A 144,179-nucleotide genomic window follows, 5' to 3' on the forward strand; every position below is an offset into this window, starting at 1 on the left:
CAATAAATAATTCAGCCTTATAGTATGAGAAACATGTAGCATGGCTGATTATTTGACACAATTGGGCTTACACCAGAATTTTATTTTCGGCCCAATTAGAAACCTGCATCACAAAATTATTAATTAACATATGTTAAATGAAAATTAAATTAATAATTTTGTAATTAATAATGTTTGTTCATCATCAAAATTAAATTAGAGTTTTCCAAACTCATCAGAGATCATGGACCTCAACAAGAGTATGAGGAAATTCCTCACCATGAAATCCCTGAGATGCCTCAAGGGATGCACTTTCCTCCACAAAACTATTGGGAGCAAATCAACACCTCCCTAGGAGAATTAAGTTCCAACATGGGACAACTAAGGGTGGAGCACTAAGAGCACTCCATCATCCTCCATGAGATTAGAGAAGATCAAAGAGCCATGAGGGAGGAGCAAGAAAGACAAGGAAGAGACATAGAGGAGCTCAAGAGCACCATTGGTTCTTCAAGGAGAGGAAGATGCCACCCTCACTAAGGTAGACTCATTCCTTAATCTCCTTATCTATTTATTTTACTGTTTTTCAATTTTTGAGCTTTATGTTTTATTTATGTTTGTGTCTTTAATATATGATTATTAGTGTCTAAGTGTCTATGCCTTAAAGTTATGAATATGAATCCATCACCTCTCTTGAATGAAAAAAGTTTTAATTACAAAAGAACAAGAAGTACATGGTTTCGAATTCATCCTTGAAACTAGTTTAATTATTTTGATGTGGTGACAATACTTTTTGTTTTCTGAATGAATGCTTGAACAGTGCATATGTCTTTTGAAGTTGATGTTTATGAATGTTAAATATGTTGGCTCTTGAAAGAATGATGAAAAGGAGAAATGTTATCTGATAATCTGAAAAATCATAAAAATGATTCTTGAAGCAAGAAAAAGCAGTGAATACAAAAGCTTGTAGAAAAAAAAAGAAAAAAAATATGCAAAAAAAAATAAAAAAATAAAAAGCAAGCAGAAAAAGCCAAAAGCTCTTTAAACCAAAAGGCAAGAGCAAAAAGCCAATAGCCCTTAAAACCAAAAGGCAAGGGTAATAAAAAGGATCCAAGGCTTTGAGCATCAGTGGATAGGAGGGCCTAAAGGAATAAAATCATGGCCTAAGCAGCTAAACCAAGCTGTCCCTAACCATGTGCTTGTGGCGTGAAGGTGTCAAGTGAAAACTTGAGACTGAGCGGTTAAAGTCAAGGTCCAAAGCAAAAACAGAGTGTGCTTAAGAATTCTGGACACCTCTAATTGGATACTTTAGTAAAGCTGAGTCACAATCTGAAAAGGTTCACCCAGTTATGTGTCTGTGGCATTTATGTATCCGGTGGTAATACTGGAAAACAAAGTGCTTAGGGCCACGGCCAAGACTCATAAAGTAGTTGTGTTCAAGAATCAACATACTGAACTAGGAGAATCAATAACACTATCTGAATTCTAAGTTCCTATAGATGCCAATCACTCTGAACTTCAATGGATAAAGTGAGATGCCAAAACTATTCAAGAGGCAAAAAGCTACAAGTCTCGCTCATCTGATTGGAGCTAAGTTTCATTGATATTTTGGAATTTATAGTATATTATCTTCTTTTTATCTTATTTGATTTTCAGTTGCTTGGGGACAAGCAACAATTTAAGTTTGGTGTTGTGATGAGCGGATAATTTATACGCTTTTTGGCATTATTTTTACATAGTTTTTAGCATAGTTTAATTAGTTTTTAGTATATTTTTATTAGTTTTTAATTAAAATTCACATTTATGGACTTTACTATGAGTTTGTGTGTTTTTCTGTGATTTCAGGTATTTTCTGGCTGAAATTGAGGGACTTGAGCAAGAATCAGATTCAAAGGTTGAAGAAGGACTACAGATGCTGTTGGATTCTGACCTCCCTGCACTTAAAGTGGATTTTCTGGAGCTACAGAACTCCAAATGGCACGCTCTCAATTGAGTTGGAAAGTAGACATCCAGGACTTTCCAGCAATATATAATAGTCCATACTTTTCTTGAGTTTAGATGACACAAACTGGCCCGCTAGTTCCATGCTGCATTCTGGAGTTAAACGCCAGAAACAGGTTGCAAAGTGGAGTTAAACGCTAGAAACAGGTTCCAAACTGCCGTTCAACTCCAAGAGAAGCCTCTACACGTGTAAAGCTCAATGCTCAGCCCAAGCACACACCAAGTGGGCCCCGGAAGTGGATTTCTGCATCATTTACTCATTTCTGTAAACCCTAGTAACTAGTTTAGCATAAATAGGACTTTTTACTATTGTATTTACATCTTTTGGAACATCTTTAGTTTCATCTTTAGATCACATTTGGGGGCTGGCCATTCGGCCATGCCTGAACCTCCATCACTTATGTATTTTCAACGGTAGAGTTTCTACACACCATAGATTAAGGTGTGGAGCTCTGATGTTCCTCATAAATTAATGCAAAGTACTATTGCTTTTCTATTCAATTCAAGCTTATTCATATTCTAAGATATCCATTCGCACCCAAGAATATGATGAATGTGATGATTATGTGACGCTCATCATCATTCTCACTTATGAATGCATGCCTGACAAACACTTCCATTCTACATGCAAACAAGCTAGAATGAGTATCTCTTAGATATCTAATACAGAGGACCGAGTCCGAGATATTAGAATCTTTGTGGTATAAGTTAGAACTCATGGACGGCCATTCCTGAGATCCGGAAAGTCTAAACCTTGTCTGTGGTATTCCGAGTAGGATTTGGAAAGGGATGGCTGTGACGAGCTTCAAACTCGCAAGTGCTGGGCGTAGTGACAGACACAAAAGGATAGTAAATCCTATTCCAGTATGATCGAGAACCAACAGATGATTAGCCATGCAGTGACAGCGCATTGGACCATTTTCACAGAGAGGATGGGATGTAGCCATTGACAACGGTGATGCCTTACATACAGCTTGCCATGGAAAGGAGTAGGAATGATTGGATGAAGACAGCAGGAAAGCAGAGGTTCAGGAGGAACAAAAGCATCTCTATACGCTTATCTGAAATTCTCACCAATGAATTACATAAGTATCTCTATCTTTATTTTATATTCTATTTATCTTTTTAATTATTAAATATCCATAATCAATTGAATCCGCCTGACTGAGATTTATAAGGTGACCATAGCTTGCTTCAAGCCGACAATCTCCGTGGGATCGACCCTTACTCACGTAAGGTTTATTACCTGGACGACCCAGTGCACTTGCTGGTTAGTTGTGCGAAGTTGTGACAAAGTGTGATTCACGTTTGAGAGCACCAAGTCTTTGGAGCCATTGTTGATGATCGCAATTTCGTGCACCATAGGGAAGGCTACTACCTGCGAGTAGGGGTGGGGCGGGTAGTATTGGAGTGCAAGGAGGGCGGAGCGGGGTCGGGTAGGGCAAAAACCCGCCCCTACCAGCCCCACTCCCACCCCTAAATATAACAAAGCAAGACAAGGTATATTGCCTGCCAACAAGATGAGGGTGGGAGCAACCTTTAGTGAACATATAGACAATGAAAGAGAAGATTTCAGCCAATTCAAGATAATTTCACCTTATATGACTCTCTATGATATCACCATTCAAATTGGTGAGTAAATTATATCTAACGGTTGATATATCCACTAACAAGAAAGTGGAACGAATTCATATTCCCTACAAAATCAGTAGCAAATCGTCAGATGTTTCCATAGAGAATGCTGAGTTCTTAAGAATCCTAAATTGTCTTTTTTCATCTATGCTTGAGGCTCAGAAAATAGTGCTGATTGGTCATATTTTGATCTTGAACTAGAGGTATTGCTAGCCGTTTACGGGTTAGCATGGAATAGGCTGAGGAATTGAACATTGGGCAGTAGGAGCGGGCTTTGTAAAGGATAGTTATATAAACAAGTTTTGATCGTGTGGAAAGTGCTTTATTCCAAATGCATTTATTCAAATATGGAATGTTCTTTACTAGGCTGCATTTGAGACAAGGGATAGGGTGCAACTCGACACTGAGACAGACACACAAGTATTCTTCCTTCTAATATGTGCATTGAGAAAGTGTATTTCAGTCCCTTCATGTGTTTTGCTGTTTCTGTCTCTCTGACTCAGTGCTACCAAACATCTTTGCATACCAAAAATGGCATTTCTACGAGAATGTTAATAGGATTTCAAATAATTTGGTTGAAACTTTAATCACTCCATGCTTTCAAAATTAAAAAGTATAACAACTCTAGTAAATTTCTTAAAATTTTTTTTCTACAACAGAAAACATAAAGAAGAAGATCTATGAAGTTCACAGTGCATGTAATACCAAGAGAAAATAAGTATTCACATGATTTTACTCAATCCTATAATTACGAAGAAATTCAGTGAAGAACTTACTCAATTTCTTCTAATAATCCCAATTTCTGACCTAAAAATAAATTGAACAAGGAAAAAAATTCAAAACCTAGCATTAAATAAAATAAGTAGCAGAAGTTAGCACAGAAAAATCAAAACCTGGAATTAAACAAAATAAGGTCAATGAGGAGAAGAGAAGCTCGAAGAACCGAAACTAATAGAATACCTCGTAGAGCGCATCAATGGAAGCAAATATGCCATCGGAGGAGAAGCATTGATGGAGGTGACATCAACGGAGGGGAGAATCGTTGATGGAGGAGAGATCGATGGAGGAGAAGCTCGCAGAGCAGCAGCGATATCGTTTTCAAGTTCTGCCACACCAACACAACTCTTACATACACAGACGCACTATACTACTCTCACTCTCATTTGCAATTAGACATGGATCAGAGAAGTTGAATTTTTTAAAACTGATTTAAAACATAATGGCGGTCAAAACCGCCAAAATTGCCGCTAACTAAAGTTGAATTGTGGTAGCCACATAAACTACCGTAATTCATAGATATTATGGCATTTTTATGAGAATGCCTTAATTTTAATATCGTTTTATAACATTTTTTTGTAGTGGACTAGGAGTTGGAGTAAATTCTGAGGGTGATGAAGGAGACGGTCTAAAAGCCAGTAAATTATTTAAACAAACACAACAAATAACCCTGATAGAGTGGCATTTTTAAACTTGATTACACATAATCTTTAACCACTAAATTATAGTTTATTTTTTGCTTTTGTATTATATATATATATATATATATATATATATGGCAGCAAGACGCTAGTAATAATGATGATGATGCCATATTACATTTTCAAAGAATGCATACATATGTTAGTGAGATTATCAGATCAGATCAGCAACCTTATTTATCAGATCAGTAACAACACGTTCAAATTATAGTCCATAAGTAAAATCAAAGAAAAGATGCTAGTGAGAGAAAAATGAAAGCATTGAGAAACCTAAAGATCATGGAGCTTGACTCTAGCAGCAACGAAAACCAAATGGTTTTCTTACATATTCATTTAGGAAATATTACAGTAAGAGGATTCATAGTATGCAGTGCACTATTAGAAATTTGACACCGTTCTTTAACAAAACACAAAACCTTATACGAATAAAATAGATCTACTTGTTCACCTTTCTTTCAACTTCGGATCATGTATTCTTGGGCAAGGTCCTGCAGCAATTTTATGCAAATATAAATGAAAATCAAATAAGTAATAAATAAAATATTACAAGCAAATAAAATCCATAAAGAAATGGCACAACAGCACACAAGGATCCTGCTTGGTGGGCTCTAGGGAGAATGTACACAGCCTTATATTTAAAATCATTCAAAACTAATAAGTAAACTTGTGCTTTAATTAAATTTGGAGTAAACTTCATATTAGTTTTGATTAGTTATCCTCTCAAATTGTTTGAATTTCAGTTTTCTTCATGGCATAGATTCTAACAAAGAGCTGAATTTGTTTCATAGCTACAACGACAATAATGAAAAGTATGCCACCAAACAAGGAGATTAAAATTTATTAATATCATACTGCCAGAGACAAAAGGAAAATGGAGATTAGCTACCTTCCATTTAGATCCCCACACCATATCAAAGGCTTGTCTGAATTTTGTGTAACAAATTCTAGAATCCTTTTGTCTCATTTTCTTCTCCTTTGAAATAAGTTTGGTTCCTCTTTCCACCCATTATTTGGAACATATGTATTCAACAATCGAAGGGTTTCAAATTCAACCAAGATTACTCTGCCATCTAGTTCATGCTTTGAAGCTGGCAGCAAAAAAGTTTTCCATAAACTTTAAAGAAAACTTATTGGTTAGAATATAAAATATAAAATATAAATAATACAATAGTTTAGAAAATAATTGTAAAATCTCACATTCTACAAATAATTCAGTCACATAAGATCATGAAGGAGAGATTAAACCACTAATTTAGAAGTACAACAAAAGCTGATATATAAAACCACCAATTTAGATACATTAACCATCACACACACATAAAAACAAACACATGGTGCTCAAAACTCAAAATAAGCTACAATTTCTATCTCTCAGCCCTAACAATCATACAATTAAGATGTCATGCTTAAATTTTAATTATTAATCAAATTGAACAAAGAACAAATATATAGTAATTAATTATATTATCATACCACAAAATAAAAATAAAAAATTAAAGAAGGGACAAGAGAAAGGACGAGAGAGATCTATAATACTTATAGAAGAACTGAGGAAGTATGGGAGAGTTGTGCTTGTTCTGCTTGTGATGGCTTGGATTTTAGAGATCTTCAATAGAGAGATGTCACCAGAGAAGACGCTGAGGGAGGCGCTGAGGATTTTGGTGGAAAAGGCGCATAACTAGGACGGAAAGGAGAGGAAGCTGGAGGTGATGTCACCGGAGGAGATTACCACGGGAGGAGATGTCGCCGAAGGAGGTCGTCGCCGGAGAAGATCCGAGATCTGAAAGAAGATCCGAGATCGTCGCACTAGCTAGGGACAGTGACCATGGGAAAACAACTTCGACAATGGGAAAGAAGGAGTGTGTGGCTTGGAACTTTTGACAGTTGAAGACGAAGCGGCAGTGGTAGCGATGGATTGAGGATGACGACGAGGGAGAGATAGAAGCGAGATTGAGCCAGCCGTTTAACGTATATTTACAGTGTTTCAGTTAGGGATTGTTTTTTTCATTTTATATATGTGGGATAATGGCGGTTTAAAACCGCCATAATCACTAGAACCGCCACCAAATAGAAAGTCAGTTACGGCAGCAACAAAAAATGTCATAATGTTTGGATATTACTGCGGTTCTTCAAAACCGACGTAATATAAATGCCATTTTAAACCATTTTTTTGTAGTGACTTGATCATTGCCTTGCTTAATCCATTAATTCTCATGGGAACGATAATCCACTTACCGTGGTATTACTTGATGCGACTCGGTGCACTTGTCAATGAGTTAAGCATAAAAATCTAATTTCATACTATCATTATTTAAATACAAGTTCTTTTATAAAATATTTTTAAATTTTTAATTATACAAACTTTTTTCTACAATATTTTATTAAAAGAATTATATGACATATTGATATTGATTTAGTAAAGAGTGTAAGTTAAGAGTATAATAATATTTCTTAATCAAACATTTTAATATTTAACACCTTAATAAATATTTTAAGAATACTTGATAAGGCACTTATTAACTAATATAAATTCATTATTCCCATCCGTTTTAAGAATGTCTGATTCCCCATATAATTGGCTTCTCACTAAATTAATAAGATAGATTTATACTGTCGATTATAATAATTCATTTTATCTATAACGTAACTAGGCGACCTTTTCATACATTACACTATTAATTAATATAAGCACTTATTGTAACCATGACTTGAACAGTATTAAAGTAGATACAAATAAACATAAGAGGGAATAATAAAATTTTGGATTTAGCTAACATGTACTCTAATGATATAAGTTAAAATTATTAATTAAAAAATTTATTATAAAAAATTATATAATAAGAAATACAATTAAAATTAGTGTATAAAAAATATTGAGAACTTTAAATTTACAAAAAAAAATGAGAAAAACTGATGAAGGGACTAATTTGGTGTACGACATTCAATTTCAGATACTAAAATGAGTTATTTGATAGAAAGTAAGGGGACCAATTTGATGCATATGTAATGATAACATATTGGATGACACGTGGACAAATAACATTGTGACACGTGGCATGATTCGACACATGGCAAAATAGTATTGTGACACGTGGCATAACCATCCACGTCAGTATGCTACGTATTGCTGACCGACATGTCATCATACTGTTACATATAGCCAAACTATGAGGTGACACGTATCACCAAAGGTGCACGTCATCAAACCACGTCAACGCATCGATAACAAAAAACGGGTCAATGACTAATATAGTGCAATTTTTTCAATATCAAAGACACAATTAGTGCAATTAGAATCTTAATGACAATTTTAATATACGGCGTAAATCTTAGAGACTACTTTGAGAATTTAGTCAACTTGGGACTAAGTTTAACTTTTCTTAGATTAATCTCTAGTAAATTTTATTAATCAAGTAGCACATAGAAATTATTTGAAATTATAGAATTAAAATCACAAACGAACTTATTTTGCTATTCATCAAAATCATGGGGTCAAAACATAATTAATATAAATCTAACCGTAAGAATAATAATTAAGTCCAACATATGCCAAATTGACCTCAGTTGTTTTCAATGATGAGAATAAAATACATTCATCCTTAATTAAAAGAAATAAATTATAATTTTTAATTAGAAATGTCTTTCTAAAACATTGGGACATTACATGGCTATCAAAAGATTTAAATTTTGACAAAATGACTCCCGATACAAAAAAAATGTTAAACTTTCAAAGAACATCTAAGATTGACAAAATGCATTTTTTTTTAATAAATAATAAAAGGCTCATGCATTTAATCCCTTTTTTGTGAGAACATTCGGAAGATTATATATTTAAAAAGAACTTACAAAAAATCGAGAAAAAATTCGACTCTAAGCCTTTTTATTAATTGCTTTTAGAAATTTTTTACTATTCACTAAACAAAAATTCACTAATATTAAAACTGCCAAATTTTTTGGATGAAAAATTTTATTTTTTCTAATTAAGCTTGTAAAAAATTACGTCAAAATATAATTTTGAGAGTTTATTTTTGAATATATCTCCTTGTATTTGGAATATTCATATCAAACAAATATCATCATCTTTAAATGGTAAAAATGTTTTTTTTTCCAATGGTTATTTGTCAAAAGTTAAATTTTTGAGAAGCCAAAATATAACCATTTATTCATTAAAGTGCAGTGCATTATTCTTAGTAAATCGTGACATAATAGCACTATTGTTGAACAGATAGTAATAATCCATCATCCTATAATGATTTACATAAATTTTGAAATATGACATATATGTAATTTCATCTGGACAATGTGGATATTGTATTTTACCCTTAATTTGGGCAAAAAACTATAAATATATGAATGAAATTCAAAATAAAATAATAGTTGATTGGTGACTATTTTTTGTATTCATTAAAAGTTTAATCATTTTGCTAAAACATACGTGAAATACATATAATAATTATACATAAATATATAAAAACTAATTTTCTGATATTCATGCCTTCATGGAGTATTTTTGGGATAGTAGTATATATATAGGAATCAAAATGATCTTCTGTTTTACTTATAATAATCAAACTAAATAAACGATAAAAATCAAATTCTATTCCCATAAAGATTAAATAACCATCACGGCTCCAAAATATTTAATTTGACAAAATTACCCAAAAGAAGACATTTTGGCCGTCCAAAAATGATCTTAGTTTGATAATGAACGAAAGTTTTTGAACGACTTTTTTTGCAAATCAATTTAGAAAAAAATAGATCTTTTCATTTTCCAAAATTTAGTAATTTTACGTTAAATGAATTTACTTTTGAGGATTTTCTTTTACATAAATGACAAAAAAAATTTAAAGATATATATTGAAAAAATAAGTCTAGTAATCAATTGTTTTTTTTTTTTTTGGATTTTCGTGTTTACCTTCAAAATAATGTTACAGTCTAATAAAAATTAGATCAAATACATAAGTCATTTACTACTTATATATGAACAAATGTGCATTTTGTCAAAATAAAATAATCTTTTCAGAGTTAAAATATTTTTTACCTTTTGAATATTATTGTTACGGTGGGTAACCGGAGATTAATGGGCCGGATGACGTTGGTTGGCCCAAACGTATGAAGGAGGTGGCTTTCGAGTGGACCTGGTACTCGGTGTTCCTCCGTCCGACTTGTTCGTGAGAGAGAATGGGGGGTGGTACCTGCAATGACACTCCAATGCCTAAGTTAGCAAGAGTGTGAGCAAGCTGAGAAAGTATTGGGACTTAGTGATACCTGAGGGATGTCAGGGTATTTATAGTGGTGAACCAATAACCACCGCTGAAGTAGTGCCACCTTATTAGGTGGATAACCGTTCCCATATCTTAGGGAGGTTAAGATATGGCTCTATGAAGCGGTTAGAGAGTTTCTAGGGGCGGTTACTCATTCGAATGAGTGTTATCTGCCAGTTAACCCTCGTATCCGACTTCTTTGGAGTAGGTCGTGTTCAGTACCGACTTCTGGGGATGAAGGCCGGTACTGGGGGAGGGCCAACCCCTTTGGGTTGGGCTTCTTTGCTTGGATCCTGGGTCCTATTTATTGGGCCAGGGTATGAACAGTGCCCCTACTCGAGCCCAATTTATTTTTAAGAGTTGGGTTCGAGTATTCAACTCGGGGTCGTAGCCGATTTGTGAGAGGACCGACGTGATGGTGTGAGAACCGACGTGATTTTTCGTGACCTTTTGGTTCTGACAGTTACGTCTAATCAAGCGTCGTGTCCGTTAGGGGTGTGCGTAGGGATTTAATAGCCTTGGTAATGGTGCATCCTCATTAATGATTGCCCCGATTTTACCGTTATGCCCCTAACGTTCTTATAAATATTTTCCCTCTCTTTCGTTGTTTCGTTTCTGCGATCTTTCAAATTTTCCTTGCCTTCGTTCGTGCTGCGTTTTTGCGTCCTCAAAGGCTTTTTGCTTCCAACCCTTATTTCCGGATAAAGGTTAGTTCTTTAATATGCCTTTGTAGATAAATTTGATTTGTAGACTTTAGTTTCGCATCCTCCTCCCTTTAGAGACCGTGTTGGTGACATTTCTTTTCCCCTTGTAGGTTTGTTACCCCCTTTTTTATAAAAAGAAATGGCTTCTGTAGATGCTCTCTCTCACTGGGTTGATGTCACGGTCTTAGGGGAGGAGCCCTCAGTCGATTCTGAGTTCATTACCAACCTTCGCACTCATCACAGAATTTGTACTTCTGAGGATGACGAACCAAAATACGAATTGGTAGTCCCGGTCCTGAAGACCGGGTTTGTTTTGGAAGAGTCGATGAGGCGGCCCCTCATTTTTTCTTTATGTATGAGTGCATGATCACCCGTTTGGGTGTTTTTCTTCCTTTTTCGAATTTTGAGATATCTGTTTTGCGTCACTGTCGAGTCGCTCCCACCCAGCTTCACCCCAACTCTTGGGGTTTTTTGAAAATTTATCAATTTGTCAGCCAGGCTTTAGAGTTCCCGACTTCTTTAAAGATTTTCTTCCATCTTTTCCATATGACAAAACCCTTCAGTGGGCTAAACAATAAACAACAGTGGGTGTCGTTCTGAGCCATACAAGGTCGGAGACTTTTTACCCTTTTTGACGAGTCCTTTCATGACTTCAAGAACTACTTTTTCAAAGTGCAAGCTGTAGAGGGTCACCACCCCTTTTTCCTGGATGATCATTCTTCTCCCCGATTTCCTTTATATTGGCTGGAGGCCTCCCCTTGCGAGAAATATGGTCTGGATGATTTAACTGAGGTAGAAGCAGCCATTGTAGGGTTCCTCCGAGAAGCGTGGGGGAGGGCCCCATACTTGGATACTAAAAAATTTCTCCAGGGGTCGCCGTCCTTTGTCCAGTCACAATTAGGTAGCTTTTTGCGTTTCTTGCTTGTTTCCGACTTGCAATTTCTTTTACCGACTTTGTCTGATTTTGGCTACCAATTTGTTTTTTGTAGAGATGGCAAAGAAAAACGCTCAAGAGTCTTACCAGAGGGTTCAGGAAGCCAAGGCAAAGTCTCGAGCCAGGTCTGGAGGTGTTAGGATGGTTGTCTCTCCTCCTCCTCCTCCTCGGAACGTTGGGACTCCTTCTCAGCCTATTGTAATTTCTTCCTCTGCTTCCTCTCTGCCACCCCCTTCCGTCCGACCTACTCCCGAACCAGAGCCAAAGAAGCGCAAGACCTTAGAGTCTGGCGCTTCTGGTGAGGCGGACGCTCTTGCGTTCGTCCGAAAGAACATCTATCCTCATGCTCGTATGAGTATGGATGATGTTTCTGTTCGGCACTACCTCACTACTGTGGTTGAGGAGAGTCTCAAGACGGCGGGGGTTTGTGGCAAACTCTTGGATATATTTGAGAAGACTCCCATCAGCTCTTTAGGGACGACCTCGAGGGTCGAGGAGCTGGAGGGTAGGCTTCGTATATATCAGGAGCATGAGAAGGAGTTGGAGGGGAAAGTCGCCAAACTGGAGGGGGAGAGGAACAGCCTCCGAGAGAAGGGGCAGAAGTTGCAAGCCCAATGCAACATGGAGGTGGAGTTGAGGAAGGCAGCGCAAGCCAGCTACAATAGTTTATTTGTTGATCTTGTGTCTGTAAAGAACGACTTACTGAACGCTCGGAAGGCCTACACCGAGTTGGAGGACTCTATTGCGGATGGTGCTGACGAGGCCTGGAGGATTTTCAAGGAACAGGTCGGAGTTATTGCTCCTGACTTGGACCTTTCTCCTTTGGACCCTGACAAGATTGTTATTGATGGTGCCATCGTGGATCCTCCTGTCCCCATAGTGGAGTCTGAGTCTGATTTAAAGACTCGGGGGCAGAGGATCATAGAGTCCCCTCCTCACTCTAAGGACGCTCCGAGTTCTTCTACCGTTCCTCCGACTTCATCTTCAACTCCTGCTTCTGGCGTTCCCCCTGACTCTGCTGGTGGTGATCTTCTAAAAAAGTGACTTTTGGCTATTGGGGCCCGGCCTGTGGGCCCCCTTTTTTAAACTCTTTATATTTATTTGTTGGTGTTTTGAACAATTTTTTGGCCTTTTAAGGCCGTAAACAAAACAGTAATGCCCCTTTTTAATAGGGGTTTAATTTATCGTTAGATAAATACCCTTTTTGGATAAGGGTTTTGAGTTACCTTATGCGCGCATGCTTTTCGTGGTTCCTTTGACTCTTTTTTCTGGAAAAATCTTTTCTTTGGGATTTGCCTGCTTTTCTGAATTTCCTTGATTCCCAAGGCAGCCTTTTTCTTAGTTTTTCCTTATCTCTTTTGGTATTCCTAGTACTCAATTTTGTTTTATTGAGTTTTTCGTGACTTAGGCTACTTTTGCGATTCATTTTAATTGTACTCGGTTTCGCATTCCGCCCTGTGAGTCGGACTGATCCCGAGTTTATCATGATCGACTTCTATAGCCTCTTTACACCGACTTGTACCTCGTCGTTTTATCCTGACGACCATCTAGGTCGGTTCATGGGATTTTTACGTTTTGTCGAGCTTAAATCGGCGCGTTTCGTAGAAAGAAAATTTAAAAGGGGAATTTTGAAAGAGATATTTAAAATGAAAGAGTTCTTTATTAATTGAGGAGGTACCTTATTGCTACTAAGGGCTTTTGCTAATTTATTTCCCTTAGCCCCTACTGTGATGCCTCGTTAAAAACCCTTCTTCAGAAAAAACCCTTTGATTCTAGGAAAAAATCATGAAGCTGGGAAAAGAGTACATCAGGGAGTAGGGTTTGCTTTTAACTGTAGTACCTTTTCATATTACAAGCATGCCATGACCTTGGTAACTCGGTGCCGCCTAAGTCGGTCACCTTATAATAGCCTTTTCCTAAGACCTCCTTGATTTTGTATGGTCCTTTCCAATTGGCGGCGAGCTTTCCCTCCCCAGATTTGTTGACCCCAATGTCGTTTCTGATTAAGACTAAGTCATCTGGGGTGAAACTCCTTCGGATGACTTTTTTGTTGTACCTTGTAGTCATCCTTTGTTTTAATGCTGCTTCTCTTATCTGAGCTTCTTCTCGGACTTCAGGGAGCAAGTCAAGTTCTTCTTTATGTCCCTGTATATTCCTGATCTCATCGTGGAAAATCACTCTTGGGCTTTGCTCATTGACCTCTATTGGGATCATGGCTTCTACGCCATAGACTAGTCGGAAGGGTGTTTCTCCAGTGGCGGATTGGGGAGTTGTTCTGTAAGCCCATAGTACTTGTTGGAGCTCTTCAGCCCAAGCCCCTTTCGCGTCTTGTAACCTTTTCTTCAGCCCTGCCAGAATGACTTTGTTGGCTGCTTCGGCTTGCCCATTGGCTTGTGGGTGTTCCACCGAGGTGAACTGGTGTTTAATTTTCATACTGGCTACCAGGCTTCTAAAGGTGGAGTCGGTGAACTGGGTTCCGTTATCTGTGGTAATGGAATAAGGTATCCCATACCTTGTAATTATATTTTTGTAGAGAAACCTCCGACTCCTCTGTGTAGTGATGGTGGCCAGTGGTTCTGCTTCTATCCACTTTGTGAAGTAATCTATTCCCACTATTAGGTATTTAACTTGTCCTGGCGCTTGGGGAAAAGGACCTAACAAATCCATTCCCCATTTTGTAAAGGGCCATGGAGAAGTGATACTAATGAGCTCTTCTGGGGGAGCCACGTGGAAATTTGCATGCATTTGGCATGGCTGGCACTTTTTCACAAATTCTGTGGCATCTTTCTGTAAGGTTGGCCAGTAAAATCCAGCTCGGATTACTTTCCTGGCCAATGACCTGGCTCCGAGATGGTTCCCGCAGATTCCGCTATGTACCTCCTCCAACACCTCGGTGGTTTTTAAGGTCGGTACACACTTTAACAATGGTGTTGATATCCCCCTTCTGTAGAGAACATTTTTCACCAAAGTATAATGTTGTGCTTCTCTTCGGATTTTCTGGGCTTCTTTTTCCTCCTTAGGGAGGATGTCGAATTTTAGGTATTCGACTAAGGGGTTCATCCATCCGAGGTTTAATCCGACCACTTCAAAGACTTCTAGTGTGTCTTCCGTTTTTACCACTGAGGGTTCCTGGAGGGTCTCTTGAATCAAGCTCCTGTTATTTCCTCCTGGCTTGGTACTTGCTAGCTTGGATAGGGCGTCTGCTCTGCTGTTTAGATCCCGAGTTATGTGCTTCACCTCGGTTTCTGCAAAGCGCCCCAAGAGCTCCGAGGCTTTCTCCAAGTACCTTTTCATAGTTGGGTCTTTTGCCTGGTACTCCCCACTTATTTGAGAGGTCACCACCTGGGAGTCGCTGTATACCATCACTTTCGTAGCACCAACTTCTTCAGCCAGCTTCAATCCTGCGATCAAGGCTTCGTATTCTGCCTGATTATTTGAAGCTGGGAATTCGAACTTGAGGGAAACTTCTATCTGGGTTCCCCTTTCATCTACCAATATTATGCCTGCGCCGCTTCCTGTTTTATTGGAGGATCCATCCACGTAGAGTTCCCAGGTAGTCGGTTTGTCCTCTTGATCCCCTGCATATTCAGCAACGAAGTCGGCGAGGCACTGGGCTTTAATCGCTGTCCGAGTTTCATACTTTAAGTCGAACTCGGAGAGCTCTATTGCCCATTGTACCATTCTTCCTGCAATATCCGTTTTTTGGAGGATCTGCTTCATGGGTTGGTTCGTGCGGACTCTTATTGTGTGAGCCTGAAAGTAAGGCCGTAGCCTCCGAGAGGCTATTACTAAGGAGTAGGTAAACTTTTCTAATTTGTGGTACCTTAGCTCAGGGCCCTGTAGAACTTTACTGATGAAGTAGATTGGGTGTTGCCTGACCTCCTCTTCTCTTATCAAGGCTGCTGAGACAACCCTGTCTGCCACGGAGAGGTATAGGATGAGGTCTTTTCCGGCTATAGGTCGGGTCAAGATAGGAGGCTGGCTCAAAAACTTTTTGAACTCCTGGAACGCCTCCTCGCATTCGGGGGTCCACTCAAACTGGTGCCCCTTTTTTAGTAGGGAGAATAGTGGAAGGGATCTTAATGCTGATCCTGCCAAAAATCTGGAGAGAGCTGCTAGTCGGCCATTCAGCTGTTGGACTTCTCTCAAACAAGTCGGGCTTTTCATCTCTAGGATAGCTCTACACTTGTCGGGATTGGCTTCGATCCCTCTTTGTGTTAGCATGAATCCTAGAAATTTTCCTGCCTCCACTGTGAAGGCGCACTTTGCAGGGTTTAGTTTCATCCCGTGCGACCTTATGGTATCAAAGACTTGTGAGAGGTCGGATAGGAGGTCCACTTCTTCCTTGGTTTTTACCAGCATATCGTCGACATAGGCTTCCATTAAGCTCCCTAAGTGGGGGGCAAACACCTTATTCATCAGCCTCTGATATGTGGCCCCTGCATTTTTCAATCCAAATGGCATGACCACGTAGCAATAGTTGGCTCTGGGCGTGATGAATGATGTTTTTTCCTGGTCTGGTTCGTACATCGGGATTCGGTTATACCCTGAGTAGGCGTCCATGAATGACAGGTATTGATACCCCGAGCTAGAGTCCACTAGGGCGTCAATGCTTGGTAGTGGATAGGGGTCCTTGGGACATGCCTTATTTAAGTCGGTGTAGTCGACGCACATTCTCCATTTACCATTTTGTTTTTTTACTAGCACTACATTGGCTAGCCATGTTGGGTATTTGACTTCTCTGATGAAGCCGGCTTCTAGGAGCGCCTGCACTTGTTCTTCTACTACTAGGGCTCGCTCTGGGCCGAGCTTGCGTTTTCTTTGTTGTACAGGTCGAGACCCTGAGTAGACCGAGAGCTTGTGAGACATGAGCTCGGGATCTATCCCAGGCATGTCGGAGGCCTTCCAGGCGAAGAGATCGGAGTTATCTCTTAGGAGCCTAGTCAACCCTTGTCTTAGGGTTTCCCCTAGGTTGGCTCCTATGTGAGTGTTTTTTCCTTCCTCTTCGCCGACCTGAATTTCCTCAGTTTTTCCCCCGGGCTGTGGTCGTAGCTCTTCTTTAACCCTTGCTCCCCCGAGTTCTATTGTGTGGACTTCTCTGCCTTTTCCTCTCAGGTTTAGGCTTTCATTGTAGCACTTCCTTGCCAGCTTCTGATCTCCCCTCACCGTTGCTATTCCTGACGAGGTTGGGAACTTCATGCAGAGGTGGGGCGTCGATACCACCGCTCCGAGTCGATTAAGGGTAGCCCTGCCGATTAAAGCATTATAAGCCGACCCCACGTCGATGACTATGAAGTCTATACTCAGAGTCTTTGATTTTTCCCCCTTTCCAAAGGTGGTGTGGAGGGGTACAAATCCTAGTGGCTTTATCGGCGTGTCACCTAATCCGTATAAGGTGTCGGGGTAGGCTCTTAACTCTTTCTCATCTAAACCTAGCTTGTCGAAAGCGGGCTTAAAGAGGATGTCTGCCGAGCTTCCTTGGTCTACTAGGGTTCTGTGTAGATGGGCATTTGCCAGGATCATAGTAATTACCACTGGGTCATCGTGCCCAGGGATTACTCCTCGCCCGTCTTCCTTTGTGAATGAAATGGTCGGAAGATCGGGGGACCCCTCTTCGACCTGGTAGACTCTCTTGAGATGTCTTTTTCGGGAGGATTTTGTGAGTCCCCCTCCCGCAAATCCTCCTGAGATCATATGGATATGTCTCTCCGGAGTTTGTGGTGGTGGATCTCTTCTATCCGCATCTTCTCGTTTTCTTTTTCCATGACCGTCCGACCTTTCTATGAGATATCTGTCAAGCCGACCTTCTCTGGATAGCTTTTCTATCACATTTTTAAGGTCGTAACAGTCGTTTGTGGAGTGTCCATATATCTTATGGTACTCGCAGTAATCACTGCGGCTCCCCCCTTTTTTATTCTTGATGGGTCTGGGGGGAGGCAGCCTTTCAGTATTGCAAATTTCTCTGTATACGTCCACTACAGGAATTTTCAATGGAGTATAAGAGTGATATTTTCTTGGCCTATCAAGGCCGAGCTCTTCCTTCTTCTTCGCTTCCCTCTCCCTTTCTTTCGTTGAGGGAGGGGGCCCGATTCGCAAACTCGGGTCTCTTAGCCTAGCGTTTTCTTCCATATTGATGTACTTTTCAGCTCTTTCCTGTACATCATTTAAAGAGGCGGGGTGTCTTTTTGATATGGACTGCGAGAAGGGACCTTCTCTAAGACCATTGACTAGCCCCATGATGACCGCTTCGGTGGGCAGGTCTTGAATCTCCAAACATGCTTTGTTGAATCTTTCCATATAGGCCCGTAAGGACTCCCCGACCTCCTGTTTTATTCCCAGGAGGCTTGGTGCATGTTTTACTTTGTCCTTCTGGATGGAGAACCTCATCAAGAATTTTCTTGAGAGGTCTTCAAAATTGGTAATTGACCTCGGAGGGAGACTGTCGAACCACTTCATCGCTGCTTTGGACAAGGTTGTCGGGAAAGCTTTGCATCGCGTAGCGTCTGAAGCGTCGGTTAGATACATCCGACTTTTAAAGTTGCTCAGATGATGCTTTGGATCGGTGGTTCCATCGTAGAGGTCCATATCGGGGCTTCTAAAGTTTCTCGGAACTTTCGCCCTCATTATGTCCTCGCTAAACGGATCTTTCTCCCCTAAGGGAGAATCTTCTCTATCGCCTTGGGAATTCCGACCCTTGAGGGAGGATTCTAACTTTAAGAGTTTTCTTTCTAACTCTTTTCGTCGCTCCATCTCCTCTTTTAGGTTCTTTTCAGCTTCCCTCTGTCGTTCCCGCTCCTGCTCTAGCTGCTCGAGGCGGCTATGAATTAGCCCCATAAGCTCACTAGCGAGAGGGGGTCCTTCTTTTTCTGACTCGCGCCCCTCCGAGGAGTTTGCCTTCGGATTTTTGATTCCGGAAGTACCTTCCTTATTTTGATCATTAGTTTCCTGGTGGAGGTTCTGATCTGCTTTATTGTTTCCGGTGTTCAAATTCTCTTTTTTTTTTTCTGTCTTTTTTTTTTTTTCTTGTTCTATTTTTTTTCTTTTTCTCTTTCTTTTTTTTTTTTTTTTTTTTTTTTCCTGTTTTTTTTTCTGTGTTTTGTTTTTTTATCCTATTTTTTTCTCTCTTCCTTTTCTTTTTTCTTTTATTTTCTCTTTTTTTCTCCTTTTTTTTTTCTTTTTCTTTTCTATTGTCTTGCTCTGTGATTTTCTTTTCTTTTTTTTTCCTTTTTCTTGCTTTTTTCTCCTATTTTGTCTTTTATCTCTTTTTTCTTCTATTACTTTTAGTTTTCATTTTTTTCTCTTTTTCTCTCTTTATCTTATTTTTTTTTTTCTTTTTCTTTTCTTTTCTTCTTTTTTTTTTCTCCTCTTTTTTTTTCTTATCTCTTTATTTCCTTTTTTTATTCTCTCTTTTCTTCTTCTTTTTTCTTTTCTATTTTCTTTCTCATCTACTTCTATTTTATTTTTCTCTTTTTCTGTTTTCTTTCTTCTATTTCTCTTTTTTGTTTCTTTTATCTTTTTTTTTCTTTCCTCTCTCCTTTTATTTCTTTCTTCCTTTTGCTCCTCTTTCTTTCTTCTCTATCCTTTTATTTTCTTCCTAATTCTTTTCTCTTTTCTTACTTCTTTGTTTCTTTCTTCTCTATCTTATTCTTTTCTTTTTTTTCTTTTTCTTTTTTTTTTCTTCTCTATTTTTATTTCTTTAGTCCTTACTTCTTTTTCTCTTATTTCCTTTTTCTACTTTTTTCTATTTCTTTATTTTCTTTTCTATTTTGATCAGAATCTGTCTCCACATGACCTTCTTCAGGGGATCTTTCCGCCATCACTGGTCAATCTCTCGGGTCCCCGGCAACGGCGCCAATGTTACGGTGGGTAACCGGAGATTAATGGGCCGGATGACATTGGTTGGCCCAAACGTATGAAGGAGGTGGCTTTCGAGTGGACCTGGTACTCGGTGTTCCTCCGTCCGACTTGTTCGTGAGAGAGAATGGGGGGTGGTACCTGCAATGACACTCCAATGCCTAAGTTAGCAAGAGTGTGAGCAAGCTGAGAAAGTATTGGGACTTAGTGATACCTGAGGGATGTCAGGGTATTTATAGTGGTGAACCAATAACCACCGCTGAAGTAGTGCCACCTTATTAGGTGGATAACCGTTCCCATATCTTAGGGAGGTTAAGATATGGCTCTATGAAGCGGTTAGAGAGTTTCTAGGGGCGGTTACTCATTCGAATGAGTGTTATCTGCCAGCTAACCCTCGTATCCGACTTCTTTGGAGTAGGTCGTGTTCAGTACCGACTTCTGGGGATGAAGGCCGGTACTGGGGGAGGGCCAACCCCTTTGGGTTGGGCTTCTTTGCTTGGATCCTGGGTCCTATTTATTGGGTCAGGGTATGAACAATTATTTTATTAAAAATTAATTTTTTTGGGAATCAAAATAGCAGATCACTCCACATATATATAGTTAGAGCAAAAGAATAATATAATGTAAATACAATAAGAGTAAAGGATATATACAATGATAACTGAATATTTTGTTCTCATGAAAAATTTGATTATTCTACTACGAAATATATATTGAAAATCTTAATAATTTATTACCCTATTGAAAAAATATCTAAAACACGTTAAATGTATGCAAATAAAATGTGGCTCATTTCTTGTACTCTTAAAGCATTTTGTATTTCTAATTATCATGGTGGTTAAGTCTAACATCTTATGTTAAAATTTCTAAATAGAATAAATACAAGACATGTAAAGGGAAAAAAATTTATCCACATAATCCTGTTATGTATTAATTGGTAGTTTTTCACCATTAATTTAAAAAAGAAATAGCTAATATCGGATATGCCATTCGCTAATTTCATTATTGATTAAAAGAGAAGAAAGAAGATCAAGTATAAAATCCTTACAAAAACTATCTAATAAGTGAAATTTTACACGAAATTATATTACTCAGTCAGTCTCCAAATATTATCCTAATGTATACTCTTTTCTTATACTTTATCAAGAAAGTATTTAGTAAATTAAAGCTTATAGTTATAGTGCGAAAGTTAGTGCACTCGAGGTAAAGTAGAGAGTGTAGCACTCTTTAAAAGTTAACCTACTATCAAAAGTGATTAGGTAAATTAAATTTATTTATTATTGTTTTCTTTTTTTTTGTCATGGCTGAATAAACAAACCGACACTAACAAAAAAAATTAATTCGCTCGTTTAACACAGGACTATCTTTACACCAGAAAAGTACTCATAAAAATTTGATTGAATTCTTCTGTTACTCTGTTATTGTTGATGTGATGTCTTTAAGCATTTTCACTGTTTTGTTTGCTAGCAGGTGGCCACAGATTTTGACGCTCTTAAACCCACCACATTCCACCTCTACCATAAATGGACCTTCAAAGCCCGAAAAATTGCTACCATAGAAAAGGAAGACGCTGTCTGTCGCGCTGCTGGTTGGCTAACTCCAAACGCAAAACTGATTCTGTGGAAGAACCCGATCCCCATGAAGGCGCCATGATTCTCAGACGACTACGCGCAGTCAAAGCACAAAATACATTACAGTTACAATAAGTCCATTATCTTTTATTTCAAATTATCCTCAACGTGTACGTAATAGAATGAAAAATTAAAATACAACTATATTTAAATAATTATTTGTATTATTTTTTATTAATTTATTCAAAAAATAATTAAATTTTGAAGCTAATTGGTATAAAATATATCAGATATAAAACTAAGAAAAATATTTATTTGTATAAGAATGAGCCTAATAAATAATTATTCTATTTAATATATAATTAAGAATATTTCTTTCTTTGCCAACGAACTATAGTTCAAATGACATAGTCTCTATATTCACCTAAGAGTTGGTAAAAAAAAAAGAATACTTCTTTTTTTTATTAACTTTTTTAAACATTAATTATTTATTCTACATTTCTACATACAATATAGAAATAAATGAATATAATATTTATTGAGTAGACGTAGTTACGTAAAATTTTTTTATTGTCATAATATTTGAACCAAAGAAAAGAAAGTATTATTTTAAGAAAAACTAATAATATATTTTTAATAATATTCTTAATACAAAATAATAAATTTTAAATATTTTTTTAAATAATATATATTAACTAAAATAATATAATTATCCCAAATAATATATTATAAATATAGTAAAATGACATATTTCAATAAAAAATTGTTAATAAAAAATTATATGAATTTTTGTTTCGCACAAAATAAAATTATTATATGTTTGTTTGTTTTTTAAGTTGTATATATGTTTTTTAATTAAATTAATATAATACAAAATCTTTTATCATTCTGTTCATATTTAATGTTTTAATTTTGTTTCTCACAAAATAATATATATATATATATATATAACACAAAATTTTTTATCATTGTGTTTATATTTAATATTATAATTTTATTTCACATAAAACAAAATTTTTTATCATTGTATTTATATTTAATATTATAATTTTATTTCACACAAAACAAAATTTATTTAAATTTTAATATTATATACATAATATATATTTAATATTATTTTTTTAAGATTTTAATATATCTTTTTTTTCTAGATTTAGTACATGAATTTTCAACTTATTTTTTATGTATTATTTATTTTAATTCTAAAGTCCAATAACTTTTTTTTTTTGTACAGACATGTTTTTAATATTTATATACTATTTTTTTATTTTGAACTTCAACCCAATATCTGAGACTTACAAAAAAAATTTAAAACTTGTAAAGAAATGATTAACCTGATTAGCAGGTTACCTTTTTAAATCCAGACCATTCAAATAAAAATTTAATAAATAAAGAGTTTAGATTTAACGAATTCACAAGGTGTGCAGCACTCCATACTTAGCAAAGAGCGTTTAAGGATGAGCCTAGTTATAGAAACGAAACAGTATTTTCTATATCCAGCAATTAGAAATTTTTATCCGTTTATCAATTTTTTTAGAATTCTCTGCAACCAAATAATGTTTCGGAGAAAATACAAGTTGCTATAAATGGGATCCAATTCAACCATTTTCTTGAGACAAGGTGGCCTTGGAATATGTGTATTCTATTTGTGCTGTGCAAATGGAGAACCTTGTTCCCTATGGAGGGAGCCGAACATCTAAACTATCATCCTATGTTTTATTGAGGATGAAAGTTCGGATGTCTAGGAATGTCTTATATATGCCTATTGTTAAAGATTTTTAATTCTGTTGTATTTATTGTGTGACTATTAGATTTTAGCTACTGTTTTATTATTTATTGGATCGAATGACTAACTATTTAATTAGACGTATACTACTTATTTAGTTATGCTATTTTTGACTTTTAATCTGTCTCTCGCAGTTCTGGACTGGTTACATTTTTTTCTCTTGATGACAAAAAGAGGAATAATGATGGGAACAGTGATGTTTGATATATCTTGATGATCAATGATTCTGATGATTTGATGATTAAATTGTTTTAATGGTTATGGGGATTCGATGATTAAATTGTTCTAATGTTGAGAACATATGCTGATTTCATGTCTTAATGAATAATTATTTTGAATTTTAGCTAATTATTTTGCTGAGTTGCTCATGTTTAATAATTTCTTATTTGTGATGATGCTAAAACTCTGATAGTATGCAATTGTGATATATGAGTTGTTTGTTGAAAAGTTCACATTAAGGGAGAATATCTTTTATTAAAAAAAAAAAGAACTGATCACATTTGAAATGGTATCATTAAAGGAAAGTCTCTAATTTGAATTTTGTAATTTATTCTCTTAATTTTCATTTTAATTATGTTTGTCATTAAAGGAGAGATTATTGAGTTTAATAAATAATGACAATATTTGATGATGACAAACATATTGGTAGTTGGGTTAAAAGTTCAATTGGAGTTTTTTTTTTTTTTTTTTTGGTCGATGGATTGGACAACCTCCAATTCTAAGTTACACACTCACACACACCACACTCACATACACATAATATCCCTTTTTTATCAAGTTTATATTACATGAAGCTTAAACCTAAGATTTTTTGATAAAAAAGAGGGACATATTCCACTTGAATTAAGATTCATTGGGAATTGGAGTTTGATTCTTGTATTAGTGTTGCAGGCCCCATAATATAGTGCAGCCCAATAAATTGCAAATTGGACAACAATTTGGCAAGTAGATCATCTAGCCAATTCAGCCCAATGCCCTCATAAAAAGAAGAGCATAAAATTGACGGTGAAACTTAGTCAATTCGGATAATGTACCCAAAAAAAAAGTTTTTTTTTTCTTATCAAGAGACAAAGTAGAAGAAAGGAAAGTTAATCAATGAGGTTATGTCAAATCAAAATCTACAAAAATAAGTTACGCAAAATAAGAGAATAAAGGTATGAAATTTTCATTAACATGCAAATTAATTATTTGCTAATTTTTTTTTTCTACACAACCATTTCAGACAATATAAAAAAAGTGGTAACTATCTTGTTCTGCTGTGAATTAATGATTAATAATGAAATTTAAAGGCAAAGTATAAGATTAAGAGTTTGAATTTGACAAATTCATTAAGGAAGCAAACTGTTGTTGTTCGTTTTTCTGATGTTGTGATTAATTTTGATATCAAATTTCTGATTTTTTGGTATGAGAAAAGAAAAGGAAAGGGAAATTTCAGTTGGTTCAAGATTCAAGGAGCTGTCTTTTAAAGAAGCCCTAGGTGTGGAAATAGATCTCAGTATAAAAAGAAAAATCACTTTATATTGCAATCAAGAAGAGATAACGCGAAAGCAAAATTGAGAGAAACCTCACAAATCAAGTTTGAAGTCTTGGAAGCATTGCACCTATACTAAATGGAGTATTCTGCCAAAATGAATAACTACAGTTGAGAGTTTAAAATCTGGGTTCAACATATAGAATTTGAGTTGTTCAACATCAATTCCTTCATAGTCTATCATTGATTATTCTACTTGTATGTTGTATTTTTTTTTTAGTGATAAAAGACATTCATGTAAAGCATTAAAAAAAAGTCACTGAGAGAAAAGGTAAAGAGAGAAATTTTGAGAGAAAAGCCAAGAATTATTTCTCGTCTCTTTTGATTGTATTTCTATTTTGTATCTTGTATCTGAGATGTATCTCTTATAAGTTGGGTAAGTACTTAGTGTATTGATAATCTAGGAAGTTGTCTGTAGCCAAGTCAAATTTATGTTGAAGATTGATTTATCCCTAATAAGATTAGGTTAAATCATTGAGAATTGGCGTATGTAATACTTAAAAAGATAGTAAAAATTCTACCACTGTTGTGGTGGAGACTGGATATAGGTTGCATTGCACAAGACAACTGAACCAGAATACATGGCTGTGTCATATTTTTCTTCCATGTTCTGATTCTGTTTTAATTTTCACAATTTATGAAACAAAATAAAATTGTCTCCAGCATAATCATTCTTGCAGCCTAAACAGAAGCAAAATTTCATTTTCTGATTTAAAAACTTATTATTTAAAATTAAAAAAGGCAATAAATTCAACTCCCTTTTGTTAGCCTTTAAAAACCTTTATTTTTCATAATTATATTTGTTATTATTATATTTTTTTTTAAATTTTTTAAATGAAAAAAATGAGAATAAATTAAATTTTTATAATTTATTTTAATTTATCACCAAATGAAATATAAAAATTTTAATTTTTATATCTCTATTTTTTGTATCTTGTTTTCAATATCTTGTCTTATCATATTCTTAGAACCAAACACAAGCTAAATGACAAGTGTATAACTAAAGTTTTCCGAAAACGTTAAGAATAAAAAAGTTTTACTCTACTGTCATAAATAACAATAGAACAGTCCAATGAATATAGAAGTGAATATACACAAGCTCACCTTTGCATGTAGCAAAAGGAGGCTAAAATATCATCACTTTCTATAGATTATATATAATCTCATAAACAACAATGAATGACCTCTCCTCGTTAGATAAAATTACAATGTCATTTTTCATCTTCTTTTTATTTAGAAAGCAAACATTTTTGTTTTTATATTTTGTCTCATTCAATCTAATTTATCTCTCAGCAAATAAGATGAGTTCAGCTATATAGCTCAAATAATATTGTTGCAGCCTATTATATTTTGCGTTTACAATAAAATTGTTCACAAATAAATCTCATTTGATCTTCTCATAAGAATTCTTTTTAAGTCTTTCTATATATTTTATTATTGACTACATTCTTTAATGAATGCCTACTTATTCTTCTTTTAACGTAACCAAACAACAAACCTACCCCAGATTTCATCATCTCTACAATAATAGATACTACTCCAATTTTATCTTAAATCGTCGTTTCTTATTTTGTTCATACGTATATGCTCTTTCATTCATTTAAGCATCTTCAGTTTAGTCCCACTAAATTAATGTTCATATTCACTCTTTATGTGTAACACTTCATTCCATACAATCAGGAACAGAACTAGAGTTTTTCCGTGGAGAGGCCAACATAAAATATATAATTTGAGAAGAGAAAAAAAAAAGAAATAAATTAGAAGGCTAAACCGTAAAATAATTAACTTGTTGTATAAAAATTATGAAGTTTTGGGAGGCCATTGCTCCCTTTTCCTAGTACCAGGCTTCGTCTTTGCATACAATATAGTTAGTCTAATGGTATAGTAGAATAAAATTTGCTCTTAAATTTAAAAAAAAAAAAAATTTGTCACATATGAATACAAAACAGTCATTTTTATCAATTCATTGGGATTCTATGGTTTGCATCATCCTTTATTTTTTTTTATTTGCATGAATAATACAACCAAGATATTTAAATAATTTTACTTGTTTTATGATATTTTCTCAAATTTTCACTTGTACTGGTGTTTTTTGTTCCAGTGATGAAGTTACATTTGAGATACTTCGTCTTAGTGTGACTGATGCGCAAAACATATGCTTCCAAATCTCATCTCAAATCTAGCTTTTCATTTAAATTTTCTCACAGTTCTTCCACGAGGATGATATCATCAACAAAACCATACATCATGGTACAGATTTTTTGAATGTACTCGGTAAGCACTTTTAAAACTAGTGTGAAAAGATATGAATTTAAAAATATCCGTGATGTAATCATATATCAATAAAAAATTCCTCTTTTGCACCATCTTAAGTTCTCAAGCTAGTTATAATTTAATTGTACATGTTCTTTAGTTGCATCAATATATATACAATCCTTACTTCTTTCTTCTCCAAAACCATCCACAGAGTCTTTCTTGAGACTTCGTCGTATGTCTTTTCTAAGTTAATAATTACCATGTGTAGTTCACTCTTATTAGTCTGGTGCCTCTCTATCTTTCTCATAATAAGTATACAGCCTTTATGATAGACTTACCAGATATTAAACCAAATTGGTCTTCCAAAACCTAAGTCTCTTACCTCAACCTTCATATTATCACCTTCTCTCATAAGTGCATGGGATGATTCAATAGTTTGATTCATTTGTAAATAGTAACCAAGAAACTATTCTCTCGTTTATTTAGCATATTCTTAGACTTTAAAATTTCATTAAAAAAGTTGATAAGTCAACATACACCTCTTCTTAAATCTTTTCAAACTTTAATTAAAAAAAATGTTCATTTTTTTGTTTACTACGACTTCTTAGGTGAATATAGGGAGATTGTGCCATTTGAATTATAACTCGTTGGTATAAAAAAAAATGTTCATTAATAGTTTGACAACCCAATTCTCAACAGGTAGGGTTGCCTGCAGAGTAAATTGAACTGCAGGTAAAGTTGAGTTTAAATGTTGCACCAAACTTATCAAACCAATCCAAAGTCTTAATATTATAATATGCATGTTTATATATATATGATGATGGAGAAGGGAATCGAACCAAAGCCTTTCCTTATAAAAAAAAGCATTTTATGCCGCCAATTTGGCATTTAATTTGCTAGTAACATAAATTTTGAATTTTAGATTAACTTAATAATGATTGTGTGATGTCTAATTGTAATATGGAATTAATTTTGTAATTTTTATATTATTAGTATATTTATAGCCTAAATATTTGTTTATTGAAAATAAATTCGTTTTTTTGCATATAAGGTCGAGTGAAATGGTCTAATATGCAAGTAGGATTTGGGTTAAGAAATCATAGACCTGTAGATAGAATGTAATAAGATTTTGGAGAATAGAGTTTAAATTCACATGATTATGAAAAATGAAAACAAAAAAATTCCATATAACTCAAATTATCTCTTCCTTAAATTCATCATTTCTTTCTTAATGCACTTGATCATAATTAATCGCTTATCATTCTCTTATCATTCTTTCCCTCTAATTTATGTACAATGCATTTTTCTTCTCGAGATAATTGCAAAATAAGTAATAAGGAATTTAATCTTATCCATTATCAAAATCAGAGTTTTTCACAAGACATCAAATCATATATTAACGTTTCAATTTCGACAAAAAAAATAACTTTCGCATTACCAATTAAACAATGTATACTCTCTCCTCATATCTTGAATAAATAGCTTCAGGAAGGAGAATTGGAAGGGTTGGTCTAAAAACTTTCGACAGATAAAAAAATCTAAATTCCGGAGAAAAACTAAATTCAACTTCAATGTGCATAACATAAAAGAGTTTTACATTATGGCCACGCAGAAGAAAACAAAATTATAAAAAAAAAAAAAAAAAAAAAGACACTTGGTTGAAAGTAAGTTTTACACCTTCAGCCTGTATACTAAAGAAGAAATTTCCTAAAATGCCACTGGAAAAAGCCACCAAAGCCCAAATATTTGGCATGATCAAAGTGAGTGGAGTGTAATAGAACTAGTCTTTGGCCAATGTTTCTAACCAACAAGAACCTGAAAATCAAATTAAATCAATGGTGGCTCCAAATGCCACACCATAAACACAATGTAGAAGAAACTAGGGAAGAAACATGAAGAAATTGCTGTTAGACTCAAAACTTGTTTCATTCTGGAGATCTATCCAACTCACTAACTGTACAGGGAAAAACCGAGGACAACACGATATGACGATGATGCCCTTGGAGAGAATTATACCAGGACTTTTGGTACTGTCACCAACACACTGATGACCGACTAACAACTACCGTCGACACATACACCGTTGCCCTTGGCATATAGGTTTAAGGTGCCATTGGATGCAATGAAGCCGTTACCGTTTGGGTGAGATTTTAGTATCGACGAGTGTCCGTTCACTCCACTATATATTCCACTAGTTAACTTGGCATGGCCATTGCTTGGTAGTAGTATTGCTTTCTTTTGTTCACAAGCTGCTGCTATTAATCCTGTTTTGACAAATAAGGCATTCATATGATATATCATATTAACTAATATGGTTTATTGCGCATTGCATCAAAAGTATGATGATCATAGAAAGAACTCGAGGAGACTTTCAAGCTGTTACATAATTATGCATCATAGACTAAAGTCTACCACATGCAAGGATGTAAAAGAATTAACTGATTTTTTTAAATTATTTTCATTAAAATAGTCATAAGATAGCACAGGCTAGATACTTTGAATCAAATAATAGCAGCATTACTCGATGTGATTTATATTGCATTAGTTATCACATGATTAGAAGCGAGTAATATAAGCAACAACAAATGAGAGAAAAAGGGGTTTTAATTCTTTAACCATGACCATAGCTTGGGTTCATTATTAGTTAAATAGAACAGCAAGAGATTTTGACCAGAGAATGAAAGATGATTATCAATGTTTTCTTTAGAATTGGAAGGAAAATTTTACCAACCAGGACATAAACCTTTTAAATAAGCATGGATGGAACAACCGGCTCATGTACGAAAAAGGCGCTAAAGGACTCTAGAGATTAATACCTGAGAAGACAGGAGAAGGTTTCCCTGGTCTGGATTTGAATTCTGGGTGAAACTGTACGCCAATGAAATACGGATGGCTAGGCAGTTCTACTATCTGCACTCGTGTACGTAATTAACAGATTGTATTGTTAAACATTGTTTGATAATCTTAACATCCACGCTATTAACAACTTCGTATGTAAGAACACACCTCCATGCGCTTCCCACTTTCATCTTTGCCTACAAAAGATAGACCAGCATTCTCCAGCTGTGATATCATGTCAGGATTAACCTATACAGAGTTGCGATAAGAGTTAGCATATAAAATTGTACACACACAAATTCTTTGCCTTCAAACTAATTTACCTCGTATCTATGGCGATGTCGCTCATCGATGTACTTTACATGACCATACCTATGAAGAAAATTCCAAATTTTAGTATCTTAGATATGTAAAAGCAATGTAAAATGAATATCCCAAAGTTACTACTATCTTGAGTTAACCTTTAATTATTTATGTAACAATGAATAACAAAGGAATTCAGTGAAACAAATGACAAGTACAGCAGAATAACAATGGGTGTATAAATCTTATTAAGAAGGAAATGGAATGTGTTTATGCAAACGCAAGATCTGTTCTCGGTTCTTACAACTTTGCAGATTTGCAATCAGCAACTTCAAAGAAGGTCCTCCTTGAACCAAGACGCATGGTTCCTCCCATGTGAGTCTTTGAACCCTATCAATAAAAGACAACGGTTTAACTAGGTCGTCAAAACCAACATTCTCCGACTCAAGCTGTATTGTAAATAGTAAAACATACTTCAGGCATGAATATGACGGCAGGGTTCTTGGCCTCGGGATCAAATTCTGTGCTGGTAGCATCATGCAGACCCAGAACGGATCGTGCATACTCTATCACAGCAATTTGCATACCCAAGCAAATGCCCAAATACGGAACATTATTTTCTCGAGCATATTTAGCAGCAAGAATTTTCCCTTGCACTCCTCTATCCCCAAAACCTCCTGGAACTAGAACCCCATGAGCACCCTGCAAAGGAATTCGATTTAGGTAACAGGAAAATGGTCTAATTTTAATGCATTATAATAGGAATTTGGGAAACTGAACAAAGGAATTTAGTCCACAGTTCAAATGGTCAAACCTTCAGAAGCGTCCAAGCAGCTTTGTATGCCTCGGGATCCTAAAATATTACATAATCATTAGAGGTTTGGCATAAATTGAAAATAAGACGTGCTTACATACGCAATACAGCAGAATGCCAAGTATTCACCTCTTTAGAAGTAACATCTTCAAGATCACCAGCGGGAACCCAGTCAACAAGAAGTTTACGATTGCGAGCAACAGCAGCATGTAAAAGAGCCTGAAAGAAAACCATGTAAACAAGCTTGTCACATATTGGAGTTCGTTATATTTAGACCAGAAAGTTCAACTTGAACTCCAAACAACTCGAGGTCCTAAAGGTGCGTGTCAAATACAAAGCAGAAATAAATATAAATAATCGTGTACAAATTATCTTAAATTTGTGGACAAGATACCTTCAGAACAGAAAGATATGCATCTGAAAGGCCTGTGTATTTTCCCACCATCGCAATTCTAACCTGCAACATGCATAATACTTGTAAGCTCAAGAATTAACACACGACTATCTATTCATAATTTCATACAAAGTACGATGCAATCTAATTAGATTTTAGATATTTGAGACCCACAGTTTCATGACATTTGTCATAAGCTTTTGTCCTCGTAGTCCATTCCTTCAAATTAGGCTCTTTAGCAACACTGCAAATGACAAAGCCACACATATTTAGCCACTGCTGCAGCAGAAGTAACAATACAATCTCCAAAGTCCAAACATCAGAATTATAAAATTTGTTTTTCTTTGGGAAAGGAAGAGGTTTATAGAACGTAAAAGACTGAGTTTATTAAACAAACCCCAGCAGGTTTAATGCTTTCAGGATCGCCTCATGCGCCTTCTGATCCTATTTATTACAGAAAATAAATTCAAAGGAAAAATTCAGGTTCCTGCATAAACCAAAGAACTAAACAGAAAATAACGTTAGAATTACTTACTTTCAATAGCAAGGGTATGTGCCAAATATTCGGAACATCATGGAGATTAACAATGTTTGACATCTGCATACGGAAAAAGTTTTCTCAGTATAAGTTCTTTTGTGATAACCAAAAATCAAAATATCAAATTTAATATCCTATTACCGGCACATGACAAAATTGAGCAAGCTTTGCCTTAACGTTGTCATCAAGAATCTGCAGTAAAGAAGAGAACAATGATCAGATGAAGCCAACAGGACAAGAAGAAAAGACAAAAAAGGACAGAAGACACACCTTTGTACTTCGACAAGCAAGAAGATTAGGAGTCAAACCTAATCCTCTAAGTTGACGAACACTGTGCTGAGTTGGCTTTGTTTTCTGTAAATTAAAACCATCAGTTTTAAGTCTATATCATAGTCAAAAACAATAAACGGAGAAATTTAAAATTTCAATTGGATACTTGCTATTTTTTATTTCTCACTTATATCTAGTAAGTGAACATAGAAGTTGCATTGATGTCATTTTGTTTGTAGTATACCTGTTCGCCAACAACATTGAGAACAGGAACCAAGCTGACATGAACGAGACAGAAGTTGCCAGGGCCTAAAGAAGAAGAAGACCAGTAAGCACGCCAAAAAAAAAAAAACAAAATTAAATAAATTTGTAAACTATGCGGTTTGAAGCTCGATGATCATTACCTACACGGTATGAGAATTGGCCAAGTGCTTCAATAAAAGGCATAGATTCAATATCCCCTGACATTAAAGAAAAGCCATTATAAATATTAGTGTTGAAATAATAATAATAATAATAATAATAATAATAATAATAATAATAATAATAATAATAGGTTCTAGAAATTGCATAATAGATAAGGTCAACAATATTCCTCTCACAAACTTCCAAATAGAAGCTGCTAACCAAATACTTGTTGAAAATAAAAACAATAGAGTTAAGCAGATAATGGAATTATAATAGTACTTAGTCAATTTCTTTTCAAAGAATTAGTTAAATTGTTCTCTTAAAGTATTACTCTACCTATTGTTCCACCCAATTCAATCACACAAACATCTGCTGGCTCTTCTTTTCCATCAACCGGTATCTTCGCAACACACTCTATCCACTCTTGGATGGCGTCTGTTATGTGCGGAACCACCTACCACCAAGCAAAGTAACACCGAATTAAGAATCAAGGCACCGGCAACCATTACAAACTCCTTCAAAAAAGAAAGAACTAGAATCGTTGAACTCACCTGGACAGTCTTTCCAAGATAATCTCCTCTTCTCTCCTTCTCGATAACAGACTGTAAAACATTCAAGAAGGGAAAATAAATGAAAAACTGCAAGCACACCGAGTCAAAAAATAAAGAATACATATGAAGTTAGTTTGTTCACCTGATATATTTTTCCAGTAGTTATGTTATTGTCGCGGGTTAGTTTGATGTCCAAGAAACGTTCATAGTTACCAAGGTCAAGGTCAACCTTCAACATAAACAAAAGAATGAATAAGAATTAATAACTTAAAATTCAAACTGAAAAGGGATTGCAGTATTCCGGTTTACTATAAATGAAACCAGTCAATCCATCTCAGAGAACAAACAAAAGACAGTTAACTGTAATTTCAAGTAAAATGAGAAAACTGAGAGGAAGGTAAACGCAACATAGGTTCAAGATTTTGAGTAGCAGATAGAAATAACAAATACAATCACTGTCAGCGACTATATTCCGAAAGAAGAAACACTAATTGGCCCCCTCATGGCAAGAAAACTAGTATATTTACCTCGCCGCCATCATCTAAGACAAACACCTCTCCATGTTCAAAAGGAGACATAGTCCCTGCATCAGTATTGAGATAGGGATCTGCAAGTGCAAACAAAATTAGAAAATTTCAGAATTGAACATTATTATTTTCATAATAAGAAAGAAATACAGGGTTATGTTTGGTTGTAGGATGGAAGAGAAATAACGATTGCTGAACATAAAATTGGAACTACTGACAACAACAAAAGAAGAAAGCAGTATGGAGAAAGAAACAAAAATGCACCAGAATTAGAAGCCCTTTAAAATCATAGCACAAAATATGAAGGAATACATCAACTCGGGAAAAAAAAGGAAAAAAGCACTCAAATGAATTTCCTTTAAAATTGAACCAATTGCAATTAAAAACACTCAAATGAGTTGGTTATCCAATATCCATTCAACCAAAAGAACTGAACTGAAATTTTTATACTGAAAAACCAACATATTAATATTGACAAAATCATTTTGTTAATTAAAAAAGTTGCATTCTCCTCTTCAGTACAAGAGGGTAGAGAACCAAAGTGTTAATTCTAACATCCAAGGCAGAGTAACAATAAGAGAGGAAAATTACCAATCTTGATAGAAGTGACTCTAAGACCACAAGCCTTAAGAAGAACACCAATACTGCTAGCAGTGACTCCTTTCCCAAGTCCACTAACAACACCACCTGTTACCAACACGTACTTCATTTTCACCACCCTCTTTTTCAAGTTTTCCCTCTTCTTTTGCACTCCCCTGCTTGTACAAGACAAAATGCACAAACCCAGATAATATATCAGTACTTTGAACAGAACAAAACAAGCCCAACCAACAAAAAAAACAACCTAGGACTGTAAAACAAAAACACACACACATGTTAATATATATAGCAGCACTTAAGTGTGGTTTACACATAAGAGCTCACTAACCCTTTTGTGCTCTCTCTGATAAAACTATGAATGATGACAACAACAGTACAAAAGACAACAATGTTTATAGTGACGGTTTTCTTTCTGGCATGAAAAAACGGATAAGGTATGTGAATAAGCTTAGCTTAGCAGATAAATACTGGCAGTGACACACATTACATAGATATCATAAGAAATGGGGCAAATTAACAAAATAAATTAAAAGATGGTGAGATAATAACAACAGAAGATTTTAAAAAAAATAGAAAAGTTGGGAACTTTCAGCAACCCCACAAAGAAAAATGGAGAGAATAATGAGGAAAACCTTGTTCAATATGACGGGGTTTACAAGGCCTCCTCCTCCTCTTACCCCAGAAAAAAAAAAAGAAAAAAAAAACGCTTCTTTTATATTCTTTTCTTTCTAATGTGAAGACCCCTTCTAACCCCCCTCAAAGAGAGGTTTTGGTTTTCAGTTTTTCTCTATATACACCCTCCAACAAAGCGAAAAAAAAATCCTCTTGCACCCTCCACAATGGCTCTATCAACTCACAAATGGTACATGTATATATATAGATATAGATGTGTGTATATATAGATATAGATATATAGGAGTGTGTGCGAATGAGCGTGTGTAATTTTATATAAATATTTGTGTGTGTTTGAGAGAGAGAGAGAGAGAAAGAGAGAGAGGAATATAAGTGAATAAGGAGGAAATTGAAAAAGAGAAAAGGGATATAAGCATATAAATCTCGGAGGAAGAAGAAGATGCCTTTTGGTTTGGCCTTATGGGTTACGAGGGAATTGAAAATGTGTCTCTTTCTTTCTTTCTTCTGCAGCTTGCTTTGCTTTGCTTGGTTTCTGTGTTGTTCTTGTTACAGGCGGCGGGTGAACAAGGAAGCTAGGCCTGAACCTTTCAACTTTAAAAAGAAGCAAAAACCCCAACGCCCCCCACAATAAATAAAAATAAAATGAAAATAAAATTGTTTTATTTCATAAACAAAATAAATAACAAAATACAAAAATGTAAATATTTCTAAAATTATTTATCTATATCTATTAATAGGGTAATCGTTTTATTTATTTAAAAAATCAATTATAGTTATGCCTTGATGATTAAGTAATTATATAAAATATAGGCTTTAAAAAAATTTTAGTCTTATAAAATATATGTTTCTCATGTAAAAAATATTTTCCTAATTTAACCTAATAAAATTTAAAAATTGTTATTTGTTAAGTGATAACGTGATAATTAGTTACTGATATAATATATTTTTTTCGGTTAATATTTTATTAACATTTAATTTAATTTGTCATTTACAAGGAAAACTGATTAGGAGAATTAAGGGGAAGAACCTTTTATATTTTATTGGTTTAAAATTATTTTTAAAAAAACACAAAAAGAATAAATAATTATTTTGTACTAAAAAAATTAGATTTTGACAAAATACACTCTTGAAAATACAAATGAGATATGATAGAGTAATTCTTTAAAAATATATTTTATTTGACAAAATAAATTAAATATATATATATATATATATAAGTAAATTGATTAAATATTTTGATTTAGTTTTGTCCAATCAAATATATTTTTAAAAATTATTTTATTAATCATATTTTTTAAAATTTATTTTGTCAAAATTATAATTTTTTGAGAATAAAAAATAGTTATTCACTCAAAAACAAAACTTAAAAATAGCAATAAATAATCCTAAATTTATGTTAGATACTATGGATTTTTCTATTTTTGACACAATCAACGATAATAAATAAATAAATAAATATTGAAATAAGTATTGAATAACATTTATGGGGATATTAATTGCACATGGCTCATGTTGATATGAATGAAGAAAATGTTGTCACTCAATATGCTAACAGCAAGTGGTTTGTATATTGACACGGTGAATCAATAAAAGTAAAAATCTTTTACTAATAAATAATTAGTAAATTAGTAAGAATTAATCTTTACATACAAATCATATTAAGTCATTTACATTCACGCGCCCACATTCTTCTTCACGTCCCTACTGCACGTTTTTCTTCTTTTTCTTTGTCACTCTTGATACTTTTTCTTCTTCTTATTTTTTTCATTATTTTTCTCTTTCGTTATCATTATCATCAACACCGCCTCCTCCTCCTCCTCTTTCTTTTCTCATTAGAATTTCTTCTCTTCCTTCCTTTTTTTTCTTTTTCTCCATCATCTTCATCATCATGATCATCATCGTTATAGTCATCATCGTCTTCTTCTTATACGTATCGTCGTTATCATTATTGTCATTATTGTTATCGTTATCGTAGAATTTTTACCAAATTGATGATGTTGCATGATCTAAAATTAATTTGGATGTGCTTTTTGTTGATAAATCAGTCATTTTCTATGTTGTTTTCAAACTAATTTTGTATGTTGCAATCATTAAATAATTTTGATTCTGAGTTAATTGAGGTTTGTAGCAAAATTTTAGTGTAAAAACTAAGAAATTTATGTGTTATTGTTAATAAATTTTGGTATATTTTTATTCTGATAAGTTCTACATAATTCAAAACTTTTCTTCTTCCTCCTCCTCATCTTTTGCTACTTCTTCTTCTTTTTCATCATCATCATCTTCTCCTTTTTTTTCTTATTCATCTTTTCCTTCTTGTTTTACCTTCTTAAGTTTCTTCTTGTTTTACTCCCTTAATAAGAATTAAAAAAAAAACAAACAAAGAAGAAGAAGAAGAAGAAACACGTAATGCTACAAAATTACTAGAAAGAGGATAAATCTACATTCATTCAACTAAAAGAAAGAAAGAAATAAGAAAAAGAAGAAGAAGAAGGAGAAAAAAATGCAGCATTAAAGAAAATAATTTTGTGTATTTATAGCAAAATTTTGGTGTAAAAACTAAGACATTTATATGTTATTATTAAGATATTTTCGGTGTAGTTTGATAAGTTTTGCATAATTCAAAACTCTTCTTCTTCCTCCTCCTCATCTTTTGCTAATTCTTCTTCTTTTTCGTCATCATCATCTTCTTCTTCTTCTTTTCTTATTCATCTTTTTTTTTCTTATTTTACTTTCTCAAATTTTTTCTTGTTTTACTCTCTTAACAAGAATAAAAAAAATCAAATAAAGAAGAAGAAAAAACACATAATGCTGCAAAATTACTTGGAAGATGATGAATTTACCTCATTCAACTAAAATAAATAAGGAAAAAGAAGAAGAAATTTTATGCATGTTTCATTGAGTTACATGTCTTTTTGAACTCGCATTGTATAATATAATCAAAAAATAATAACGATGTATTTTGGATTATATTTCGGTGTATTTTGTATGTCTTCAGTATATTTCGTGTGAATTGAGGTGTATTTATTGATGTTATCCTCTTTATATTGTAACTAAACAACAGAATATTATTATTGTGCTTCTGATGTTATTTTGTACATCTTTGAGTGATTTGCAATTGTTTTTGTCCATTTATTAGGAAATTTGTTCATCGATTTGGTGTAACAAACCATAGAATTTTGTTCTAGTGCTTCTGGTATCATTTTATATATGTTTCATTGAGTTGCATGTCTTTTTGAACTCACATTTTATGATGTAATCAAAAAATAATAGCAGTGTATTTTGGTTTGTGTTTCGGTGTATTTTGTTTATTTTTCGGTGTATTTTGTGTGAATTGATATGTACTTATTGCTGTTGTCCTCTATATGTTGTAACCAGTCAACAGAATATTGTTATTGTACTTTTGATGTTATTTTATACATATTTGAGTGATTTACAACTATTTTTGTCCATTTATCAGAAATTTTGTTCATTAATTTGTTGTAACAAACCATAGAATTTTGTTCTAGTGCTTATGATATTATTTTATGCATGTTTCATTGAATTGCATGTCTTTTTGAACTCACATTATATGATGTAATCAAAAAATAATAGCAGTGTATTTTGGTTTGTGTTTCGGTGTATTTTGTTTGTCTTTCAATGTATTTCATGTGAATTGAGGTGTACTTGTTGATGTTGTCTTCTTTATGCTGTAACTAGACAATAGAATATTTTTATTTTACTTTTGATATTATTTTGTACATATTTGAGTGATTTGTAACTGTTTTTGTCCATTTATCAGGAATTTTGTTCATCGATTTCTTGTAACAAACTATATAATTTTGTTCTAGTGCTACTGGTATCATTTTATGCATGTGTTTTTGAACTCACATGATTTTACTCTCTTAACAAAAATAAAAACAAAAAAATCAAACAAAGAAGAAGAAGAAACGCATAATGCTGCAAAATTACTTGAAAGAAGATGAACCTACATTCATTTAACTAAAAGAAAGAAAGAAATAAGAAAAAAAGAAGGAAAAATGCAATAAAAAAATATTTTTGTGCATTTGCAGCAAACTTTTATTTTAAAAACTTAGAAATTTATATGTTATTGTTAAGAAATTTCGGTGTATTTTTATTCTAATAAGTTTTACATAATTCAAAATTCTTCCTCTTCCTCCTCCTCATCTTTTGCTGCTTCTTCTTGTTCATCTTCTTATTTCATTTTCTCATAATTCTTTTTGGGAGAAAAAAATCAAACAAAAAAGAAAAAAATACATAATATTGCAAAATCAATAGAAAGAGAAGGAGGAAAAAAATGCAGCAACAACAGCAGCAAAAAAAAAAGACGAAGAGGATGAAACGCACGAAGAAGAAGAAGAAGAATGAACGTGAAGAAAAAGGAGGAGAAACACATAAAAGAAGGAGAAGAAGAATGATGAGGAGGAGGAACGCGGGATACAAACATTGGAGGAGGAACGCGGGATACAAACATTGGAGGAGGAACGCAAAGAAGAAGAAGAAGAAACACGAAAAAGTACGGCGTGGTTTCATGCACACATTATGTAAGTCGGTTTTGTTGGTTAAGGTTAACTTGTTTGGACTTGTTTGCCAAAAAGACTTGTATGTGTAGTAGGACTGAATTAGTAATAGCAACCAAAAATATTTATGCAAATTAAGTCATATGCTTAGCGAGATTTAGCATGCAAGACATTTTTAAAAACAGGATCGGGCTGGCTGGTTCAATCAAGATAATCGAAAACCAGTTATCTGGCCGGTCTAGTTGATGTCTAAAATTGGCCTGCAAAAAATCGGTAAAAAAATTGGCGAAATTGGTAGTTAACCGGTGAACTGACTGAATCAAGCCCTTTTTTAGGGGTCGGTTCTCTATTTGGGATTCAAAACGATGTCGTTTTGATCCTCCAAAAAAATAAAAAGCCCAAACAGACAGAAGCATAGTACACACCCCCTCTCCCTTCTCTTTCACTATTCACCAAAATTCCTAATTTGTATGTGTAACCCTATCACACAAACAGCAAAGCCACGCCTTCACTATCAGCCCCACCACTATCGGTGCCGACGGTGACTGTGTTTGTTGCCATCCTCACCTCTCAAAGCCGCGAAGGTCTGCTCTTCAGAAGGTCGGTTCAGAGCTGCTGTTGGTGTCGTCGTCTCTGTCCTCGTCGTCAAGCTCGCCTTTGTCCTTGACGTCGTTGGCCGCCCTGAACTTGTCATCGAGCATCTGTCTTCGAACCATCTCTCTCTCTCTCTCTCTCTCTCTCTCTCTCTCTCTCTCTCTCTCTCTCTCTCTCTCTCTCTCTCTCTCTCTCTCTCTCTCTCTCTCTCTCTCTCTCTCTCTCTCTCTCTCTCTGATGAGCACTAGAGCTCATTGCCACTATAAGAAAATGTTGAATACCGTTTGATTTAGCATCAGACGTTAGGGGTGAATTTGACAATAAATTCTTCGGATAAAAAAGTTACCATCGGGTTTGATTTTTCGACGGTAAATCTACTGGTGATAAATAGAGGGAAAAAAGAAAAAATTGGCGCGAGCAATCCACTGGTAACCTTGATTAGTGCAACACTTCATTTTGGTAACTCGCAAAGCATTACCAGTGGATTTATTCGCCGGTAAATCTGACGATAATCTTACCCTAAATTCAAATCGCAAACCTTCTCCCCCTTCATTTTCACATTACTCTATCTCTCTAATATACTCCCTCATTAAAAAAGCAAAAAACCCTAGGCTCACCCTAGCTCTGTCACTCTCACTCCCACTCCCACACACAGAGGCACAGCGCCGCCCTCTCTCCCCCAGCCCCTCACTCTCACCTCGGTTCACCACCACCACACGCTCACCTCCATCGCTGCACCTCTCGCCGGATCCACCACATCATGTGCTTGTGAATCGTGTCTCCTCCGGATACACTGCATCATGTGCTCTCGCCAGATCCACCACACGCTCGCATCTCATCGCTCCTCTTCTGCTCATTGTCCCTCGCGTGCTCATTGCTAGCTGTCTTGCTCCATTTGTCTTGTATTCTACTCATCTGCCATCACTGCACCCAATGCTTGGTGAGTGCTCTCGTCTTTCCGCACCGCGCCACATCCCCATCCCTCCCTCGCCTCACTTCTGCGAGTGTTGCTGCATGCAATGTACTGCTCAATTCTGCAGCTACAACAATAGTCAACATGTAAGTTTTTTATAGTTATTCTATATTAATTTTTAATAGTTGATTCATTGATTAGAATCTGATTTATGAATCTGATTAGAATATGGAAGAGGTTGAACTTGAAATGTTGAACTGGTTGAAATGTTATTGTTGTTAATTTTATTGTTGAATTAGGTTAGGAATTGGGTTTGCTGACTATGAATATGCTGATTTTGTTAATTGTTGAATTGGTTTATGAATTGGTTGATTATGAATATGAATTGGTTGCTTTGTACTCAAAAAATTGAACAAGATAATGAAATATGTGGTTCAAATGCTGGTCCAAATGCTAGTGCACCTTCTACTTTGTCAAAATATAAGGATAATGAAGTGGTATGTCTTATTTGCTATTCTAACTGTCAGTGAAACTGTGAATCTGAATGGTGTAGTATATTGTAATATTGTCTTTAAAGCTTAAACTACCTTGCTTTCACAACTGTACTTAACAACCCTTTGGTGAATTGAGATTATACGAGCAAGTGCTCATTTCAAATTATTGAAGTTATTATTAGATGCAATATTTTTCTCATGATCATAATTAACTACTTTTGTTATTTCACTCTTAGGAGTGGGAGATCAATTCTGATCCTCAAGATAAATATTTTATTGGCAGTAAAGTTCAAGTTGTTTGTAGTGAAGATAGGGAATAATAAATCCAGCAATTAATTTCTTTCGATGCTTTGTTAGAAGTTGAGCAAGTTACAAAAGCTACAAAGTAGGCTATCAAACAGAAAATTGCACAAGCGACAACTATCGATGTCCAATCACGAAGTTTACCAGCAAAACTTCGTATAGAACCGGATGACCCTGAGGATGTGGTAAGTTATTCAATAAAATTATCATTTCCTAATGTTTTCCCCTTATTTATAAAATTTATTAGTTTTTATACATAGAATGCTTGCTACCAACATTAATGGTGTATTTGACAAAACTGATTTTTTTATCTAGATAGTCTTAAGTTTGTCTCTTGCTCTCTTTGCCACTTTTGATAATTATTTTTTGGATGACTACTACTTAATTTCTAGCTCCATTTTCCTTTTAATTATTATTTTTCAAAAATTGAAACAAAAAAGATTTATAATTTTACTGCGTTAAACTCAACATTACTTACTACATTCCTGGATTCTGTGTGCGTTGTGCTCCATCGTCTTTAGTCTTTTCGTCGTTCATGTTGCTGTGCCTGCCATGATACTCCGTCTCTCTCAGTCTCTGCGCCTCTTTGGCTGTATCTTCCAATGGAGTTTAGGTATAATTTGTTCATTCTTTGTTCTGATTCCTTGTTTATTATGATTTTTAAATTTTTCAAGCCTTAGAATTTTTATTTATTGAATTATGTTTGTAAATTGTATTTACTTGATGAAACTTGTAAATTCTTTGTTTTGGTTCCTTAAGATTTTTTTTTTTTATTTTTGTTTGTAAATTCTTTTTATTTGCTGAAATTTGTTGTCATATCATTAAGCATTTTACCCTCAAGTTTCGAAGTCAGTTGTTTAATATGCATGAATTGTATATTAGTTTTTAAATCATTTTAAAAAAATATAAAATTTAATTTTATCGCCGGATTTACCGAGAAAAAAAATCCGATGGTAAAAATTACTAGTGAAAATATTCCGACTGTAATTAGCGACGGACGAGAAATTTGTCAGTAAATAATTACCGGCAAGGTTTATAACAACGTCGGATTTATTCCGACGATTAACACATTACTGGCAGATTTTTTGGTAATTTCGCAGGTAAATTCGACGGTACTTAGTATTTCTCTTGTAGTATGCGAAAGTACGAAGTGCGAACTGCGAATGTCCCCCTCTGTCGTCTTGGACTTTTCACCGTCTCTCTCTATCGCTGTGAGTTCTCCAATCTTCAGTAATTCAGTTTAATTTTTTTATTTTATTAATTGTAAATTTATAATAATTCTAAATTGTTATATTTTACTATTTTGGATTCTGAATTTTGGTTGTTGAGCATAATAGATTTTGGTTGATATAATTGTCAAAAATAATAATAAGTTCAACTTTGGATTTTAGATTTTGATGACTAGAGATGTATTTTGTTGAATATAATTTGTATTGTTGTTTGCTGAAATTTGGATCCTGAGGGTTTGTTTATTCTGAAAATCGGTGCTGAATTTTTTGTTTAGTTTTATTTTGGTTTTTTTGTTTGAATTTTTAGTGTTTGTTCTGAGAATTGGTGTTGAATACTTGATTAAAACTTAAAAAGTAAATTTTTATTTTGTGATTTTTTAATGATAAAAAATGAATAAATTATTAAGTAAAATTGTAAAATTTTAAATTTTATTAGTATAGAAATGATTGAATTTAAATATTTAAAATTATATATTAAATTTTTAATAATTTTATTATATATTTAACTAAATTGATTCAACTATAATTTGATCCTAATTAAACCGATTCAATGACCGATTCAATTCTGTTTCTTACCATTTAAAGCTCAATTTTTTTTTCCAAAGATAAAAGTTATATTTATTTCATTGTGAAAAGAAACAAATACATTAGCAAAAAATTCTCAGTAATTCATGGTGAGGTATCTTGACAAGTGGATTTATATATGAGCAATAGAAAGTAAATTTGGACTTATGGTTATCAAATGAATCACCAAATCAATTATGTATATTTTTATATTTAGATATGTTTTACATATTTTGTTAATAAAATAACCGACTATTAAAATATTAAGTTTTTAATAAAGTATTTATAATATAATAATTAAATAATTTTTATAATAGTATAATTAATTTTTTTATAAATAACATCATTGACTACTATATATATTTTTTATACTTTTTATTTATATTTGTTATTATAAATAAAAACTTACTGGTTATGTAATTACAAAGTTTGAATAGAAGCTAAGTGTGAATAAAATTTGATTTATATTGATATAAAATTTGGTTATAAATATAAATGTGAGACAACTTTATATTCTGATATATGTATCTATATTCATATATAGATAAATGATTTTTTGAAACTGATTTTTAATATTTATGTAATATTATTATATCGTTCGTTATATACAAATGACAAAACTCTTGGTTTTATTTTTGATTATTCATGCAAGATCTAACTAAATAGACATTCTTTAGTAGTTTTAATTATTCCTTAGCTTAATTTCATATATTTTACGATAGGTTAAAGTCGCATTTCTAAAACGTAAGAACAGTATAGCCAGTATTATCCAGATTTAAGAAAGCTATAATGTATATCTATTATTTATCTATATATTATTTATTATTAAAATCGAATTTCTTCGATTAATAACATAGTTGATGTGGTATATTCTTAAAAATATTTTTAATTTATTTTATTTTATTTAATTTATTTAAATATATTAATCAATTATTTAATTTGATTAAAATAAATATCAAATTATTTAGGGATAAGTACGATTTTGGTCCCTAACGTTGAGGGCCAGAATCGAAATCGTCTCTATTCTAATTTTCGATTTAAAATCGTCCTTAACATTTTTTTGTATTAAAATCATCCTTTTAATTTTTCTTGGACAAAAATACCCTTACCACTACCAACATAATTACCTCCTTCACCACCACCACCACCAACTGCCACTCCACCACCATTATCTGTAACACCCTACTACACAGTGTTTTATGCTTAAGTCATAGAACAGAGGTAGTGTGGTATTACAGACCTTTAATAGTAAGGATATACATATAATACTGAAAGAAATAATATACTAGGAGCCTTGAAACAGAGCGGGTAAACAAAAATCGCAAAATAAAAAGCGCAACGCTCAAGGAATAGGATTACTTGCGTGCTAAGAAACCTAATAGGAACATGATAAAACAATAAACGAAGGGATAAAGAAAAGCCAAGGAACAACATAACTAGCCTCTGACTCAGCCTGCGAAGCTAAGGCTGGCCGGAGGATACATATATACATATAAACATACATAAGTGTCCCCAAAATATACCAAAATACCAAAGTAAACTCCTATCTCTCCCTCAACCTCTAAGAGGAGCAGCATACATAAGTTACTTGGAGAGTAAGCTACACATATACATACATATATACAAATAGAAACCAAAATATACCCAAGGACTACTTCGCTTTCCAGAATCCAGACGCCTAGCGAGGAGCCTCTCGACCTGCATCTGAGAAACAACAATACAATATGGAATGAGAACCGGAGGTTCTCAGCATGGTAAAAGTGCCACGCGTATAAGAAATACGGTCCTGAGAATGCCATAGGCAATCCTAGAACTCCGTTATTCAATTAACCAACTTAAGTACTAAACAGAAGCCATAAACAGGGGTAGGTATTCTAAATCTGCCTAACTTACTCAAGTTCAAGCTTAACCTAACATCAAACCATTTCCTCCGTTTTCTCCATCCTTTCATCATTCAGAATGTAACAGAAACAAGCAACCAAACAAGTTCACGCACAAGTAATGATCAAATAGTACAAATAACAAGTATAACAAATAGCAGGTAATATATATCAATTAGGCATACCCAAAAAAATGCATAGCAATCAATACAAACAAATGCATATGATGCATGCCTGTCCTATGGCTGATGGGGCCCATCTGTCGGTTATCCAGCCAACCCGACAAGTCCGAAAACCTTAGACTGTCCCCCGTCGCGCATCCCCAAGAGTCTATGCATAGAGTTCACATTCAATCATCATATAATCACTCAATGGGGGCTATCCATACCCGGGAATTTATACGTGCCCGGTCACCCTTACGACGTAGGGTCAACAGAGTATCGAGATTCAACCTGGAACACGTGGTGGCGAGCCACGGCTCTTACCCAGGGAACTCGTATCTCAGATAGCATTATTCATAAGCCATTTCATAGTCATAATCATTATTTAATCATTCATCAAGCCATGGCATATTAACTCCTTTTATTAACAACCTCCCTTTCACATTTTTCATCGTCATTCCCTTATAATTCAACTTGATTACCCTTTCCGGGTCCTGACCAAACTTTTTATCAAACTCTTCTCATCCTTCTTAATATCGAATAATCTTAAAATCAACCCAACTCTAACATTAAATCAATCACATCACACGAGGATTGAACTTTAACTTCTCGAACTCATGACTATCACTAAGACATCCTCGACACTCTATTTTCTTTTCTATTTTTAATATAGCAAATGAACTCGGAATTGCACAAACTTTATGTCCAGGCGTTCATATTGAAATAAGCTTTCTAACAAACTAAATATCATAATTTTCTGATTTTTCTAGCCTCAGGAATAAAGGAAAAACCGTGACTGCTCTGCAGTGCATAAAACCAGAAAAACAGCAGCAGCATGTGATATTCAAAATTCAATATAAAATCCAAGTTAAATCCAATGACTTTGAAAATTAATGTAGTTAAAATTTACTCATCCAGGTTTCTTTCTCAATTGGTTCTGAGTCAATACCATTTTTAATGAAAAAGTTACATTACCTGGAAGTTAAGTAAAAATGAGACAAAATCTGTTTTAAAAACCAACAAGCTTAGTACCTTTCAATTGGAATAACTTTTATTACAAAACTCCAATTAAGCTAAATTTTGATTTGAGAACCCCTAGCTCATCTAAAAACAAGTGTGTCTTGGTTGCAACCCAATTTCTATTTAATTCTAAGAGTTACAAGCATTGGAAGTTGATGCATAGCTTGCTGAAATCTGTTTCTTTTTAGTTTTGACCACCAATATTCAAAAATTCACAGCTCCCAATCCTCAACTCTTAAAATTCTGAAATTTTAGAGAACTAAAGAAAGTTAATCAAATTTTATAACAAAATTGGTTTCGCTCCAAGACTCAACTCGTAAAAGTCGCAGCAAGACAAACAAGTTGCTGCCTGTTTGATCTTTTCTGCTGCTGGACAGATTTAACAACCTAACTTTAAAAATTTGCCATAAATTGTATATTTAACAAAAAAGTCCCAAAATTTCCAGTTTAGTTCCTTATATTCCCAAGTTTAGCCCAAACTTGGTCTCATGCAATTCCGATCATTACATAATTAGTTACAGCATATACAATACCACCACAACACAACTCTACATCCTTATTAACAAACACCAATTCTAATCCATCATAAATAAATATAAGAGCACACTATTAATAGCTTTCACACCTCATAATTCTAATATATAAATTCACTAACAAATCTATTCTAACAACATTACAAGGCTAATCATTAAATACAACAAACAATCCAACTTATTCTATGGTTCCTCTAACCTGAGTTTTCACAACACCGTAAATATTAAACGTGCGAAACTTAAACCATACCTTGGCCGATCACTTAATTCACCCAAGGCAGCTTCTCAACATAAAATCACAGCCCCTCCAAGCTCAATCAAACAGCCCCAAAGCAAGCCTTGTCACCAACAAAGCTCCAAGTAATCCAAATTCAAGTTCAATGCATAAACACCCTCTTAAACTACACCTAATACACATATATATGTTCCAATTCAGTTCTCTATTACCAAAAACAAGATTGAGCTAGGGTTAGGGTGTTCTTACCATACCCATATGCTCAATAGCTTGAGCCCACAAGTTCCGGAATCTAACTTGAACCTAGAACACAAAAATTAGACAAGATTCACTATAGGTTTTCAAGTTTACCAAAGAAAGAGGGATAGAGATTCTGAACTCAATAGAAGGCTTACCAGAGAAATTGTTTGGATAGAAAGGTAGAGCTCGACGCGCTGAGCGCGTGGCCGCGAACGGTGCGGCAATCGGAGCCCGGATGAGGAAGTTATGGTAGTTGGAAGGAATGGTGAGGGTTAGGTTTCTTCTCTTCTCCCCCTTGCTGTGTTTTTCGTTGCTGTGGTGAAATGGAGAAGATGAAGCTGCTGCTTCATTTATGTTAGGGGCCCGGTTGAACCCATGGGTCCGGTTTGGGCCCCGGTTCAACCGGTTCGGCCCTTCCGGTCCGATTTTGGGCCAAATTATCGAAATTGGTATCAAAATTTTCGTTTCGACGAGCTCTATCCTATTTCAATATTAGTTTTGTATTTTTAACTTTCCTAATTAAAATTCAATATATTAACTAATAATTTACCGATTTTAGCGGGGTTTACATCCTACCCACCTAATTAGGAATTTTGTCCTCAAAATTCAGAGGGAGTTACCTGAAAAGAGGTGTGGGTAGTCCTTTCGCATCTCTGATTCAAGCTCCCAGGTATGTTCTTCAATACCTGCCCGACTCCAAGCTACTTTCACCAAAGAAACTTCCTTTCCGCGGAGACGTTTGGTGCTGGTATCATCAATCCTAACCGGAGTTACTGGAAGCGTCAGGTCTTCTCTCACTTGGACTGATTCCGGTTCTAGGACATGACTAGGATCAAAAGTGTATTTACGAAGCTGCGATACATGGAACACGTCATGCAGGTTCGAAAGATGTGGTGGTAACGCGATCCTATACGCCACTGGTCCAATTCTCTTCAGGATTTCAAACGGTCCAATGTAACGGGGATTTAACTTCTTGGTTTTGATGGACCTCCCTATTCCAGTGGTTGGAGTAACCTTCAAGAAGACGTACTCTCCTTCCTCAAATTCTAGAGGCTTCCGTCTTCGGTCTGCATAGCTCTTCTGACGGCTTTGAGCTTCAAGCATTCGACTCCGAATTCTCTTTATTTGCTCAGTGGTTTCACTTACCATTTCAGGTCCTATCAAGCTCTTTTCTCCTGCTTCGTACCAACATAATGGAGACTGGCATTTTCTTCCATACAAAGCCTCATATGGAGCCATTCCAATACTTGCATGATAGCTATTGTTATAAGCAAATTCTACCAAAGGCATATATCGATCCCAGCTCGCCGGTTGATCCAAAACACAAGCTCTTAACATGTCTTCCAAGGTTTGGATTGTTCTTTCTGATTGGCCATCCGTCTGAGGATGATAGGCAGTGCTTAAGCTCAATTGAGTGCCAAAAGCTCGTTGAAATGCACCCCAGAACCGTGATGTAAAGCGAGGATCTCTATCCGATACAATGGTGGAAGGTACGCCATGTAACCTCACAATCTCCTTTATATATAAGCGCGCCAACTCCTCCATAGAACAACTTATCCGAATAGGCAGAAAATGAGCTGATTTGGTCAATCGGTCTATAACCACCCAAATAGCATCACAACCGGTCCGAGTCCTTGGTAAGCCCAAAACAAAATCCATAGCAATGCTCTCCCATTTCCACTGTGGAATCTCCAAAGGTTGAAGGGTTCCTGCTGGCTTTTGGTGTTCGATCTTAACTTTCTGACAAGTTAGGCATTTAGAAACATGTAACGCCACATCATTTTTCATTCCTGGCCACCAGAACATCGTTTTTAAGTCTTGGTACATCTTAGTGCTTCCAGGATGAATGGAGAACCCGCTCTTATGAGCTTCCTTCAATATGTTATGTCGCAAATCCCCAACATCTGGCACAATTATCCGGCCCTTGAACCTCCACAATCCATCTCTATCTTCTGACACTCTCCATTGCTTGCCTTTCTCAATCGCCGGCAAAATCTTATACAATTCTTGGTCGTTCTGATGAGCCTTTATCAGTTCAGCCTTGAATTCGCTTGAGATCTGTAATTGGCTTAAGCATAAAGTCCCAAACTCTTCTCTGATTCCCAATTTCAATCCTTCGAAGGCTCTCAACAACTCTTCCTCTCTCAGCATCATCCAAGCAGCACATAGGGATTTTCTACTCAAGGCATCCGCCACTACATTCGCCTTTCCCGGATGATAGTTTAGCTCGAAGTCATAATCCTTCAGAAGTTCCATCCACCTCCTCTGACGCATATTCAATTCTTTTTGTTCAAACAGGTACTTCAGACTCTTATGGTCCGAGAAGACTTGAAATTTCACTCCATAGAGATAATGCCTCCAAATCTTCAAGGCAAAGACAACGGCTGCAAGTTCCAAATCATGAGTCGGATAGTTTCTTTCATGAGGTCTTAATTGACGTGAGGCATAAGCTACAACCTTATGATGCTGCATCAACACGCATCCTAAACCTTTCAAGGATGCATCACAGTACACCTCGAATGGTTCTCTCGGCTCAGGCAACACTAGTACAGGGGCGGTAGTCAATATCTGCTTTAAGGCAAGGAAACTCTCCTCACACTCGGGAGTCCACACAAAAGGAACATCCTTCCTGGTCAGCTTCGTTAAGGGTAAAGAGAGCTGTGAAAACCCTTTAATGAACCTTCGATAATAACCCGCCAAGCCTAAGAAACTCCTGATTTCCGTCACTGAAGTTGGCCGCTCCCAATTCATCACCGCCTCAACCTTAGCGGGATCCACTGCTATTCCTTGTTTACTTACCACATGGCCAAGAAATTTCACCTCAGACTTCCAGAACTCACACTTGGATAGCTTGGCATACAACTTCCTATCCTTCAGAATTTGTAGCACTGTTCGCAAGTGTTCAGCATGCTCATCCTCAGTCTTAGAATAGATAAGAATGTCGTCAATAAACACAACAACAAACTTATCCAGATATGGATGGAAAATTCTGTTCATGTAATCCATGAATATCGCCGGAGCGTTAGTTAGTCCGAAGGACATCACGGTATATTCATAGTGGCCATAGCGCGTTCTGAAGGCAGTCTTTGGGATATCCTCATCTCTAACCCTTATCTGGTGGTATCCGGATCGTAGATCAATCTTGGAGAACACGCCAGCTCCCTGTAATTGGTCCATCAGGTCATCAATCCTTGGCAGCGGATATTTATTCTTCACTGTAACCTTATTCAGCTGCCTATAGTCAACACATAAGCGCATGGTTCCATCTTTCTTCTTCACCAATAATACTGGCGCACCCCACGGAGATACACTTGGTCGGATAAAATTCTTACCCAACAGATCCTCCAGTTGAGACTTCAATTCGGCCATTTCTAGAGGCGACATCCTGTAAGGAGCACTCGAGATTGGTCCGGCCCCAGGTACTAAATCAATAGCAAACTCAACTTCCCGTTTCGGTGGAAATTCATCAATATCATCAGGGAACACCTCCGGAAACTCACACACAACTGGGATTTGTTCCAAATCTTGATCATCACCCGAAACACCCGCAGCTAGCAACAATATCCCCTGACATTCAGCCCCAGAACAGTTCACCATCATGGAATTCAAGTAGTAGTTATTCACTACAACCGGCCCTTCAGTGTCTTCAGGCATGAAATACACTGTTTTCGCCGAGCAATCTAATAGAACGCGGTTCTTGGATAACCAGTCCAATCCCAGAATGAGATCAAGACCAGTCATCGTCAAACAAATTAAGTTATGCACGAAATCACGCCCTTGTACTCGAAAAGGAACTTGGGGGCACCCTAATCTAGTCACCATAGCCTCGTGGGTAGCATTATATACCTTTAAATCATACCCCAGTACTACTATTTTCAATCCTAGCTTATCAGCCTTCTCAAATGCAATAAAAGTATGTGAAGCTCCAGAATCAAACAAAGCATTCAAAGTTTTACCCGCCATCTCACATTTACCTCGGATCAATGCCTCTGACCCCTCAGCGCCTATAGAAGAAGTAGTGTATACCCTTCCTGGTTGCTGCACCCTGCCTGTCTCATATCTCTTCTTCTCGGGGCAACCACTAGCCAAGTGTCCCGGCTGCCCACAGGAGTAACAGACTCCAGTCCCAAACCTACATTGTCCTGAATGATACTTTCCACATCTGTGGCAACTCATATCCTGCTGTGGCTGCTTACCCTGTCTCCTTCCCTGATTAGCATTGGTATTAGGCCTCCTGGAGTTGCCTTGCCCCTGATTATTCTGAGGAACAAAGCTACCACGCTTGAACTGTCTGCCTCTGGGTGCAAAATTTCTCCCTGTGGTCCTCTGGAATGGCATCCTCATACCCCCTTTTTCTGCTGCAGCCCTTCTAACACAATCCTCTGCCACCCTGCTCCTATTTACCAACTCAGAAAACACCCGAATCTGCATAGGCGCCACAAAGCTCTGAATGTCACTCCTAAGGCCTCCTTCATACTTTATGCATTTCCACTCAGCAAAGTCCTCAGGAGCTCCCTGACAGATGCGTGAGAAGCGGCACAATTCCTCAAACTTACTGGTATACTCAGTGATGGTCATCTGTCCCTGTTTAAGCTGAAGGAGTTCGAGTTCTCTGGCATTTCTAACTGAAGTGGGGAAATATTTTTTATAGAATTCATCTCGGAACAACTCCCAAGATATCACAATCCCATCAGGTTGCAAAATGCGCCTCATGCCCTGCCACCAGTGCTGAGCTTCACCATGCAACTGATAGGTCCCAAACTCAACCCACTGCTCATCCGGAACCTGTTGAGCCTGTAATGCTCGCTCAATGGCCTGTATCCAATTATCAGCATCAGTCGGATTCGAGGTCCCTCTGAAAGTTGGAGGGTGAACCTTCAGGAAGGAATGCAGTGACATAGGACCATTCTCACCATTATTGCCATTATTTCCATTATTAATTTGATTTCCCAGGGCTTCAGCTGTTGCTTGCATTGCTGCTGCCATATTGCCTAATGCAGCCATGAAGTCTATAGGATTAGGAGTGTTTCCTGATGCCTCAGGCATGGCATTGCCTATTCGGCCTCTACCTCGCCCGCGTCCGCGTCCGCGAGTAGACATCTGGTCCCTATACACACCAAACAGGTGATATCAAGTTGATCAGTCTCAATATCGCAAGTTCAGTGCTTTAAGTCCCAAATGCATGCTCAGGAACGTTTATGCCACATACATCAATTAGATATCCTAATAGCACATAAACACATACACAGAGAATGCACAAAAGCACAATCAGTCCGTCCTCAGGCTCTATAGGAACGAACAGCTCTGATACCATAATGTAACACCCTACTACACAGTGTTTTATGCTTAAGTCATAGAACAGAGGTAGTGTGGTATTACAGACCTTTAATAGTAAGGATATACATATAATACTGAAAGAAATAATATACTAGGAGCCTTGAAACAGAGCGGGTAAACAAAAATCGCAAAATAAAAAGCGCAACGCTCAAGGAATAGGATTACTTGCGTGCTAAGAAACCTAATAGGAACATGATAAAACAATAAACGAAGGGATAAAGAAAAGCCAAGGAACAACATAACTAGCCTCTGACTCAGCCTGCGAAGCTAAGGCTGGCCGGAGGATACATATATACATATAAACATACATAAGTGTCCCCAAAATATACCAAAATACCAAAGTAAACTCCTATCTCTCCCTCAACCTCTAAGAGGAGCAGCATACATAAGTTACTTGGAGAGTAAGCTACACATATACATACATATATACAAATAGAAACCAAAATATACCCAAGGACTACTTCGCTTTCCAGAATCCAGACGCCTAGCGAGGAGCCTCTCGACCTGCATCTGAGAAACAACAATACAATATGGAATGAGAACCGGAGGTTCTCAGCATGGTAAAAGTGCCACGCGTATAAGAAATACGGTCCTGAGAATGCCATAGGCAATCCTAGAACTCCGTTATTCAATTAACCAACTTAAGTACTAAACAGAAGCCATAAACAGGGGTAGGTATTCTAAATCTGCCTAACTTACTCAAGTTCAAGCTTAACCTAACATCAAACCATTTCCTCCGTTTTCTCCATCCTTTCATCATTCAGAATGTAACAGAAACAAGCAACCAAACAAGTTCACGCACAAGTAATGATCAAATAGTACAAATAACAAGTATAACAAATAGCAGGTAATATATATCAATTAGGCATACCCAAAAAAATGCATAGCAATCAATACAAACAAATGCATATGATGCATGCCTGTCCTATGGCTGATGGGGCCCATCTGTCGGTTATCCAGCCAACCCGACAAGTCCGAAAACCTTAGACTGTCCCCCGTCGCGCATCCCCAAGAGTCTATGCATAGAGTTCACATTCAATCATCATATAATCACTCAATGGGGGCTATCCATACCCGGGAATTTATACGTGCCCGGTCACCCTTACGACGTAGGGTCAACAGAGTATCGAGATTCAACCTGGAACACGTGGTGGCGAGCCACGGCTCTTACCCAGGGAACTCGTATCTCAGATAGCATTATTCATAAGCCATTTCATAGTCATAATCATTATTTAATCATTCATCAAGCCATGGCATATTAACTCCTTTTATTAACAACCTCCCTTTCACATTTTTCATCGTCATTCCCTTATAATTCAACTTGATTACCCTTTCCGGGTCCTGACCAAACTTTTTATCAAACTCTTCTCATCCTTCTTAATATCGAATAATCTTAAAATCAACCCAACTCTAACATTAAATCAATCACATCACACGAGGATTGAACTTTAACTTCTCGAACTCATGACTATCACTAAGACATCCTCGACACTCTATTTTCTTTTCTATTTTTAATATAGCAAATGAACTCGGAATTGCACAAACTTTATGTCCAGGCGTTCATATTGAAATAAGCTTTCTAACAAACTAAATATCATAATTTTCTGATTTTTCTAGCCTCAGGAATAAAGGAAAAACCGTGACTGCTCTGCAGTGCATAAAACCAGAAAAACAGCAGCAGCATGTGATATTCAAAATTCAATATAAAATCCAAGTTAAATCCAATGACTTTGAAAATTAATGTAGTTAAAATTTACTCATCCAGGTTTCTTTCTCAATTGGTTCTGAGTCAATACCATTTTTAATGAAAAAGTTACATTACCTGGAAGTTAAGTAAAAATGAGACAAAATCTGTTTTAAAAACCAACAAGCTTAGTACCTTTCAATTGGAATAACTTTTATTACAAAACTCCAATTAAGCTAAATTTTGATTTGAGAACCCCTAGCTCATCTAAAAACAAGTGTGTCTTGGTTGCAACCCAATTTCTATTTAATTCTAAGAGTTACAAGCATTGGAAGTTGATGCATAGCTTGCTGAAATCTGTTTCTTTTTAGTTTTGACCACCAATATTCAAAAATTCACAGCTCCCAATCCTCAACTCTTAAAATTCTGAAATTTTAGAGAACTAAAGAAAGTTAATCAAATTTTATAACAAAATTGGTTTCGCTCCAAGACTCAACTCGTAAAAGTCGCAGCAAGACAAACAAGTTGCTGCCTGTTTGATCTTTTCTGCTGCTGGACAGATTTAACAACCTAACTTTAAAAATTTGCCATAAATTGTATATTTAACAAAAAAGTCCCAAAATTTCCAGTTTAGTTCCTTATATTCCCAAGTTTAGCCCAAACTTGGTCTCATGCAATTCCGATCATTACATAATTAGTTACAGCATATACAATACCACCACAACACAACTCTACATCCTTATTAACAAACACCAATTCTAATCCATCATAAATAAATATAAGAGCACACTATTAATAGCTTTCACACCTCATAATTCTAATATATAAATTCACTAACAAATCTATTCTAACAACATTACAAGGCTAATCATTAAATACAACAAACAATCCAACTTATTCTATGGTTCCTCTAACCTGAGTTTTCACAACACCGTAAATATTAAACGTGCGAAACTTAAACCATACCTTGGCCGATCACTTAATTCACCCAAGGCAGCTTCTCAACATAAAATCACAGCCCCTCCAAGCTCAATCAAACAGCCCCAAAGCAAGCCTTGTCACCAACAAAGCTCCAAGTAATCCAAATTCAAGTTCAATGCATAAACACCCTCTTAAACTACACCTAATACACATATATATGTTCCAATTCAGTTCTCTATTACCAAAAACAAGATTGAGCTAGGGTTAGGGTGTTCTTACCATACCCATATGCTCAATAGCTTGAGCCCACAAGTTCCGGAATCTAACTTGAACCTAGAACACAAAAATTAGACAAGATTCACTATAGGTTTTCAAGTTTACCAAAGAAAGAGGGATAGAGATTCTGAACTCAATAGAAGGCTTACCAGAGAAATTGTTTGGATAGAAAGGTAGAGCTCGACGCGCTGAGCGCGTGGCCGCGAACGGTGCGGCAATCGGAGCCCGGATGAGGAAGTTATGGTAGTTGGAAGGAATGGTGAGGGTTAGGTTTCTTCTCTTCTCCCCCTTGCTGTGTTTTTCGTTGCTGTGGTGAAATGGAGAAGATGAAGCTGCTGCTTCATTTATGTTAGGGGCCCGGTTGAACCCATGGGTCCGGTTTGGGCCCCGGTTCAACCGGTTCGGCCCTTCCGGTCCGATTTTGGGCCAAATTATCGAAATTGGTATCAAAATTTTCGTTTCGACGAGCTCTATCCTATTTCAATATTAGTTTTGTATTTTTAACTTTCCTAATTAAAATTCAATATATTAACTAATAATTTACCGATTTTAGCGGGGTTTACATACTATATATAGATGGCCACACAAAATTATAAGAATCATAATTCTTATTACTCTTGCTATTTCAACTCTTTCCTTCTTCTTTTTTTTTCTTTATGTATAATTTCTTTTATGTATAAATGTACCCAAAATGAGAAAGTACGGATGAGTGTTTTATTAATTGTTTGTTTGATAAATATATCTCAATTTAGACATTCTACTAATGTGGATGGAAGTTGACCTGTAGCAATTCAAAGTTGCCAATGTATTTTTTTTATAGTAGACTTGTGGATAGAAGAATATTTGTTAAAATGAATATACTCATTGTAATAAAAAAATTTTTCAGTTGTTATATTTTTATGTTAGTCGTGTAAATTCTTTAAAGGCACAAGATAATAAAATAGGTTGACTTTAATATCATTAGAAGCTAAATTTAATGGTTCAAACAAGCACCACTAATTATGTTAAAAAAGTAATTTGTAATAATAATGTGATTTACATATTAATTTTTTTGAGTAAATTCATTTCAAAATGTAGAAATTAGACTTAATTACGCTAAAATTTTAAAGGTAATATAGAATTTGACAACAAATTTAACACTCATTAAGGAAATAAATTTATTTATGGCTATTTCCTAATTATAAATAATAACAAGACTTATGAAAAAATATTAATGTCATCATTCTTATTAATTAAATCATAATATTAGATAGTTGATAGCTTAATAGGCGAAAATTATTAAATAATTACGTAAAAATTAGCAACGAACAAGCAATAAGAATTTAAAAAAAAATCTATTATATAATGCCAATTTCATAATTAAAATATGTCTTATATCATATTCTCATATATTCTATTTATTATCTATTCTATTATATAAAAATCAGGTTTCTGCACTTAATGATGGAGTTGACGTGACATGCATGCTTATAAGAGTGTTTAGCTATTTGTTTCTTTTAAGTCATTAAATACAATTTATTATGATAAATCAACTATATCAACTAATTTATTTGATTAGATATTTAAATATCACATAATTTATTATAATTTATATCAAATTGATTTGGTAGTATTTTTTAATTTATTTCTTTTAATGTTTTGTTAGTATTTTTAATTTATTTTTTAATTTATTAAATCAAATTAATTATACTAATTATTTGTATTAATTAATTAATCATTAAAATAACAAATTTATGCATAAAATAGGTTCTCAATATATTTTTCACTAATAATGAAATCAAATCAAATCATATATATTGAGCTAAAATTAAATCATGTGAATTAAGAACTAAAATAAAATAAGATGACTTTTTATTTATTCAAATTGAATGCAATAAATAAAATTAATTTTGTTAGATAATCATAGTCTTCTGGTCTTCTATATATAGATAGCCATACAAAATTATAAAAATAATCATTTTTATCACTTTTGCTATTTCAACTCTTTTTTTTATGTATAAATATACTCAAAATGAGAAGGTATGGATGAGTGTTTCATTAATTATTGTTTGTTTGACAAATATTATAGTCTGAAAATGTCTCAATTTAAGCATTCTATCGCTATCGATAGAAGTTGAACCTATAGTAATTCATGGTGACCATGATATTTTTTATAGTATTATATAAAAAAAATTTAGTATAAAAAATATTTTTTAAAATGAATATACCCATTGTAATTAATTTTCTTTGTCAATCTGTTATCTTTTACCTAACAAATAATATCCATGTTGAATATATTATTTTCATCAGAAGCCATACATAATTGATTGATAATTCTATATATAAAAATACTGATGTGGTAACTAAATACCATATTGTTATCTCTCTAAAGTTAATTCTCCTATGATTATGCAAATATGATTCTCCTATGATTATGCGAATGTATAGCACTATCAGATAAAAATTGATTGGATTATATTTATGTCCAACGAGGTAGGTGATCTTTTAGACCTAATCACGATGAGTTGAGGAAGATTTGAAAAATACTAACAATACAAATACTTTTTATTTTTAATACCCAATAATAAATATATAAATTAAAATTAATATTGTTTTGTACAAAATCATAAAATGTATAACATACTCAAAAAATATCCAATCCGTATTAACTGTTATTGTTTATCAGTTACATTATGACAAATTTGGTTATTAAAAAAATTAAAATTAACTTAAATATACACAATATTATTTTATACTTTTTATTTTTATTATCATAAAAAGTCATACATATTATAAGAGAACCTCATCTTTTTACTAACGGTTCTTCCATTCAATGGTTTCTATAAAAAAAACATAATAATATTGTGTTTGGCAAGAATATATGAGATTTTGAAAGGTTAAAACATAGGTTTAGTCCTTAACATATTCGTAGATGAAGTGTAGAGTAGATAAAAAGATAGCTAATAAAAAAGAATAAATTACCATTTGTATCCATGAAAGATACAAACACTGACAAATGTATCCATATAAGAATAAAACGACAATTGTACCCACGGAAGATAGCTTCTGTGTGCCAAGAATACCCTAACAGACCAATTGTGTAACCAACGTCTAGGTACTCTTGGCATACAGAAGCCATCTTCCGTGGTTATAATTGTCATTTTATTCTTATATGGGTACATTTGTCAACATCTGTATCTTTTATGGGTACAAATGGTAATTTATTCAATAAAAAATAAATGGTTAAAGCTTTCTCAATACTAACCGTCATAGTGTATGACAAGTGTTCTATAATTTTTTTAGATTTGATTGTTTCTTTATTATTATATGTTGTTCTATTTAATTTATGCTAAAAAGACTTGTGATAATTATCTTATCGTGGTAGTGTAAAAGTTGTAAGTGTTATATTTACTTTGTATGCTCTTAAATCTCATATCCTTGATGGATATTTGTGACTGAGTAATTATTAAAAGAAATAATTGGTTTAATATCTATTTTATATTCTATTTAATTATAATAATGAGTAAATATTTTTTTTCAAAATAAATAATACAATTTTTCATAAAAACAACATTTAAATAATTGTAAAATTAGATTATAGGGTAAAAAACGTTATTAAGCCATGGGAGGAAACATTTTACTCAAATCAGCCAAAATGAATTCTGATACACCATTCCACCAAATAACACTTTTATATAATCCGAATCAATAAAATTCGAATTAGGTTTACACGTAATTCGAATTGAATCACATCGAATTACTCCCAAGCAATATTCGAACGTAGTTCGAATCAAGTAGTATCGAATTATGCATGCATAGTTCGAGTTATATTAACTCGAATTACTTGGAGCACGTGGCCTAGGGTAGCTCGAATCCAATTGATTCGAATTACGTGCATTTTGGTTGCAATAGGTAGTTCGAGTGGAATTGATTCGAATTACAAGTGTTTCACCTATATAAGGAGTTCGAACCAAGTTCATTCGAATCACTTCTTCATTTTTAAACCCCACCAAATCACAGAGAAAACGACCAACAATCGGGCCGACAAAGACCGGAGCGGCATATTCAGGCGATGGGGACGATTCGGGGAGGCTTTACCGTTTGGATGGAGTTGCTCATATCGCCGAGGTGATCAACAACGAGGTTAGTGGTTTCTGATATTGCGCTGTTGATAGCTTTTTTTGTTAGTGGTTAATGGTAGTCTTTGATGATAGCCGTTTATGATAGTGGTATTTGTTAGTGGTTTAGGATAGTGATTTTTATCAGCGGTTTAGGATAGTGGTAATAGCCTAGTGGTTTATGTTAATGGTTTTTGATAGTGGTTTAGGATAGTGGTCTAGCCTAATGGTTTTTGTTAATGGTTTTTGATAGTGGTTTACGTTATTGTTATCGGTTTAGGATAGTGGTATAGGCTAGTGGTTTTTGTTAATGGTTTTTGATAGTGGTTTATGCTAGTGTTAGTGGTTTTTGTTAATGGTTTTTGCATGTGGATTATGTTAGCGCTTTTTGTTAATGATTTTTGTTAATGGTTTTTGCATGTGGATTATGTTAGCGGTTTTTGTTAATTATTTTTGTTAATGATTTTTGCATGTGGATAATTTTAGTGGTTTTTGTTAATGATTTTTGCATGTGGATTATGTTAGTGGTTTTTGTTAATGGTTTTTGTTAACGGTTAATGATTACCTTTTTGGTTCTTTACGACGTGAATTTTATATGTTAGTGGTATTTTAATTTGTTCTAATTATGCGGTTCATCTGTTGGCTAGCCCCAGCGTTGCATATCGAGCGTGCGGCGGCAGCAGGGGATGCGTCTTGATGATAGGTACGTTCCGTACTTGCAGATGGCCGGATTATACCATCTTGCGAGACTGAACGACAGATGGTTCCGCATAGACGAGCCCCTTGTGAGTGCATTCGTCGAGAGGTGGCGGCCTGAGACGCACACCTTCCACATGCCGTTCGGAGAGTGCACCATCACGCTTCAGGACGTCGCGTACCAGCTAGGGTTGCCAGTGGACGGACATTACGTTAGTGGTTTCCTGACAGACTTCCACCTATACATTGAGGGTGGCCGGCCAGCTTGGCAGTGGTTTCATGAGTTGCTCGGCGTCTTACCTCCTGAAAACCAAATTAAAAAATTTGCAGTGAACTGCACCTGGTTCCAGGAGACTTTTGGGGAGTGCCCCGACGGGGCCGATGAGGAGACAGTTAGGCGCTTTGCCCGTGCCTATATCATGATGTTGTTGGGCACCCAGCTGTTTGCCAACAAGTCCGGCAATCGTATACACATCAGATGGCTACCCTTCGTTGCTAGGCTTGAGGAGATGGGTGGCTACAGTTGAGGATCGGCGGCACTAGCGTGGTTGTACCAGTGCATGTGCCGAGTGACCAACAGACATGTCGTGAAGTTAGGTGGGCCATTACAGTTACTCCAGTCGTGGATCTTTTGGCAGTTTCCTGGTTTTAGGCCTCGTGGGTATGATGCGTTTAGCTGGCCCCTTTCCTCGAGGTACCACTATTGTTTTCTACTATGTATTCTTGTTGTAGTTATTTTCAATTTTGCAAGCAATTTAATGGCTTTTAAATTCATTCATGAATGTAGTACAATGTTTAACTTCTTAAGCAGGTGGTCAGGTTACAATCCTGGGATTAGCAACAAGGGACCTCGGGTGCAGAATGTTCGACTGAGGATCGACTTGCTACAGCCTCGGGATGTAAGTGCGCTAAGCTCATATTTATATTTAATACTTGTTTCAGTCTATATCGTTTAACAAATTCGTCAAATGGATTTCATTTGCTTTTTTCAATTTATATGTATGCCCTATAGCGCACTCGACGTCATCCAGGTTGTCCATCCGGAGGTCTTGGAGCCTAGGCATACGATGTTATGGCGGTGTGTGACGTCCCTGATATATTTTGCGGTGGTTGAGTGGCATCAGGTTGATAGAGTGTTACCGCAGTTTGGCGGCGTACAGCCCCCACTGCATCCCGCCCTGAACATCGACTTCTTGATGTCGAAGGACGGGAGAGGAGGTGACCGTTGGTTCCCGTCCCACTTACAGTACTGGCATCTTCACTGGGAGACTCGAGCGGAGCACATTTTACAGTTCGACATCGTGGCCGACCCGAGTCCGTCGCATGAGTTCTTGGGATGGTGGCATCAGCACGGAAAGAGATTCTTGTCACCAGAGATGTACTTGGGGGATCAGAGAGGTATTCCTATTCCGGACGAGGCGACGCAGAGGGGTGCCGGCCGAGTTCCTGATATGGAGCGAGTCGACGACGTTCCTGACAGGCGTCGGGACACGTCGTAGCCAGCGTGAGTGGCGGTAGCTGGATCATGCTATGGAGGAGGGTGATGAGGCTGGTAGGGGGGCGGGAGACGACGTGGGCGTGGAGGCAGGAGGAGGGGGGCTGCTGCTAGAGACGATGTCCCTGATCATGGTCGGGGTGCAGCTGGAAGAGGTGCTGCTATGGGGGATGCTAGGCCCGTTCACGGGGGGCATGATGGTGAGTGGTATGGATCTGGTATGGGAGATCCCTCGAGTCAGACTGCCACTGGGCTTGGCATAGGACCGCTCGGAGATTACTTCGTCGGTGTTCCCGGTGACGACCAGACACTTCAGGAGAGTACGCCATGGGTGAGTTCGGGGTCCATGTTTCCAGACTTCCTTGCTGGTGATGGGATTGTCGCCGAGTTCGGTGGACCACATTTCCTTGATGATATCCAGACCATCATGCAGGAGGATGAGGCTGCCCGAGGACGGGGTCAGACGACAGGGACACAGGCTCCGTTAGATGTAGATTTGAACGAGCCTCCCACGGCGGCTCCTGTGCAGGCTTTTGCCCTCGGTGGGACGCCAGCATCCGCACATACTCCTGGGTCACATTCAGTTGCTAGGCCGTCATCATCCAGACCCATACATGTCCCGCCCGGGACGCCCACACAGCCTGCTCCGGATGATGATGGCGATGATATTGAGGATGAGGAGCCGTTTATACAGAGAGGTCAGAGGACACGGGTTCCACGCCGTTGTTTCACGGGGTCGCACCTGTTTAGATGATTGGGGGATGATGGTGTATGATGTCTCTTTATGTTTGTATTATGTATTTTGTTTTTGTTATCGGTGTTATGTCTGAGTGCCCTAGGTCATTATTTCATGCAGCAGTTACGTTGATGTTATCGTATTTTGTATTAGTCACTTCCACAGAATGTGTACTTTGTTTATGTAACTTAATTTTATAATTAGAAAGACATTCAACATACATATGTGGGTCGAAATACAAAATTCATCACTAAAAAATTATAAATGACCATACCTAGAACATCGCTTTCTAACGAAAATAAAATACAACTGACGAAACAAAGACAAATAAAAACAAACAACAGCACGTTCCTATTCATTCCCCCCGTGTGGGTGGCTCCTCCGGCCTGCGAACAACTCCGACGAGTGTGTCCTGCTTGCCTGCATAGGCCACATCTCTTTGGCCGGTTCGGATCTGCCTCATCCATATTGGTACGTATGCGGGTGGACCTCGGACGACCCTCCCTCGCACGCCTCATGTTCGGATCCGGTATAACGGTAGGCCCGTCATATGGTGGTCAGAAACCCTCCAGAATTGGAGGTGTAAATCCCAGCCGATAGACACCGAAAACGGAACTAAGGCGATAGACCTCGTGGACGTATGGCTGCCAAGTAAGACGTGAGTAGGCACAGCATGCCAGTGCGTGTGGACACGGGAAATGAAGTGCTTGGAAGTATCCACAATCACAAGTCTGAGAACCTAGTGAGACCCTGTAGCTACCCAGTGAGAACGAACCAGTCGGAGTCGTTTCTGCTACGGTGTACTCCGAGTTATCCCTATCATAAACAGTCACCGTGAAGCACCTAGCCGTCTTGAGGTTGGCCTCGATACACTTTACCAGGTATTGACTGAATTGTTGTCCGGTGCCCAGCTGCGCCTCGGCCTCCCTCCCCTTACGGACAAATAGCTCTGCCAACCTTCCGTATGTGGCCTTCACCAGCGAGCACACAGGGAGGTTCCTTACCCTCTTCAGGATTGAATTCACACACTCAGAGATATTGGTCGTCATGTGACCGAATCTCCGACCCTCATCACAATACTGGGTCCACAACGAATACTCAATCCGGTTTGCCCATTCACACATTGCCGAATTCTCAGAGCGCAGAATGTCAAACCAGTAGTCGAACTCCACTTCGGTCTTGGCATATGCGGCATTCACAAGAAGCCTCTAGGCGTCCTTGCCCTTGAAGGTGAGGGCGAAATTCGCTGCTACATGTCGAATGCAGAATGCCCGGTATGCAGCCGGAGGTAGCCATCCCCCATCAGGAGCCTCGAGCGCTGCCTTGATGCCGTTATGCCTATCTGAAATAACTAACAGACCTGGCTGAGGTGTCACGTGGTGGCGGAGGTGGGAGAGAAAGAAGGACCAAGACTCAGCATTCTCACCCTCAACTAGTGCAAATGCCACAGGGAGTATGCTGGAGTTCCCGTCTTGTGCAATCGCGACAAGCAACGTTCCCCCATACTTGCCATATAGATGGGTGCCGTCAATACTCACCAACAGCTTGCAATGACGAAAAGCCTCGATACAAGGGGGAACGTCCAGAATAGCCTCTGAAAAAAAGCCTGAGACTCGTCCAGCTGTCCCCCAACTCGAACAGGACAAGTCCTGAGGACTGCAACAGTACCAGACATCGTCAACTGAACTCCTAACACCCACCTAGGAAGCTCGTTGTACGACTCATCCCAGTCCCCATAGATGACAGCAACGGCCTTTTGTTTCGCCATCCATACCCTCCTATACGTAGGCCTGAACCCAAAGTGTGCGGCCGTGGCATTTAGAAGCACCTTGATGTTGACGGATGCATCAGCCCTCACCATTGGCATAATGAACGTCGCTATGACATGGTAGTCCAGACTCCTATGGTCGCTGGAGATGGAGGTGGCGAGACAAGTATGCGGTCCGTTGTACCGTTTGACTTCCCAGATGTCATTGCGCTGCCGGAGACTCAACCGAATCAACCATGTGCACCCATTCCCAAACTCAGAACACTTTCCCACATACCTGCGATAGTCAGACTCAACTACCTTGTACTGTACCCCTCGGCGGATGCTGTAGGTCTTCACACTCAACAGCGCCTCATCTTTATCCTAAAATTGTTGACCAACCTGGAACTCTGTCATACCGGTAGACCCTTCCGTATCTCTAGCGCCAAATCCAGTAAGCTACCCAGGATGTCCATCCTGCCTCATGGCATCCAGGTCCAACGATGAAAAATGGGGTGGGTACTGCTGTGTGCCAGAACTAGATCCACCTGTAGCCCCTCTCGGATCACTCGCTCCGAGATCATCGCCACTGTCATCAGCGATCATATCCGGCTCCACATCATCGTCATCTGGATCATCAAACAATCCTTCACCAACACCAGCCGGTGTAGGACAATGTACTTCGGTCGGAAGATGTTCCCCATATCGAACCTCGTCGCCAACGTTGCCGCTGAGATCAACAGCGAACGAAGGGGAGGCGACAGGCTGGATCTGTGGCTCATACACAGGTACGGAGGATGAAGCAACTGCAGGTCTCGAGCTTGAACCGGCCACCGTGGCTATAGTGTTGGTATTCTGGTTCGAACCACCCGAGCTGTATACCACGTCAACCAACTTTGCCAACAGCTCTGGTGTCCTCACCTCGGGAAACTGCCTGCGACAAAGAAACATGACCTGCAAGTCCTCATCACTCCCGATCGTGAAACAATCATACTTCACCGTATCATGGAGCACCGTGGTTGGAATGCGATAGAAAAACTTCTTAACCCTTTTCACTCCTTCCAGACCAAGCTTCACCAGCACAGAGCTAACGAGGGCATCGTAGCTCGTCATAGGCCTCACGATAATACATAGAGGATCCTTATCGGTGAACTTCACACCGGACCGAGTTTTTCTCTTAATCCCCCCTCTGTGGTGTACCAAGACTAGAAAACTATCCTCACTAGCCATCTCACCTCTCTGTTTAGAGCAACTCACGTTTACAGCATATATATAGAGCTCTGCTTCACAGTAATTCGAATCAACTTCATTCGCACTATATATATAATTCGAATCAACTAATTTCGAATTCACAAACTTTAGTAATTCGAATTAATATGATTCGAACTACATCTAACGTCACTCTTCCTTAGTAATTCGAATTGAATTGATTCGAATTTCTCCTATCTAATTCGATACATATTGTTTCAAACTACTACTACTTCATGCATGCATGTAATTCGACGTTAGTCAATTCGAACTATGTACAAGTATAATTCGAAACGTATAGATTCGAATTATATTAAATTATGCTTTGGTTGAATGGTGTATTAAAATTCATTTTGGCTGAAAATGGCTTAAAATGCCCTTTATTCTAGGCAAAACAATTTTAAAAAAATGGCTTAAAAAAATGTTAGGAGTACTATAAAAATTTGTAATGTCCTAATGACTTAGGACATTAAAGAAATACTCTACATAGTCAATAATAATTTAGAAATTAAAAAAAATATAGTTACAACCGTTATTTACCTAAATTACTAGGACATTACAATTTTTTATAGTACTCCTAACATTTTTTTAAGCCATTTTTTTTAAATTGTTTTGCCTAGAACAAAGGGAATTTTAAGCCATTTTAAGCCATTTTCTATACAAAATAATTTAAAAAAATAGCTTAACAAATGTTAAGAGTACTATAAAAGTTTGTAATATTCTAATAATTTAGGTAAATACTGGTTATAACTATATTTTTTTAATTTCTAAATTATTATTGACTATGTAGAGTATTTCTTTAATGGCTTAAATTATTAGGACATTACACATTTTTATAGTACTCCTAATATCTTTTAAGCCATTTTTTAAAATTATTTTGTATAGAATAAAATATTTTGTTAGCTTTTTTTTAATGCATGAAATAAAATATATATTTCTTAATTTTTAAATTATTAATTTTTTTAATCAATTATTAATTTTTTAATAAAAAATTGGCAGAATTAAATCATGAGTAATTCGAATCAACATGATTCGAATTAGTGTGTGTGCGCGTTTGTGTATAATTCGAATCAACATGATTGTTGATTCGAATTATGTGTGAATAGAGTTCGAATGAACCTGATTCAAACTATATAGTAATGCGCATTGGTGGATTCATGAACCAGTTTTCCATTTGGCTTATTTGTGTAAAATTTCATTCTCCTTGGCTTATTATAGTGTTTTACTATATATGATGATAAATATCTTGATATTAGATCTGCTATAAAACAAATTTTTAGGAATATTATGTTGTATTATATAATTTAGTTATATTTTTTTTATCTTCAATATATATTATTTAAATTGGCATATTTCTAAAAAGGGTTATTCAATTTTTTTTAATTATTAAATCAAATCAGTTACAAATTATGATTAAACTCAAACTTTTATTTATTTTGTCATATTATTATATATATAAATATTAAATTCTTTGATTAAACACTTATTTGCTTACGAAATGATATTATATGTTACTTTTATATTCAATTACTACACAAATATTATATTTTAAGTAATTGTATATTTTATTGTTATTTTGAAAATTATTATATAACTTTAAGATCATTTAATTATATTTATTTTTTTTAAAAGTATTGTCATTATTGGAGAGTAACTAATGTTTATAATAGTCTAAAATTAAAAAATAAAAATATAAAATATTAATATACTGAATTTTTGAAGTATAAATATTGAAGTAAATATATGTGATTATAATAAATGATCATAATTAAAAGTTTTTATTTTATTTCAATTTGTTCAGGACATATTTATCTTAAATTTTATTTTTTTATTAATTAGTATTTTTTATACATTTAATTGTCATTAATTTATATAAATTAAAATGTATAACTTAAAAAAATAGATATGTGTCTAAAAAATAAAAAAATATATTTTTTTGTTAGTGAAAAATTTATGTCGCTTTAGCTTTTTTTTTTTGGCATCATATCTTACATTTTTATTATGATTAAAAGTTAGAGGTAAATTATTAAATATAAATTAGTAAAAAAATATAATACTTAATGAATTATCATAATCACATTTAAAAGTATTTAAGTTATTTTTATATAATAAAAATGATATACTTCAAAAAATATTTGTATATAATTTACTAACAAATATATAAGATATTTATCATAATTTTTATTTTTAATAAAAATCATTGTATTAAAGTGATGCATTTTAAAAATGTATAAATAAATTTTTTATAAAAAAAAATTTTAAGATAGCAAATACAATTTTGTTTTTATTTTATTCTTAACATTTAGTTTTAATTTTACCTTTAGAGTTTCGATATGTTTCAATTAAACCATTAGGGTGAACAACATTAATTATAACTAATTAATTATATTATATGATTTGACCAAAATTAAATAAAAATTAAATTATTTAATAAAAATGATATAATAAGGATACATGTGATTGTATAAAAATGATATAACTTAAACGTTGATTATCTGAGAATTTATTGAGTGGCTAGAATAACTCCACGTCACAAACCAATGAATGCTAGCAATATGGATGATCACAAAAACAGCTAAAAAATGTATTTGCAGGGATTACTCGCATTTTAGGGTTAGATTGGGACACGTGAAATCCTCATGACCTGCCACCCGAAAATGGATGGGAACTTGGGAGTGCAAACGGGCCAAAATCCGTCGGACTGACCCGCATAACCCGACAAAAAAGGAGGGTTGAGCTGAAAATTTGAGACTGCCAAACTTAAAAAGTCTGCCTACCCCGCACTGCCTAATCCATGAGCTTTGGTGCGCTTCGGTGAGACGGTGCAGGTTTTCCCGTTGGGCCAAGCTTTTATTTTGTCAAGACCATCTTTTTACAAATTTCTATGATGTTATTAATCTACAAGAGGATAAAGATGATAATTGAAGATGTTCTATTTATATTTTGGATTATATTTTTATGTTTGATTGATTATAAACTTGAAGATGTTTAATTATATATTTTCGACAATATTTGTTTTGCTTTAGACAACATTGATTTTATTATTTTGTTTCAAAAAATTTGGTTTATAATTATGTTTATTATATATTTATAATTATAATTATTTTATATTTTTAGAAATTATAAATTTATTAAAATTATTGTGAAATTATATATATTATTTAATATTTAATAATTTATAAAAAAATGAAAGCCTGCCAATCCACCAGCCTACCATTAGGTGGGGTAGGAGAAAAATTTTAGACCGCCTTACTAGGCGGGGCGGGCAGGCTAGCCCACCAGATCGTAGATTTTTGGCGAGACAAGACGGGTTTTTCTGTTTGCCACCCCTAATGGGGACACAGACATACGCACCCGCCCCATAGAATAAAATTATTAATTTATCCTAATTTATATATACATAAATTCATTTCTTGAATTTAGTAACCCTAATTTCTGCCTCCAATTCGAATTCTTCCTTTTTCTTTCAAACTCATTCTCAGCCTCGAGCCTCGATCCTCTCTCTTTAACTCACTTTCTCTGCCTCTCAAGTCCGTCACTACATCGCTCAATATCATCCCAAAAAATTATGTTATGTTATTATGTTGGAATATATTTTTATGTTTTCTCCTTTTGAAATGTTATTTTTTATAACAAATATGTTATAAATTGTGTTGAATTATATTGAACTGATTATTTTATGATTATTACATTATGTCTTTTTGTGTTAATTTTTTTCAAAAGTTTACCGAGGAGATCTGCATTTCCTAAGGAGTAATTAAACAAAAACTGAAGAACCTGCAATGACAGAGAAGGAACAGGGATATTTTTTTTTTAAATAGGAGAGAGGGATGAGAAGGGGAATTCTCACGCTCCTCTGAGTACTCATTATCATATCTAACTAGCAACGGAGATCCAATCTGAGTCTATTTAAGAGGGGACGTGAGGACTTCATCTGCATTGAGCCTTTAAGCTAATGAACCTAAGTCGGATTTGGGACCTTAACAATGGATTTTAGTTGATCTTGCTTCCATTGAGGTCTTACTAGGCCCAAATATATCTTAGATTAATATTTTGAGTCATTATTATAGCAAATACTATACTATTTAATATTATAACACTTAATATATGTAAAAGTTGAATATATTTACAAGACATTTTTTAATTCAAATTAAAAAAAATTAATTATCTCTTTTTTACTTTTAAATATTATTTTTAATGTAACAAAAAAAGTAAAAATAACAATAATAACTCACATAATTAAAATATATATATATATATATATATATATATATATATATATATATATTAAGGATTATTATATATGATATATAAATTTTTTTTCTGTAATGAATATTTATATAATTTATTGAACAATTTTTTATCTTAATATTTAATAAATTAACATACAAAATATTATTTAACATATAAGATAAGTAATTTAAGTCATCATCTAGGACAATAAATATAATAGTGTAAATATTTATTTATTTATTTATTTATTTATTAGTAGTGAAAAATATGTAAATAGTATAAACTAATTTTTTTACTATAAAAATAATAATAAAAGTTATTAATTAAGTTAATTACCTAATTAAAAAATTATGAAAAGTTGTTTAAATAATAATAACAGATCACTATTTTTTAATATTACAAAGTTTATGAAAAAAAATTTGGATAATAAATCAATTCTCAATAGATTATACATTAATTCTGTCAAAAAAATAAATAATTAATACATTGGATATTATTATTTACGTGTGTATATATATATATATATATATCGATTATTAAATTTATAATTAATTTTTAATTCCATTTTTGGTAATTAAAATTTAAATGATTGAAATTATTAAATGCTAAATATTTTGCATCTAATCAATTTATTTTTTTATTGAAATTAAAAAAATAGTCATTAATCAATTCTAAATTTAAATTTAAATTTGAGTAAGAAAATAAAAAATATTTTAAATTTTATTTCACTAACCAAAATTAATTTTAAGATAAGAAATTATTTTGCACATCATATATATATAGATATTATGGTCATTTGTTATTTTTTAATAGTAAATATTATCAAATAAAATGGTATAAGAAATTAGAAAAAAATGTATTTATAAATTTAGGAAATATTAATTTATTTTTTAATAGAATAAATTATATATTGAATAACAAAAGTTATTATTGGTTTCTCTTTACACTAATTAATACTCAATGATGGTGTTTCGATACACCATGTTATCAAGAAATATTAATCAATCTAATAACTTTTGTAATGACATAAGTTTATGAATTTGAAAATTTAAAAATTATTTCATAAAATGTGAAGTTTTAACAAGTAACAATGTTGATCATATTGTTTTGACTTTAAGAATGAATATGATACCAATAAATAAAAGTGTCCTAAGTAAATTTCAACAAAGACAAAAGTCCATAAGTATTGCTATTAATGAAAAATTAATTTATTTTAAAGACAAATAAATTTTTTTTCTACGAATTTTCTAACTCGGCAAGTTGAGGATTAATCCACCACATATTGATACTCTATTTAGTAAGGGTGAGATTGGAACTTTAAATACTTGCTTAAGCAGACAAATAAGATAATCATTCAACCAATTCAAATTGATTAAAATAAATATTAATTATTTTTAATATTTTTAAATTATAAAATATTTATAATAATAATTACTATATATATTTTTTATTTAAATTTTAATAAAAAATTTTTTATATAATTTTATGGCACGTTCCTACACTAGTTAATAGGAGTTAAAATAGGAAGAAGTCATTTCAATTAGTGGTACTGTTGATCAACATTCAAGGGACTTAATTGCTAAAATTATGAAAGGCAAAAATAAAAAGCAAGATTCACTCTACAAGTGAAGACAAGATTAATTCAAAAGATGCTATAGTGGAAAATGATAATGCTATGCAAGAAATATAATTTTGATTTGATTATAAAATAATAAAAATACTAAATGCCTCTGTAAGTTAATTTTTTTTCATATTAAAATGTCTTATTATGATAAATATAAACAAAAATTAAAATACCGTTTAGTTCTTTTTTAAAGGATAAAATACTTTTTAAGTGTTCATTTTAAGAAATTCAAATTTAACATTAAAAGATCTTTTTAATTAACTTTATAGGACTATTCTTGAGATCTCGCAGTGATCAAACATTGTGGTTAACAAAAACAAAAGGATAAATTTTGTTATGAAATAAAAATTTGTTGAAGGAAAAATGTTAATATAGATCAAGGGATAAAAAATCTATTGATGTTTTAAAAAACAAGATTTACAAGAGAATAAATACGATTATACTGTACTTTTAATAAATTGAATTATTAATAAATATAATTTTTTAACTTTTACGAATGTAACGAATCAAAAAATAAAAATATATTAATTTACATTGCTAAAATATTTATAAAAGTCACTATTAATAGAAGATCTATTTCGTATAATTTTTTTAATTGTTAATAAAATAATAATTTATAAAATAAAAAATATATTTTATTATTAAGACTATTTAATAATAATGTTATAAAATTTTTTATTTTGAGGGTTAGAAACCGGAAAGCAAAAATAGAAACCAAAATCCAAAAAAGACAAGTAAAAAGGAGTACGTACTCCCTTAGTCCCTTCACATACTTAAAGAACAAATTAAGCGATCCTTTTCAAGATAAGGGTTCCCATAACATCAAGGGCTGTACCAGGGTGTAAATCGAGAGTTGGAATATAAAAAATTTGGAGATCATGGTGGAGGTTTTGACCTTTTTCTTTTAACCCAGTCATTTACAATATTTGTATATAATATTTAATTTATTTTTAATATATATTTTATATTTATTATGTATTCTATATAAATGATAAATTTTTTTGGTACAATAATATAGTTATATATAAAATTATAAATTTTAAAAATAAAAATATCTATTTTTAATTATAATTGCACAAAATATTAAAATTTAATGCTATTTTTTTTAAAAATAAATGGCTACATTTAGTTGTTTTTATTGTGTTTATAAATATTTTTAAAATGTTTCTATTTTTTTTCTATCAAATTTTTGAGTTGAGAGATATTTTGGTAGTTTATCAAAATATTTTCCATCTATATTTTTGAACATTATTAACTTCTGCTGTTCCTATAATATTTCTCAACTAACTTAAAAATAGAGCTGAGTCCACCAGTTTTTTTGTACTTTGAACTCTTTATCTAAGAAACACGCGCAGGGGTGTCTCCCTCAAAATGCAGTCCCTTTTAGAATAATTTGTTTTGTTGTTGCAAGAGAGGGGCTAAAAGCTCATACCCCATAGGGCCCAGGACCACGAACAAAACACAAGGAATGTTATACACCGTTGGCAAGAGGCTGATTAAAGATGAAGAGGGTGGGCTTAACGTAGCCCATTACCCAAAAATTAATCAGATTTCCATTAACAAAAGTGCGGCGGATTGGCAGTCGGGCAGAGCATCTAACGACCTAACCGCGAAATTGGCAGCCCGTGATCTCTTCTTCTCAATACTCTCATTATTTACGGTGAAACTTCGGGAATTTGGAAAAGAGAAAGGAATCGACTATGAGAACTCTTGCAAAATTTATTTGTCGTTCTCTTTGTATCTTGCCCAAGCACTTCCAATTAACTCCGCCATTCTCACACCCAATATTCCACCCTCGAATTCCATCTTTACTACGTTTTTACTCTGCCGGTACCTCATTCCATTCTTTTCTTCTTTATTTAAAATTTATTGTATTAATTTCTTGATGATGGATCGTTAGAGCTTGTGAAATTCATTTATAGCTAGAAGATTGATCGCATTTGAATTGATTCGTTAACAGAAGTGCAACCTCAACTATCTACGGAGCTCTTGAGCATAATGGAACAGAGACTATCTGCTATTGAGTACAGGTCTGCCACTCTCAACAATCTTCTCAATCAGGTAATGCAATGCCTTATTTCATTTCTCTTGTTTCTTCACAATTTCTAAGTTCAAATTTCACTCTTCATGCTCTATCTTATGTTTTAATTTTTCTTGTTATTTGAAGACAGCCCGAAATACCACCATCAGAATACGCAAGAGCAAATAAGGAGCTTCGTAAACTGAGCAGTTCGTTACACCTTATTAACGAGTTGAGGGCTAAACAGAAGGTATTGAACTCTCTTCATCATGTTTCTTTCAATAAAGAGTAATGTTAAGAAGCTTGTTTTGTTTTGTTTGGTTTTGTCTTGCGTTAGCTTGTGTTATTTTTTTCTACTGTGTGCAGGAAATTGATGGCTTGAAGTCACTGGTGGCTGAATGTTCCGATGACAAAGACATGCTTAACATGGCGACAGAGGAAATGGGACAAGCCATAGAGGAAGAACGAAGACTGCAACATTTGCTGTTGAAGTCCTTACTTCCTAAGGATGATGCTGATGAAAGGGACTGCATTTTGGAGGTCAGAGCAGGCACTGGTGGGGAGGAGGCTTCTTTGTTTGCAATGGACATTTTCAAAATGTAAGGTTGCATTTGTGTTATCGAAATCAAATGGAAACTATTATTACAGTTTTCTAAAAAGTGATATTGTCTAACATAATACAGGTACGAAAAGTATGCTCACAAGAATGGCTGGAAATTTGTAGTAGTAGATATTGCTCAATCAGATTTTAAAGGATACAAGGTACATATTTTATACATTTTGTTTTTGTATGATCTGATTTCTGTGCTTTCCTCAAGTTCTTGATATAATAGAACTGCATTTCATCCTGCATCTGATGGATTTCTTGATTGAACTTTACTTTCTCAGGAAGCTAGTGCAGCAATTGCAGGAGATGGTGCTTTTGGGAAACTAAAATTTGAAAGTGGAATACATAGAGTACAGGTTTTGGCTACAACCGTTTACCATCCATGAACAAATCTACTTTCTATCATTTGCTGACTTCTTTCTTTTTTGTTTAAAAAAAAAAAACAACAAAATAAAAGAGAGTTCCGGTGACAGAAAAATTAGGTCGAGTTCATACCAGTGCTGTTTCTGTCGCAATCCTCCCCCAGGCTGACGAGGTAATTAAATAATTAATAGCTTATCAAAATTGAGCACATTTTATTTAAGTATATGAAGTAGTAGTTTTAACATTTTGTTCTCTGGACATAATTCAAAGGGAAAGGGTATCCTATAATTTATGTACAGTCTAGTATGAGACAATATGATATGTTCCTACTTGTCTTTGCTTTTGTGCCGTTATGCAGGTTGATGTTCAATTGAAGAATGAAGACTTAAAAATTGATACCTACAGATCTGGTGGTTCGGGTGGTCAGCATGCAAATACAACAAACAGTGCTGTTAGAATAACTCACATTCCGACTGGGATTACAGTTGCTATACAAGATGAGCGTTCTCAACATCAAGTGAGTATTTTCAAAAGATTGGGTATAATTTTCGTTTGAATGATTTTAACAAGAAATGTGTTCCATCAGTTAAGGTATCTCAAATTTGATGCACAGCTTGTATTCCTTGGCTATTTTTTTGTTTAGAGAAAGCAACTTTGCAGTATTGATAGTTTGATACATTTTATTCTCAATACTTTCTGAGTGCATGGATTGACTTATCAACCTGAAGAAAAGCTAGAAAACATATTGGAAGCTTATTGACTGTTATGTCTTTCTATTTAGTTTGTTGATGAATTCAATATTTTGTTGCTGTGGACATTTCTCGTAATTGTGTGTTTATGTTTGTCTTTTTTTTTTTTTTTTGCTTCTTTACATTGTACATATGTTTCCTTATTTCTTTTAGAACAAGGCCAAAGCACTTAAAGTACTGTGTGCAAAGCTATTTGAAATGGAAAGGGTCCGAGCTCATAGTACACGATCAAAACTTCGGTCAGAACAGGTAGGAGAGTTTTTTTGGTTGTGAACTGTGTTGAATTGCCTATACCTTAGTTTGCTTTTTGGATTGACTTCGAGTTTGTCAAACTGTAAAGATTGGCAGCGGTGATAGATCTGAACGCATCCGGACATACAACTTTCCTCAAGGTCGTGTCACCGATCATAGAGTTGGTATAACTTATCACTCAATAGATGATGTGATGCAAGGTGAGAATCTTGAGGTATTTATTGATGCTCTTTTATTGCAAGAAGAAATGGATGCAATTGCAACTTTTAGTTCTTCTCAGTAACACCAACTGATGGAACCAAGCATTACTGATTAGTGACTGTTAGTTCGGGGACTCATTTTTGTACTTCCCATGCTGAAAAAGAAAGGTTATTGTATTTTGAATAAGATATGCTAGATTTAGAGAGAAAAAAAAAGTTGAAATTCTGATAGCATAGTATCCAATGATGTGTGTATGATTATTTGATAATATAATTACACGATATATTTGTTCGCTTGTGTTTCCCATTTCAGATTATATCCCTTTATTTTTCAACTTTGCTTTTGCACTAAAACTCTTGCCTTTCAAAAGAGCAGAGTATATTTTGACAAAATCCAATAAAGGAAAAAGAGTATAGTATGACTTAAATTAAGAATATGCACAAAATTAAATCATTTTGCTAATATGAAAATGTTTTTAAATAATTAAATCATTTCGTGTCTAATCACCAAAAAAAAAAATAATTTGGTGTCCAATCTTAGAACGTTAAAGCGTTTTTAAATTCATAACCACGACAAGTCACTTACTTTTCTTGCAAGACATAACATTGAACTATGAAAGATCAATGATAAATTGATAACGATAATTAAAAAGTGATAAATAGCTTTAGGTTTGCCTTCTCTGCCCTACCATGGTACAAGTATATTATGTTAGAAAAATATTCCACATATTTATTTTATTTGATACATCAAATTAACATAAGATAAATGTTAGGAGACTAATATTTTTAATGGTAAAACATGAAGAATTGGTTAGTATTAGCTCAAATGCAAGATAAATATAATAAAAAAATTGATCTATTAACATTTTTCCTAATACAAATCTGTTTACTTATTAAATTGAGTGAGAAACTTGTCTTATATATTATTTATGACAGAGAAATGTTCATTATAATATTGTGCGAGACAAAAAAATAAATACAACTTATAATATGGTTTGGCTTAAGGTACTTATTAGTTTATGCTAATTGTTACCCCTTTTTTCTCTTTATTTGGCTACTTCACAAGAAACCGAAACTTCAGATTTCTTTTGAAGCAGAAGCACTCCTGTTGTTCCTAAATGTTCCTTTGTTACTAGTTGCATGTTTGTATTTGTGTTCAATCCATACACTGCTAAGTTTATTGAAAAGCATGATATTTGTTCCTAAATGTTCCTTTGTTACTAGTTGCATGTTTGTATTTGTGTTCAATCCATACACTGCAAAGTTTATGATATTTCGGCCCAATCTAGCCTAACATTAACGTAATGTTGTAACTTGTAATATTCAATTGCAAAGTGATGGTAATAAGTGGCTAAGAGAAGGGGCTTGAATCTTAGTCCATTTTTTTGAATATTAATTTCTGTTTTTTTAAAAAAATTTCAGGAGATATTTCTGCTTTTGTCTGATAACAAGTCAAGAGACATTTTTTTTTGTTTCGTAACGAGTTATGAGATATTTTTTATTTTTGTTTCCTACACTATAGAAACAGAATAGGAGTAGAAGAGAAAGAGAAAATCACACCAAGATGTATCTTGATTCAACTGCTAAGTGCAATGCAGCCTACATCCAGTCTCTGTCACAATAGTGACGGAATTTCACTATAATCATAAGATTACAAACACCAATTCTTCCCTAGCATCTACCCAATCCTATCTGGGACAAATTCAAATTCTATTTCCAAATTTGAACTTGACTTGGACTCCTACCAAGCTTTCAACTGCAAAGTGCTAACCCAATTTGCAAGGGAATCCCCTCAAGATCATGACAACAAAACAGAAATACATACAAATAATTTCTGAGATAACTATAGCTTTTTCTTTAACTCTCTGTCTTTTTTCACTTATTGACTTTTTCTTACAAAACCTCATAGTTTGCCTTTTACCAATAAAACATAGACAGACTCACTGAAAAAAAGAAATATTCAATAAAAATCATGAAGGAGAAGAATAAACAGCTCAAAGAGTTATGGGAACCCAAACGTGTGCTCTCACTCCTTGATCTCAAACCTTGGCCATTCACCCTTATTATAGAAGGGGAAGCTTCCAAGATTGAAACCGGTTCAACCAAGCAACTTCTTCTCCAACCAAAAACAGCTTCAGTTCCGACAGAGAGAAGAGAGAGAGAATACCAAAAACTAACATGCAAGTACCTCTCTCAACCCTTTTCATCAAACTTTTTCAATCTGAGCTCTTGATCTTGACTTTGGCTCCAAGAAAGAATTTCAACCCTTGATGATTCTCTGGTCCTTGATAGCTCCAACATTTTCATATTTGCTTCTTCCTCTTCGTAACTCCAGTAGCTACCTTCTCTCTTGGATGAACAAAAACGGAACAGAGCTTTAGCCACAGAGATCTTCCTCTCTGACCGAGACGGATTGCTTCTATTTTTGGCTTCGAAAATCTTGAAGCCCTTCTTCAAATCATGCCTTCAATGGCAAAAATTTTGCCATGCCTTACTTCAGATCTTCCTTCCTTATAGCCTTTCTTCCATAGGCTTTTCTTTGTGACTTTACTTTTCTTCTGATAACTTTCTATCTTCTTCTTTCCTGTTGATATGACCGAAAGACAAGAAAGAGGAGAGAGAAGAGAAAAGAAAATTTTTGAAGAAAGTAATGAATGAAATTAAAACAAATTGAAGTTCCACTTCCATTTTTCTATGCATAAAGTAACGTGTAAAGCACTCAATATGATTAAATCAAATTTAATTTTCACTTCCAGTTACCAATGTATGGAGTCACGTATTAGGCTTTTTGGTTACCAAGGAATGCATTTAATTGAATTGAGATTTGGGTTCCAGTAACTATGTCATGAAGACTTTCCAATGAGATCACCATATGGACTTTAGGAAGCTTTGGTTTCTTACTTTAATTCATCATGGGCTTTGATGGATTTGGACTTATTTTGGATTTCTTTCCATTTTATCATTCAGCCACCTGATTTGATTAATTTTGTCCAAGGCTTGAATTTGTTCGATGATCAAATTGGACTTGTTTAACTTTTGGCCCAATATGAAATTAAATTGCTTGCATGCACTCTTGAATAGGGATGTTAATGGGGCAGGGCGGGGGCGGGGGATGCCTCCCTGCTCCCCATCCCCGCCCTCAGATTTGCTCCCATCCCCGTCCCATTCCCCGCTGTGGGGGAATATTGCTCCCCATCCCCATTCCCCACGGAGCCCCATTTCCCGCGGGGATCCCATTCCCCATCTACATAATAGTTCTAACTAATTATTAATTTTCATATGAATAGAGCTACAAGTATCTATCTTATACAAAAACTGCAAGATTTTATACAAAAAGTCTAAATGACACGATGGTGACTTCTTTCGAAATAACGCAATGGGGGGACGCAACGACGAGCCAAAGGAAAAAGCAGTGGACGAGGTGGGAGACGCGGCAACAGAAAGGAGAATGGACACGACAGCAGAGTTACGAAAAGGAACGCCGCAAATAGAAATTACGACGCGGTAAGGGTGATGGCACGGTGAGGTGTGACGATGCGGTGAGAAGGGTGACGAGGGGGTGGCTGCAGAGAGGTTGGATGGAGTATGGACAGCCTTAGGGATCTCTGAATTGAAGAGGGGTTATGCAAATAAAGTTTTGGGTTTCTATATATATGTGTGTGAGAAATGACTAAAAAATATATATGAGAAATAAACTATTAAGGATAATTCAAGGAATTCATAAATTTCGGGGAATAGCGGGGACGGAGCGGGAATCCCCGCTCGGGTCCCTGCGCCTGCTTCGGGGGAATTTTGTCCCCCATCCCCATCCCCGCGGGGAAAATTCCCCACAATCGGATCCCCATTCGGAGCAGTCCCCGCAGGGATCCCCGCGTCTCGGAGAATTTTGCCATCCCTACTCTTGAACACAAATCATCAAACAACCTATTGGAAATTATTAAATAAAATACTCAATAATAATTTTAATAATTTTCTAATTTATATTTTAATAATGTTTGATCATCATTTCAGTTTTTCAAACTCAACAATCTCCCCTTTGATGACAAACATTATTAAATTGAATGGAAAGAGTTAGGATAGATAACTTCCCTTTAAAGATTTGCCAAAATCTCCCCCTTTCTTTTGTTCAATGTGCTCCCCCTTAATGTGTACCTGATTAACAAAATATTCAAGAAAACCATCACCTGTATATAAGCTCTAAAGAGTTCCAAGAAGACAAAGTTTTCAAAACCTGAAACCTTTAAGACCGAGCCATTATTTTCACAACATGATCCAGACAGAGCTCAAGGTGAAATTCTCTAACACAAAGTGCTCAAAACAATGAGCCAAAACAGAGCACAAAGCAGAGTATAAATATTAAACAGAGTACAAATATGAAACAGAATGCTCATGTCCAAATAGGGCAGCAAAGAAACCGTTTCAATTCAGCAATTCAGCCCTTCTTTCGTTTTTCTCCCCCTTTTGTCATCAAGGAGGGACACATCATATGTCAAAATTTGTAAGACTCTTATCAATTCACAAAAATCATCAGCCAGCCTTGAACCAAGCATGAATCAGAGCTAAACCAAATATTAATTAAAAGATATTTCTTCAAGAGCTCAGATGCTAAGCTATAAACAATATTCACAACCAGATCAAACTGCAGATTTTTAAATACAAATTCAAAAAATAAATAGCAGAAAATTCAAATTATAAACAACAGGTTCAAGCATTATCATCATAGATCAATATAGAAATAGACAACAGCCTTTCAATTCATTTTTCTTTCTCCCCCTTTTATCATTAAGGAGGGACATCTGCATGAAAAAACAGTTCACCATATATGCAAAAAAATGTAGAACAGGTAAAAGTGTAAAGATTAATTTACAGTCACCCAATAGAGTTCAACAACTAAAATAAAAAAATAGAACAAAAATAATGATAAACCAATGTTTCAGAAACAGTTTTTCAGCAGCAACATCATGGAACAGCCTTAAAAAAAAAGACTCAGATACCAAAACAAAACAAAAACTATAATAAATATAAGCAATATTTATAATCAGACCAATATGCATACTCATAATTGCCTGAAATAATAGTGTAAAACAAAAAAAATTGCAGCCAGTCTCGAGCATCATAAGTTCAACTTGTTTCACTATAACTGTTTTAATTTATTTTCATACAATGCTTACTCCCCCTGTTATTATCGAGAATAGTAATCCTGCACGCAAAAACAGTTCAATATGCAATCCACAAGTGCAAAACAGGTATGAGTGTTAGTGTCAACAGAAGTTGTAAAATGTATCATCAAAAAATAGATTATAAAAAAACAGCTGCATCAAGTTAGACTAGACATCAGATCCCTCATCCTCGGTTGCAAGAGGATCTTCTTCTTCTTTCAAAATTGTGTCATTGGCTGCCTTTGTGCCATTTTTCTTAGATTTCTTTATAGCACCACTACCCATAAGATATAAATTCTATCCTGGGTTTCATTACTCAGATCGACACCAAAATATTCAAAAATGCAAGTTAAAAGTATTCTATATGTAAGAAAAAATGGGAGTAGTAGAGAAGATGAGAAGTTATCATAATAACTGTTTTAAATGTTCAAAAATCCTTTGAAAACACAAACCAATTCAATAAAACGAGATTCAAAGAATTTTAAATTTTAAAAACAATATAGGCAGTTTTGAAATGACAAATCAAATAAAAGATTGAAAAGATTTTGAAACTGATTTGACTTGAAAAATGATGAATGCAAATACTCTTCTTTTTGGCGTATGTGATCAAAATAAGCAATGAGACCCACTACATAAAATAAAACAACTTTCTCTTGGGCTTAGTGGTGGTTTTAAGGAAACAAATTTGACCACCAAGAATTTAGTTCAGATCTAAATTCATTTAAAATTATCAACACATAGTCTGAACTTTATAGAATCTAGAGGGAGTCATCATCTGCCCAATTTTGTCTCCCTGTAACCTGCGAGACAAAAACAACCAGAAAAATCTTTAAGCATATTTAATTCAAAAACTCAGCAATCAATAGTCCCTAGAGTAGTTCTCAATTTACAAAATCTATCTTCACATAGAGGTTTTGTAAAAATATCAACCAACTGATCCTCAGATTTCACAAATTGTATGTCAATTGTTCTCTTTTGCACATGTTCTTTTATGGAATGGAATCTTACTTCAATGTGCTTAGTTCTTGAGTGTAAAATATGATTTTTTTAAAAAAATTATTTCACTCAAGTTGTCACAAAACATAGGGATACTATTGACTTGTAATTTGTAATGTGCAAGTTGTGTTTTAAACCAAGTCAATTGAGAACAAGAGGAAGTTGAGATATATTCAGCCTCAGCCGTGACACAGGTAGCTTGCTTCTTGCTTAACCACACATGGATTGTCCAAGACAACAACAAATTTTTGAAATGCTATTCCTATTCACACAATCTCACGATCTCAGCAAGATCTTATTTTGCTCAAATTGGACCAGTTCTTCCTCCATTCCTTTTATCCAAGAGGGATCTTCAATAATGAATTTATGAAGATGGTTCTTCAAGAACTTTCTTTCTTGATTTTGGTGAGGTGATCTCAGGTTGAGTATGAACATGATCAGTTCTATTGTGATTTTCAGAAATCTCTGTATCAGGAGGAGACAAAATAGAATCGTCTCCTAGATTCTGGTCTGCAGAATTGTGAACAACATCTTCCATTGTAAGTTTAAATTTGTCTTTTCCATGAATTCTATCTGAATTTTGTGCAATTTCGGTTCCTGCATCAATTTTCTCAACAGCACTTGAAATGGAGTTAGATTCATCAAAAAATGATATTTGAGCTAATACTAACCAATTCTTCATGTTTTATCATTAAAAATATTAGTCTCCAAACATTTATCTTATGTTAATTTGATGTATAAAATAAGATAAATATGTGGAATATTTTTCTAACATAATTTACTTGTATTGTACCATGGTAGAGTAGAGAAGGCAAACCTAAAGCTATTTATCACTTTTTAATTATGGTTATCAATTTATCATTGATCTTTTTCATAGTTCAACGTTATGTCTTGCAAGAAAAGTAAGTGACTTGTCGTGGTTATGAATTTGAAAACGCTTTAACGTTCTAAGATTGGACACCAAATGCTTTTTTTTGGTGACTAGACACCAAATGATTCAATTATTTAAAAACATTTTCATATTAGCAAAATGATTTAATTTTTTGCATATTCTTAATTTATGTCATACTATACTCTTTTTCCTTTATTGGATTTTGTCTCACAGGATTTTGTCAAAATATACTCTGCTCTTTTGAAAGGCAAGAGTTTTAATGCAAAAGCAAAGTTGAAAAATAAAGGGATATAATCTGAAACGGGAAACACAGTTACACAGGTGACCAAATATATCGTGTAATTATATTATCAAATAATCATACACACATCATTTGATACTATGCTATCAGAATTTCTACCTTTTTTTCTCTCTAAATCTAGCATATCTTATTCAAAATACAAGAACCTTTCTTTTTCAGCATGGGAAGTACAACAATGACTAACTCAGTAACGCCTGGTTCCATCAGTTGGTGTTACTGAGAAGAGCTAAAAGTTGCAATTGCATCCATTTCTTCTTGCAATAAAAGAGCATCAATAAATACCTCAAGATTCTCAGCATGCATCACATCATCTATTGAGTGATAAGTTATACCAACTCTATGATCAGTGACACGGCCTTGAGGAAAGTTGTATGTCCGGATGCGTTCAGATCTATCACCGCTGCCAATCTTTACAGTTTGACAAACTCAAAGTCAATCCAAAAAGCAAACTAAGGTATAGGCAATTCAACACAGTTCACAACAAAAAAAACTCTCCTACCTATTCCGACCGAAGTTTTGATTGTGTTATCTATGAGCTCGGACCCTTTCCATTTCAAATAGCTTTGCACACACTACTTTAAGTGCTTTGGTAAGTGCTTTGGCCTTGTTCTAAAAGAAATAAGGAAACATATGTACAATGTAAAGAAGCAAAAAAAAAAACACAAACATAAACACACAATTACGAGAAATGTTCACAGCAACAAAATATTGAATTCATCAACAAACTAAATAAAAAGACATAACAATCAACAAGCTTCCAATATGTCTTCTAGCTTTTCTTCAGGTTGATAAGTCTATCCATGCACTCAGAAAGTATTGAGAATAAAATGTATCAAACTATCAATACTGCAAAGTTGCTTTCTTTAAACAAAAAAATAGCCATGGAATAAGCTGTGCATCAAATTTGAGATACCTTAACTGATAGAACACATTTCCTGTTAAAATCATTCAAATGAAAATTATACCCAATCTTTTGAAAATATTCACTTGATGTTGAGAGCGCTCATCTTATATAGCAATTGTAGTCCCAGCGGAATGTGAGTTATTCTAACAGCACTGTTTGTTGTATTTGCATGCTGACCACCAGATCTGTAGGTATCAATTTTTAAGTCTTCCTTCTTCAATTGAAACATCAACCTGTATAACAGCACAAAAGCAAAGACAAGTAGAAACATATCATATTGTCTCATACTAACTGTACATAAATTATAGGATACCTTTTGTTCCCTTTAAATTATGTCCAGGAAACAAAATGTTAAAACTACTACTTCATATACTTAAATAAAAAGTGCTCAATTTTGATAAGCTATTAATTATTTAATTACCTCGTCAGCCTGAGGGAGGATTGCGACAGAAACAGCACTGGTATGAACTCGTCCTAATTTTTCTGTCACCGGAACTCTCTTTTATTTTATTGTATGTTATAAAAAAAAGTCGGCAAATGACAGAAAGTAGATTTGTTCATGGATGGTAAATGGTTGTAGCCAAAACCTGCACTCTATGCACTCTTTATCGTCCCTACTGGGTATGAGCTTTTAGCCCTCCCTTGCAACAACAAAATAAATTATTTAAAAAGAAACTGCATTCTGAGGGAGACACACCCGCCTGTGCATGTTTTCCTAGATAAGGAGTTGAACGAAAAAAAATGGTGATTTAACAAAAGTTAATAATATTTAAAAATATAGATAGAAAATATTTTGATAAACTACCAAAATATCTCTCAACTCAAAGACTTGATAGAAAACAAATAGAAACATTTTAAGAATATTTATAAATACAATAAAAATAACTAAATATAGATATTTATTTTCAAAAGAAAATAACATTGAATTTTAATTTTTTTTGCAATTATAATTAAAAATACATATTTTTATCTTTAGAATTTATAATTTTATATACAACAATGTTATTGTACAAAAAAAATGTAATTTATATAAAATATATAATCAAATATAAAATATATATTAAAAATAAATTATACATATATTCTGTAACTGAGCCAAGAAAGGTCAAAACCTCCCATGATTTTCACAATTTTAATATTTCAACTGACTGATTTACACCATATCTTAGCTCTTGATGCTATGGGCCAGTATCCTTAGGTTGAAGAGATTGCTTAGTTTGTTCTCTTAAGTATGTGAAGGGAGTACATGCTTTTTTTCATTTTTCTTTAGTTTTCTGATTTTGCTTTGGGTTTCTTTACCATTTGTAACATCCACCTATCAATTGCAGAAGAAATAGCTAAAATTCACTCTTTCGTTGCAAATTACTTTCTTTATTATGGAACTCAGAGAAATTGTACCTCTTCTAATACGACTTCAACATTTCTCCGTCTTATTTCAATATCATGTTTCTTATATTCTACATCAGATGTTGTACCATTTAAGTATTTTGTTGATTTATCCCGCGTAAATAGTGCACTCTTTCTCCATCTGCCTTTTCTTTTCTTTCATCTGTAGAACTAAAATTAAAACGCTGAAAATATTTATTCTGTTATGTAGAAAATGATTGGAATATAAATTTTTTTATAAAATATTGACGGTAATATTTATTTATAAACTGTACAGTCTATAATATTAGCTTGGGGAAGTAATTTATAGATTGCAGATGAGAAAAATATTTATAAACTGTACAAGCCACTTGACATAACAGCTTGGAAATATTGAATTGATAGAAAAATTAGGTGACTGAATAATAGAGCAGTTAAAGGTAATTGAATAGAGCAGTTAAAAAGATAGGATTTATAAAATAGAGTAGATTATTGCAGCAATTATTCCACGAAGAAAAGATAAATAAAAAAGGAAAAAGAAAGAGAGAGCCAGGGAAGAGGCAGTGCATGAGCGTAGCCACAATAGATGAGATGATGTATCATGTCTTTATCTATGTGTGTATGTATATGTGTGTGTTTCCCTCTGTAACTCAATGAACAAATGTGTCTATTGATAGCTCCATTCATGCTCTGCCTGTTCCCAGTCTTTATCATCTCTTCTCTTTTTCTCTGGCTATTATCTCTTATCTGGTTTTTCAGATTATGCAATTATATGTGATGCAATCCTATTCCTTATATAACATTATTATGAATTAATAATTACATATTTATTATAGTACAACATGTACTACTATATACTATGTCCAATGTTTCTCCTGTACTACTTGTTAAATCTTAATTGTGAAACAAGAAGCTCCAAGGAGATCTCAGTTGTACTACACTACTACTACGCACAAGAGTACCAAAAATATGCCTATGTGCTTATGTCACTTTCTTGTGCTGCTGAAATGACCATTTGTCACTTGCCAAAACTATTTTGGTTAATAATTATTCATGAACAAAATAGTATGCTTCCTAATTTTATTTTCATTTTCTTCCCCTGTTAAAAGAAAATGATAGCATTCGTTATGCAAAATAAGGGAAACTATCATTTGACAAGATGTAATAGGTCAAAATGTTAGAGTTGAATTGAGTATGACAATTTTTCTGCTGAAATTGTGAGTATTTTCATTAATCGTTTTCTAATTTTAGAGAATAAAAAAATTGAAAATAGTATTTTTGCATGTGGATAGAATAAAAAGTAAAAACATCTAACTTAATCACCCGATCGTGTTTACCTAAAACATGTGCAACTGGCCATGTGCAATTCAAGAGAGACAAAGTCCAATTTCATCGAAACATGAATAGTGGGGATCCAATCCTAATTAGTGTTAAGTAGTTAATGGATTTAGTTAAAAGGAAGCATAAAGAGTAATGGGTGGTTGCAGCTTGTAGAGCAATTACGGATAAGTCGCACGCCTGCACATTCAAACTCGCTACTTAGGTTAGTTTGGATAATCAGTTTAATACTTTAATTAATTTTTTTAAAAAAATAGATTAAATAATAAATAGCTATATTAAAAATGATTTATAAATAAATTATTTTATGTTTGAATTTTTAATTTTAAAAATATTTATTTTATAAAAATATGATAAAATGTAATAATATTATAAGAGAAGTAATTTTTTTTAATTTTTCTATAAATTTTTAAATAACTTTTTAAAAAATTGTAATTTAATTTTAAAAATTACACTTGACATTAATATTATTATTTTTTATAAATTAAAAACTCAAAAAAGTTATTTTTAAAGTTTCTCAAACATATCCTTAATGGTTATTACTTATTACTTATTAGGTGTGTATTATAGAGATTGATAGAATCTTCCACTGCATGTGGTAAAATTAATAGAGATATAATTGGTCACGGTAATATTTATTCTGTACATCGAACAAAATTAAAACGCAAGAATTAATCGCCCTATGTAGATACATGCTACTATAAAATAATAAAATAGTACCATGAACCTACCCCTCCCCTCCATAAAGTCCTAATTATCCAAGTCCTTTTTGGTGGTTGTAGAATGGTTACAGTCATCGTTATCATCATGATTTATTTTAAAATGCGTTTGATATTTTATAAGATCATTTAATTATATAATTATTCACAGAATTAATATAAAATATAATTATTTTATTTGTGTAGTATTATATAATTGGATCTACATATTAAATTTTTTTATACTAGTGATACATTAAAATTAAATTTATATTTGAAATATAAAGTTGACGGTTTATATTTTTACAATATCAATTCATTTCAATTTCATTGAAATCTTTTAAAAAAAATAAGAGTATAATATCAGTTATAAAATAAATCTATAAATTTTATAGCTCAAATCAATTTCTATTTTTTTATATATGTTTTAAACGGAAAAAAGCTAATTTCTAAATCAAATAAATTTCAATTGCGAAAAACTCACCTTAAATAAAAAAACAAAACAAGGAGTTGCTAGCTAGAACCCATGAAGCTCATGGTGTCTTTTGTTCCAAGACTAGAACTTAGGTTGATAAGTTAAAGTTAGGTGAGGGCACGTGGTGGTAGGTCCTTTGGGCTCAACTATCTGCTATTGCTTTACATAATTACATGGAGTCCTTCACGGACCGTGATAATTGTGTGGAATGACTCATCCTAACTTCATTTGTGAGTGTGAACCTTTTTTTTCTTCCAATTATTTGAATTTAATTTCTTAATTAGCTGTTTTGCAAATGGATAATTCTAGGTGATTTCTTCTCTTAATTGATCATCTTATAGATCGAGTATTGGATATATAATATAATAAGCAGCATTTAAAAACTAAGCTCTTTTATTAACATAACATCAAATGATCCAATAGGTGGCTTTTGAATTAGCTCTGTGGCTTCTTTAGAAGAGAAGGGGAAGAAAAAAAGTAAAAGTTAAAAACTAAAAATTGATCTCTTTTTTTTGGTGATTTCTGAAAGCTTATTAGCAAGATTAAGATGTCTTGCCCTTTTGTCTCAGTCAGATAATTCCTCCTTGCTAGTTAGTTTCTGCCAATCAATCTAACTCTTACAACAGAAAAAAAGCAGGGAAAAAAATAAAAATAAATAAATAAGTAAATAAATAAATTTGATTCATGACTTTGGTTCTGTAAGAATAACATCAAAATCACTAAGAGTCCACTCTGCTACTTCATCTTTTGTGCTGACAAATATCTCAGTTCCAGTATCCACAGAAGTCCATATTCTTTTAGCAGGAGCTGTTCCAGGATCCTATACCAACATAAATTAAAACATGCCCATTATTCATTTTTCTATTATGTAACAAAACATAAACTCAAATAACATTAACATACCTGATAGAAGTATAGTCTACTTGAAAGACCACCAACATCAAGTTCCCAAGTTCTTGGATCTCCAACCCAACCATCTCCTTTTTTTGTTGGATAGCCATAATCACCCCATATAGGGTGAGGCAACAACTGAACAATCTCTTGTGCTTGAGGATTGCTATAAGGATCACAAGTTTTAACAGGTTGCTCTAATTGTTGAGCATTACCAGGAGCACAGTAAAAGTGATAAGCAGAATAGGGGAAATTTTCAGTGTCATTTCTATGGATTTTCTTGTTGTCTGGTGTGATATGAAATGGAGGGCAATTTTCCAAACCCTTTGGGCTGCACCAGGCTGGTGTTTCAGGATTTATGATCATCTCACTGTATCTGGTTACATCAGTTAGGACATCTCCATCACAAGGAGCACCATTGTTCTTCCAGCAGCTACCTATGTCTAACAGGTAGAACTGGCTCTTGGGACCCCCACCCTTTTTGATATCTAAGCTCAACTTGACCTTAAAATTTGGTGATTCTGGAAGCTGAAACATGGACTCAAATGGTTAATAATAGTGCCTAATCATCCAACTTATAATTATTATAAATAAAAACAAGCGGTTGTAAATGTTCTTAGAGCAGACATTAAATGTGTTCTAAAAACATGAAAGTATGGAACGAAATTGAGCAACTTTACCAAATTTTATGGTTTATTGAACACAGAGAAGATAAATTAAGCTATATACTTACAATTTTAAGCATTCCTCTTGTGTCATAATGATACCCTCCAGAGAATCCTGTGGTTGCATCAGCTCTAAGGTACAGCATCAACCATGGATATTTCTTTGAAGTTCTGAGCTTATGTTTGAAGATCCAACTCCCAGAATCATCAACTTTCTTCTCCCACACAACTTCATAGTAAGACAAGCCATCTTTCTCACCCTTGCAATCAGAATCCAAATCATATGTACCATGAAACATTCCATGCATTGTTCCATTTTTTATCCTTGTTTGTTGATGACACAAGATGGGTTGGTTCATGCACCCTTTCCCAAAGCAAGGAAACCTCCCATGACTACCAAAAGGTGGAACCTTTCTCCCATCCATGGGACACAAACCAGAGCTTGTGTCATAGTTTCCATTCTTCAGCATTATCATCCAAAATTGCCAAGGCTTTGGTGTGTCTTCAACTTCACACAATGAACCAAGATACAGTTCTTTTTCAACAGCATAAAGGTCTGTGTTGTTTATATCAATTGAATCTGATTTTATACCAGGAATTGGTTTTCCAACCCCAAGTTTGTTATCATCTTTTGTTACCTTGTGTTTGAGAGAATCTGTGATAACATTACAACCAATGCATCATAAAATTTAGAACCAGATTCTTTAACCAAAGACAAAAAGATCTATATTTTGTTGTGTGAATTGGACTTACTTGAAAGATCAAAGCAATCAGCAGCTCTTGGGCTACCCATGTGAGGAGCTTCTTCCCCAACCTCATTGCAGAAATTCCAAGCTTCAAATGCTACTCTCAGTTCATTTCTCTTCATTCCTGGATCTCCTACTGCAGAAACATGATTCTCACTCTCTGCTACTGTTGAGAGATCAAAGAAGCTGAACACAATAAGAACATTCATCAACACAAACAACCTATGCAACTGCTTATCCATAATTATCATGTGTGCCTCAAAATTAGAGCACACTAGACAATGGATATAGGGTCTAATGTAGCATTTCATTACGGTGGTTTTGCTTTTGAAGGATCTTCTTGTTATAAATACTAAATAAAATAAGTTATTATTACTTTTGATTTGAATTTTAAATAAAAATAAAATTAAATATTTTATTTTATTTAAATCTATAAAATTTAGTGAGAATCAATAATTAAATATAAATGAAAATTTTGGTTCCTAATATACTAAAATCTTTTTGTAATTCTTATTATATTATAGAGTTGCTATTTGAAGTAAGATAAAGATTCAGTATATTTTGGTCGAGAAAGATCAAAAGAATTACAAGAACTAAATTATCTCAATTATGCTCATAAATTCAAATACATTTTGACACTCCTAACTTTTTTTATAATTTAATATGAATAATCTTAAGATAAAAGAATCTAAAAAAAAAAATATTCATCACTTGGTACTTTTATCTCCAGCATTATTTATAAGGACAATTCCTCAGATACCTAACCATTTTACGTTTCTAGTTTCTACTGCTTTTTAAGTTTTTTATTTTGTGAAGGACTTGTTTTTATTGTCTACAAATTAAAATTTGGTGTATCATTTTTGTCATTTTAAGGAATTAATTAAAGGGTCCCAACTATATGTAGAAATTATATTCCAATTTTCATATTAAAAAAAATATCACTCCATAAAATCTTGTACCTATAAGTGGGTGAATGAAAATAATGAGAATGATTTTATTGATGTTAAACTAATTTAATTAGATTTAATTGAAAAAGAACTTGTACCTATAATATTACTCCATGAAAAACCTAAAACAGATTCTCATGTAACTCAGATAAAAATAGTAATAAATCACAAGGGAATAATATGGGTTGGAAACTTGGCATTGTTCACAAGTAACAAAGAAAGGCCATTCTAGCACTCGGGTCTTCATTTTTATATTAAAATTTAAAAATAATCCCACTTTTTACAATCTTTTAATATTTAAGTATTGTTATGGCTTTTCTCAAATTTACTGTCTGATTAATCACTTTTTTATTTTTCAATTCAGTACTCTTACTCATTTTCTTTTTTTACATGCCTTAGTGCCTTATGGTCTAACACGTGTGATGTGTACCATTTCTGCAAATTAGCACACAGGAAATATCTACACCTATCAATTTTGTAATCACACTTATCATAAGCAGTGTTGGAGATTCAAGTATAATTATTTTTATGTCAATTATTAATTTGACATAAAAATTAATGCACCTAAATCTCTCATGAATTTGTAATTTTGTGTATATGAATTGTGAACAGAATAAATTAACTACAACTTTTTCTTTTTGGTATTTAAATTAACTAATTTTTTTTTTTTTGGTAATAAAAATTAACTACTTTTACTTTGCATGAAGTCGTCTTCTTTTTCTTTTCAGTGTTCGTTGAGTGTGTGGACCCTTTTTTATTCTGTCCACCATATAAAGTCCAAAAATAGTGGTCCACCTTAGCTCTAAAGCCCAATGTGAAGCTGATTAGAGTGGGAAAAAACCCATAGCAGAACTGTAATTGTTATTACTTATTATCGTATCTCCCAACCTGACAAACTTAAAAACTAATCCGTTACGAATATTAATTCTATTTAAAAGTCTGTTGTTAGTCAATAAATTAATTTATATACAAGACAGAATTCGAATTCGACACCTATTTAAACAGACTAGTGAGCTGACTACAAACTTTAATTTTCATAATTTCTTTAAATTTACTCCAATAAATCTTAGTTGTAGAGATGAGTGCCATTTGGCTTAACAGAATGCCATTGATTACAGATGCATTACAGTTTAATTTGATCAACCTAAAATTTTCAATGTGTTATTACTTATGATGACAATATACTGTATAATATAATGAAGTAATAATGCGAAAATCTTTTCCATGGTATGGTGTTGGGTATGGAATGATATGGGTCTCAAGCTTTCTCCTTTCTAGAGAACCTTTCTACAAATTGATTGATTTTTATTTTTGTACAAAACTTACTTACAAATAATTTCATGAATCATACCTCCCACTACATCAAGATAAGGTACATCTGCATAATTCTTGCAGAGCTTCCTATCCTCTTTTCTTTGCTGAAAAATTATGCATATATACATATGAATGTTATGATATAGGCTGAATTGAAGTGCTTCTTATACTGTGTCATGAGTTATCCCCCAAGAGATGAGGAAGTGTAATCTTGCCACAGTTAGAAGGGTCAAGCTTCCTGAATTGGTCACATATTTGCATTACATCTTTTTCCTGTATTTTACCCATTTCTTTCAGCTTGAAAATTACATACTCTGACTTACTGCAATAAAAAATTCAAAAATAATAATTCTCAGTAAGAAAAAAATCAAAGTAGAATGACACATTTGTTATTGGTCCTATTAAATAACCAGACAGAAAAAATTGCATAAATGCATGCATTATTTATGCCTAATACTATCTATCATTACCTATATAACTCTGCATAGTAAATACAACTTCATAGGACTAAGACAACTTTTTCTTCTTCTTTTCCCTTTGTTTTTTTAAGAAAACGACATGTAACCGTCACATGTATGATACAAGATCCAAGCCAAGAGCTAATGTCTCATTGTGCTTACTAAAAAATGTCTTGCTACACATTTATAGCTAGCTGTCAAAACCAATAATACCAATAATATCATAATAATAATCATCAATAATCACCTGCCATGTTATATTAGCTAATAAGGATGGCAATTTGATGAGATTAGATTCTCCTATTCTATTCATCAAGTACTGATCTAAATCCAGAAGCATATGAATGAAAAATTAGGAGAGTAATTAATGAACATTACCTGATGAAACCAGTGTTGTTGATATCAGCAGCAAGCCAATCATCAACAGTGATATCTCTATGCAAAACCTTCTTAGCCATTCTTCTATGCCTTCTATCGATTCTAGCTTCAGCCAAATACAAGAATGCCCTTGCAACCATCAAGGTCGAAAACAAGAGCCAAATAGCCGCAAACAAGCGACCTTTACGAGTCTTGAAAGCTCTATCACCATAACCAACTGTTGTAACAGACATAACAGACAAGTAAATGGAATCAACCCAATCCAAACCCTCCACAAAGTAGAGCACAAAACCCCCAATCCCAATGCAAAGAACAACCACACCAAGAGCCAAACCAACCTTCAATCTTATCCTCATCCTCCCCTTTGCCACGTCAATAATGTAATTCCTTGCTGAGAACCCTGCTTCTTGTTGCTGTTCCTGATGAATTGGAGACCCCATTTGTAAGCCAGCAAGGATGGTGTTTTCTTGCAAATCCAAGACATAGTTGACGAGTCCGCTTAAGAGTATGTCTATGAATCCAAACCCAACTAAGACGAAGACGCAAGCGAAGACCTTTGTGACTGGGGTCAGAGGAGCTATGTCACCGTACCCTATGGTGCACATGGTGACTATGCAGAAGTAGAGTGCGTCGATCACAGGGTGTGTTTCAATGCCGGAGAAACGTTCCCTGTTGAAGGAGTATATGGCAACTCCAATAGACAGGTATATCACAAGCAAGATAAGCCCTTGTCTGATCACCGAGCTGTTCTGCGGTTTTGGAACTTCCGCTTCTTTCTTTTTCACTTCTTTCATTGTGATCATGGCTGGAGCAGTTTTGCAACGACTCAGTTTCTTCTTCTTCGAAGAAGCTGGCAATGGCGGCTGTTGCTGCTGTTGATTCAAGGATTCTATCTCTGTGTTCTGCAGGGTCAGGGTTACCACATCGCTGAAGGATTTTGAAGGTCCGAAGTATTGTACATCGCGGTTGTCCATGATTTTGGAGGTGCTTAACAAAGGTTCACTCTCCATGGCAGAGAGAGAGAGACTGAGAGAGAGAGAGAGAGAGAGAGAGAGAGAGAGAAGAAATAAAAAAAAAGTGTGTTTTTGAGTGGAGGAGATGAGGTTTGAGGTTTGTGGTTGGTGTGCGGAGAAAATTATTCAATTGATTATAATTATTTAATTTTTATTTTTTCAAATATCTCTTATTTTTGTTAATGATTAACTGAATAATTCAAAATGAGTTTAATTTTATAATTTTATTTATTTGGTTTGGTTGATTGCACCAATGGAGTGACAAGAGAGCTAACTGTTTGGGCAAATAAGAGGGGACCCCAATGCCACGCAAGACGAATGTGACATAACCTAATAAATATTTGCAAAAGTAAAATAAAAGATGGTGGATTCTCATATGAATTCTTAATTCTAGCTAAAGAAAGAAGGATTAGGGTGCAATTTGTTTTTATGTTTTGCTTCTGTTTCGGGAATATAAAGTAATGAAAAAGGAAAAATCATTATGAATTGCGTGCTAAAGTAAAGTTCAAAGGCAATCATACAAAAGAAGAAGGACTAATATATTTCTGGTATGTGTGGATTAAAATAAGACCAATTGGATGGGTGTGGTTCGTTTTTGTTGTGCTCCAAAAAAGAAAGCACTGGTTTTTCTAGAATGGATTCGATAAGTTTGGTAGGTTGATTGTTTCGTTCCTGCGCCGCCGGCAGAGTGACTGTGACAAAATAGATTATATTTTTTATTTATTCATTGTTTATTGTTATTATTCAAATTTAAACTTATTATTCATATGATTTTGGTACTTAACATAGAGGTTAAAAATTTATTTCGTCTTCGACCTTTTTTTTATTATAAAATGGTCCCAAAGGTTTTAATTTGTTTTAAAATCATCTTTTTTACCTATTTTATTTTTTTATTACTAAACTACCCCTCATTAAAAAATTATAAAATAAAATAAATATAAAATAAATCAAAAAAAAAGAAGAAAGAAAGGGATACAGGGAAGGAGGGGTGGGGAGAGAAAGAAAGAGGGGGCGCGAGAAAAAGGGGAAGGGGGGAGGGAAGGGGACCGCCGCCCGCCGCCTTGCCGTCCTGCCGCACCGCACTACCACCACCACCTTCTTCTTTTTCTTCTTCTCTCCTCGCTGCCGCTACCGGTCTTCATTACTGCCGCCGCTCTTCGCTGCCATCGTCGCTCTGCTCCTCGGGAAAAGGGGGAAGAAAACGCGAAGGGAGAAGAGGGGGGAGGGGGGTTTCGGGAAGAAGAGGGGGAAGGGGAAGGGTCCTCGCCGCCGCCACCGGTCTTCACGGACGTCGCCGCTCTTCGCTATCGCCGCCACCGCTGCTCCTCCTCGTCTCTGTTGGATCTCACCGCCAGATGTCGCCGCTGCTCCTCTTCCTGGATCGACGTCGGCGCCAGCAGATCCGCGAGGGTGGACGTCGTGCGCCGGTCGCCGTTTCTGTTCCTCCTCCTTGCTCGGCCGCCGAGGTCGCTGCTCTGGCCGGTTTCTAGTTTCTGGTTTCTTGTGGTTTCTTTTGGTTCTACTGCTTCTGCATGCTTATGATTATCAATCTGGTTTCTGTGTTGTTGTTGTTCTTTTGATTCCATTATCGATTGAGTTCTAAGTTATGGGTTTTCGTTTTTCTGATTTTGGATTCTGAGTTTTGACGATGACGATGATTTTGAATTCTGGGTTGTTGTTCTTCTATTATTGTTGTTCTTCTATTTCTTGCTATTTTTATTGTTGTTTGTTTGAGTTTAGATGATGATTTTTTGAGTTTTGATGATGATAATTTTTCTGAGTTCTGAGTTCATTGGTGTTGTTTCTGCTTTTGTTTTGCTTTTGTTTCTGTTCTGCTTCAGCTTCTGTTTTGCTTTTGTTTCTGTTATGCTTCAGCTTCTGGGTTCAGCTTCGCTTTTGGTTGATTTGGGAGAGAAGGGATAGGGGCATTTTGATCCGAAGGACGGTTTTAAAACAAACTGAAACCTTGGAACCATTTTGTAGCGAAAAAAAGGCCAGAGACGAAATAAATTTTCGGCCTCTACGTTAGGGACAAAAATCATACTTATCCCTATTATTTATTATGAAATTAACTAAATAATTCTCAAATATAATTTTTAAATATATAAATAATAAACATTAAAAACATTTAATACATTAATAATAGTAATTCTATAATATACTATTAGTATTATGATCTAAATAATTTTTATAATAAAATAAAAATTAATAAACATATTATTCGATATTATGAGTAATAACAAATTAAATTTTTCATCTCTTTAAACTAAATTAATAATTCTATTTAATATCTTTGCATTAAAACATATATATACTATGGAGACCATTTATAAACTCAACAAACTCAAAACATCAATAATATTATTAAGAGGTAAATACCAAATTGTTACCTGAAAGATTTTGGCGCTGACAAAATAGTACCTGACTTTTGTTATTGATAAAATAGTCTCTACAAAATTTTAAAATTTGACAAGCGTGTCATCGAACTCGCCAAAGTAAATCTCCGACAAGCATAATGCTGACGTGGCCATCGTATTTTGGTGACCTACAAACCACCACCAAAGCCCCCCTCCCAAACACACACTCTCCCTCCCGTCGCAGCCCCGCTCTCAACGTACATTCCCCCCTTCCTCTCCCTCCCATCGCAGCCCCCTCCCCAATGCACACTCCTCCCTCCCTCCGTCAACACCATCACAACTTCCACAAGTACCTAAAATCCGGTGTTTTAGTCCGAATCCGCGATTCGCGTATCATCAGCGTCAGATCTCACTGGATCGGCTCCATCTGCTAGATCCCTCTCCGTCACACTTCTCCTCTTTTCTCCCCGTTGCATACGCCGCAGGACACTGCCGCTGCTCAGCCTCAGGCCAACGTTGGCGCTTCCGCTAACGGTTTTTCATTCTTTGTTGCAAGGATCTATGGACCATGTTGTCCAATTGAAAACATTGCTTTGTTTATGATTTTCGTCGCCAGGCCTTATTGTGGCTACGATGGTGTGGTGGTGGTCTTTGATGGTTGAGATTGTTGTTGTTGTTGATGTTAAAATTGTTGTTGCTGCGAGTGGTGGTGTTGAAAAAGGGAGGGGAGAGTGTGCGTTCGGGAGGGGGAGTGATGGAGGTTCCGGTTGTTGTTGATGTTGAGAGACTATTTTTGTCAATAACAAAAGTCAGGTACTATTTTGTCAGTGTCAGAATCTTTCGAGTACCAATTTAGTATTTACCTCTATTATTAATCAATTAATAATACATATTGTCATAAGGGAGCCACTCAGATAAAGATGCTTAAAACGTCTTTTTCTAAAGATATTTTTTAATCATTAAAATTCGATACATATAATTGATTAAACTATGTTATTTTTATCAAAATTATATCAAATAAATTAATTTGGCCAAAAATCAGTAAACTATACCTTGAACCGGTCTAAATTAATATTTTTTATAAAAAATAACTATAATATTCTTATTATAAAAAATGACTAAAATAGTCTTTTTATTTTATATATATATATAAATTTTGAGAATCTTAAATTCTAACCCTTCTCTTTTCTCTCTGTCGTTATAGGATTAGGATTTAGGGTTTTCAATATATATATATAAAGAAGTATTTTAGTCATTTTCAATAAAAAAAAAGAAAGAATATTAATGTAGATCAGTTCAAAGTTTGGTTTATCAATTTTTCGGCCAAATTAATTTGTCTGATCTAATTTTGACAAAAATAATATGATTTAATCGATTATATGTATTAAATTTTAATTACTAAAAAATATCTTAATCTGAGTGACTCCCTTGTCATAAAGTTACAAATCGACAAAGATTCATCAATATAAGAATAATGTGGATTAATTAAAAATTTACGTATATTAAAATTTTAGGTATATTTTGAGTAAAATATATGTAAATTTAATTGAATTTTAATATACTTAAAATTTTAATTAATTTACATTATTCTTATATTGATAAATTTTTATCGATCTAAAACTTTATGACAATATATATCATTAATGAATTAATAATATTATTGATTCTTTGAGTTTGTTGAGTTTATAAGTGGTCTCTATAATATATATTATATTTTTATTTCGTTTAGTATTAGTAGCCTACTCATAGTGCATTTTAATGCAAAGATATCAAATAGAATTATTAATTTAGTTTAAAGAGATAAAAAAATAAATTTGTTATTACTCAAAAAAAATTTACTATATATCAAATAATGTGTTTATTAATTTTCACTCTGTTGTGAAAATGATCTAAATTATAATACGAATAATATATCATAGGATTATTATTATTAATGTATTAACCATATTTTAATATTTATTATTTATATATTTAAAAATTATATTTGAGAATTATTTATTTAGTTTCCTAATAAATTATATTTTAAATTTGAATAATTTATTAATTAGTTTGTACTTATTATACCATATATTAAATAATTTATTAAAAATAATATTAATATAATGAATAAAAAAATAATTTAAAAAAGATATTATTTAAAAAATAAAAACAAAGAAACTCCTAATTAATTTGAATTTAGAGACAATTAGTCCTATGTCCATTTCTAAACCTCATACGTTAGTGTTTTTTGTTTAGAGTTGACAAAAAAATACCCACAGAAACTGCAGTGTTGTGTCGCAATAATAGAGAACATGAATAGAAAAAAAATCATTTTTATTTTAAAGAATTGCAATATCACTTTAAAAAAAATAGACAAAAACTGAATTGGTAGCTCACTCAAGCTATAATATCTCATTACACTTCATAGACAGGTATAATAACATAAAATTCCGTAATATTCTTGAATGTTGAGTGATATATATATAAAGAGAATATGGACAAATTAGTGTATATATTTTTCTTTTTAAAATATTTTTTTATTAAATATAATTTATAAAAAAATTTTTGTTAATTATCAAATTCGAATCCATAATTTTGTAGCTTTAATGTAATATGCTTACTCTTTTGATAATATCAAATTTACTACTATTATTTATATCTAATTTATAAAAAAATGAATTAATAAATAGTACACTAGCATATATAAAATCCTTGAAACAAAAGCAGAGATATCAGAGCAAATAATAATAATAATAATAATAATAATAATAATAATAATAATAATAATAATAATAATAATAAATTTTGAAACAAGTAATTTTTAGTATTTTTTATCATTATTTGACCAATATTAATAATAAATTATTTTAATAAATAAATTTTATTAATTTATGTGTATAAATTTAAAAAATTTTAGGTACAAATGGTATTAATTTATGTGAGCAAATTTTGATAAATATAAATACAAATAAACTATATACTCTTTATATGTAAAATATCTGTAAATATAAATACGAATTATTACTGGCGAAATACTAATAAAAAATAATAATATTTGTTGGATATCTAATCTACTTAATATACTAAAATTGGGTTTTTCCCCAACTAATAAAGGTGAAGTGTCATCTCTCATGATTCCGTTTTCCCTCCAAAATGAATGCAGTTTTCTCTATTCTAAATTATTTTATAAAAAATATCTTTATAATAATTATATTATGAGTAATATATAATGAATAATACATAATTATACTAACTTAGAAATAAATCTTCATTATAATTATATTAAATTAATATTTAATACATTATTAGACTACTTATCAATTATCAATTAAAAATATTTTTAATCATTTTAATAATACTACTACTAATAATAATAATAATATATGATAATGATATGATAATGGCACCGGTCTAATCATGATAAAAATATTTGATTCTAATAATAAAATGATCAAATCTTATGATATTAATAACGCACATTGATTTTAAATATTTTTAATTATATTAATTTTAAAAATATTGATATAATTCTAATTTTTATTCATTATCTAATAATAATAATAATAATAATAATAATAATAATAATAATAATAATAATAATAACTTGAAAAATCCGTATATAAACTATTTCAATTACCCGTGTATTATTATTAAAATTCTATATATTCCTAAATATAAGTCTTAGAAAATACGACATGGCACGGGCTATTATTAGTGTAGAGTTGTTTAAGAAGATATAATAGAATTTATATTTCTAAATTTCAATCTGTGTATATCAGGTATAATATTCTTATTCATTGTCCAGAATTTCTCTGATCATAATAGAAGATAATAATTCTAATCATGATATGACAAAATTATATAATTTTAACAAAATTAATATATGATGTGTAATTATTGTATATAATAAATAATTACCTTAATAATAAGTAATTTACATATTTATTTTTATTTTACTAAAGTCTATATAATAAAAAATTATCTTAATAATAAGTAATTACCTTAATAACAAAATTATATAGTAATCTCCTCAGTATTTACGTTTTAGATCGCTCAATTTTTATTAAGTGTAATAGAAACCATAAAAACCAATAAATCCTTACTTGAGTTTTTCGTTATTCTTATATATAGGCTTTATTTTTTAATAATACAGTCTATATATATTTATATCTATTTTTTATATATTAATAATATTATATATATTTATATATTTCTTTTTTAATTCTTTTTTAAATATTAACATATAATTAATATAGATAACATATATACTGAATAAATATCTCTATTGAATTAATTATAACGATTAATACAAGATAATAACATAAGAATAACCTATTTATAGCAAGAATTTGCATTAAAATTATTGACTAATAATTTGAATACGATTGATATGGTTAAATTGATATATAGTAATTATATCAATTATAATAATAATTCACGTGACTTCATATGTAATAATTTGAATTATAATTGTCACCTAATTATACTTGAATATTATTTAATTTTAGATATTTTATAGGTAAAAGTTATGATCATATGAATTATCATCATTATTCAATAATAATAATAATAATAATAATAATAATAATAATAATAATAATAATAATTTCGAATCAATATAATTGATATAGTTCTAATTCTCATTCATATGGAATAATTTTATCAGTAGATATTCACAATTTTAATCAGTATATAATAATAATAATAATAATAATAATAATAATATATGGATATAAAATTAATTAGTTAACAAATTGAATTTTTATTATGGAGTTTTGTTTCCCCTCAAATTTTTAATCATTAGTAATTTTATTTTTTATATTCACAGTAAATTTTGAATATAAAAAAAATAATATTAATCGTTATCTATTTTATTTATTTAAAGTCATAATTAAATTTGATATAATTATAGTAAGTCCCTATAATTATAGCAATTTAAACATGCTTCATATATAGTAATAATATTATACATATTTATATATCTCCTCTTTTATCTCTTTCGTAAAAATTTTGACATATAATTAATGTGAATAACATATATATATACTTAGCAGGTGTCTCTATTTATATAATTTTTTTTTTAATTGTAGCAAGTATCTCCATTAAAAATTCGTACCTTGTGTGTATATATATATATATGTCGTAATAGTCAATTGTTACAATTATTTATCATCTAGAAAATTCGTACCTCATTCATATTTCTTTTTCTCTTTATTATTTTTCATACCTAATGGTTACAAGCTATGATTCTATCAACAGTATTACTTACAGTAGATTATGTAATGAAAATGTTTGAAAAATAAAGGCAAGGATTATAAGGTTATGGAAAGTCCCATCCAAATTTGACAAGAGTAAGATAACTTACCTAGAAATGGTTCTCATGGATGATAAGGTAGGTTGATTATCCTGTATGATTTCTTCAAGTGATGCTAGGTCCAGTTTATAGATATTTTTTGTTCATATTTTAAATTTATTTGATAAGTAAACCCTTGGACGAATCAACGAGAGTGTGATTTAATAGAGTTATAAGTGCTAATAGTATTCATTTTTAATTTGTTTTACAGTGTGATAAAATCCATTGTTCAATCAAGAATTATTTGGCAAAAATGTTTGACAATGATTTGATCGAGGGAAAGGTTTATGTCTTTTCAAATTTTTTGATTGAGGAATCAAGCGGAATTTATCTTCCGACTACACATGTGTGTATAATAACTTTTTAAGAAGGAGTCACGTATAGTAAATACGATCGATGATCGTAACATTCCTGACAATCATTTTAATTTTCTCGATCATTCTAATATATTGAGACAAACAAATGAAAAAGCTAACTTATTTGGTACGTAGTTAATTTGTATTATTATTATTGTGTTGTTCATTTATTTGTCTTTAATTTCATGCTTTTAATTCGTTTTTTTTTTTTAATTAGATGTTATTAGACTCTTGAACAGAAAAGGAGAACTTATGTCATGGTCAAAAGTAGAAAAAAGTGGTCATTACATTGTGTTGATCTCCATGATTTACAGTATGTGAAGATTTAAATTTTCACAATTATAATTTATTTTGTAATAATTATCTATTCATATGCAAAATCTTTTTTTTTATATTATTCTGATAAAATTATATTAATCATATAATTTTATATACTAACGTTGATACAGTGTTGTTTCAAGTATATATTTTACAGGTATCAAAGGATAGCGTTGAATTATTATTCGGTAGGTTTAAATTATTTATTGTTTATTGCAGAACTTTCTGCATTAGGATTCTCTATTAATTTGTTCTTCATTTTGAGCTGATTTTGATATGTTCTAACTTCACAGTAAACTAACATATAAAACTTTGTTGGTAGATTTAAGTATTATTAAATTATTTATAGTTATATTGAGTTTATATGTCTGATTTATTAAAAAAAGTAAATTAAATAAATATTTTATAATTAATACAATTAACACTATATTAAAAAAAGAAAATAAATACATACAAGTTATTTTTTTATTAATTAAATTATTATAATTGAAATTAATTTTAACACAACAGTTTAAAATTATAATTTCAATATTATAACGTGCATTACATATTATTACATGTGTATGGGCTATATGGCTAGTAATAATAACAAGTATAAGAAGAATAAAAAATTAAAAATGCTTGGCGGAGGAGTGCAGTTTTGTACTTAATCCACCAAACAAAAAGTTCAGACTTAAAAGCCAAGAACCTGAAATAGAAAAATATTCCAGTATAAAGATTTGATCAATTATAAATAAACATTAGTCAGAATTCATATTGATATGCCAAAAATTGGATCTCCATAGCAACCTTGATAGTTAGCATGATGGGCACCATGTGTGTGATAAGAACAAAACGTAGTGTCGTTAAGCCAGCTGAAGAGACACCATTGACCACACTAGACCTATCATTGATCGATAAGATACCTGTTCTAAGGTGCGATGCCAGAACGTTGCATGTGTTCAGGCATGGCCCTGAAGCTGCAAGTGTCATAAGAGAAGCCTTGTCTAGAGCATTGGTTCCTTACTACCCTCTTGCTGGGCGCCTCATTCACAAATCGGAACAAAATGATGAAGCAGGGTGCCTCCAAGTTCAATGCTCCGGGGACGGTGCCTGGTTTGTTGAGGCTTCTACTGATTGCACTCTTCAATCCCTTCATTTCTTTGATGACATTCAGTCTATTCCATATCATCATCTTCTTCCTGATGATGTTCCTCAAACCGAAGGCATTGACCCCCTTGTCAAAATGCAGGTATATATGTCTTTGACTTGATAAACGTTATTTAGTTAACTATATAAAAGATTTTGATTATTCAAGTTCACCAATACATGACCAACAATAATTTGGCCTAACACTTAGAAAAAATAATATTTTATAAATTCTAATGGTATAAAATATTAATATTAATAAAAGTTATAATTTTATTCCGAGTCATTAATCAGATATAACCTAATCATGATAATATGAACTAATTTTTATTATAAACATGTTAATTGTCCAAAAAAAATTAGTTATTAAATTATGATGTATATACTAATATATGTTGAATTTTTATGTATGTTATGATCAGGTGACACAATTTGGATGTGGAGGATATATGATAGGCCTCGTATTCTGCCACACCATTTGCGATGGCCTTGGTGCTGCCCAATTTCTCAACGCCGTAGGCGAGCTAGCTAGAGGTCTTCACACCCCCACCATTGAACCGCTCTGGCACAGACACTTCGCTCCCTCACCAGTCACCACCACCATCACCGTCGCCACCTCCACTCCCTAAACTACCACCAACCATGCCAAGCTACAAGCTAGAACACGCTACCGTAGACATCCCCATGCATCGAATCAACAACCTCAAGCAAGAATTTCAGCGGCTCACCGGACTCGCTTGCTCTTCCTTCGAAATTGTAGCCGCGGGATTATGGACAAGCAGAGCAAGAGCCATTGATTTCGAACCCAACGCCGAGCTGAAGCTTGTGTTCTTCGCTAACTGCCGTCAAATCTTGGACCCTCCTCTCCCCGCTGGCTTCTACGGCAACTGTTTCTTCCCAGTGACGATCACCGCTTCCTACGAGTCGCTCAGAGACGCGTCGCTCTTCGATGTGGTGAAAATGATACAAGATGCAAAGACCAAATTACCCTCCGAGTTTGGCAAGTATTTGAAGGGTGACTGCGGGGATGACCCTTTTGCCCCTCCTTTGAGCTATACAGGACGCTCTTCATATCGGAGTGGGGGAGGCTGGGATTCAACCAAGTTGACTACGGGTGGGGTCCACCGGTACACGTGGTGCCCATACAAGGGTCAAGCATAATCCCCGTAGGAATTGTGGGGTACATGCCTCTCAGCCTCCTCCCAAACAAAGGAATTCGTTTGATGACGTGGTGCGTTGAGCAAGATCATCGCCATCCCTTCCTCCATCAAATGCATGCTCTCATGGATATATGATATTATTATTATTATTATAATAAGCTCTTTTTTAATTTATCTTAATCAATAATGCATAGCTAAGGTCTTTGCCCTATTTAATTAGTGTTTACGTGATCCCATGAAATGGAAAAAATATTATTTATATTAAAATCAACTATTAAAATTTATCGATATATATAAATATATATGTTTGTTTAATTTATTTTTAAAATATATTTTATATTTTAATATATATTTTATACTAATAATTAATTTTAATAATTATTTTTAATATATCCATAATATAGTTAATATGATAAAGATGTATATTCTAAAACTAATTAAATAATAATATTACATATATATATATATATATATATATATATATATTAAAATTAACTATTAAAATTAGTTATTATTATAGAATATATATTAAAATATAAATTATATAGTAAAAATAAATTAAATTATACATAAATATATAATGATAGATTTTAATAGTTAATTTTAATGTATAAATAATATTTTTGTACATTCGGTGAACTACATACTCTGAGATATATATACCTTGCTTCTGCTTCACTTTCGTCTTTCTATTCTGGCTTTGTCTATTCTTAAAGGAGAGTTGACAAATTGATTCAAATGGAAGGATGAATGTAGGTCCTTTTGCGTAGACCTTGTTTTGGTTACGTGGCCAATTCTTTGAGTGAGTTTATTATTGTTGTGTTTGTTTGGATGATAATCGAGAGTTTTGTGATTTCTTCAAAAGTTGTTTTTGGTTCTTCTTTAAATATTTTTGAAGTAAAAGTGCTGCTTAATTTTTAGAAAGCACCGCATTTTTTCCTTTTTACGGAAGGATATTAGAATTGGTTGTTAAGGAAACAGTTTAAGAATTAAACCTTTCTTATTATACAATAATGCTATATGAGTAATTCTATATCTATGTATAATAAATAATAGAAAAAGTATAAGTAATCAACAACATTTTTTAACATTTTTAACAATGGGTAAATAATGTGAATTAATAGGATTAAAAGAGTAAATTAATCTTAAATTTAATTAGTAGCATTAAATTAGAGTGTAATATATTTTTATTTGATTGGTGATTGTTTATGTTGTTCAAAATTTTCATTGTTCCCCTAGTACTCCCCTTCTCCTAAATAATAATATGCAAATTTGATGCATCGGATGTATGAGGAAGCAAGCCAGGTTGCTCATGATGCAGTTGGAAGTATAAGGACAGTAGCATCTTTCTGTGCTGAAGAAACAGTTATGAAGCTATACAGAAAGAAATATGAAGGTCCAATGGAAAAAGGAAAAAGAAAAGGGTTGATCAGTGGAATAGGATTTGGGGTTTCATTTTTCTTTCTCTACTGTGCCTATGCAACCTGTTTCTATGCTGGAGCTAGATTTGTGAAGGATGGCAAGACATCATTCTCAGATGTTTTAAGGGTACTTAGTATTAACTCTTTTAGCACCACTTAATCTGATTAAACATATCAGAGTGACATTGTTAATCATTAGAAGCCTCCTTCTCTAAATACTTTGCAGGTTTTCTTTGCTTTAACTATGGCAGCTACGGGAATTTCCCAGTCAGGATTCAGTTGCTCCTGATTCTAGCAAAGTCAAGTCAGCGGCTGCTTCCATATTTGGACTACTTGATATGAAGTCAAAGATAGATCCAAATGATGAGTCTGGTACAACACTGGATTGTTTAAAAGGTGAAATTGAGTTTAGCCATGTAAGCCTATGTTTGACCATCCATTCTGGCAAAGTAAATTAAACACCCTTATTTCAAACTCTATTTCATGTTAGTATCAACGTGATGAAAATGCATTTTAATCAAATATTGTTGTTCTATGGCCACAGTGCATTGGATGCAGAGTGAGAGAGAGTTGTTCATGATGCATTGTCAATAGAGCCACTGTAGTTGTGGCACATCGTCTATCCACAATTAAAAATGCAGATGTCATTGCTGTGGAAAAGGAAAGGCATGAGACTCTCATTAGTAAGGAGGACGTATTTTATGCTTCCTTGCTCCAACTTCATTCTAGTGCCCAGTGCCCATTCTGAGGGTTTCTAAAAGGTAGTTAGAATCGCAAAATCGATTCTCATTCTATTCCTCCTTTCGTCACGTTCTTGCTCTGCGTCTCAGAGAAGCAGTGTTCGCGCAGAATCGACGAGTAAGCACGCCAAATCGCCAGGCTTGAACCCTAGGTTTATGTGTGTTCAGCTTCATGCCTCCATTTTTTGCCTCTCTCATTAACATGTTTCTTGCTCTCTCCCCTATGTGCTGGTGGCGCCGTAGCGGTGGCTCAACCTCTCCCAGTCTCGCGCCATCTTCATCGCTCTCCTCTCTTCTCCTCTGTCAGTACTCTGCCTGTCGTGCTTCTCTCTCAATCTCTCCTTTCACTTCTCTTCTCGCTGCTGTGTTGTTGTTGTTGCTGCCGTTGGCTTTGCAGATTCTTCTATGCTCTTATCGATCGGTTTATTTTTGCTAGTTCTATTGAATATCTTGTGTGGAAGTGATAGAATTTTAAATGCCAAAGGAAATAGAAGGGAATAAAAGTAACTGTTTAGTCCAATTTAAAATAATTTTTTAAAAAAATTTATTTATATAAAATAAATTGATTTTTTTTAAACCATATATCCACTGCAAGTGAATTTCTGCCTTCTTATAATCTTATTCTAAGCTAGTTTATATATTGCTAATTTAACTGAATATTATATATTGATTATTATACTGTTATGAGCTATGTTGGATCTATTTATTTTATAATTTTGTTTAATTAATACATTTTTGGATTGTTTTTGAATGATTGAATTGTTTTTGTTATTGTTATAATTCTTTAAGGGAAAGTCTTGGAGGTCAACAATTTTTTAAAAAGTTGGCCAGCATTTAACTATCAAAAAAAGATTGAATGATTCTATACTATTGAATTTAATCTCACACCATTAAAAACATTATTGATAGCCAATTGATAATTACAAAATACAAAAATTGCTGATCCACTAGCACTCCTCATTTCTTAATCTTTTTCTGGTAATGGAAAATTTATTGCAAATGAACTAGACGAGGAATATTCATATATATATATATATATATATATATATGAAAATCATCCTTTAAATGATTTACTTGAGATTTTAATTATTTTTTTTTTTGGTGACTTGAGATTTTAATTGTTTATTTCTAGTAATTTGGTTTATTTAAGATTCACATTTTTTTATTTATTTAAATTAATTTTATGTCATCAAATTATATATTTATAATTTACAAGTTAGGTTTACATTTCGGGTAATGCTAGGTAGACAAAAAAAGCAGTCAGAACTTGTCTTATGTAGCATTTATTAATTATCGCAACAATTAATGAATGCTAAATAAGACAAGTTATTGCTGTTTTTGGCTGATTTTCTTTGGTTACTAAATATTCTTGATTCTATATTAACACTTTGAGTTGAGATAAAAACTACAATTTTATTATATCTGTCTTTCTATTTATAATACCAAAAAATTTAATATCCACTATCCTATAGAAATTTAATAGCTTAATGGATTAAAAGTAGAGTGTTAGGAATAGTAAATTTTGTAATTTGTAGTCATTAATTACTTATTTTTTTTATTGGTTAAGTACCCGCTAGATTTTAATAAAATTGCTGCCCAAAAACTTTCTCGCATTAAAAATTAGAATTACTAAATTTTTGTACGTTACATGGTATTTTGAACAATTTTAAATATCTTATACCCGGTAACAATTTACATAAATTAAAAGAAGAAAAAATAACTTAAGGCAATATGATAATTTTACTTTCAATTAATTTAGTTAAATCGTTTTGAAACAAAGTTATGCGTGGTTGATTCTTTTCTTCCTCTCTGGTCCTTGTTCAAGATTTCTCATAAACATGGGTGCCTTGGTGGTATAAATTTTTTATATTTTATATAGTGATTAGAAACAAAATACTTACGATGATTGTTTTTAGATCTATTTATTTTAGAAGCCATTACAAATTTACAATTTTATTTAATTTTTAATTTTAATTTCTAAATCAATTAAGTATTATAATTTAAAACTTTTGTGATCAAGAAAAAGTTTTTTTCTTTTTGTATATTTACTTACAATTATTATTTTACCACCATAGAATAAAGTATAAATCCTAACTAAAAATGAAGTTATTGTCTTTCTTAAAATAAGTAAAATGACTTGTTTCAAATAATTAAATGAAAAGGGAGCTGTAGGAAAATAATCTTAATGCAAAAATACTAAATACACGTTAAAATTTAGCCACTAAATTAGTTATTATATATATATATATATATATATATATATATATATATATATATATAAATTTTTAACTAAATAATTAAATTATTCATAGTAGAATAATTAAATCTACTCTAATAGAATAATCAAACTTTTTTACATTAGGATAATAAGGTTTTTTTTATGAAATATTAGATATGTATTTTTATACGGTGTATTTCTATACTGATTTTTATGTACCGAACCATAGTTGTTCGTAATATAATATATAACCCATAAACTAAACTTATTTTTCTCTCTTTCCCTCCAAAACTCAACTCCTAACGGAACAACTTAAAAACTGTTTTATTAATAAATAAATGCAAAAATAATTCAGTTGTCATTCACAACACATTAAAATTAAAAGATAAAATCAAATCAAATAAAAAAAGTTATCTAACAAAAAAAGATAAGAATAAAAAAAATCATCTAACAATCAAATTAAATAAAAAAAATTATCTAACAAAAAAAATAAGAATAAACAAAGATCATAATAAAAGACACGCTGCTTTGCTAGCAGCTTCTCTATTCGTATGTCGCAGCTCTATTCAACAAGCAGCACTCCTTTTACTTTTGAGTTCAAATATAAAAAATTAGATATTTTTTATTTATTTAATTTAATATTATTTTATATTTTACTATTTATTTAATTTAATTTTTTATATGATAAAAAAGATTAGAATATCCAATAAGTATTAATATTATTGTATTTGTATAAATTGATAAAAAAATTCAATAAATATCATAAATGACTAAAAAGTTTAATTCTAATTTAATTATTGAAGATTTTAAGTCACTAAAGACTCGAAGAATATTATTATAAACTATTTTATATTTTTTATCTGTAGAATTATTTATTTATTATCTTATTAGTAACAAATTTAAAAAAATAATTATATTTATAAATTTTATTTTAATATAAATATTATTATTAAATTTTTATGTTAAATTTTTTGTCACTCCAAAATTTTGTTTGAAGCTCCCACTGATTGTGGGCGAGGTGCTCTGTATTTATGGCTGGGAAAATATTTGTCAACCCCTTTGCTTTTCTGGGTTTTTACACTTTTACTACATAGTTTTGACTTTTGCGTGTGGTTTGGGCCTCTTGATATATAATACATATGGAACCATGCATGATGTCAATCAAAGTCTTGTTTAAGTTACCGTATTTTGTGATGCAATCCACACTCCCACTAAGTTGCTGGTATTTTAATTGTGAATATATAATTTTACCTGTTATTATTATTAATAATATCTTCACAGTAGTATTTATTTATCTCCTATACCAAGTTACTATCCAATAGACCAATACCATGACTAAGTAATATATAATGCATGACTTTTTGGCATTCTGTTGTTTAGTTTCTTTCTGCGGCAGTTAGTTAGTTGGTTGGTCAGAAGATGGAAAATATTTTCGGTCCCTCCTTTACCTGGATAACCAACCCAAAGTGTGTGTTGCTGTTTTTCTGCAAAATTATAGTACCTTCAAGTCTATGTTAATCGAATTGGAGAATCAATAAAACACACTTCAATTTACTTCATTAACATTTTTTTTGGTTGCCCATAATATTCTCCAACCCGACAGGCTAAAGATTAATCCGTTGCGGATCTAAGTTTCATTTAAGGACTTGCCGTTGGCCAATGGGTTGTTACATGCACAAGGCGGGATTCAAATATCCGACACCTGCTTAAGCGGACTAGTGAGCTGACCGCTCGACAAACCCAAGTTGGTTTATTTCATTAACATTTTATTTATGTATTTATAATTTGGTGTTCTTGTTTTTGAAAATCCTGTGGGATAAGTCCATGTTCTAAGATTAAAAAAGAAAAGGATATCAACCCTTTGCATCATTATGGAATGGCCATGAAGGAATCTACCTTAGGGGTACTTCCAGGAAACACACGTCGCAATAATATGTCTATGTGCTCCTTTTGTTTGTTGCTTAGCCTTCACGTATCTTTAGAGTTTCACATTTAGTCACAACTTGGTATGCTATAAAACGTTATTATATACATGATAAGAATTTTTCTAACTAAGTTGTTTGGTTCTGTTTCAACCTTACACTGCTTCAATAATTTTGTTATTTTGTAGTAGTGTTACATAACATAGGACTTAAGAGTGTACTAGGGAGATGGGGCGTGAGAACGGTTACAAACGTGATGATGAGACAAGTTCATCAGAGAACCAAAAAGAAACAGTTCCATACTTCAAGCTGTTCTCGTTTGCAGATTCCACTGACATCTTGTTGATGATTGTTGGGACCATTGCCGCCATTGGAAATGGTATGGGAATGCCTCTCATGACATTAATATTTGGCCAAATGGCAAACGTCTTCGCTGATAACCTGTACAGTGAAGATATTGTCAACCAAGTTTCCAAGGTAAAATCCAGGAAACTAATATTCAGCTTAATGTGTATGTAATTGTGAAGAACCAAAATAATATTTAGTTATGCTGACCAAAATTGCAGATCAGTCTGAAATTTGTGTACTTGGCAATAGGCATAGGTGTTGCAGCATTCCTTCGTAAGTACCCCATAATTAGGTCACTGATTTTTGTTAACTCAACACAGTTATATATGAGTTATTCAGCAATGAAGATCATTGTTTCATGCTGCAGAGGTGGTATGTTGGATGGTGACAGGGGAAAGACAAGCTGCAAGAATAAGGGGTTTGTACTTGAAGACTATTCTAAGACAAGATATTGCTTTCTTTGATAAAGAGACAAACACTGGTGAGGTCATAGGTAGAATGTCAGGTGACACAGTCCTTATTCAAGATGCCATGGGTGAGAAGGTAATACTAATAATACTACTATATCTATATCTATATCTATATATGTATCATATGCTGCTGCAACATTCATATACTAAAAGGCTTGCTTGCATAAACAGGTTGGGAAATTTGTGCAGTTAATTGCAACATTTGTTGGAGGGTATGTGATATCATTTGTCAGAGGGTGGCTTCTAACTCTTGTCTTGTTGTCTGCTCTTCCAATTCTCGCTATAGCTGGCGCAGCTTTGGCCATCACCATAGAAAAGATGGCAACCATAGGTCAAAATGCTTATGCAAAAGCAGCACATGTAGTTGAACAGACAATAGGTTCTATAAGAACAGTATGTTAACAAAGCCTAAATAAATATCTTTGAAATTTATTGTTAGCTTCAGAGTCTTATATCAGGTTCTGCCATGATATTGATTGTTTCCTTTTTTACATGTATTTCAAGGTTGCATCCTTCACTGGGGAAAAGCAAGCAGTATCTAGTTATGAAAAACGTCTTGAAGATGCATACAAATCAGGAGTTAGCGAAGGCATAGCAGCTGGAATGGGTTTTGGTGTTGTTACCTGTGTCATTTTTTGCGGTTATGCTTTGGCTGTATGGTATGGTTCAAAGATGATAATGGAAAAAGGATATAATGGGGGTATGGTGGTCAATGTCATGGTTGCTGCGTTAAGTGCTTCCATGTAAGTACATAGATACCTTCGGGATAAAACTAGATGCATTCTATTTGCTTGCCTAATTCTGTGTATGTATATGTTAGGTCTCTTGGGGAAGCAAGTCCTTGCTTAAGTGCTTTTGCTTCGGGTAAAGCAGCAGCCTATAAAATGTTTCAAACAATTGAGAGAAAGCCTGAGATTGATGCTTATGATCCTACTGGAAAAACATTGGAAGATATTCATGGCGATATAGAGTTGAGGGATGTCTATTTCAGTTATCCGGCCAGACCCGAGGAGCTGATATTCAACGGATTCTCTCTGCATATTCCAAGTGGCACAACTGCGGCTTTAGTAGGACAAAGTGGAAGTGGGAAGTCCACAGTTATCAGTTTGATAGAAAGATTCTATGATCCACAGGCAGGTGAAGTTCTTATTGATGGCATTAACATTAGAGAATTTCAGGTTAGATGGATCAGAGGAAAAGTTGGCCTTGTCAGCCAGGAGCCAGTGTTGTTTGCATGTAGCATCAAGGATAACATTGCTTATGGAAAGGAGGGAGCAACAATTGAAGAGATTAAAGTTGCAACTGAACTTGCAAATGCTGCTAATTTCATTGATAAACTGCCACAGGTTCTACAATATCAAAGGAATTTTTGGATTCATAATCTAACTCGTTAAGTAAACTTAATTAAATGCTTCCTTGTGATGTGTATGTAGGGATTGGAAACAATGGTTGGTGAGCATGGAACACAACTATCTGGTGGACAGAAGCAACGCATTGCCATTGCAAGAGCTATCCTAAAAGATCCAAGGATTTTGCTTCTAGATGAAGCCACAAGTGCACTTGATGCAGAATCTGAAAGAATAGTGCAAGAGGCCCTAGACAGGATCATGATCAACAGAACTACTGTTATTGTAGCTCATCGCCTAAGCACGGTGAGAAATGCAGACATGATTGCTGTAATTCATACAGGGAAAATGGTTGAGAAAGGTACAGAGCATGCAAAGATAAGACATGGATTCTCTCATCATGATAAAATTTTGTTTTATATATATTTGTAACTGACTTCATGTTTATCAATCAGGAACACATGTTGAATTAGTCAAGGACCCCGAAGGAGCTTACTCTCAGCTTATACGTTTACAAGAGATAAGAGAGGATGATTCATTAAAGAATGCAGACAATCAAAACAAGTCTGAACTCTCAAAAAGTAAAAGGTGGTCATTTCAAAGATCAGAATCATCTGCTGGTAGCAGTAGCCGCCACTCGACTTCCTTCGGCTTATCTACAGGAGCTAATATCCTTGACCCTAAAGTTGAAACTCCAAGAGAAGAGGATGTACCATCACAAGAGGTTCCACTATGGTGGCTTTTTTCCCTTAACAAACCAGAGATTCCAGTGCTTCTTATGGGATCTATAACTGCCACAGCAAATGGTGCTATATGGCCAGTGTTTGGTTTGTTGCTTTCTAGTGCCATCAAAACATTTTATGAACCATTCAATGAGTTAAAAAAGGACTCAAGGTTTTGGGCACTAATGTTTATGACCCTTGGACTTGCATCTTTAATTGCTCTTATAGCAAGAGGATACTTTTTCTCTGTGGCTGGCCATAAGCTAATCCAGCGAATTAGGTTGCTATGTTTTGAGAAGGTGATCAACATGGAGGTTTCATGGTTTGATGAGGCTGATCATTCGAGTGGCGCAATCGGTTCAAGGCTCTCGACGGATGCTACATCTGTTCGCGCCCTTGTTGGGGATGCATTAGGACTACTAGTTCAAAATATTGCAACAGCATGTACAGGCTTGATCATTGCTTTTGTTGCAAGCTGGCAATTGGCGTTGATCATTGTTGTCATAGCCCCTCTTGTTGGACTGAATGGATATGTTCAAATGAAGTTCTTGAAAGGCTTCAGTTCAGATGCAAAGGTGAGACTTTTTCCATCTCAATACTTTGCTATGAAAGTACTTCATGGTTTATTAGACTCAGCGAAAAATCCTATGATAATGTGCATATTTTTATGCAGCGGATGTATGAGGAAGCGAGCCAGGTTGCTAACGATGCAGTTGGAAGCATAAGAACAGTGGCATCTTTCTGCGCTGAAGAGAAAGTTATGGAATTCTATAAGAAGAAATGTGAAGGTCCAAGGAAAACAGGAATAAGGCAAGGCTTGATCAGTGGAATAGGATTCGGGGTTTCATTTTTTCTTCTCTATTGTGTCTATGCAACCTGTTTCTATGCTGGAGCTAGATTTGTGAAGGATGGCAAGGCATCATTCTCAGATGTTTTAAGGGTACTTAGTACTAACTCTTTTTAGCACTTGCACCTGAATTTTCAATATTTCTTCACTAAAAGCTTCCTTCTTTGGATTTGTTGTAGGTTTTCTTTGCTTTAACTATGGCAGCTAACGCAATTTCCCAATCAAGCTCACTTGCACCTGATTCTAGCAAAGCCAAGTCAGCTGCTGCTTCCATATTTGGACTTCTTGATATGAAGTCGAAGATAGATCCAAGTGATGAGTCTGGTACAACACTGGAAAATGTACATGGTGAAATCAAGTTTCGCCATGTAGGCTTTAAGTATCCATCTAGACCGGATATACAGATTTTTCGAGACCTAAGTTTGACCATCCATTCTGGCAAAGTAAATTAAGCACTCTTCTTTCAAGCTCCATTTCATGTTATCAAACTGATGAAGATGCATGTTATCAAACTAACCATTTCAATCAAATTTTCCAGACAGTGGCCCTTGTTGGTGAGAGTGGAAGCGGGAAATCCACAGTGATTGCTTTGTTACAAAGATTCTATGATCCAGATTTTGGTCAAATCACACTTGATGGGATAGAAATTCAGAAGTTGCAGCTCAAGTGGTTGAGGCAGCAGATAGGACTTGTAGGTCAAGAGCCAGTATTATTCAATGACACCATTCGTGCCAACATTGCATATGGTAAAGGAGGCAATGCAACTGAAGCAGAAGTCATACAAGTAGCAGAACTGGCCAATGCTCATGGCTTTATTAGTGCCTTACAACAGGTAAAAACAACACTCAACTTGTTGGTATTTGTGTTTTTCAATTGAGTTATGGTTTTTGGATTTGGTGTAATAGGGTTATGATACTGTGGTGGGAGAGAGGGGAATACAGTTATCTGGTGGGCAGAAGCAACGTGTAGCCATTGCACGTGCTATAATAAAGAGTCCAAAGATATTGCTACTTGATGAGGCCACAAGTGCATTGGATGCAGAGTCGGAGAGAGTTGTTCAAGATGCATTAGACAAAGTGATTGTGAATAGAACCACTGTGGTTGTGGCACATCGTCTATCCACAATTAAAAATGCAGATGTCATTGCTGTAGTTAAAGATGGAGTTATTGTGGAAAAAGGAAGACATGAGACCCTCATTAGCATGGAGGATGGTTTTTATGCTTCCTTGGTCCAACTTCATTATAGTGCGTCAACAGCATGACAATAACTTTGTTATGATGCTAGGCAATTCGTTATCCTTGCTTATCTTTTCCAATTTCCAAGATGAAAATTGGTACGTAGTGTGACTAATGTAATAGTTGTGTTGAATTCTTAGTAAAGAATTGGAAATAGATCATGCAATCACCATTTGGTAATGTTTGGAAAAAAGACAGACTGAGAGACTAAGATTGAAATAAATTTTAGTATTGTGTTTGATGTAAAATAAGAAACAGAGATTGAAATCAGAATGAAATTCTAATTTAATTTGCACAAAAGATAAAGTTGGAATTAATTAATTGAAATTGGAATATTTTAGGTATAAAATATTATTAAAATTTTAATTTTCGTCTCCAAAAATTTCAATTCTCTGTGTTCCTACTTTTTGAAGGTACTGAAATACTGAAATTTTAGAGACAGACTAAAATTTGAGTAATAATTTTTAGACCAACAAATATACTCAGTCCCAATCTCCATTTCAGTACTTCAAAACAAACGCTACCTTAATATTTTAGAGAAAGTAAAAAAAGAGTTTATAATATCCTACAAAAAGGTTAGTATTAAGAAAATTTCACCTTTTACAAAAAGGTTAGTATTAAGAAAATTTCACCTTACGCACAACACATACATGTATTTGTTAATGTTACAAGTGCGAGGAATGTATGAAATTAGTCTCACATTAAAGAAAACAAGGAAGAGTGAGAAGTTTATAAGATGAGAAACCCATTAACTTATAACCTTAAAGTTTTGAATTGGATGTGGTGTCTTCTCATTTTATGTTATCTCAGTTGATTCCTCCCCGAAATCTCCGCGTACTGTACTTAAAATGGACTATTTGTATCCAAAATGCATTTTATCTTAATAGTAGCCTTAAATATAGGTCGGAACCAAAACTTTGTTTTTGGATACAAAATTTAGAGGATAAATCTGCCTATTTTCTATTAAAGTGACATGCATGAACAAGAACTAACTAGATCATGAGCCATAAACAAAACGCATAAGCTAAAAGAAGCCACGAAGAAATAGTTTGATTTGTCCATACTGCCCTTTCATCAAAGATCACAAACTTCAGAATCAGGTCTATATTATCTTCATAAAAAATATATATACAAAATGAAATAAAGATGCTTCACTGTTGTGTTTTAGCAAAAGTAAAGGATGTATTGCAAATTGCTTACGAATTAAATATCAACACCAACGCCTTCTGGCCCAGATTCAACCACACGTGCAATCGAGTTTACATACTTTCGAAACTGCAACAATCAATGCATTATAGTTAGCTATTTCTCATTCATTATTACACCACCACTAAATTTTCAATCTCATCAGTGCTAAGAGTAAGGATTTAAGCACTTAGAAAATTGGACTTCTGTAGTAGGTATAAGTATAACAAATATAGCTCAAGTCATGAATCTTAATTTTCATTTCCTTGTGATTAAGGAGGCATTATGGATGCACTGTAAAGCTATTCAAGGCAACAAGGAGACTAGAACAGGCACAAATAGTAAAAGTAAACAATTGACCATGTACCTCTTCGATTATCTCTTCAGACTTGTGACCTAACAGTTCCACTTTAGCAGCTCCAGATTCCTTTACTGACTTCATTTTACCATTTGTAGCATCCACCTATCAATTGCAGAAGAAATAACAAAAATTCACTCTTTCATCACAAATTACTTTTTTTATTATGAAACTCAGAAATTGTACCTCTTCTAACACGGCCTCAACATTTCTCCGTCTTGTTTCGATGTCACGTTTCTTATATTCCACATCGGATGTTATACCATTTAGGTATTTTATTGATTTTTCCTGCATAATAGTGCACTCTTTCTCTACCTGCCTTTTCGTTTCTTCCATCTGCAAAACTAAGGAAGGGAAACAAGTAGAGAAGTTGCATGGTTTTATACTAAAAAAGCATTACAAAATAATCTAGCATATAGTTATGCCGCATTTCAGTAAACAGATGCCATTGAAAAGTTTGAAGAGAAAAATACAGCATTGAGTGAAAATAATTTAGGTCATTTGTGAACAGCTTTCAGCAATGTCTTCTGTAAAAATAGCAATATAAATTGGAAAAGGAAATGCGAGCGTTGCCTGCCCAAGAATGTACCTTTACTTTGTTTTTCAGCCAATTTGGACTCAAGGGACTTCTCCAATACTTGTTCATCGCTAAGTTTAGCTTTCAAAGCTTTAAGCTCCTTTTCAACCGATTTAGCAGAATTTACCTATATGAAGTGCTACTGATATCAAACAAGAGGTTTTGCACAATAGTAATCATTGAAGGAAGTTATATATATATAACAAAAGAAGCAGCTTTTCTCTCCATAGACCATGTTAATGTGGAGAATTCATATTATATTTTCAATCACTAAGACAGAATGAAAGCAGAACTCCAATGGCAAAACTACGTTGATACCTGTTCCTTTATAGCCAGCATTTGCTTGTAGTGCTTTGACATTTTCTTGCCAACCTAAGAAAAGAAGTTAAAAAGATAAATTGATTTGTACACTAAGAACAAAAGATTATTTATATATGCATGTTCATGTTGACATTGTGAATTTTATAGGTGGATTGATGGCTAGAAGCTGAGACAATCTGTGAATAAAATCATTTAACAGTATGACACCGAAGAGAAGAGGAGGAGGAGGAGGAGGAGGAGGAAGGGGGGGGGGGTCAGGAAAGACAACATATGAACATATAGGCTCTTGGGTTCATAGAGTGGAAAAACACAATTCATAATAATAAAACAGAAAACTTATTTTGGAAAGTGAAGTCTGCTGCTCTGCTGTCTAAAATGATTTCTTTCAAGCTAGGCAGCAGTATCCTAACTCTGAACTCTTAACAGAAAACAACAATCAGGAATTAGAAATACTATGGTGGCCACCTAAGCTTTTTCATACTATAAGAAGAAGAAAACAAAATAAGAAAATGTCTATACTAGATTACTTTACTGCTGCCTAAAATACAGATGACGGAAAGAAAAACCTGCCCTGGAACAATATACCTTGGAATAAACTTCAAGGAGAGAAGTCTTCTCATGAAAAGTTTGCATTGCCAACCTTTCAGCTTTCATTGCCTCTTCTCGAGCTAATTTCTTCTCTTCTAAAGCCCTCTTTAGCAAAAAGTAGAGAAGATAATTTACATTAGTGAATAGGCAGAGAAAATATCTTAAGTCTCTACACAACAATAAAGAAACATATAACAATTAGTCAGTTATGCAAACAGAACATGTTAACTTGCATCATTAACAAAACAGAACAGAACAGTTTAGTTCAAACCTCACATAACAAAACACAATTTAACATAAATATAAAAAAGTAATAAACAAATAATGATTAGAAAGAAGTAGCTTATTTCATGGCAATTTTCATCACGCAGACACCTAAAAAATGGAAAGCATTAGTATCTGATCATACTTAAATTATTAAGAAGACAGTAAAGTAGTCCAATAATCTCCAGTTTAATGTTCACACAAGCAGGCTTGCAGGGAGAAAAGTATACAACATATTGGTTGCAAAGAACATAAAAGCAATTAACTTAGGTGATGCCTATAAAAGAACAATGAAGTGAACATCATCAACAAAGTTAATTTGCAATCGATGCTAATTATTGATACGAAACAGATAGAACTTGTACCTGAATTTTGTCAGGTGATTGGGCAATTTTTGAACGTAGATTCTCATTTTCTTGAGCATTTTGTGACAGTGTAAATTCAGCATTAGAAATCTGCATTAAGAAATGGAGAATAAGTCTATGATAAGGTTAACCATTCATTGCTGATTGTTATAATTAGCTTGTAATGTATTCAGAAGTTGCATTATCTATTGAAAGGAAATAAATTTTTACTCCTCTATAGATGTTCTGCCCATATACCATCCAAAATCACCAAGAATAAGCCAATAAGGCATAAGATTTGATAACTCACAATGATAAGCTTCTATAGACCAAAGCTACAGATGATATGATAAGGGAAAATAAACTCACCTTCGCATCCATTTCTTCTGCCTGGTCCTTTGACTTCTTTAAAGTAGTCCTCAGTGACATCTGATTTTTATTAAGGGTCATGATAGTGTTACGAAGTTCCGCAACCTTTGCATCAACCTCCTGAACAACAGCCATCTCTTTTTCCCTAGCTTCATTCAAGTTGGAAATCTCTGATTTCACCTGCAACCAGAAACGGTCAACAAAGGCTAATACTCAAGTAAATTCAATAATGATTACGTGATCCATCCACAAATAAACCTGAGGAATCTCATTCTCCTCCAAATTTATTCGCTGCTCCTCCAGAGCGCTGACTTCGTCTCCAATTTTTGATATCTCAACCAATTTCCCTTCCCTACAATTTTTTAATTGAAGAAAAGAAAATGAGAATTGAAAACAAGCAACAAGTATGACAATTAGGCAGTTATGCCAACACCACATATTAATTTCCCTACAGAGTCTATGAACTATGAAGAAACCATCTCTAAAAGTATATGAGAGACATATATGAATGCAATCGCTTGGATTATTGTGCTAAGAAATGCTTATCAGTTTCTCCTAACTTTCTATAGAAAGGGCAAAGAAGTATCCACCTATAGAGAACAAAATTGACAATAGAGCCGATGAAAAACTCGGTGCGCTGAGTGTCCGGCATAAGGAGATCAGCGAACGTGAACACAATTCTCCTAGGGCACTCGAGTATGGCCAGCACCTCCTTAATCTTGTAGTACAGTTTTGTAGCGCGGATGGACTCCATGTGAAGTTCAGGATCATCGAAATTCGACACCGCTTCAAAATCAAGCTGCTCATTCTCTTCCCTGTTGACAGAGACACCAACTCGCAAATTCGAGAACACAAAACGGAAATAAGAATGGTCCATCGTAACTAACTTTTTTGAGTAACAGAATTCAGGTTAACGCAAGAAAACTAACTCGTAACAGAATCAAAAACGAAGAAAGAGTAACAAATTAGTACTCAAGAAAGTCGAGGTGGATGAGGAGGCGTGTATAGAGTTCGAAGATCAAGTCAGGGTTTGGGTGGATGAAGTCTTGCTCAATCATGTTGGCAATCTGCAATTGCGCTAAGGTTGTGATTATCTCTGGTCTCGAAAGCGTTGGGTACTCGTACTTCGACGTCGCCATTGTCGTTGTCTTCTTCTTCCCCCAGAAGCAAAATCGGCAGACTGAGAAAGCCGGAACGGTGATGATAATAAAAGGGAAAAAAACTAAAATAGAAATTAATACCTAGTTGCACTTGAAATTAAAATAGCGATAACTTTTCCCGCCATTTACTTATGTTGAGTCCGATGGAGGCTACTTATATACAACATTGTTCGCGTATATGTTAGGCCCAATACGGATTATGCCAGTGTCTAAGTGAGTTGAAACTAAGCCCATCATGTCTTCAAAAAGAAAAAATTAAGCCCATCATGGACACTGCTCGTATCGAACATAAGCCGGCGGCTTATTGTTAAGCGGCCTAAATCCTCCATTTTTTTTCCCGTAAAAATAGTCAACTTTCAGCAACTGAGGCTTGGGAAAGATAGAGGAACTGTTAGACTCCCATCAAGCTGCAATAGGGCTTGAACAAATTTCCTTTCACATCTTTCTAATTTCTCAATTAATGAATCTACTCTGAGTTTTTTTAAGTGCTATTAAATTGTTAAAAAAATTCAACAAAAAAATATTTTTTTATTTTTTTTGTATGTTTGACAAATTTTTAAAAATAAAACTAAAAAATTACTAGCAAAAAAAATATTTTTTTTAAGAAGTTATAATTTATATTTTTTAAAAGATTTTTATTTAAAAAAGTGTTTTAACATAATAAATAAACAAAAAATACTTTCGTATTGATATTTCTAAATATAATTGATAGATCAAAAAACATTTTATCATGTCCAAATAACAAATTACTTTTATATTTTTAAAAAATTTTTTAAAAAAAATAACTCAAAAAACATTTTTTTCGAAAGCTCAAGCAAACAAACCCTTCATCCAATACAGATGGAGAAGGAATTAAAAGCTGGACCGTTTGTGCTGCTTACTTGATTTAAAATTCATTTCACCGAAAGGTTAGGTCAGATATGTTATTATATAACAGACAAACTGAAAATAACTATTTTAGGAAAATTTCTTGAGAAAATAATGTAAACGATAATCACGCTGCACCCAATTGTATATGATAACTTCTTTTTTTTTTTAAGACGTGTTTTATGGTAACAGTCCCCAAAAAAGAAAAAAGAAAAAAAAAAAAAAAAAAAAAAAAAAAAAAAAAAACTTCTTTGAAAGTAAACGGCTATCATAATTTAAATTTTAACAAGAGCCAAATCCTATTCATGCTCAATTTTCTATTCCACAAATAAAAAATGTACATGGTTAAGTTGGATGTGATTGTGATGCCTTGTTGCCTTTTAGGCATCCACAATGGAAGTGTTAGGCATGAATGACATACAACAGATAACTAGAGGCTATGGCTATATGATAAGGAACAAGATCTCTAACTTGTCATAATACAAAAATCAAATTACAAGTCCTCATCACTTTCGTCACTGTAGGAAACAAGGGCATTTAATGATTGTGCTGGCTTAGGCAAATCATTTTCAGTAGTAGTTTCAGCTTTAGAAACATCAGCATTTGCTCCATCTATCTTGGACTTTTTAGCTTGGGGTTCACTATCATCATCCTCGAGAGTGGTTTCCGCTTTTGAAACTTCTTCAGCATTTTTTTCATCCGCCTTGGCCTTTTTAGCCTGGGGCTTGACTTTTATAACCATGCTTAATGGACGCGAGGACGGATTCTTCTTTACTCCAGCAGACTTTTCTTCCTGCAAGAGAAAAGAGGTTATTCGATAACCATGAAAATAACAAAGTTCTGACATTCAATTGTCACAAAAATCATCGAGCAATGTAAGTATAATACCCACACTTCAATTGGTCCCAAGATCACTCACTTTTTTAAGTAACACTATCATATTTTCAATCTCTAAAACTCACCAACACTCATGAAATAATAGAATAAAGAAGGACTTCACATAATCATCATATCTTTTTTCATTTCATGGAACACACAAAATACATAAGGCATATGTGTCTTTATATAGGTAAAGTTTCATACTAAAAGTTCATGATTCTACTAGCTTCTTAATACACATACTTATCCAACTTTGCTTCTTACTTTGACTATTCAAATAAGTAACTTCTTGTAATTTCTAACACATCTTGAAAATTCTTTATTAAGTTTAATCATCAATCTTGAAGCTTCCAATGCACTTCATGATTCTTTTAGTATGGGGTGATGAGTACAACTTCTATTCAATTCCAATTCAATTTGATTTTGAACTTCTTAAATGTTTTAGTATATTGTAGTTGTACTACTTTCTTGAATATTCTTGATTTAATTTTCTAACATTGCCTCCCTTAAATCAAGCTTATAGAGTTTATCATTCCAACCATCTTCTTCAACTTGTAAAATAACTCGGTCTTCAATGGCTTTGTAAATATATCTGCAGCTTGTTCTTCAGTTGGACAATACTCGATTACAACTTCTTTCTCATTCACCAACTCTCTGATTTTGTGAAATCGAATATTAATATGCTTCGATCTTCCATGGAATATTGGATTTTTGCAAAGTGCAATAGCTGACTTGTTATCACAAAATATTGTTGTTGGAGTATTTTGTTTCTCGTTCAATTCCTCAAGAATTCTTCTTAGTCAAACTGCTTGCGTTGCACAACTTGCTGCTGCTATATATTCTGCTTCTGCTGTAGAGAGTGCTACTACTGGTTGTTTTTTTGACGGCCATGAAATTACACCAGAACCAAAATGAAATACAAATCCTGAAGTACTTTTTCTTGTTTCTATATCTCCGGCCCAATCACTATCAGTGTAACCGACAAGATTTACTTCATTAGTATTTTCATAATAAATACCATCATTTAAAGTACCTTTGATATATCGAAGAATACGTTTTGCCGCTTGCAAATGGTTGGTACAAGGCTCCTCCATAAATCTACTAAGCAAACCAACTCCAAACACAATATCTGGTCTAGTTGCAGTTAAGTACCTCAGACTTCCAATCAAGCTTTTGTAGTATGTGGGATTTACTGCTCTTCCTTTATCTTCTCTTAGCAACTTGAACTTCTCTTCGACTGAAGTAGGAACTGGTTTTGAATGTTCCATCTGAAATTTCTTCAAAATATCATTTGCATATTTCTTCTGAGAAATGAAAATACCATCATCTTTTTGAACCACTTCAATGCCAAGAAAGTAAGACATTAAACCCATATCTGTCATTTCAAAGTGCTTTATCATAGCCTCCCTGAATTGTGTAATTATCTTCAAATTGTTGCCAGTAAAAATTAAATCATCAACATAAAGACACACGATCAAGATATCTCCAGGTTCAACGAACTTGATATAAAGCATATGTTCAAATGGATATCTTCTGAAACCATTCTGAATAAAATAAGAATCAATCTTCTTGTACCACGCTCTTGGTGCTTGCTTTAACCCGTACAAGGCTTTTTTTCAACTTGTAAAATTTATCTTCTTCTCCAAGAACTTCATATCCTGCAGGTTGCTCGACATACACTTCTTCTTCTAAAGTGCCATTTAGAAATGCAGACTTAACATCCATTTGATGTATCTTCCACTTATTTTGACGCGAGAGTGAAATAATCATACGAATAGTGTCTAATCTTGCAACAGGAGCAAATACTTCAAAATAATCGATACCTGGCTTTTGCTTGTATCCCTTAGCAACTAATCTTGCTTTGAAACAATCAACTTCACCGTTGGGTTTGTACTTAGTTTTGTAAACCCACTTTACTCCAATCGGCTTCTTATCTGTTGGTAAATCAGTTAGCTCCCATGTGTCATTCTTCTTAATGGCATGAATCTCCTCATCCATTGCTTTCTTCCAATTGTTGTCTTTAGAGGCTTTTTCAAAGTTCAACGGCTCACAATCTGAAAATAGAGCAAAGTTTATGATTTCTTCATCGGACGGATCGTTGTCATTGCCAACTTCATAATCTGCTAATCTAGCAGGTAGTCTCCGCTCTCTTTGAGGTCTTCTAGATGATTTTGGTTGTTCGGTTGTGTCAGGTTGCATTTCTTCTACTTCATCACATGTATTTGGAATTATAGTCAGCTGCTTTTTTGTCTTTGTGTTCCAGTCCCACAAGTCTTTCTCGTCGAACGTCACGTCTCTGCTAATGATTACTTTCTTTGTTTTTGGATTGTACAACTTGTATGCTTTTGAGTCTGTGCTATAGCCAATAAAGATATACTTCTCGCCTTTGTCATCTAACTTCTTCCTTAATTGATCTGGTACGTGGGCATAAGCAATACACCCAAAGATTCTGAAATGATGAATGGAAGGCCGCTTTCCACTCCAAGCTTCCTCTGGAGTTTTATCACGAACAATTTTTGTTAGACACCTGTTTAAAATATGAACTCCTGTTGCGACTGCTTCTGCCCAAAATTCTTTATGCATTTGTTTTGACTTGAGCATGCATCTGACCATATCCATGATGGTTCTGTTCTTTCTTTCAGCAACTCTATTTTGTTGAGGAGTGTATCTAGTTGTTAGTTGGTGTTGAATTCCGTGTTGCTTAAAGTATTTTGAACACGCAAGATATTCTGTTCCTCTGTCTGTTCTGAGAATTTTGATTTTACAGCCACTTTGTTTTTCGACAAACGTCTTGAATGTCTTAAAGACATCACATGCTTCTGATTTCTGCTTCAGAAAGTATACCCATGTATATCTACTAAAATCATCAATAAAAGTGATAAAATACCTGCTACCACCGTTACTTGGAACTTCTACAGAACAGAGATCTGAATGCACACTTTCAAGTAATCTTCTGGCTCTCTATGACTTTCCTATAGGGAATGGATCTCTGTGTTTCTTTTCCAGTTGACAAATCTCACAAACACAATTGGGAATATGAATACGTGGTAGACCAGAAACAAGTCCTTTTTTTGACAAGTAGTTTAGGCCAGAAAAATGGAAATGCCCAAACCGCATATGCCACAACCAATTATCATCAAGTATCACAGAACTCATGCAAGAGGGATTAACATGTTGAATTTTTAATGGAAACATTCTGTTTGAAGTCATCTTTGCTTTATCTATGAACCTTCTGTTGTTGTCAAACACAGTGCAATATCCATGATAAGTTATCATCTTATATCCCTTCTCAGATAATTGCCCCATACTCAATAAATTGTAATCAAGTTCAGGAGCATAGAAAACATCAGAAATATAACTCAGAGAACCATCCTTCAATCTAATTGGTATGTGCCCTTTTCCTTCAACAGGGATCTTTGTACTATTACCAAACTTCAATAATAGTTTAACTGAATCATCTAGAGAAGAAAATAACTCCTTTCTACCAGACATATGATTACTGCAAGCATTATCCAAGTACCATATATTTTCATCTTCAGCACATGAATTACTTGTAAAAAATAAAGTTTGAGTACCCGGATTATCATTAGCATTTTGATTCTGATTTTCTGCAACGTGTGCTTGATTGTTATTCACCATTTTGAATCTGCAATATGCTGCTTTATGTCCATACTTTCCACAATAAAAGCAGTTAAAATTGGTTCTTTCTTGATAAAAATTGCCTCGACCTCTTCCTCGGTTGATAGGCCTGAAATTCGTTCCACCTCTTCCTTGATTAGGTGGTGTAAAATTATTATAACTTTCTTGGTTGTAATTGCCAGGACCTCTACATCTGAAACTTCCTCTGCCTCTACTTTGAAAATTAAAACCACGACCTTGTCCTACTTGTGTATGACTTGATTCTGCAACATTGTTTAAATTCACTAGACTTTTCAGGGCTTCCTCAATTGATTTTTCTGACTTCTCCAATATTCTGCTGATGTGACTTTTCATGGTTCCTTGCAACTCTGCAATCGTCATGGTGTCCATATCGTGGGACTCTAGTATCGTAGTCACCACATGGTCATACTTCATCGGCATGGTGTGAAGAATTTTCTCCACCACTTTGCTATCGGACATATCTTCTCCATAGACTCTTATCTTATTGACGAGATCTGTAACACGAGTAAAATATTGCTCAACGGTTTCTGAGCTAGACATCTCATACCTTTCATATTCTCTTCTCAAATACTGTAGCTTTGCTTTCTGAACTTTATCTACGCCTTTATATGACAGCTTCAATGTGTTCCATGCTTCTTTTGCACTTTTGGCATTTGTAATTTTGCCAAACACCGTATAATCTACTCCTTGGTGAATTTGAGATAGCGCCAATTGATATCTCCTCTGTTGGGCAGCATCTGCTCCTTCTTGCAAACCTGGTTCAATGAAATTTCACAGGTTCTGGACCTTCAAATGGGTAGACATTAAAGTCTCCCAATAACTATAATCAAGTTTCCCATCTACCTTGGGACCAGACCACACAATATTGAAGGTGTTTGCCATACCAACTCTATGAACAAACAACTATGTGAGAACTCTCCCACACCTCACAAACTCTCTAACACCAGGCGCTGGATTAACCAGCTCTGATACCAATTGTAAGAATAATACTCACACTTCAATTGGCCCCAAGATCACTCACTTTCTTAAGTAACACTATCATATTTTCAATCTCTCAAACTCACCAACACTCTTATGAAATAATAGAACAAAGAAGGACTTTACATAATCATATCTTTTTTCATTTCATGGAACACACAAAATACATAAGGCATATGTGCCTTTATATAGGCAAAGTTTCATACTAAAAGTTCATGATTCTACTAGCTTCTTAATACACATACTTATCTAACTTTGCTTCTTATTTTGACTATTCAAATAAGTAACTTCTTGTAATTTCTAATACATCTTAAAAATTCTTTATTAAGCTTAGTCATCAATTTTGAAGCTTCCAATGCACTTCATGATTCTTCTAGTATGGAGGTGATGAGTGCAACTTCCATTCAATTCCAATTCAATTTGATTTTGAACTTCTTCAATATTCTAGTATATTCTAGTATATTGTAGTTATACTACTTTCTTAAATATTCTTGATTTAATTTTCTAACAAACAATGATCTATTAATCAAATCCAGATTAAATGAGTATTTTTATAATGCCTCATTGCAGAAAGCTGCATAATCATCCATGAAGATCCTTATTAGATTGCTAATTTCATAGGTTGATTTCAATAAGCCATATAATGTGCATATCAAATGACAACTTGTGTTTCTTAAATGCACATTTATCATTTTAAAATCACATGCATTGCTTTCATTGATCAACAAATTAGGCATCCCTTCAGAGATTGGCCCTTGCAACATTACAACTTATGGCTTCTATTTACTTCGTAGTTGAATAAACACAGTTAAATGTGCAGATGTCAATAATAAGATAATATAAGCAGTCTATAATACCGCCACAAAATAAGACAGTCATCATTTGGGAAACCACCATGAATGATTTCGTATAAACTTTGAAATCATGGAAAATAGAACTACAGGGATAGGAAAATGCTGATGGTGGGCATTAAGTAAGGATGTTATTCGAAAACTCAGCAAATCAGTAGTAACATTAATTTAACTTTGGAAGCAACGCACAAAAATTCAAGCACCAACCTGAACCATAAGTAAAGGGGTTCTTTCCTTAATTTCATGCACAAAATTGGATTGTGCTGCCACTCCCTTCTTCATTCACTTAGAGTTAATACTCAAAATCGTCCCTAAAAGATATTCCGATCTCCATTTTGGTCCTCGAAAAATAAAAGTAATCAAAATCGTCCTTGAAAGATACAAGACTTGATCACGTTAGTCCTTCCGTCAGTTGGATGATGACGTGTCACGTTAAGTGCCACGTGGCACATGATAACGTGGTGGGTGATGCCACGTGTCACGAGATGATTGGTTGACGTGTCAGATCAGTGACACGTAATGTAAAAATGTTATTTTTAATCAAAATAATCCTTGAAAGTTTAGACGTAAGTCATTTTCATCCCTAAAATTTTAAAAAATAATCAAATTAGTCCTTATATAATTTTTTTAATTTTTTTATAATATTAAATTTGAAATAGAAATGTAATTGACAAACAAAAAATTAGTAATGGTATCTTTTCTTTTCTCTCCTTTAAATCTTCTCAAAATCTCTCTTATTCTTTTCTATTCTAAAACTTTTTTTTTACATTATCACATTTTGCTAGAATATATATATACTCAAAATTGAAATGTATGTATTTGTTAACCTAAACAAAGTTATATGCTCAAAATCAAAATTTATGTATTAAAAGTAAAATTATATAATCTACCTCAAACATATAAAACACACAAAAATTATATAATCTTTCACAATTATAAATTGAAACTAATTAAATTTAGAAAGTTCTAAGAAAAATTGAATTTCTTTTTAAATTCATTATTTAGAAAAAGTAAAATGACACTCCTTCGACCCTTGAATAACATCACTTATAAATTTAGATGTGATAATCATGTAATTAGTTTAATAATTTCGTTTGTGCTATTTTATATTTGTTTCTTGTAAATATTTAAAAAAAAAAAAAAGATTTAGATTTCTTAATAGATTTATTTGACTCAAACCAAAATAATTTGACAACTAAGATATTAACGCTGGTAACGAATATATATTATGACCAGATTAATATTTTCTTTAGTACTTCCATATAGTTAAAAATATTTAATATTTTGTGTGTCTCATATGTTTGAGATAGATTATATAATTTTTCTTTTAATACATAAATTTTGATTTTGAGCATATAACTTTGTTTAGGTTAACAAATACATACATTTCAATTTTGAGTATATATATATTCTAGCAAAATGTGATAATGTAAGAAAAATGTTTTAGAATAGAAAAGAATAAGAGAGATTTTGAGAAGATTTAAAGGAGAGAGAAGAAAAGATACCATTACTAATTTTTTGTTTGTCAATTACATTTCTATTAAAATTAGTAGTATCAAAAAATATTTTAAATTTAATATTATCAAGAAAAATTAAAAAAAATTATATAAGGACTAATTTGATTATTTTTTAAAATTTTAGGGATGAAAATGACTTACGTCTGAACTTTCAAAGACTATTTTGATTAAAAATAACTTTTTTACATGTCAAGTGACACGTGTCACTAACCTGACACCTGGCGTGCCACGTGTCACTGATCTGACACGTCAACCAATCATCTCGTGACACGTGGCATCACCCACCATGTCATCATGTGCCACGTGGCACTTAACGTGACACGTCATCATCCAACTGACGGAAGGACTAACGTGACTAAGTCGTGTATCTTTCGGAGACGATTTTGATTAACTTTATCTTTCGAGGACCAAAATGGAAATCGGGATATCTTTTAGGGACGATTTTGAGTATTAACTCATTCACTTATTATTATCAACTACTATTTTCTAATTAAAATTACTTTAATTATAATATTTATATGGTCTCATGTGAATTTTAGATGTATTGTCTAGTCACTGAATTGCAAAATTCGTCCCTTTTTCTAAAAATATTTTTCAGGAACAAATACTTGACTATGTGAGACTTTCTAATCAAGAGTCACGATCTGCAATGAGTATTTATTTTTATCGAGTTCCTAGATGTATATGCTCTATATGTCACAGGCAGGATCCAACCATTCTTAATTATTCTAATTTTGTTTAAAATGTATAATTATTTATTTTAGAACTTGTAAAGTATTTGTAACATTCTTATTCAACTTATATTTGAATTGGTTAGGCTTGCTAGGAGACTATTTTCCTGAGCGCCGGTCATAACTCATTTTGGACCGTGACAAAGTGGTATCAGAGCTTAGGTTTAATTTGTGTAATATGAAGCAAGTGTCCTATGGTAGGATCATAAATACAAGCGCACCTATTTGTACAAATTATGGCACTATCAGAGGCCTATAGGAATGTCATCCTTGTCTTTTATGTCATTCTTGACTTTTTTTGTCATTCTTGTCTTGTGGTTCTTGCTATCATGCGTTCTTTGTCGCTTCTTGCCACCTCTTTCTTCTTTATACCCAACCCTGAGTTATTCTTTTGGTAGCTTTTCTTGAATTTGCTTTTGCAATAACTTCAGTTTCGATTTTGATTCGCGATTTTTGCCTTATAGCTAATTCTAATCTTTCTCGCTTTTGTGAATGTATGCTTTAATCTTCTTCATCTTCATGTTGTTCTCTATAATTCTTGATGTCAACATTTTATGCATTACTTGAAAGATTCGAACGGTGTTTGCTGTGAATTATTATCAAATTCCCTTCTAAAACTGTATTTCGATTTGTGGATTGCATGGATTTGCTGAGTTTCTGATCAAAATATTTTGTTCTGAATTTGATAAGCAATATTGAATTTTTTCTTCTTATGTTGATAATCTTTGAAGTTATGACATAATTTTGATTTGCTTTTAATTCTTTCTTTCAAATCAATAATTTTAAAAATTGTTATTTAGTTGCTCAAGAAGGACTATGTGATGAAACACATGAATAGAGTGTTGAAAAAAGTCTCAAAGTGGTCTCTGAAGTTGCACTCGAATCTCATAGTAGTCCTTGAACTTAAAAGTTATCCATATTCGTCCCTAAAGTTGCACTCCGGGACTCAGATTCGTCCTTCTGGCACACTCCATCCACCTAACACCACCAGAAAGCTGATCTAGACTCCTCCGTGACACGCTGGACAGGTAACGGCTAGCTGACGTGGATTAGTAAATTTTTATGGTGCAATTTGGTCCCTAAATTAAAATTAAAAATTTTAATCCCCAAATTTAATCATCATTCTCTTCTCTATAGTAGTAACTCCTCTCTTTTCTTTTCTTCTCTTCTCTTATCCATATGGATGTAAAAGAGATCACAAATTACAACTTCATTGAAAGCACGCATATGTTTTGTTAATTAAAAGTCACATACTATGTCTTTGTATTTAACATTTTATGCACTTATTAACTCTAGTTTAATTAAAATGCTTTACAAAATTTAATTTTATATTTTTATATGACTTTACAAAAATCTATCTCTTATATTTACAGAATTAAAATGTTACATCATTATTATTATATACTACATTACATTTCCTTTCTAATCTTGTTCCAAAATAACCATGCATCATCCTAATTTAACTGTCATTCATATAGTATTAATATAAAGTGTTATATTATGGCATTTCAAATCATATGACATCTTTATTAAAATGACGTGTCTAAGATTTTATTATAATTAAATAGGTATTTCAAATTAATTAAGGGTAATATTAGAGAAACAAAAAATAGCAAAAATTTACCTAATTTAATATTTATTATTTTAGTCTCTAATTAATAAAAAACTAATTAAGCAAAATAAATATAACTAACTAATTTAAGACACTAATTTGATCATATTAAAATATTAATCATATCATTTTTTTGTTTGTAAATGTCATGCTGACATTTTAACATTTTATATTAGCATTAGAGATGAGTTGAGATTCACAATTTATGAATTTAGGAATCAATTTAATCATTTTTAAAAGTCAACAAATTTTTACGAACGTTCACAATTTTAGAAACTAAATTTTTCATTATTTCTTTAATTATATATATCACATAACTTTTTTTATGTTATAATCTCACCATCTTTCTTTAAAAAAAAAAGGGATAAAAGCGATTAAACTTGTTCAAATAATGGTTGTTAAGAAGACTCTAGTTGTTGTTATTGTTATAAGATACTTCAACTAAAAATAAACAAAAAGAAAAATCTTGTGAATTTGGGATATGAAGATCTCTGCATGTAAAGAAAAGAGGGATTACTGTAGAGAAGAGAATGATGATTAAATTTGGGGATTAAAATTTTTAATTTTGATTTAGGGACCAAATTGCACCATAAAAGTTTACTAATCCACGTCAGCTAGCCGTTACCTGGCCAACGTGTCACGGAGGAGTCCAGATCAGCTTTCCGGTGGTGCCAGATGGACAGAATGTGCCGGAATGACGAATCTGAGTTCCGAAGTGCAACTTCAAGGACGAATATGGGTAACTTTTAAGTTCAGGAACTACTATGAGACTCGAGTGCAACTTTAGGGACCACTTTCAAACTTATCTCATAGAGTGTTATTGTTGTTTGTTCGATTAGTGATTTTCTTTGCTTAAGTGTAGTGAATTATTTGGGTGATCAGTTAGTTGAATCGAAAGTCTTTTCCGATCTAGAAGTTTGGTTGTGCTTTTCTAACTTGATGTTCTAGTTCCGTTATGGTTCTTTGTTGTTGGACATGGCTTTTCTGTCACAGAACTATTTTCGGCTTGATCAGTTGAGAGAGAAAGATTGTGAACACTTGTTTTTTTGTTGATGATTATAAGATTAATTTTGTTTTTGGCTAAAATATGAAACTTGAGAATTTTCTTAACCCTTTGCTTTTTGAATATTCTCTTGTTCTCAACCATTGTTTTTATTCTTAGATATTTAGGAGATTTGTTTTTTTTATTTGTAGTACCCTTGAGAATTTTCTTAACCCTTTGCTTTTTGAATATTCTCTTGTTCTCAACCATTGTTTTTATTCTTAGATATTTAGGAGATTTGTTTTTTTGATTTGTAGTGCTCTTGTGAGATTAAGATTGTAGATTTTAGAGATTGAAAAGAATTGATGGCGATTTCTAATAAAAAGGACTAGATATCTAATTTCTTAAAGTTAAATAAATTCCTTATAAGAAAATTTTTTTCTTTGTTACATTCAACTAATTATTATAAACCATATTTTTTTATTATGTTCCCCTTAATAACTCTCGTTTTAAAATTATCTGATTTCTTACCTGATCTTTATTAATGAATCTATAGATTTTAAGTGCTATTAAATTGTTTTAAAAAAAACTCAATGAAAATATATCTTTTTTATTTTTTAGTATGTTTGACAATTTTCTAAAAAGAAAACTAAAATATTAGTAAAAATAAAAAAAATATTTTTTAAGAAGTTATAATTTATATTTTTTTTGAAGATTTTTTTACTTAAAAAGTATTTTAACGTAATAAATAAACAAAAAAAAATACTTTTATATTAATATTTTCAAACATAATTAATAGAACAAAAAACATTTTTACCTAAGATGTCCAAAATAACAAATTACTTTTATATTTTTTAAAAATAATTTTAAAAAAATCACTCATAGCTCAAGCAAACAAACCCTTCATCCAATACAGATGGAGAAGGAATTAAAAGCAGGACCGTTTGTGCAGTTGTGCTGCTTACTTGATTAAAATTCATTTCAACAAGAGCCAAATCCTATTCATGCTCAATTTTCTATTCCACAAATAAAAAATGTACATGGTTAAGTTGGATGTGATTGTGATGCCTGATTGCCTTTTAGGCATCCACAATGGAAGTGTTAGGCATGAAAGATATACAACAGATAACTAGAGGCTATGGCTATATGATAAGGAACAAGATCTCTAACTCATCACAATACAAAAATCAAATTACAAGTCCTCATCACTTTCGTCACTGTAGGAAACAAGGGCATTTAATGATTGTGCTGGGTCTGAAGACTTAGGCTTATCATGTTCAGTAGTAGTTTCAGCTCTAGAAACATCAGCATTTGCTCCATCTATCTTGGACTTTTTAGCTTGGGGTTCACTATCATCATTCTCGAGAGTGGTTTCCGCTTTTGAAACTTTTTCAGCATTTTTTTCATCCGCCTTGGCCTTTTTAGCTTGAGGCTTGACTTTTATAATCATGCTTAATGGACGCGAGGACGGATTCTTCTTTACTCCAGCAGACTTTTCTTCCTGCAAGAGAAAAGAGGTTATTCGATAACCATGAAAATAACAAAGTTCTGACATTCAATTGTCACAAAAATCATCAAGCAATGATCTATTAATCAAATCCAGATTAAATGAGTATTTTTATAATGCCTCAGTGCAGAAAGCTGCATAATCATCCATGAAGATCCTTATTAGATGCTAATTTCATAGGTTGATTTCAATAAGCCATATAATGTGCATATCAAATGACAACTTGTGTTTCTTAAATGCACATTTATCATTTTAAAATCACATGCATTGCTTTCATTGATCAACAAATTAGGCATCCCTTCAGAGATTGACCCTTGCAGCACTACAACTTATGGCTTCTATTTACTTTGTAGTTGAATAAACACAGTTAAATGTGCAGATGTCAATAATAAGAAAATATAAGCAGTCTATAATACCGCCACAAAATAAGACAGTCTTCATTTGGGAAACCACCAAGAATGATTTCGTATAAACTTTGAAATCATGGAAAATAGAACTACAGGGATAGGAAAATGCTGGTGGTGCGCATTAAGGATGTTATTCGAGAACTCGGCAAATCAGTAGTAACATTAATTTAACTTTGGGAGCAACGCACAAAAATTTCAAGCACCAACCTGAACCATAGGTAAAGGGGCTCTTTCCTTAATTTCATGCACAAAATTGGATTGTGCTGCCACCGCTGCCTGAAATTTACAAGAACAATATTTATAAAATAAAATTTGACTAAATAATAGACTCGTACTATTAAATTCAGATCATCAATTATGTTATTTTCAGGTGAATATTCCTTGAGACATACAAGAAAAATGCGTATACTACTTCTTAAAGAAAAGTAAAAAGACAAAAGAGATAAGACGACCAACCTGAAAGCTACGTAATTCTTCAGCTTCCGCATCTGCTACTTTCCGTTCATATTCTCTCCTAGTCTGAAAGTTGGAGATAAAACGAACAAAGTTTACTTAAGAAAAGAAGAAGCATTTTCATAGTTTCATAAACTTTGTGCAACAATGTGTTCAGGCATTTCTTAACCTCTATATAATGTTGAGGACATCAAATTGTTTTTAAACCATCTAAAATAGCTACTTGTACATCCCTTGGAGCAATGTGCTTGTGTACATATCAAAATCAAATCAGATAAATTTTCCCAAATGAAACTTCCAGGCTCTAGTCACGAAAAACTCTAGAAGAATGATGCTGTAAAAACAAAATCAGAAACTCACTGATTCATAGTTATCAAGAAACTCAGTCTCATCTTCATCTAAAGCTTTAGGTGGTCCTGTAATTATTAAAGACAGGTCAAAATCGAATCTGGAATGGAAACTAAAACCACATGCACACAAGAGAAAGGCATAAAACAATTAGCACAATCTAAACCTGTCTAAGAGGGCCAATCAATAATCAAACTCAAGTGTTCATTTAAACTCATGAAACTTAGATAACTCAAATAGTAAATCTCAATTAAACTTGATATGAGACCTAAGCTTGTATTAGTAAACTAAAAGGTTGATAAGCTTGAACGTAATGCACGGATTTATTAACAGGTTGACAATCAGTATTACTACACACTATCACATTCAATTCTTCCAAGTAAGAAATGAGTTACATATTCAATGCTGGCTGAACACTCACTGTGCTTAAACCTTTCATTAAACTCCGCATCCTTCTTATCTTTATTCTCCTTTAGAATCTGCCAAAGAAATATTTTGAAATTAAGGGGAACCGGGAAAAATATTGAAAATTGTGAAATGGGAAGTTTTGAGAATTTAGCAATAACGAGCGAACCTCGTAGAGAGGTCTATCCCTCTGAGCAGTTCCATCTTCGACTCGTTCTCCCCTTGTTCGTTTAGCCTCCACCAGCTGTTCCAATGCAAAATTAAGAAGTAATTTTGAAACCCTACCCTAATTTATGGCGGTAAAAAGAATATTGAAGAGCTTGTGCAAGAGAAAGGTAGATAATTTTACTTGGTCCTCGGAGACGAAGTTCATAATCCTGAGAGGGCGATCGGAGTCATCTTCAGCCATGGATGGTTTTGCGATTTGCAAAGGTCTCAGAATTCAGAATAACGAACAGAGTTTACTGATTTTGCAGTTTGCGATTTCTGTTTCAGGTTCTGAAAGCTTTTGGGCCCTTGCGATATTGTTACATTTGAATCCAATCCAAAAAACAATTTTGTGAAGTTTATGAAGTGGGTAAGTTGGGCTTTCTGGAGTTAATATTTAGAGTAAACACCCAACCCCTTGTTGTCCATTTGTACGGAGACAACGTGATTTCTGTCCAAAAAAAAAGGAGGATACTTCGACCCTCAACCTTTATATTTTGGGACAATACGATCTTTCTATTAAAAAATTCGTTAAATAATCACAAAAGTTAGTTTTGTGAAGGTTTTATTTGTATTTTGTAGGGGTTTTAAACCTCTACAAACTACTAATAAGTTTGTTTTTAAAAAATTCTTTCGCCAATTGTGGTTAAGTGAAGAAAAACTATTGATGAAAATGATGCCGCAAAAAAAGTAATTGTAGTACAAATATCTTTTAAAGGAAAAAAATAACATCGAATAAGAAATGAAAGAAGAGAACTTTAATGTTGATAATATTGGTATTGGACTATTGGTGATGATCACAATAGAAGAGATAATGATGATGATAAAGTATGGTTACACAATAAAAATAATAGAAGTAGGAGTGATAATAATGAGGATGAAGGAAGTAGTGGTAGTAGTGATAGTAATTGGTTATATTGTTGAAAAGAAAATACAAATAAAACACCCCACAAAATTAATTTTTGTTATTATTTAATAATTTTTTTAACAAAGGGATCATATTGTCCCAAAATAAAAAGGTTGAGGATTGAAGTGTCCATTTTTTTTTTGGACAAGGATCGCGTTGTCTTTCGTAAAATGGATAACGACCGGATTGGATCTTTACTCTAATATTTAATTTGGCCTCTAAATTTGCATGTGATTTTTAATTTAGTCTTTAAAATTTTAGTTGTCTTTTTTTAGTTCTCAAATTTTGTAAAGATGACACATTAGTTTTTGAGACAATTTATGACACAAAAACGTTAATGAAGCATTGACATGGACAACCAAATGTTATGCTAGAACTTGTGAAACAATGTCATTTTGGTTGAATTCTCTAAATTTTGAATTTTCACTTTAGAGGGTAAAGTATGATCTCTTACCCTTAAATGGTTTCTCTCTCATATCTACGTCAGTATTCCGTTGACGTTGTGTATCGAAAATCATCCCATGGACTAACATGAATCACATTTACAAAGTTTGGAGACTAAATAGAAGAAACTAAAACTTTAGGGACTAAAGTGAGGTTCGAGTTGAGGGACCAAATTGAGTATTATCTCGAGTTTGATGGTCTCATAACTATTAAATAATTTTAATGGTAAATACCAAATTGGTACCTGAAAGATTCTGGTGGTGACAAATGGTACCTGACTTTTGTTATTAACAAAAGAGTAATTAGCCATTTCTGACCATGAAAGATTGAAACGCTGACAATACTGACCATGACTAATTTAAATTAACTTTGTAACCATGAAATATTTGTTCCGTTTGACATTTCTAACCAAACGTCAATTTTTTAAATTTGCCGTTAGTGAAGCTTCCTATGTGGCAAGTATCCTTTCAACTTGGCTTTCCAACGTGGCATTACTGCCTAATTTTACTATAATGACCTTATGTGCGTCTTTTTCATAAGTGTGTGAATTATTCGAAAATCTGAAACCCTAGTTATGAAAGTAGAATATGGATTTATTATGATAGCTATTATGCTTCTTCTTCTGCGTTTATTATGCTTCTTCTGCGATGATGACAAGATTGCGTTTATCATGCTTCTTCTTTTGTATTTATTATAAAATTAATTATGAAGATAGGAAAGATTAAGGGAGAAATTATAGAAATTAGGATATAAATTTTGTCAATTGTTATAGGACTTGTGTTGTGCTTCTTTTCAATCATGTTTCTAGCATTTAAAATATAGAATTGAGGTTTGATTTGAATATATTCTTTTTCTGAGTTGATGTTGAATTGGAATGGGAAGGGGATAAGTATATATTTGTTGACATATTTAACCACAAAAATTTGAGAATTTGACAAAAGTACATACATCTTTGGCTTATTAACGGCAAATTTAAAAAATTGACGTTTGGTTAGAAATGTCAAACGGAGCAAATCTTTCATAGTTACAAAGTTAATTTAAATTAATCAAGGTCAGTATTGTCAGCGCCTCAATCTTTCATGGTCAGAAATGGCTAATTACTCTTAACAAAATAGTCCTAAAAGATTTTAAAATTTGACAAAATCACCCAGCCGTGAAAGGATGACGTCACAGTGAACGAAAAAATGCTGATGTGGCTATCGGAATAGAGCTCCGATGATGGCAGAGAGCTCCAGCAATCTTCTTCTTTGTGTTCGCGGCATCTTCTTCTTCAACACGATGCTGCGTCCCCTTCCGCCATGGCAGCTAAAAAAAAAAGACCGCCATAACACGTAGCTGCACCTCGTCGCGTTCTTTGTGTTCGCCGCTTCTTCTTCTTCAACACGCTGCTGCATCCCTTTCCATCATGGCAGCACCTCGCTGTTGCGTCCCCTTCTTTGCCATCATTAGAGCTCTCTTCTGACGGCCACATCAGCATTTTTCATTCACTGTGACGTCATTCTTTTTACGGTTGGGTGATTTTGTCAAATTTTAAAATCTTTTAGGAGCTATTTTGTTAATAACAAAATCAACTACCATTTTATCAGCGCCAGAATCTTTCGAGTACCAAATCAGTATTTACCTCATAATTTTAATAATCACAAAATATTTTTAAATTTTTTAATAAATATTAAATAATTATTTTTTATTTTATTTATGAATTAAATTTGTATATGTTATTTAATTCTAAAATATGTTATGTATTTTATATATTATTATTTTATTATCTATCATCTATCATATCTTTATAATTTTATTATTAATAATTTGACATTTTTTGAGTATATATTTTTAATTTCTTTCTCAATTTGATTTTAAATTTAAAATCCTAATTTTATCTTTTTCAATTCTAAAATTAATAATTTCTTAATCTATCATCAATATTTTTTCAATTGTCAAATTCTAAAATGGTAATTGTTTATCATTTATTGTGATTAATTGAATTGTTTGAAAATCCTTTTCTTTTTTTATAACAATCAATTGTTTTACAAGCAAAAGTTTAATTTTTTTTAGATAATCAATTTTATTATCCATCCAATTAATTGGTTAAAATGTCTAATTAATTAGTTGAATTATCCGATGGATTGATTGAAGAAAATAATTAATTAAATATCTTCAGAATTTGATTTTTTTGAATACAAACAACAACTAATTAATTTTAAAAAAAATTTTAATCGATTGTATTCACCACCAACACGCTTTTTTGATTGTTTACACCATCAAACATATCAAATATACAATTTATTATATAAATTATTCTCAAATGGTTTACGTTATTTTTTCTTCTTTTTCAAGTAATAGTTCAATTCATAAAAATAATAAATATTGAATCTTAATTTTCAATATAACACTTGAATTTGAGAAATCAAATTAGTTAAAATTATTCCTACATCGAATTTATGATTATATTCATTTAACATATTAAATCAAAACTAAGGTCACTTTTAATAGATGTTCTATTTCTTTATTGTTTTAAATTATTAATGATAAAGTTATAAAAATAAAATAAATGATAAATAATAAAATAATAATTTATAAAATAGAAGACAAATTTTAAAATTAAATAACATATAAAAACTAATTAATAAATAAAATAAAAAAATAACTATTTGGTAATTAATTAAAAACATATCTTATTACAAAGATCATTTAATAGTCTAAAAATATTTAAGGATCATTTAATCTTTTGTTTAGGAATGTTCATGGATCGGTTAATTCGGGTTCGGGATAAAATAAAAATCGAACCAATTAAATTGTATTTGGTTCGGTTTTACATTTTCTTTTGTCTGTGTATTCAAACTAAACTAAATTGATTAAGAACGTATTAGTTCGGTCAGATAATTAGGTATCCGATGAAATAGAAATTCAAAAAAGAATGAGAAATTGATTTAGAAAAATTATATAAATATGATAAACATATAATATCAACTAATAAGTCAATAATATTTTAACAATAACAAAATACCTATAAATTATTAACAATTATAATAGAGTTAAGTTTATTAATGTAAAAATTATATATATTATTAGAATATATATTTTTTTATTTAATCAAAAGATCATTGGGTTTACGGGTTGGTTTGAGTTTGTTCTCCTAAAATTAATACTCGAACCAATTATAATTGAATGTCATTGAGTTGATCTAATTATACACGATTATCTATTAGTTTTATAATTAATTTAAGGTTTAATTACCCTGTTGGTTCCTATAGTTTCACGAAATCTTCAATTAAGTCCCTATACTTTTTTTCCTTTTAATTGAATCCCTATACGTTAATTTTTTTTTCAATTTAGTCCCTATCGTGACAAAAACATCTAAAATAATAGAATATTCTCTTAAAAAAACGAATATTCTCTCTTTTAGGATAGCAGGACACTCTTATATTTTTAAAATTCCAAAAAAATCCTTCTCACTTCCACACCTACATATCCTTAGCCCTAACATCTACATCGAGCTCTCTCCGGATCTGCCGCACGGTGCCCTCTCGCCGCGCTTCCTCCTCTCGGCATCCCTGTCGTGCCGAGCTTCCATATCCATGCTCTTGGTGACACTACCAATGGCTGCAATTCCACGGGTCCTCACTTCAATCCTCTTAACAAATACCATGGAGCTCCTGCCGATCATCACCATCATGCTGGTGATTTGGGTAACATTCTTGCAGGCCCTGATGGTATGATTTTTTTCAATTCTTTTTATTTTCTCAATTCTTTCTATCAATTGATTTTTCTCCTAACAACACATTTTGTTCTTTTCTCATTCAGGGGTTGCTGAGATTTCTATCACAGATTCACAGGTAATTGCTCAACTAAACTTTGGTTATTGCTGTGTTTGTAGAATTCAAATTTGACATCTTTTTGTTGTATAATTCACATTTCAATTTGATAAATGAACCCTTAATTGTACTTATCTCTTTCAACTTTAAATGTAGTTCAATTGGATCTAGAATGCTTTAGTTTTTCTTTCTGATGCCTTTCCGTTCTCGATGTAGATTCCGTTGAGTAGAGTGCATTCCATACTTGGCAGGGCGGTTGTTGTGCATGCTGATCCTGATGACCTTGGAAGGGGTAAGATAGGCCAAGTAGTTGAACATGTCAATGTGATTTACTCTTCTTTTACTCCATAACCGTTACTACTCTTGGATTATTTTTCCTCAATATTGAGATGTTGAAAGAGAGAATTATTTTTTGTTTTATTGATAATTAAATTGTGCCAGCATGTTAACAGCTCTTTATTTCTCGTAGGAATTGAGCCCTGGACTTTCGTTCAGAGGTTAGGAGAAGCTGTTTTCATTCCAACAGGTTGTCCTCACCAAGTCAGAAATCTGAAGGTAAGAACATACATGATGCATTAGTGATTAGTCACATCTTTAGTGTATTGAGTTGTTTCTTTATATATCTGCAATATTTTAATTCAATAAAAAATATAAAGAATTTTCTTTTGTAAAGTGAGCCGGGTGAAATTGCTAATCATATTCAAAATAGTTATCCCACAACCATTCTAGCCATCACGCCAAATCTGGAGGATAATATTACAACTTTAAATTTAGAAATAGAACCAGATATCGGCTTCTCGAAAGGCCTATTTCTGCTTATTAAGAATTTATTTTTGTATATCAGAAGTTTATTGTCACTAACCAATTTGTTTAAATTTGATAGTTCCAGCATGAACTTTACGTGTCCTTCATATTGCGAGCTTAATAGTTTCTTGCTGGTGTATAATGTAAATGCTTTACACTTTCTGAATTGCTGTGTTATTTACACCAGCTGAAGAAAATTAGAGTACACACAATGAAAGATGTGGTTGAAAATTTGGAGAAAGCACGGTTAGTGTTTGCGATCTTTACTCCTATCTGGTTTGCATTGTGATGCATGCATGATTTGATTACAATTTTCACTTTGATAAGGCATTGTTAGATTATTGTTTCTAGGTTCATGAATCATGACTATGAATTTAAGTTTATTATTTGATTTACTAAATTAGTGATTTTTATACAGGTCTGGGAAAAGTGAGGTTCAGGATGGTTGCATATATTTACTGATGAACTAAAGTCTGCTCTCTCTGCTCTCTTAGAATTCTTCTCGGCTCAAAATCGTCCGTTATCAATGTTATTATTGATCTCTATGCTAGTTCATGGAGTGGGAGGCTGCAACACGAGAACTGATTTTCAAATTTTAAATTTCAATAACACAAATTACATAGCCTTGTGGTTTTTTATTGTGTACCATGATATGATAAAGACACAAATTATATTCTATGAATCTATACAAATGTAAAATGTTACATTATCATCTACTTAATATACTAAAATTGGGTTTTCCCCCAACTAATAAAAGTGAAGTGTCGTTTCCTCATGAATCCATTTTCCCGCCAAAATGAATGTACATTTTCTCTTCTAAGTTTATTTTATAAAAATATCTTTATTATACTTATACTATAATTAGCATTTAAGTATTAATGCATAATTATACTAATTTAGGAAAATATCTTTATTATAATTATATAAAATCAATATTTAATGCATTATTAAACTACTTATCAATTATCAATCGAAAAAATAATAATAATAATAATAATAATAATAATAATAATAATAATAATAATAATAATAATAATAATAATAATAATAATAATAATAATAATAATAATAATAATAATAATAATAATAATAATAATAATAATAATAATAATAATAATAATAATAATAATAATAATAATAATAATAATAATAATAATAATAATAATAATAATAATAATAATAATAATAATAATAATAATAATAATAATAATAATAATAATAATAATAATAATAATAATAATAATAATAATAATAATAATAATAATAATAATAATAATAATAATAATAATAATAATAATAATAATAATAATAATAATAATAATAATAATAATAATAATAATAATAATAATA

At 33.3% G+C, this 144,179-nt stretch overlaps 9 protein-coding genes, 2 long non-coding RNA genes and 1 pseudogene across 13 annotated transcripts; 3 read left to right on the forward strand and 9 right to left on the reverse strand.

Moving 5' to 3' along the window:
* Positions 1–28,544: 28,544 nt before the first annotated feature.
* LOC107613304 (uncharacterized) lies at positions 28,545–35,486 on the reverse strand. Of its 2 annotated transcripts, none has more exons than XM_088508145.1 (22): positions 35,307–35,486; positions 34,222–34,385; positions 33,631–33,710; positions 33,246–33,332; positions 33,104–33,154; positions 32,889–33,006; positions 32,549–32,605; positions 32,389–32,453; positions 32,145–32,228; positions 32,016–32,066; positions 31,872–31,934; positions 31,734–31,780; positions 31,511–31,580; positions 31,337–31,399; positions 31,072–31,161; positions 30,943–30,981; positions 30,603–30,830; positions 30,433–30,518; positions 30,149–30,197; positions 29,994–30,074; positions 29,804–29,897; positions 28,545–29,251 (listed from the first exon to the last, which is right to left on the reverse strand). In XM_088508145.1, exons 2-22 carry the CDS (start codon positions 34,337–34,339, stop codon positions 29,043–29,045), a joined length of 1,830 nt encoding a protein of 609 aa, XP_088364271.1. In that variant the 5' UTR covers positions 34,340–34,385; positions 35,307–35,486; the 3' UTR covers positions 28,545–29,042. The 2 variants fall into 2 exon arrangements, with proteins under 2 accessions (XP_088364271.1, XP_088364272.1); XM_088508146.1 differs by having other exon boundaries at positions 34,863–35,428.
* Positions 35,487–63,345: 27,859 nt separating this feature from the next.
* LOC148571200 (uncharacterized) lies at positions 63,346–63,912 on the reverse strand. Its single transcript, XM_088507233.1, has one exon. It carries the CDS (start codon positions 63,910–63,912, stop codon positions 63,346–63,348), a length of 567 nt encoding a protein of 188 aa, XP_088363359.1.
* Positions 63,913–63,996: 84 nt separating this feature from the next.
* On the reverse strand, positions 63,997–65,765 carry LOC148571201 (uncharacterized). The gene is made up of 4 exons (XM_088507234.1): positions 65,530–65,765; positions 64,999–65,409; positions 64,489–64,881; positions 63,997–64,444 (listed from the first exon to the last, which is right to left on the reverse strand). The coding sequence occupies exons 1-4, from the start codon at positions 65,763–65,765 to the stop codon at positions 63,997–63,999; spliced, it is 1,488 nt and encodes a 495-aa protein (XP_088363360.1).
* A 7,439-nt stretch (positions 65,766–73,204) lies between these two features.
* On the forward strand, positions 73,205–76,124 carry LOC148571202 (peptide chain release factor 1, mitochondrial-like). The gene is made up of 10 exons (XM_088509016.1): positions 73,205–73,470; positions 73,601–73,701; positions 73,812–73,910; positions 74,027–74,259; positions 74,344–74,422; positions 74,549–74,623; positions 74,725–74,802; positions 74,989–75,147; positions 75,533–75,628; positions 75,720–76,124. Exons 1-10 carry the CDS (start codon positions 73,341–73,343, stop codon positions 75,912–75,914), a joined length of 1,245 nt encoding a protein of 414 aa, XP_088365142.1. The 5' UTR covers positions 73,205–73,340; the 3' UTR covers positions 75,915–76,124.
* Positions 76,125–83,447: 7,323 nt separating this feature from the next.
* On the reverse strand, positions 83,448–84,286 carry LOC148571203 (uncharacterized). Its single transcript, XR_015907412.1, has 3 exons — positions 84,145–84,286; positions 83,679–83,788; positions 83,448–83,587 (listed from the first exon to the last, which is right to left on the reverse strand). It is a non-coding gene; the product is annotated as an uncharacterized LOC148571203 (long non-coding RNA).
* A 4,048-nt stretch (positions 84,287–88,334) lies between these two features.
* Positions 88,335–90,572, reverse strand: LOC148571204 (uncharacterized). Its single transcript, XM_088507714.1, has 4 exons — positions 90,269–90,572; positions 89,584–90,170; positions 88,863–89,378; positions 88,335–88,779 (listed from the first exon to the last, which is right to left on the reverse strand). Exons 1-4 carry the CDS (start codon positions 90,570–90,572, stop codon positions 88,642–88,644), a joined length of 1,545 nt encoding a protein of 514 aa, XP_088363840.1. The 3' UTR covers positions 88,335–88,641.
* A 1,886-nt stretch (positions 90,573–92,458) lies between these two features.
* On the reverse strand, positions 92,459–94,453 carry LOC148571205 (two-pore potassium channel 5-like). Its single transcript, XM_088507780.1, has 2 exons — positions 93,359–94,453; positions 92,459–92,844 (listed from the first exon to the last, which is right to left on the reverse strand). The coding sequence occupies exons 1-2, from the start codon at positions 94,366–94,368 to the stop codon at positions 92,697–92,699; spliced, it is 1,158 nt and encodes a 385-aa protein (XP_088363906.1). The 5' UTR covers positions 94,369–94,453; the 3' UTR covers positions 92,459–92,696.
* Positions 94,454–103,515: 9,062 nt separating this feature from the next.
* Positions 103,516–105,250, forward strand: LOC148571206 (acyl transferase 4-like; annotated as a pseudogene).
* A 5,654-nt stretch (positions 105,251–110,904) lies between these two features.
* On the forward strand, positions 110,905–116,487 carry LOC148571207 (ABC transporter B family member 21-like). The gene is made up of 13 exons (XM_088508805.1): positions 110,905–111,145; positions 111,512–111,800; positions 111,890–111,944; positions 112,039–112,214; positions 112,313–112,534; positions 112,646–112,884; positions 112,962–113,487; positions 113,575–113,848; positions 113,943–114,784; positions 114,883–115,149; positions 115,236–115,499; positions 115,595–115,888; positions 115,962–116,487. The coding sequence occupies exons 2-13, from the start codon at positions 111,552–111,554 to the stop codon at positions 116,316–116,318; spliced, it is 3,765 nt and encodes a 1,254-aa protein (XP_088364931.1). The 5' UTR covers positions 110,905–111,145; positions 111,512–111,551; the 3' UTR covers positions 116,319–116,487.
* An 884-nt stretch (positions 116,488–117,371) lies between these two features.
* Positions 117,372–121,571, reverse strand: LOC148571208 (kinetochore protein NUF2 homolog). 2 transcript variants are annotated; one of them, XM_088509415.1, is made up of 11 exons: positions 121,271–121,571; positions 120,889–121,113; positions 120,557–120,650; positions 120,299–120,478; positions 119,951–120,040; positions 119,319–119,426; positions 118,731–118,784; positions 118,425–118,539; positions 118,022–118,179; positions 117,845–117,940; positions 117,372–117,567 (listed from the first exon to the last, which is right to left on the reverse strand). In XM_088509415.1, the coding sequence occupies exons 1-11, from the start codon at positions 121,435–121,437 to the stop codon at positions 117,496–117,498; spliced, it is 1,359 nt and encodes a 452-aa protein (XP_088365541.1). In that variant the 5' UTR covers positions 121,438–121,571; the 3' UTR covers positions 117,372–117,495. The 2 variants fall into 2 exon arrangements, with proteins under 2 accessions (XP_088365541.1, XP_088365542.1); XM_088509416.1 differs by having other exon boundaries at positions 120,889–121,132; positions 121,271–121,403.
* A 1,028-nt stretch (positions 121,572–122,599) lies between these two features.
* Positions 122,600–123,349, reverse strand: LOC110263152 (uncharacterized). The gene is made up of 2 exons (XR_015907622.1): positions 123,218–123,349; positions 122,600–123,118 (listed from the first exon to the last, which is right to left on the reverse strand). It is a non-coding gene; the product is annotated as an uncharacterized LOC110263152 (long non-coding RNA).
* Positions 123,350–134,514: 11,165 nt separating this feature from the next.
* On the reverse strand, positions 134,515–137,204 carry LOC148571209 (uncharacterized). The gene is made up of 7 exons (XM_088509038.1): positions 137,005–137,204; positions 136,825–136,899; positions 136,672–136,729; positions 136,263–136,318; positions 135,906–135,968; positions 135,657–135,725; positions 134,515–135,036 (listed from the first exon to the last, which is right to left on the reverse strand). Exons 1-7 carry the CDS (start codon positions 137,062–137,064, stop codon positions 134,728–134,730), a joined length of 690 nt encoding a protein of 229 aa, XP_088365164.1. The 5' UTR covers positions 137,065–137,204; the 3' UTR covers positions 134,515–134,727.
* Positions 137,205–144,179: the final 6,975 nt, after the last annotated feature.

Source organism: Arachis ipaensis, chromosome B3 (genome assembly GCF_059453495.1).
Source record: "Arachis ipaensis isolate K30076 ecotype BB chromosome B3, ASM5945349v1, whole genome shotgun sequence".
NCBI classification, from domain to species: Eukaryota; Viridiplantae; Streptophyta; class Magnoliopsida; order Fabales; family Fabaceae; genus Arachis; species Arachis ipaensis.

Coding starts and splice junctions, on each gene's coding strand:
- LOC148571204 (XM_088507714.1), bottom strand. CDS start 90,572: ATGAAATGCTACATTAGACCCTATATCCATTGTCTAGTGTGCTCTAAT. Junction 90,171..90,268: donor TGATTGCTTTGATCTTTCAA/GTAAGTCCAATT, acceptor ATGTTATCACAG/ATTCTCTCAAACACAAGGTA. Junction 88,780..88,862: donor GTAGACTATACTTCTATCAG/GTATGTTAATGT, acceptor ATGTTGGTATAG/GATCCTGGAACAGCTCCTGC.
- LOC107613304 (XM_088508145.1), bottom strand. CDS start 34,339: ATGAAGTACGTGTTGGTAACAGGTGGTGTTGTTAGTGGACTTGGGAAA. Junction 33,333..33,630: donor TCTTAGATGATGGCGGCGAG/GTAAATATACTA, acceptor TTTATGTTGAAG/GTTGACCTTGACCTTGGTAA. Junction 31,935..32,015: donor CTCAATTTTGTCATGTGCCG/GTAATAGGATAT, acceptor TTCCGTATGCAG/ATGTCAAACATTGTTAATCT.
- LOC148571201 (XM_088507234.1), bottom strand. CDS start 65,765: ATGGCTAGTGAGGATAGTTTTCTAGTCTTGGTACACCACAGAGGGGGG. Junction 64,882..64,998: donor AGGCAGGATGGACATCCTGG/GTAGCTTACTGG, acceptor GAAGACCTACAG/CATCCGCCGAGGGGTACAGT. Junction 64,445..64,488: donor TCGTACAACGAGCTTCCTAG/GTGGGTGTTAGG, acceptor GTACTGTTGCAG/TCCTCAGGACTTGTCCTGTT.
- LOC148571207 (XM_088508805.1), top strand. CDS start 111,552: ATGGGGCGTGAGAACGGTTACAAACGTGATGATGAGACAAGTTCATCA. Junction 112,535..112,645: donor CAATAGGTTCTATAAGAACA/GTATGTTAACAA, acceptor ATGTATTTCAAG/GTTGCATCCTTCACTGGGGA. Junction 112,885..112,961: donor GCTGCGTTAAGTGCTTCCAT/GTAAGTACATAG, acceptor TGTATATGTTAG/GTCTCTTGGGGAAGCAAGTC.
- LOC148571205 (XM_088507780.1), bottom strand. CDS start 94,368: ATGGAGAGTGAACCTTTGTTAAGCACCTCCAAAATCATGGACAACCGC. Junction 92,845..93,358: donor AACAACACTGGTTTCATCAG/GTAATGTTCATT, acceptor TTTTTATTGCAG/TAAGTCAGAGTATGTAATTT.
- LOC148571209 (XM_088509038.1), bottom strand. CDS start 137,064: ATGGCTGAAGATGACTCCGATCGCCCTCTCAGGATTATGAACTTCGTC. Junction 136,319..136,671: donor TAATGAAAGGTTTAAGCACA/GTGAGTGTTCAG, acceptor TAATAATTACAG/GACCACCTAAAGCTTTAGAT. Junction 135,969..136,262: donor TTCTTGATAACTATGAATCA/GTGAGTTTCTGA, acceptor TCCAACTTTCAG/ACTAGGAGAGAATATGAACG.
- LOC148571208 (XM_088509415.1), bottom strand. CDS start 121,437: ATGGCGACGTCGAAGTACGAGTACCCAACGCTTTCGAGACCAGAGATA. Junction 120,041..120,298: donor CAGAAGAAATGGATGCGAAG/GTGAGTTTATTT, acceptor TTCTTAATGCAG/ATTTCTAATGCTGAATTTAC. Junction 118,180..118,424: donor GGCTGAAAAACAAAGTAAAG/GTACATTCTTGG, acceptor TCCCTTCCTTAG/TTTTGCAGATGGAAGAAACG.
- LOC148571202 (XM_088509016.1), top strand. CDS start 73,341: ATGAGAACTCTTGCAAAATTTATTTGTCGTTCTCTTTGTATCTTGCCC. Junction 73,471..73,600: donor ACTACGTTTTTACTCTGCCG/GTACCTCATTCC, acceptor ATTCGTTAACAG/AAGTGCAACCTCAACTATCT. Junction 73,911..74,026: donor AGTTGAGGGCTAAACAGAAG/GTATTGAACTCT, acceptor TACTGTGTGCAG/GAAATTGATGGCTTGAAGTC.
- LOC148571200 (XM_088507233.1), bottom strand. CDS start 63,912: ATGTGTGAATGGGCAAACCGGATTGAGTATTCGTTGTGGACCCAGTAT.